Source organism: Panthera leo, chromosome A1, assembly GCF_018350215.1.
Source record: "Panthera leo isolate Ple1 chromosome A1, P.leo_Ple1_pat1.1, whole genome shotgun sequence".
Classification (NCBI taxonomy): Eukaryota; Metazoa; Chordata; class Mammalia; order Carnivora; family Felidae; genus Panthera; species Panthera leo.
In genome coordinates this window covers 81535103-81674455 of record NC_056679.1, presented here as the reverse complement: position 1 = coordinate 81674455, position 139353 = coordinate 81535103, and the positions used below count along the sequence as shown (strand labels likewise).

Sequence of the window (139353 nt, the reverse complement as noted above, 5' to 3'; positions counted from 1 at the left end):
TGGAAGGGTGGGGGTGGGGGGGCTTCAGGGAGTCGTTCCCTTTGGCTGGTAGCAGCCATCCAGGTGGGGAGAGAAACCCGCCAAAGGAAGATGAGCAGGTGCGCAAGGCGTGGGCCGGGGGAGACCCCATGTTGGTGTGAGGATAAGTCACCCCGTCTGCTGACTTGAATGTCACACAAGAAAGTACCCTTGTTGAGAGTGTCCCAAGGAGGTCAGAGCAGGGACCGGGGGGTGGGGGGGTGGGGGGGTGGCTTACAAAGGGCACTGCACTAAGCTGTGGCACCAGGACGCTGGCAGAACTGGCCTTTGCGGTTAGGTCCAGGGGACCCTAAATTACCTACAGCCCCCCAGGGTCCGCAGAAGCCTGATGATGGCTGGTGGCAGGAGGTCGGCGGGGGGGGCGGGGGGGGGTCCTGCCGGCTCCTCTGCAGGCTCTCTGCTTAGCCCTGGACGGATCGGCTCCGAGCCGTGTCGGCTGCCCGCAGGTCCAGTAAAGCTCGGGTAGACGTGTGGGGGGCGCAGCCACGTCTCTGCATGGCCCACAGGCACTTCTCACGAGAAAGTACACACATGCCCCAGAAAGGCATTTCCTCCAACAGGGCTGGTCACAGGTGGACTGGGCTCCGGGGCTCAGAGAAAGCGTCTTCCTGCTTGGGCTCATTGTTTCAAAAAGGACGCTTGGGGTGAGGAGGGCTGAGGCTACAAGTGCCTTAAATCCAAAATTCAAAGAACCTTAAATACCCACTTTCTCACATTTGTAAACCAAATTCACAACATAGTTCTGGCAAATTTTCTGTGGTCTCCCTGATTTGGCAAGGTTTTCACGCCCCAGTGTTGAAATCTCAGGAGAGTAATGGTGCTGGCTCCCAGGGGTGCCCCTGCAGGGCTCAGGGCGTCAGGGCCCCAGGACTGTTCAGGGCGTGCCTTGATGCCTTTAGTTTTGCTGGTGACTCCCCTCCCCCTCACCCTGAGGAACAAGATTGCAGACAGCACCTGGCCTTGACCCACACGCCCAAGATTCTGAACACGTTATTGGAGGGGTGGCTGAATAGGGAACCCCCTCACCGTTCTGCCTCCTGTGTGGGCGGCCCTGAGCTGTGAACCCCCAGTCACCCCAGATGACCATCCTGCAGGGTGGTGCACAGCCAGCCAGTTCCCGTGACCATGTGACCCCTGGCAGGGTGGGGGCTTTCCCAGGCAGTCAGGGCAGGACTGGAACCCGGGACCCCCTCCCCAGCCGGGGTTGGGGAGGCAGGAAGGAACAGGGCAGGTCCCCAGGTGGGTGCAGGGACTATAGGCTGTTCTCAGGTCTGAAGTGAAGACTGAAAAAAACAAGTGAAAAGTAAGACTTGCCCTTTTCCGGCACAAGGAAAATTAAAATAGGGCTCATAGGTCAGAGCTCTGACCTTCGGACCGGCCAGGCACTGAAGTTTGAAGGTATCTCAGGAGAACCTCAACTCTATCTCCCACCTTTGCTCAAAGCCCAGGAGGCCTGAACGGAGTGACCGGGAAATGCCGCCCACCCACCCAGCCAGCCTGGGGTGGGGGTGGGGTGGGGGGGCGGGGCGCACACCTTGCGCTCAGGACCGCCCCCCGTGGCCCCCTGATCCCGCCCCCAGCCTCCCATCCCGCACCCCTCCCTCCGGGCTTAACACCTCCCACGCTTCCAGCTCCAGCAGCGCCGGACACCGCCCTCAGCGGGGGCCGCGGGAGCAGGTGCAGCCCCGCCCCTCTCCCTCCCGCTGCTCATCCCTCGGGCCCCGCCCCCCGCCCCGCCTCCCGCGTCCGCGGCCCGGCGGAAGGACACGCGCTCCGGTCCAGGGAGGGGGACTCGTACCCCTCGGCGTGCACCCCGCGGTCCCCGCGCCCCCGGGCGCCCCCTCCCCGCCCTCCCAGCATGGAGCCTGCGGGGCGCCCCCGGGACCGGGTCCCCAGGTGGGCGCGTGGGGGCCAGGGCGCGCCTCGCCCAGCCTGGGGTGTGGAGTGCGGGATGGGGACCTGGGTTGTGGAGTGCGAGTGGGTGGGGAGCGGCGGGGAGGGCCGGGGCGCGCCCGCCACCCCCCGCGGGTCGGTCGCGGTTCCCGTCGCGTCGCCTCCCCCACGCGCGCACGCGGCCTCGTCCCCGCGGGGACCCAGTGCGCGCGCGAAACTTTATTTAGGGCTTACAGGTTCCTTTTCTTGTTGCAGGATCGATCCGTACGGGTTTGAAAGGCCCGAAGACTTTGATTATGCAGCTTATGAGGAGTTTTTTTCCGCCTACCTGGTGATACTCACTAGAAGAGCGATGAAATGGTCCAAACTTTTGAAGGGGGGCGGAGGTGTCCAGAAGAGCGGTACAGGTGGGTCGGAGGCCGCGGACCGGCCAGAGCTGGTTCTGAGGGGCGGGGTCTCCGTCCCTCCCCGCCCTGCCTCAGCGCGGAAGCCCCCTGCCCGGTGTCCTGCCCAGCCCAGCTCTCTCTGGGCCTGGCGCCTCCTCCAGGCCTGCCCTCCCTGGCGCTCTCCCTCCTGCGGGTCTGGGAGGGCAGGCTTCCACACCGCCACAGAAGCCGGCCCCTGCCCTGTCCCGCCTGTGTTGACCTCTGGCTGCTCGTCTGGTTTCTGGTGTGGTTTGCTTTCCTCTGGGAATCACATTCCCCTCCCTGCCCCAGCGTTGGCCTCACACTTGCTTCAACGTTTGTTGAATGAATGGAGTGTTTTCCCCAGGCCGCAGATAAGGAGACGGTGGGGACCTGCCGGAATGTGGTGAGGCCCTTGGGAGGTGTATGCTTCCGGGACTCAAGATAAGGCTAGGGCTTTCTGAGATAGGGCTTTGGTGACCAAGAACGGTGAGGGCGGAGGTCAGCGGCAGGGACAGAGCTGTGTGACCGGTAGCGGGGACGTAATGAGAGCGTTCTGGTCTTGGGCCCAGGGCTCCATCACATGACTGGGCAGAGAGAGGCCAGCTGTAAGAGTTTTTTGTTTTTTTTTTAAATTCACTTTTGAGAGAGAGAGAGAGACAGAGAGCTCGAGTTCAGGTGGGGTAAAGAGTCAGAAGAGAGAGAATCCCAAGCGTGCTGATGTGGGGCTGCATCCCACAATCCTGGGATGGTGACCTGAGCTGAAATTAAATGTTGGGTGGACGCTCGACTGACTGAGCCACCCAGGGGCTCCAGTAAAAGGTTTTTTTTTTTAATTTTTTTTTTCAATGTTTTTTATTTATTTTTGGGACAGAGAGAGACAGAGCATGAACGGGGGAGGGGCAGAGAGAGAGGGAAACACAGAATCGGAAACAGGCTCCAGGCTCCGAGCCATCAGCCCAGAGCCTGACGCGGGGCTCGAACTCACGGACCGCGAGATCGTGACCTGGCTGAAGTCGGACGCTTAACCGACTGCGCCACCCAGGCGCCCCTCCAGTAAAAGGGTTTTTAAGCAAGAGGGTGTGACAAGGTCAAGTTTTGCTTTTAAAGGGGTTGGTGAACTAAGGCCCAGAGCGGGCCCAGTACATAGTGCAGTTGCACAGGGTTGGTGGGGACAGGTTGATCTTGGGGGTGGGGCGCTCAGGGAGGTGGGAGAGAGGCTCTTTCTCAACTCTGGGCCCCACCACCCACCTGCCTCTCCCTTGACCAGGGGCCCTCCTCAGGGCTGTTACTGCTGGGGGAGTGTTCAGGAGCGACTCAGGTGAACTAGCAGTTCACACAGTCCGAAGGGCCGGGAGGGGCCTCAGGCTGGTCCCCTGTTGCCAGGCAGACCTTGGATGCCGCCAGCGCCCTGTGCGCTCCCTGCAGGGATCATCCCCCAGCGCCCATCCCTGCGTCGCCTCTGTTTCCATCGGCATGTCTGCCTTTATTCTCCTTTCTGTTTATTCTTAAGAGTTGACTGGTCTTTTGTTTTTAAAAAATACAAGTGTATAAAAGTAAAGCTAATTTGGATCCATGGTGAAAATCTGCATCACGTGAAGTACCAGGGGCTCTCCTCCTGGCCCAGCTGTTGGGTCAGGCAGAGGCCACTGCTGACAGCACCAGGCGTCTCCCACGCACGTGTGCAAATGTGGCGGCTGGCCCCGCAGGCCGGGAGTTGGCGGGAACGCGGGAGAAGCCTCCCGTGGCTGACCCTGGACCCGGAGGCTGGTAGCACGCAGTCACTGAGATGTGCGTGCGCCTCAGTGGCCCTGTCTGTGGTGTTACCATCTGGTTCTAGCCTTTTCCTGTCCTTCCCTTTGGAGGACCCTCAGCATCTCCGTCCTAAGCTGCACGTGGCGCCAAGTGTCTCTTTTCCGGCATCTGTTCTGTTCAGCGTGCAGAACCTTCCAGATGCTCGTCCTTCCTGTCTTTTCCAGTTGTATTCCCTGGTTCAAAGGTCTTATCTGGTTTCTGCTCCTACTTTCTTTGAGCACTGGTGTCTGTGAGCTCTAAGAATTTCAGTTTGGTTTACTGAAAGAATTCTCTTTTTGTTTTAACATTTCCTTGACTTACATAACAGACTGTGACTGCAGTAACGAGAGGGGCAAAACAGGTTTGGAAGCCAGAGTGTCAGCTTTTCGATGAGCCTCGGGCCTGGGGGAGGGCGGCCTGGTGTTCCCTCAGGAAACAGAGGCACAGGTCAGTCTGCAAGAGGTGTATGGTTCATAGGGTTCAGTGGCCCCGGGTGTCGTGGCTGGTGCTGGTGTGGTTTCGGGGCAGGACGGTCGAGGAGCCTGTCAGCACCTGTGCGGCTCTGTGGGAGTGGCTGTGTGGCACAGACAGGAGTGGACGAGTTATTCCAGAAATGAGAGTCCAGTTCTGCAGTCACACTCAGCTGACTGTCCTGCAGGGACCATGACATCCCAGGGGGGAAGGGCCTTGGTGGGCATCGTTCTGTGACCTCAGTGACGGGTCTTGTTGCTTCGTTGTCCTGTGTGGTTTTCTGTTTTGGGGGACTTTTTTCTGGACGCCTGCCTTCCTGTCACCAATAACACGGTCACCTCCTAATCTTGGCATCAGCACGTCTCCAGGTGGCCACCAGAACTCACTGGCCCGATTCTGCCACATGTGGACACAACCAGTGTTTCCTCTTTGTTTTCTTTTTTGTCCATAGCAAATACCCACCAGGAGCACGTGAGACAGGTCGATCCTTCTCCCGCAGCCTAGAAAAACGAATTCAGTCCTGCCCTGGCCCAGCCATTGCTCCAGCTCATGTCCCGTCTGAGGGCGGATGCTGAACTGCCTTCTGCAGGGTCTCAGCTCTTTCCTAGTAGCTGCAAATGTCAGCAGCATCTAAGTTAGAATTAAGTTGCAAACACATCTGTCCAAAGGCAAATACCAATAAATACAGGGATTTGCTTAACTTTGTTGGGACAGACAGTTGGAAGTGATTTGTCTGGGGTCCACCTTGTTTAAAGAGATGCCCCCCTCATCTTCCCAAGGTCAGGAATGCTGCCGGACAAGTCCTACCCTGAGGAAGGGGTCAGTGGCAACAGCCTTTGTCCCTGGAAGCTGTTGACACAGCTCAGCCTCCTCGGCCACCTGGATCTCAGGCCAGGGCCCCGTGCTTCACCCCTGTCTGACGAGGAAACTGAGGCCTCTGCCAGGCGGGGCCTGCGGGTCCCAGTAGAACCCAGTGTCCGACTCCAGTGAGGCGTTTAAGCATCTTACAGGTGCCTTTTTTTTCTATTTACAAATTTAATTTGTAGTGAAATACGCTCTTACTGGTTATACTTCTGTGAGTTCATGGGGAGGTTCGTGTCCCCTCAAGACTGAAACCAGCCCATGTCCTTAAACACTCGCTCCTGCTGCCCCTGTGGGCCCCGTGCGCTGCCTGGGCGCTGGGGCCTCTGAGAGTGTCCCGCCAGCGGGCCCCACGGCCCCAGGCCTGTGAGGCCGGCTCCCCCTGTGCCCTGATCTGGAGGATCCCGTCATTCTTCCCTCCTTGCTGAGGAACACCTCGCTCTCCGGGACCACGTTCGGCAGCTGCAGGACCTTTGAGCCGATGGTATAAACATCCGTGCAAACACCTGTGAGCACTGAGGCTTTCCTGAAGCAGGGTTGTGGGCTCGGAGCCGAGTGTGGGTCTCACCCCCCCACCCCCGTGGCCGAGCTCTGCCCGCGGTGACCCGGTTCCCTCGTGCCCTGCTGTGAGCCTTCCTCAGAAAGACTGTTCTGCCCCTTCTGCCCGCAAGACTTTCCTTTGCGATGCTGTTGAAACTCAGTCAGCTCTGCTCCTGTGGTTATTTCTGGAGTTTCCTTATGCTCCACTGCCTGCGAGTGGGGCCGGAGGTCGGAGGTGAGCCCCTGACTTGGCGGCTCCTCTGGTCCCCCTGGGGATTGTTGTGGTTCCAGGCGTCAGTTGTGCTGGAGGCAGCCTGGGGTCTGCGTGTCCCCCCTTTGCACGTCTTCAAGTTAGGCATCCCCGGCCGCGGACTGGCCCCTGGGGGTGGCCGCAGCATCTGCCTGGCTCCCTGCGGCCGGAGACCCCCGCCCGGCTCTGGCGGAAAGCGCGGCAGGCTGGAGGAAAGGCGGCCCCAGTGGCTAGTGTCCTTGGTTTGCGTGACCTCACCAGCGTGGGGACGCCCCAGAGGGTCTCTACTCCCTGTGGCTTACGCCCCGCATCCCGCACGCACCTGCTGGGCCTTTCCTGCCCTCATGCGCCCTCTGGAAGCTTCCGCTGAGGCCGCATCCGTGGTGGGTTAGCGCAGAGTGCGAGTTAGCGGAGCTTTATCGGTGCTTTCCGTGGCGACTCTTCCTGCCGCGGTTTTCTGTGATACGCAGCTGGCGCCACAGATGCTTTTCTCCTTGTAGCAGATCGTGGACTTTCTTTGATTGTATGGCCTTTTGTTTTTTCTTAAAATGCATTTTTTTAATGTTTGTTTATTTATTTTTTGAGACAGAGACAGAGCATGAGTAGAGGAGGGTAGAGAGAGAGAGGGAGGGAGACACAGAATCCAAAGTAGGCTCCAGGCTCTGAGCTGTCGGCACAGAGCCCGATGCGGGGCTCGAACTCACGAGCTGTGAGATCATGACCTGAGCTTAAGTCGGATGCTCAACCAACTGAGCCACCCAGGCACCCCTAATGCATTTCTTTTTTTAAAAATGGTATTGTGGGGCGCCTGGGGGGCTCTATTGGTTAAGCGTCCGACTTCAGCTCAGGTCGTGATCTCCCGGTTTGTGAGTTCAAGCCCTGCGTCGGGCTCTGTGCCGAGAGCTCGGAGCCTGGAGCCTGCTTTGGATTCTGTGTCTCCCTCTCTCTCTGCCCCTCCTCCACTCTTGCTCTGTCTCTGCCTCAAAAATAAAATAAACATTAAAAAAGAAAATAACAATGGTATTTGTAATGTAATATGGAAGTAAAATAATAAAGCTTTGAGTATTTCCTTCGATGAACGGTTTTGAGGGTTTAAACTGTTGCACCCCTGGCTTCCTGTAATTCACTTGAACATCATCTCACGAATCTTTGCTGTTTACCTGGGAAACGAGCGAGCAAGTTGTTACCTGAGGTACCTTGTGGTTCTTGGCTTCTTTTCCTACGTGTTTCTATGGTTGCTAGACAATCTATTTTCAGTAAAATATCCCTCCCAAAGGAAGTAGCTCTCCACTGACACAAGTCAAGTGCAGAACAGGACACAAACACCGGCCGCTGAGCCCCGCGCCAGGGGGTCACACAGGCTCCCAGACTGGGACCCTGCAGTCCCTTGTCACCTCCAGGGCTGGACCATGCACCAGCGCCTCTGTCCCTGCCCACAGCTCTCCCTCTGGCCCTCGCTTCTGCTTCCTGCCTCATGTCCCCTCACTTGGTGCAGCTTCTGTGCCTCTGGCCTTCTCCTGTGTGTGGAGCTTGTGGGGCCGCCCTGGGCTGCAGTGGCCCAGGGGCCCGGCCTGCTGCCTCCCACACGGTGTGCTGACGGTGAGGGAGGACGGGGGGCTGCCCCGTGCAGGAGAACGGTCTGCAAGGAGTGCACGCAGCCATCCGGGTGGGCATGTGTAAGGTTCTGCGTCTTCTCATGTTTGACATGGGAGAAGCCAGGCAAAAGCATTGAGGTCGCGCCCTTTGCTCTCGGGCTTTGCCAGGCTCTGACCCCAGGCCACACTGGTCTGTCCCTGACCGCAGCCCCTGCTTTCCGTTTCAGTGAAGCGCTATATCCGGAAAGGTGTCCCCCTGGAGCACCGGGCCCACGTCTGGATGGGGGTGAGCGGAGCCCAGGCCCGGATGGACCAGAACCCCGGCTATTACCACCGGCTACTGCAGGGAGAGTGCTGCGGCAGGCTGGAGGAGGCCATCCGGACAGGTGAGTCGCGGGTGGGCGCGGGGGCACGCAGCCCCCCAGGAGGGAACTTGCGCTGTTACAGATTGCCCACTGCTTTTAATTTGGAATTTTATTTTTCTTATGGGAAAATCAAACCTTGAGCATTCGTGAGGGGAGAGCAGTGTTTTTCACTGATTCGGCAAACACTAGACGCCAGCCAGCTGGGAAGGTCAGTATGGGCAGGGGCAAGGGCAGGGCCGGTTTCTGCAAGAAGACCTTGCTGCAGGCTCTGAGCCGGCAGTCGTGACCGGAGGGTAATCGCTGGGAGGGCTTTATGCTGATGGCAGCGCCCTGGGACTTAGGGACGCACGCGGGGATGTGTGGCTGGTGTTGAGCTCTGGGTGCCAACGGTGCCCCAGGAACTCTCAGTGACCACACAGGCTCACGAGCTCTTAGATGTTCCAAGTGCTCAAAACAAACGTTTAACCCTTATAAACTGAATAATTTAGATTCTTAGGAAGTGTGACTGATCGTCTGATTTTGCTTTTGAGACATACACCCTTAAATATAAAATAAGTTTTAAAGCCCAATTAACTGAGTGTGCTGAGAGGTGGGACTCCCTGGAGGCGGTGAGACTGGGGAGTGTCCCCAGCCTGGGGAGGGGGTCCCTTGCTGCGCAGAGGCCACACGTGTCAAGAAAAACAGAGTGTTGCTGTTGGTTTGAAAAATGAACTGAAAGGCTCTGTTTTAGTGCCGGTGTTTTTGGATAAAAATGTCTTATTGTGGTAAAACATGCATAATAGAATTTACTGTTCCACCTTCCCAAACCGAAACCCGTCCCCACGGAGTGTCAGCCTCTCCCCAGCCCCTGGCCCACCATCCTGTCGTGTCTGGCTCGCTTACCCTGGTAAGGGGCCCTGGAGGCACATCCACATGGCAACAGGCGTCAGAATGCTTCCTTTTCAGGGCCGGGTCCTGTTGGCTGTGCGGACAGACCCTGTTTTGTTGGTCTGTTCTGTTCTCCGCTGATGGGCGCTGGGGTCGCTGCCTCTGCTTTTGTGGGTTTGCTGTTACGAGCATGGCCACACGGAGATTTCTCTGAGTCCCTGCTTTCCAGTCTCTTGGCGTGTGCCCAGCAGTAGACCTGCTGGACCATCGTCGTTCTGTCTGTTTTCTTGAGGGGTCTGGAGAAATTGCTCTGCAGGGACAGCGCAGTGGAGCATTCATAGGGTGCGTGAGCAGACTGGACGTCCCTGTCCCACCCACCTCTGAGGTGGGAAGGAGGGGCTGTCCCAGGGAAAAATTTCAAAACATCTCCTAATCAAGGGTAAGAATAAGAATGGGCTTGGGACTGGTCACTCAGAGTCTCAATTAGTAAAAAAAAACAAACAAGAAAACCAAAACCAAAACACCACTAAACTCCTGGTGGATTCTAAGTTTTTGGGATATTTAGAATTCCAAGAAAAAAACGTTTTTGTAAACAAACACACAATGGCAAATAACGTCCTTTGAGGCACTAATACTTCCTGTTCTGCTTAGGTCAGTTCTTTTATAAGCAGAGGTGCGGCTCGGAGACCAGAGGGAGGCCCAGGAGCGCTGCCCGAAAGCCGTGTGGGGGCCGGGGGGCCTGCACACCGGGTCCGTTCCAGTCATCAGCCGTAGCCCAGCGGCAGACACACCACTAATCTAATCCAAGTGGGGTCACTAGGTCAGAAAAAAGAAGTACTTGTGTCATGCACCCACACCTCCCCCCTTCTGCCCGTGTGTGGGCTAGCTCACAGAGTCAGGGTCAGGTCCGCGGGAGGTTCCCACAGCGCCGGTGAGGAGGACGCAGGTTCTGATGAGCAGACAGTTTATTCACTTCTCAGTGTCTGGTTTTGCCGTTTGTCTCTGAGGGATTCTCAGGGTGTTCTGCCTTTCCACAACTGGAAAGATTTTCCAGTTTTGTGTTGCCTGTGGTCCTAGAGTTAACCTCCTGGCTGGGGGTGGGGGGTGTTGGGAGGGGGGTGCAGACAGGCTGCATGGCAGGGGCTGTGAGGAGAGGCGGGATACCCTCCTCTTCAGTCCTGACTCCCATCGCTGTGGCCTCAACCGTGGACGTGGCAGGGGCTTGTCCACAAAGGGCGACCAGGGTCGAAACTTTCGCTCACACCTGCCAGGTGGGGTTCGGGGCGCCCCCTGTGGTAGACATGAGGGTTACATCACAGGCTGGTCTTGGGTAATCCTGTGTTGTGAATTTCCCTGCAGATATGAACAGGACCTTCCCGGACAACGTGAAATTCCGGAAGAGCGCGGATCCCTGTTTACAAAAGACCCTGTACAACGTGCTGGTGGCCTATGGGCGCCACAACCAAGGTGTGGGGTACTGCCAGGTGAGCCCCCAAGGGAAGGTGACAGCGACCAGCAAGGATGCACTAACCCTGTTCACGGGCTCTCTAGTCATGGTGCCTGTGACTTTGACACATTCCCCAGGTAGAAAAGTGGTGAAACATATGCTTAATGACTTACTTTGATGTCAGAAAGGGGAGGCTGGGAAGGTAGGAGGTCACTTAAGTGACCCTAGGGCTGTAGGTACTGAATGAGTGACTAGCATCTGCTGGGCTCAGTGCAGGGCGTGTGTGGGGCGCTCCTCCCATGCTATTTCTGGGAGTCAGATCTTCCCCTGCGATTGAAGGGGACAGCCTGCGTCCTCACCTGCCAGTTCCTGTCACCTTGCGAGGACATGCACTGTCTGGGGTGTTGGGGAGGGAAAGACAAGGGCGTGTGGAGCCACAGAAGTGCCATTGGCGAGCCTGCAGGGGACGCGGGACGTCCCGCGTGGGCCTGAGGGGCTGGAGGCCTGCCAGCGTGCTGGCTGCTTGGGTGCCTGGAGTTCTGCTTCCCGCTTCGGTGCTCCTGCTTCTAGGGCTTCCCGAGGGTGCCGGGATCTGTGTGGGGACTTTGCAGCCCACCCTCTCAGGCGAGGCTCCAGGGGCTCGGCGGCTGGGCCGGGGGGCCGTGGCTGCAGCGACAAGAGGGGCAGAGCATCTTGCAAAGACAGCAGCAAAGTCGCAGGCCAGACAGGCTGTTTTCTCAGTGCCCTGGAGCCTGCCCGCGGTGCCAGGGGAGGAAGTCGGGATGGGTAACTGGCCGTCCTGGACGAGGACCGGCCTGTGGGAGCTGGGGAGGCTGGGCAGCCGAGAAACCGTCTTTATGTTATTCCACTCGCTGTTCTTGTAGGTTTTAAAAACAGCGTTAAAACAACCCTCACAACTTTAAGCGTGAGCGCGATGTGCAGCTCATAGTCCGTATCTGTGCACACGCGGCTGTGGGGACAAAGTCTGCAAGCTGAGTGTCAGGAATGGGGGTCTGTTCTCCGCGGTCGGAGGCGGGGTGTGGGCAGGCTGGCGCCCCCGCGGCTGAGGGGTGGTCTGTCCAGGCCCCGGCCGCTCGTGGTCTCTGGAGAGCCCTGGCGTGTGCCTGCCTCTTCACGTGGCCTCTCCCTGGGTGGCGTGTGTGACACTGGGTGACAGAGGCTGGATTTTCCCCGTTACTAGAGGAGGGCACATTTTAGAAAGCATCGGGAACAAGGAAGGAAGTGGAAGTTGTCTGGAGTGCAGTCACGCAGACACTGGCCCACTGTGAGTGAGCCCTGCGCCTGCAGCTCCCAGGTGCCTTGAGCCTCCCTGGCGGTCTCCCTCATAGAAACTGTCTGCAGCCCTGAGCGTCCCGCCACGCTCTCGCGGTTTTACAAAATACACTGTTGGCTTGGCGTCTGCTCCGATGCAGACTTGAGCACTCGTGTCTGTTGGAACACCTGCTTTAGAGGCTGGATGTAGGTGTCGTCTGGGCTGAAGGACGGTCTGAGTGGTGTGGTCTCGGGGATGGGGGTGGGGGGGAGGCCTGAGGGGGTCTGAGTGGTGTGGTTGGGGTGGGGTGGGCAAGGCCTGAGGGGGTTCTGAGTTGTGCGGTCGGGGGGTGGGGTTGTGAGGCCCGAGGGGGGGTCAGAGTGGTGTGGTCAGGGGGTTGGGGGGGATGAGGTCCAAGGGGGGTCCGAGTGGTGTGGTCGGGGGTGGGGGGGGGCTGAGGCCTGAGGGGGTCTGAGTGGTGTGGTTGGGCGGGGGTTGGGGTGGGCAAGGCCCGGGGGGGGGCGTCTGAGTCGTGTGGTTGGGCGGGGGTGGGTGCGAGGCCCGAGGGGGGTCCGAGTGGTGTGGTCGGGGGTGGGGGGGGCTGAGGCCTGAGGGGGGTCTGAGTGGTGTGGTAGGGGGGCCGAAGCCCCAGGAGGGTCTGAGTGTGGACTCCAGGGCCGTGACCCCGACAGCTTCTTCACATAGATTTGTGTTTCTGCTTTCTCGTGCTGTGTGTGTCACTTGGAAGGCAGATCTCGATCTTGCACCAGAAGGTCGTTCCGGAATTGCGTGGTTTTGGGGACAGCAAGGGACGAGCAGTGCGTCATAGCCACCGAAGGTGGCTTGAGGCGGCTCAGGACCCGTTTTCTTGTTTCAGGGAATGAACTTCATAGCAGGCTACCTGGTCCTCATAACCAAGAGCGAAGAGAAATCCTTTTGGCTGTTAGACGCACTCGTGGGAAGAATACTGCCTGGTGGGTTGAACACGCCTGTGACCGTTTGGGCCCTGGTTGCACTCTCTCTGCTCTGCAATTTAGCGTGAACTGTCTGTGTCGGGTGCTGGGCTTGGTCCCCAGGCTGCCCCATTGTGTGGAGGCTCGCAGGGCCCAGAATCAGTGAGAGGTCCACTCGGCTTCCTGTAGAGTTCAGAACAGTCCTAAGAGTGAGTCGTTATCAGCTGTAACTGTTATTGGGATGAGAATCATTCCTTCCAATTCATTGATTAATAAATAGCACCGGTTTTGGTAATGCAGTATGGACCCTGATCGCTTTGGGAAGAGAAGTGGCCAGAGCCGTCTTGGGTGGGAGAAGACCTGTGCCCTCCACAGCCGCGACGGTCGTGACCGGACCCAGCCTCGTGCTTGGCCTAAGGCGGGCATAGCTACACAGGGCATGTGCGGCCCGGGGAGTTCTCGTGACCACCGGACGGGTGAGCCCTGGTTCTCCCCTCCAGCATAAGTGCCCTCAAGTCGGGCTGGAACCGCCCTTACCACCCTGGAGAGCTGGCCCCAGCTCCGGGCACCCCGCAGTGACCACGGCAGGAGTCGGCTGTGATTTCTGCCTGGGAGCATACAGCATGTTTCCATGTCCCGAGTCTCGCCTCAGCACAGCAGTACCACACGGGCCCAACTACTGATCCATTTTACAGAATGGGGACTCCCACACTCCAGTGCCACTGTTCGCCATGGCACAGAGTGGACACGCCAGCAGCCCTCCTGGATAGGCCGCCTTCAAGGGACAGACCGTCCCCATGTGCGTGCCATCTCACCATCCCAGCTCTGCCTGGGGAGGCCTGAGCGGCAGGTGCAGGGAAATGGCGAGGAAGTGGCGGGGCGGGGGGTTGGTCAGGGGACCTTCTAGATGGAGCGATGGCTGAGCTGCGTCTGGAGACTGAATCATGATGTGTATTTGTACTGTGACCAAGTCACCTCCTTCCCACAAATACTCACTGAGACCTGTCACATCCCCGGGTTGCTCTGGGGCTTGGGAAGTTTCAGCGAATGAAGACACAGGCGGGAGGGGGCAGCAGCAGCCACGGCACAGCCTGAAACTGTCACAGAGGGGCTCTGGGCTGGCCCTGAAGGGCAGGTGACTGCACAGGCTTGTGTGTTAGCCCCTGAAATGTCCTTTCCCGTCCTCGTGACGTCCCGTCGGACGACATTGCAGTCAGGACTGAGGGGGCAGAGGCACTGCTGTGGGTCACTGGAAGCAAGCTGGCCCGGCACCAGCATCCTGCTCCCTAGTTTCTTTCCTCGTCACACAGAAGCAGGGGGTCCGGGAGGTGGCACACTAGTCACACACGCTGAGCCGTGCCGGCCTCCCCGCGGCACAGGCTTCCAGGACTGGTAAGTCGGAACAGAAGGAGTCAGAAAGACGAGCCGAGATGAAGGCTGGTTCTCTGGAAAAACTGACACAACAGACAGAGCCTGGCAGGACGGATACGTGGAAATGGAAAGGGTGCTGGAATTTGAAAATCTTTAGAGGTTTTTAAGAATCTCAAGAGAATACAAGTAAGACAAAGAGGCCAAGTGGAAAATTTTGAGAAAAATACTGCCTAACAAAGCTGATTTAGGAGAAAGTGGACCGTCTGAAATGGCAATACTGTCATCGAACCTTGAAGGTGTGGAGAATTTCTGCGCGCTTTACAAATCTTTCAGAAAACAGAAAAGGACACACTCATCCGCTCACGTTGTGGGGCTCGCGCCATGCGGCTGTCAGACAGATGTCATGGAAGCTCTCACATGCGCAGATCACACTTGCGGTGACATCAGCCGCTTGGACCTCGGTGGTTCTTTTATCTGAGGAGGGTTTATCTAGGGAACCAGGGAGGCCTGAAGGAATATTGGAGATTTAACGTCCTGTCCTGCCATTACAAGGAAACGGTATGGAGACCAGAGGTGAGAGTGCAGAAATCGATTGGTCTTCCGACCTATGAATCTGGGGGACTTGGGGCTTGAGGTATGTCGATCAGTAGGGAAAGATCGCCGTTTGCAACATCCTCTGTGACACCTGTGTACATGGAAAACCCTATTCCTACTCCAGGTGGATTCAAGACACGTGAAAAAGCGGAACTTTGACACTTAGAAAATGAGGTGAGAACAGCCTCGTGATTGCTGAGGAGGGGGGTAGGTCTTGAACAAAATTCAAAAAAATAGAAGAGACAAGATTGATAATTTTCGTTACGTTAAAATTAAAAACTGACTTTGAGATAAGGCCTTGCAAGGAAAGCAGAAAAGAGGTGGTGTCTGTGATCATGCAGCGCACGCGTGAAGGGTCCCTACCGCTCTGGGTAGGAGCGGCTCAGTAGGAAATAATAGGAGGCCTGTGTGGCTGAGAGTTGGGAAGACCGGCTGAGGTCTCCCACGAGCGAGAAGGTGCGGGGACACCTGTGACTAGGCCAGCAGAGTCTCCCCTGTTTCAGAACAGCTGACGTGGAAGGGAAGTCGTGTTCTGGAGCACCAGTACACGGTGTGTGCACGCCCTGAACTTGGCCTCCACATGCAGACCCCGCCTTTCCTCCACCCAGCCTGCCGGGCAGCCTCTCTCGGGTCAGGCCGCTGTCCTGAGCAGTCACCATTCGGACCAAGGCATCCAGGGAAAGGACGAGGGAACAGGCCTCCTGGGCCTGCGGAGACGCCGGTGAGGCCCCGGCGCCATCGGGCTTCAGGAACGGAGCGGGAGCGCCGTCTGGGATGTCGCATCGAGCAGAGCCCAGTGAATCAACACCCTGGCGTCCCGACAAGCTGGTGTGACCTGTTTCCCCTCCAAACACACCTCAAGACAGAAGGTGGTCCAAGGGAGGACCAAGGCACCTTCCGTGGGGGAGACTCAGGGGCCCTGGGAAGCAGAGCGAAGGTGTGAACACCGCTGGAGCTGCCGTGTGTCTCCCGTGTCCTCTTGACGACCTTGTCCCAGGGGGTCGCCCTACCTGTGGGCCGTATCTCACCGCCTGTGCCCTGTGCCTGTGGGGTGTGCTTTTGCCTTTGGGGGGCTGGGGAGCATCGGTTTTGGAATTAGATGGCACCCCCTTGGATCCCAGCTCTGGCAGCAGTAAGACGGGCTGGTTCTAAATCTGTGCCCCAGCCCGGCTCAGCCCTCCAATGTGCTGACGTGGCCAGGGCACTGTTTGCAGAAGGCTGCCGTCCCCGAGGCGAGGCCCCCGCCAGGCCTACTGAGGAGGCTCCTCGTCCTGTGCTTAGCCGAATGCTGGCCCGGAGGTGTGCTTCTGCTCAGACGGCCCAGAGGAGCGGGCCCCGGGCTCCGGGCTCCATCTGCCTTCGGCGTCAGGGCCGGATGTGGCCAGGAGGGTGAGGAGGTCAGGTCTCGGGGTTCCTGCCCTGGTGACCCCCAGGCCCTGGACAGTCAGGGTGTGAGCTGGTCGGGTCTATTTTTGGAAGGTGCTGTAAGCTGCTCTGGGGCCAGGAGTGAGGCCACCTTGCTGGGAGCTCAGCAAACCCTCTTACCGCCTGAAGGCTTAACCCCGGCTGCCCCAGGACGTCACTTGGAGAACTGGGTCGCTTGCAGGACACTCTGAACGGACTGCAGAGGCTCTTTGCTCCATCTCCTGGGGGGGCCAGGATGTTGCTCAATTTAAGAAGAGATGATAGATGCAAAATGAGGATATGAGCAGGAAAAACTTGTAAAATCCTTGGTGTTCTGTTTTTAAATTTTTTAATGTTTATTCATTTTTGAGAGACTACTTTAACAGCAAAAACTAAGCATTAAAGTCTATAATACGTGCCTTTAATGAGCAAAAAAGTTCTCTGGGAGGACACATGCGTTCGGAGAAGACACACTACGTCGTGCTGTCTGTCCGAGTGCGTGGTCCCAGCCAGTGGGGACCGCCAGCTGCCAGCCAGTGCCCAGGCCTGTGGGCGGGAGGAGCGGAGCGGCCGTGAAGTCACCTTGGTGGGCTGTGCTTTCTGTGCTCCTATGGTCTGGGGCCCCCAGGCCACGAACTCGGTTAAGGCATTTCTCCAACTTAAGCTATCAGGTCTCATTGTGATTTACAGGACGGCCCAGGCCTCTGGCTGCCTCTGTCCTCCTGCAGTCAGAGGGGTGGGGATGTCCAGCCCCTTCTAGAATGCCAGGAACTTGACCCTTCAGTGTGGAGAGAGGACGCGGACTGATTCCGAGAGCAAGGGCCCCGTCCTGTGCAGGTCACTGTCAGCACTGTCCCCGCACCTGTTCCTGTGTCCCGCGGCCCCTGCTTAGCCAGATGGCGTGTCCGTGCTGCCGGCCAGCCCTCAGCGAGGGCACCAGTGTGCTCACACTGACGAGCCCGTCCCCAGAGCTTTCTCATCTTCCCAGACCGAAGCTCCGCACCCCCAGCCCTGGGGCCCACGGTCCTACGTCCAGTCTGTGGGTGTGGTGGCTGCAGGGATCTCAGCCACACCGGTCCAGCGTCTGGCTTTGGTCCGCGCACCTCGTCCTGGGGGCTCACCCTTGCTTGTGGGGCTGAGGACAGTTCCACCCGCGTACACGGCACACTTTTGTCCCTTTGCCCGAGTGGACACTTGCTTGTGTCCCCCTCTCGGTGCCATGAGCGCAGCCGTGCAAACGCTTCCCGCCGGCGGATTCTCACCGGTGCACGGCGTGGCCTCGCTTTGGGAGCCGCCCTCTCCTCTGCTGGGAAGGGCGCTCAGCCACAGCCCTGCTCTCCTCGTGTGGCAGATTACTACAGCCCTGCCATGCTGGGCCTGAAGACAGACCAGGAGGTCCTGGGGGAGCTGGTGAGGACCAAGCTGCCAGCAGTGGCGGCCCTGATGGACAGGCACGGCGTCCTGTGGACCCTGGTCGTGTCGCGCTGGTTCATCTGCCTGTTCGTGGACGTCCTGCCCGTGGAGGTGAGCGTGGCATGTGCCTCGCGGGGACCAGGGCCGTGTGAGCCCCCAGCCGGTGACGCGCCATTTCTGTTTGTCCGCAGACGGTGCTCCGGATCTGGGACTGTCTGTTCAGCGAAGGCTCGAAGATTCTCTTTCGGGTGGCCCTGACCCTGATCAAGCACCACCAGGCCTTTATTTTGGAAGCCAGCAGTGTGGCGGACACCTGTGAGCGGTTCAAGGAGATCACCCGAGGCAGCTTTGTGACCGAGTGCCACACCTTCATGCAGGTGAGTGTCGGGGCTCTGCTCCCGGTGCAGCGGCCTGGCCAGGCGTGCTGGCGTCCCCAGCCTGCCTGTCCCCGTGTCCCCTCTGGGCCTCGCCCCCCCCCTGCTGGGACCCCCCCCTTGGGCCGGTCCAGGTTCACTGGGTCGGAATGCAGACCCATCTGACCCATTCCCCTGTAGCTAGCGTCTTTGGTCCCAGATGGCTCTCCGTGGCCCCAGTGGGGTCGCATGTGTCTGTTGTGTGTCCTGCCCCAAAGGGCAGCTCCCCGATGCCAGGGCCTCCGTGCTGGGTCCTGGACCTCGTGCAGGCTGTGTAGATGACTCTGGTGTGCTGAGCGAACAGAGCAGGAGCCGTACCGACAGGCCTTCTGCGGAGGCCGGGGGAGGCCGATTTCAGGTTCTGCTCGGCACCTGAACAGCCATCAGTGCAGGCAGGTGGCCCGGTTGTTCCCCCCGACCTCCCGGGAGGTAGCAAGCCCCCGGCTCTGCCATCAGGGGACAATCGGGTGATCTTCTGATGGCAGACTGCCCTGGAATCAGGACGCTGGCCAGAGTGCACCACTAAGGCTTTCTCCCACTGCGGGGACGTGGGAGCGCGGAGCGGGGTGGCTTTGGGAGCGGCCTGGGTGGAGGCGCGGAGAGGTCGGGGCCTCTGCCCTGGGGCATGGGGAATGAGGGGTCCTATTCCAGCCGGACTCCAGGCCACGGGATGACCAGTCGCCAGGGCCACACGCGCTCTCCGAGTGGCGGGCAGACGGGTGGACTGGCCATGCTCAGCAGCCTCAACAGAAGTGGTGACCGGCTGGGTACCGTCAGAAGCCTGCAGCTAACTCTTTGGAGCCCGTCCCACATGACACAACGCCTCGTCCAGAGAGGGCAGAGGGCAGGGTCGTGAGCCTGGGATTTGGACGAGGCCCCGCCTACCCCGTCTGGGCTGTGGCTGCTGGTGGCTCCTCCTGGGTGACACGGGGTTTTCTGTTCCCTGTTAGCGCATGGGCGGCGCGAGGTCTGGTGATGCGGCCGTCACCCCCGAGGGACCCAGTGCCTGCCCCTCTCCCACCCAGCAGCCACCGGTCTGCTTTCCGTCCGGGTTTGCCTTGTCTGCACGTGTCAGGTACACCAGTGAGTCCGCGTGTCGCTGTCTGGCTGCCTTCCCTCCGCGTGACGCTTTCAGCGCCGTCTGGTTCTGACTGGCATCGCGCACGCTGGTGGTCACACAGTAGGTGCTCAGTGCGAATGTTTCTAAAGCACCCCAGGAGGCCGAGTGGCTGCCGGTACCGCGAGCCACCGGAGGGAAGCACTGTGCGTCGTGGCCCTCTGACAGGAGCTGCTGGGGAGGCGGCCAGCGCGGGGACCTTCCCCAGCAATCTCTGCAAAGTTGAACACGTGTTTCTTCCCCGAGGCGCGGTACCTGCAGCCCATGCGCCCTCTAGAGAGAGTCCCGCACAAGAACATCTAGAATTTTCTGGAGAGTAAGCAGGGCTCACAGGACTTGACTGATTCCCCCTTCAGGACCGTAAACACTCTGCCCCGGCCTAGGTGCTGCATAACACGTACCTGTGGAAGAATTCCTCTAATTTCTTCAAAACAAAACAACACCTTTTTACTGCCAGCCTCACATCTGGCCTGGTTTGTAAATCGTGAATTTCTCAGCAGTAACTGTAGAAGTGATCGTTAAATTATTAGTATGCAGGAGAGATGTGATCGCATATACTCCCCCCCCCCCCCCCACCCCCAACCCCCGGGGGACGTCTTTCTCAGCGCGAAGCCCCTGTTCTCAGCAGACAACAGTCTGAGGCTCCACCGGCTTCCCACACTCCGGCCACTCACCGAGGGCCCTGACTGGCCTCGGAGCTGCCACAGGACCCCTCAGCTACAGCTCGGGGCCGCAGGAGAAGGGGCCGTGCAAGCCCTTCCCTTGGGGCAGCAGCGGGGGTATGGGGGGGACCATTGAGCTGAACACCTGTTGCTGGTTTTTTAAACAAATTCCCTTTGTGTTCCAGAAAATATTTTCAGAGCCTGGGAGCTTGTCCATGGCCACCATCACCAGGCTTCGCGAGAGCTGCAGGGCCAGGCTGCTGGTGCAGGGCTGACCAGGGCCCCTGTCTGCTGTCGCCCCCGAGGCTTCATTTCCAGAGCTGACGTTTCCTGCTGTTTGGTGCCGGAGTACTTGACGTCTGTACACTTCGTTGTGAATGTTTTTCAAGACCGATTTAAAATTACGTCCTCTGTAACTCAATTATGGGCTACGAAGTCATGGATTTCTAGAAATGTATTTTTACTTGAGATCTTAACCTATAAAATGTGAGATATGCATATTTAATAAAGCACGTGAACACCTCTGAGTTTGTGACCGTCAGCTCACCGGCTGATTGAAAATGAAGACCAAACCCGCAAACTGTCACTAGTGTTAACGCCAAATCCCTTTCTGTGCCACGGCATCTACGTGAGGTCTGTGCACACAGCATGTGATTTCTCTTTAGAAAGGTAATTTTTAAAAACTGATTTTTGAAATTATTGTATTACATAAAGCGGACAGAGGTGTGTAAGCTTTAGGGAATGGCAGAGTCTGACTTGGGCCCACGAGTGCTCACACAGCCACTGTCACCCTGGATCCCTGGAGGGAGAAGCCCCAGTGAGACCCCATCTTCCTAACCCTGACCCTGTCTCCCGGCCCTGACAGTGGGGCTGCTGCTGCCTGCTGAGAAATCCCACTGCCTGGGCAGGCTGAGCCCTGCATGGGGCAGGTGGGGGCCTAGAACAGTGTCACCTCTTGAACACCGTGGGCAGCGGCTGGTACCCCTCAAGGCGCCTGGGCAACTCCTTCTAGCCCAGCCGCGGAGGCGCCTCCCTTCCCCCATGGTCCCAGAGGGTGCTGGCCTGGGACCGAACTTCCCACACAGATGCTCTCATCAGGAGGAAGTGGTGGCATGGGCGGGTTGCCAGAGCTTGGGGAGTCCCCGAGCCTGCCCCCACAGGGCAGTCAAGTGCGGAGTCACTGGTGTGGGGGTGGCGGGTGCCCAGCGAGGCCGGACACACACCGGCCGTGGGGCCCCAAGCCGCGCTCCTTGGCCGGCAGCTCCAGGTGGGAGTGTCGGGGACACCCGGGCCCCAGGGCTCCCGGCAGGCAGGCTGGCTGGCTTCAACCTCACCAGCAAGGTGCACAGATCCCCGAAAGGCACAGGTCTTTGCTTAAAAAGCAAAGAGGACAATAAACCTGAGGCCCAGTTCGTGCTCTGAAAGCTCTGAGCGCCCTGCTGGCCGCCTGTGCTTTGCAGTGGGGCCACGAGGCTCCAGGTCAGTGCCCACAGGGGAGCCCCCACGGCCCTCCTCCCACTCGCGGGGGCTGTTTGGTCACCACTGAGGACCTACCTCCAGATACAACTCCTGTCAGTCCTCCAAGTTACCACCCAGACGACCTACCGCGACACCAGCTCTCTCAAACGCTGGGTGACAGACGCCTGCCGCCTACCGTGAGTACCACTGAGACCTCTGGCGGGAGCGGACAGAAGCACAGAGTCCAGACAGAGAAAGAAAGAGATGTTTTATTAGCATTTGTTACAGCAACGCGTGACGTGAAGGGTCGTCCGTGCACAGCCACCCGAGTGGCAAGCGGGTAGCGCAGAGCGTGACACCCAGTATTTACACGAGTGCAGAACAGGATCACCCCGAACCTCAAACAGAAGACTGAAAGTCACTTTACAAAAAGGTAAATAAAAATAACACCCATTTATCTATTTTAAAAAAGTGCCAGCTCTTGAGTGGCAGAGCGCGGAGAGGACAGAAGGGCCCGATGCCGCAGGGGCGCCGGTGCCCTAGTACCGAGCTGTGCGCCGCAGGGGCCGGGCCCGTCCTGGCTTCTAAAGCTTCATTTAAGCGTTCCAGATTTTCACCTTTTGGAGTACTTCTGTTTCTAGATCTTCTGAAGCACAAGCCTAACAAGTAGCCAGCCCTCCTCAGCCCTAAGACCAGGGAGCACCCCACCTTGGCGAGGCTTCAACCTCAGTCAGGAACGAAGAAGCCAACAGCAGAATCTTAAAGAGCCAAGTAATAGTGGAGCCAGTGCCCATGTAGGGAAGCACTCCTCCCTCCCACCTGAAAGTTCTACTTTGGTAAATATTAACGTTTTAACCATTAGCAAAATATTTAACCCAGTTAGCAAAATTAACACCGTCATTTCAATACTCTTGTGCATAGTAAATGTTGCAAGATGAACTTCACATCGGATAAAGCAGATTTGAAAATCAGTTTGCAAGAAAGCGTGCCGCCCTCCACGCCAACCTAAGCTCAGGGGACGAGCGGAGGCCCGGAGGTGGCGGCCGGCCCGAGCTGTCGCGGCCCTGCTAGATCGTCTGGTAGCCCGCGTGGCTCCTCTTCCTGCCGATGAGGTAGGCAATGAGGACGATGAGGACCAGCCCCGCCAGGGCGCCGCCCACGGCAATGGGGATCAGCATGCTGTTCTCATCCAGCTGGCACTCCTCCACTAGGAGACATGGGGCAGGGGGCCATGCTCGCGGCCACAGTCCCCACGAGACCTCACACGGGCTTTCCCCCCCTCCCCCCAGCCTGGCTCGGTTCTAATCAATTACTGCTTGGACACAGGACCTCCGGACACAACACCCCACCTCCTGCCTTCACGGCTCGGGAGGACAGGCGCCATCCCATGAAACGACTACCTTTGAGCAAATGGCGCCTTGGGTTTGCATCTGTGAGCTGCTGGGTCTTCCAAAGGCAAGGTGATGCGGGAAAGGGAGTTTGCTCTAAAAATCTCTGAGACTGGGAAAGGGGACCCCCACCCCCATTAACTGTCCTTGCAACCCAGAAATGATTAAATATCCAAATAGAACTGCAGTCTGCAGACCCCGTGCAGTCTCCCCCAATGCTACTCACCAGACCCAAACTTGTCACCTTGCACCTGGAAAGCCTGGACCCACACTTTGAATATATTGACAGAAAAGGCCTCCGTGACCTCCACGCGCTCCTCGGCGTTACACTTGTATGAATTCCCGATGGTGGCCTGCAGTGCCCTCAAAGAGCTGTTGTCCGCCTGGAAGGTGGGGTCTGCAAAGGCACATTGAGAGTGAGTGCTCTGGAACTCCTGCACGGGCAAGTGAGATGTGGGGGCCTTACCTCTGGCGTCAGGGACAGTCATATTCAACTGGATTCCTTGCAGGAAAAACTGGCTAGTATTTGGGTCCTTAAAGAGAAGAAAATAATTCTTAACCACTTGCCAAACTCACATGTTTACCATCAAACCTAAAGAATCATCTGGTAGTAAATCTGACTCCTGCAATTCTAGCTTCAGCAAGAGGCCATGGAACACGCAGTCTGTAATAGAAGGCATCGCATAAATCCCGAGAACACAGATGCTGACTTGTCCTCCTAGACCTTTTTACACAATCAGACACTGTTAAAATAGGGACTGAAGGAGCCATGTTCTAAAAAATCAAACTTTTTCCAAACGTTGGCACTTTAGGAACGTTAATGTAAATTTTATCAGGAGAAACCAGACTGTTAATCTGCAGCATCATAAACACTGGCAGAGGGCGTTTCTATGCTTCCCAGATGGGGACAAGAAGAGAGGACCCAGGACCCAGGATGTCGCCCCTGGAAGAAGGGCTGAGGGCAGTGCCCGAGGCGGAGGCTGGGCTGAGCACAGTGGGGCACAGACAGCGATGGTGGGCATGCCGCAGGTACCCCCTGACACCTGCTGCATAAAGGAAACCAACGGAGGTGTCCTTAACGAAAATGGGGGACTGAGGGTCCAAAGCACTGATGGAAGAGGCAGGTGGGGAAAACAGACTCCGTCGTCCTCACTGGGGCAAAGCCGTGGGTTCTGGCACCTTCACTGATTCTCCGTGGGGCTGGGGCATAGTGTGTGGGAGCCGATGGCAGGAAGCCATGGCCAGATGTGGGCTGTGGCGCGAGGTGGCGCGGGCACGAACCCTCACCATTCCAAACTGGAAGAGCAAGGAGTGGATGCGGCTGCTCCGGAGATCCAGGGTCACCAGCTGGGCGCCACAGCTCCCCGTGGCGCTTGTGTTGCTTGGGTCGATGCTGAACAGTCCGCTGACGGTCTGAGGAGGAAAAGCAGACATGTTACCTAAGTTCCTTTTCGCGCCCCATTTCGGGTCCTCCACGCTCTGGAAAAGCCAAAGTGACCTCAAAATGAGAACTTCAAGGCTTCTATCATTTTAACCAAAACCAGGAGGAGGAAAACACCCAAAGTGCAGACTTCCGGGTTCCAGAACCATCTTCCCTGCTCCTCCTGGTTGCTACTTTCACGAGGACATTACACTCCCACCACAAGCACCTTCCCTGTCACAGCCCACAGCCCCCATCACCAGCAGGGACAAAGGAAAAGCATAACAATGAACACAAAAATTGTGGTGGTAAAAGTTTAAGCAGAATTTAACAGTCTCTTAGGGGCCGATAAACTCGTCCAGTAGAGCAAGTCCCAATGACACGGGCCATACAGAAGACAGCAGCCTGGCTGTGTGCGCCAAGAAGCTGATTACAGGACAGGCCCCACAACCCGCTCTCTCAGATTTATGAGAGGTGTGCACATGCACCAGCGCCCTGACGCACTGAGATGGGTCCCCAGGGCCGAACCTACCGTGTTGTCCCTCTTGCTGTAGGTGACGTTCAGCTGTAGCCCCATGCTAGCCAGCAGGCAGGTCCCGTTGGCGCCGCTCACGTTGTACTTGTGCACGGAGGGGCTCTCTGGCGTGGGGGATGGTGAAGGGCGGGGAGGCGGTGGCGGTGCGGTTGTCGGGAAAGGCCCATCTTGCTCACAGCGCGTCTCTGGAGGGACAAGTGGGAAAGGAGGCAAAGTCCTAGTTCCTCAGGGCCACCCACCGGAAGCTTCGGCCACCCCAGCCAGGCTCACCGTGAACCCCAGCAGTCTCTCAGCTGGCCACACCCGCAGAACGGGATCTCTCGGCCTGTCCGAGGACAGTGCATGCCAGCCCCCCTCCGGAACTATGGGGCAACGGCCTGCTGTCCCACAGGGCCATCCCCACTCCTGCCACCATACTGCGACTCTGCCTGGAGTGTCCTCCAGCTCAGCCTCCGGGCAATGCTGCCTTCACAGAGCTGTCCCCTTCTGCAGGACAAACCTTTCTACTGAAGTAAACACAACCTGAACCCCATCACCTGCTGCTGGGACAGTCAGCTACACACCACTTCAAACGGCAACAATTCAAGACCCTCTGTGAGGCTGCACACTAGGCATGGTGCTGGAGGTCCCACAGATGCAGGCGAGACACACACACACACACACGCACGCACACACCAGGACAAAGCTAGTGCCATCAGCAAGGTGCTCGTGGGAGAGAAGCCCAGGAGGCCTTTACAGGGATGAGTGTCAGGGGGCAGTCCCTGCAGGACAAGACTGGAGCTGAGACCAGCCAGGTCCAGTGAGCCAGCTGCTCTGAGCTATTCAGAGCAAGGGGGTGGTACAGGCACCTGCACCCTCCTGGAGACAGAAGGCCCAGGAAGTGTGAGTGAAAATTCCTAAGAAAGGGATGACAATCTAGGAGTGAGGGAAGTTGGGGCAGGACAGGCCTTGGCAGGAGGACATAGTGGCGCGGGGGGGGGGGGGGGGGGGGAGGGCACATGGGGGGAGCACAGGGGAGTAGGGGGAGTGAAGGGGGGCACACGGGAGGGGGGAGGGGAGAGGGCACACAGTGCCCCCAGAGGACATGCCCAGGAGTTTAAGTGTCTCCGTCTCTCAGAACTTGACCTACTATGATTGCTTAGAACAAAAATTTACATTCAAAATCAAGGCAGACTGAACCAAGAGAGAGAAATGAACACTCCCTCAGATGCATACAGAACACACACCTGCCTCCCACGTAACATCCTAAAACACCCGGACCCACAGCACCTCCAGGAGACCATCATCCCCAAGTTAAGCCCTCTGTCTTACTGCCCTGTTCCTGTGGATGATCAGCATTCACACGATTTCTGTCCAACTCCCACCTCTCCCCACTTCAGCTAGCCTGGGCCGTGGGAGCTGGCCCACCATACCCAGTGCCATGGATGTGGAGCCCACGGGGAAGCTGCCGGAACTTGCTCCACTTTAAAAGGAAACTTTGCCACCATTTCCTCCTGGGGGGCGGGGGGGGGGCAGGGGAGAGATAGGAAAGGTCACCCTGCAGGGCTGTGACATGGAAGTGATGCCACACCTCTGGGAAGTTCACTCACCCAGTGTGCCTTCACACAGCGCAATCACACACAGTCAAATGCTTTTCTAGACAGAAGGTAAAAATGGAAAAAAGGCACGATAGTGTGGGTGTGCCTCTGGGCTCTTGGTGGAGGGACAGCTGCCTGAGAGGTCCCCACCCGGGGTGTGCTGGCCACACTACCCGCCTCCTCCCTGGGGCTGTAGGCTGACGCCATAGCCACACCTTTAAGAACAGCCTCACCACTGCTTTCCAAGCTGTTACAGAACAGGACCTCATTAAATGTGCAAAACCACATCAACACAAGGTGGCTTCCAAATCCCAGCCTAGATGGGCATGTGGCATGCATGGGGAGAGTGACGAGCACCTGCACACACGACCTGCTGTTCTCATAAGGCAGGCTGCGAAGTGTCCACCTGGGAGCACAAATGGTACAGTCAAGCGTAAGGACGAGTGCCCGCCCCCTTCCCTCCCTTCCCAAATGCAGACAGAGAGCCCCACCCTGTGCAACCTGTCCCCCAGGCAGACGCTGCAGCGAGGAAAGCACACGGAGGATGCACTCAAGTGTGCTCAGTGCGACCCGTGTGTAATCGGCCCTGGGAAGACCGGGGACCCCAGGAGAGCGCAGGCTGCGTGTCCCGCCAAGGCTCCCCTCCTCAGGATTTTCAGAAGCTTCTGGAGGCCCCCAAAGAATCTGCCAGCGACCAGCCTGAGGAGCCTGCGTGCTACAGTTACAAGGAGTCTCCAATGGAGTGCGAGGAGAGTGGCATTAGCACTCCTTTACTTTACTCCTTTCCTTTACTTGAAGCTACCCTGGCCGTTGTTCCTAAGGGAGAAATGTTGCCAAACTGGGTGGAAAGCAAGCTTGGGACCAGCCATACTAAAAAGTTCCTATTTTGAACTTCTAACCGTCACAGAGGCAGCCATAAGTGCCCACACATCAAATCTTGAAGGCACAAAGACGAATAAATACGAATCCTCTGCCAAGCCATCAAAGTCAGGTGTCTGCGTGGGCCTGGGGCTGGAAATCCAATTCCCAGGGACACAGCGTGGACATGCTCACCGGCTCCACCTCAGCCTCTGGGGATGGCTGTGCCCAGCCCGCTCCATGGAGATGACCACATGCCCCTCACAGACCTTGGGGAGAGGCTGTCCTCGGAACCTGCCTTCGTCAACCAAACGGGAAGCCAACTCCAGCAGCCTGGCCTTGTGCTTTCTCAGAAGCTCTGATGTGTCAGTACCTGGTGTTTCTCAGGGTAGTGCACGGGTAGGGGCACGGGGAACCAAGGCCCCACGACAGCACAGAAGAGCGAGGCCACAGAAGCCTGCGCCAACCCCCGCAGCTCATTCTGACTTTCCAGGGGCATTTGTGGCCAAAAATTTACCTATTTCTGAAAATGTGTTTAACAGTTCTTTATTGTCAATCCACGACTAGAACAGACTACAAGAATATAAAATATACTTAACGTATTTGACAGGGAACCTTTTCTCTGAAGCTTTCAATTTAAGTGACCCAGAAAAAAAAAAAAAGTACCTAAGAACCAGAGGAATGAAATTAGCACAAAAGGAGATAAAAAAAAACAAATGGCTCAATATTAACAGAAACCAAGAATTTTAAATGTGAATGATGCTGCCATGTAGCATGTGTGCCCAGTTACAACAAATCTCCTGCTTGGAGGGGGATACACGGGTCCCTCTGATTGCAAACCGTGTCAGAAACAGCACAACAGACAAAAGTGGACGTAGCAAGCCGCTGGCAGGCCGGGGGGCTCTCTACAGACCAGACCCCAAGATCACAGCTGGTTGAGTCAAAGTGCACAGCTGGGCTTCGAGCACAGCTCAGGTCACGTCAGCAACTCCAGCTGACCCTTCAACAACGCTGACCCCCATGGATGAAAATCCATGTTAACTTTGGACTCCCCAAAACCTTAATTATTAAAACTCCACTGCTGACCAGAAGCCTTAGCAGTAACACAGTCTATTAACACATATCATGTATTCTTACAGTGAAGGCAGAAAAAAACAATCACAAGAAGACATTTACAGTTTTGTACTGCGTTTACTGGAAACATCCATGTGTGAGTGGACCCACACAGCTCACACTGGTGCTGTTCAGGGTCTGCTGAAGTATTTCTGGGGACAGCTTGGCTCCTGCTCACAGAGCGAAAGCCCATTCTGGAGCCCCTCCCTGCCCACGTGGTTGCTCTGAGAACTCCCCCAATCACTGGGCCTGGACCTAGGCCACTGGAAGACCACATCCCACGAAATAAGAAGTCACAGGGGGTGGGGTGGGTGGTGTGTACACATTTGTGGCAGGGTAGAGGGAGTGGGGAACAGTCCCTGGAGCTTGGGGCATGGATTTGTTTTTTGCAGACTTCATTTCTTATCACTCCAAGTAAAGACTGATCAGAGGAATTACAGATGATGTTACCTGATAGTGACAGGATCCCAAAAGCCCTATGAGGACTCCTTCCTGTCCAGGGAACACTACGCAGACATGCCGTGACCTCACCACACCCTCCAGCCTGCCACAGGGATGTGCCAACTTGTACACGATATTCTGTGTAACTCCAGGACACCTCTTATCCCTCCTCTTCCCAGCAGATTTCCTGAGAGTGCCCTAGTGTCTTTAAAAAGCCGCAAGATTCCTTTCCAAAGCACAGACGTATCCGTAGAGGCAGATTTAACATAACATGAAAGCAAGCTTTGATGAGAGGGACAACCACGAACACAAGAGGAGGTGGGGACTAAGGGTGAGCTTAGTGACCAAGCTTCGGACCAACAACTCACAGGACACAACGGGTGACTGCCCATAGCAGGCTCAGAGTGACCCACCACCAGGGCAGAAGGCCAAGCCCCCAGGTGACTGTGTAGGGGCTGGGGCGGGAGCCTCTGAGGATGGGGGTCGGTGGCTGGGACTCAGGTGTAGGGACCACTTCACTGAATGCATCTTTCCCCCGTGGAGTCACACACAAACATTCCTCCACTAGGAAAGCAATGCGTGGGGAGCTAACAGTGAGGGGCTGTGTGCGCGTGGGGAGCTGACGGTGAGGGGCTGTGTGCGCGTGGGGATGGGGGTTGGGGAACTCCGTGAACCTAAACCTCTTCCAAAAGATAAACACTATTTTAAAAAAGTGATAAACCTTAAAAAAGATTAGCATTTCTGTACTGTCACAATCTGATCTTAGGCCAGAAGCTGGAGCCCTGTTCTGGGCACCACACCGCTCAGAGAGGTCAGACAGGACAGGCCCATCTCTGTGCTCAGAAGCTTTCCAAGCAGCAGAAAACAAGTCATGAAAGTGAAGAGCTATCCTCTACAGCCACCCTGAGGCCCAGATGGTAGTGAGGTCACTGCACTATCATTTCCCAATGCCTCTGACAGTTTTTGCTCTTCCCTTCTGCTCGAGGCCAGAGGGAGAAGACTGAGGTGTTCTGCTGGGGACGAAACCCAGCTGCTTGGAGACTCATACCTGTGAGTGTCAGCTGCTGAAGCACTTAGCGTGGCTGTAACTTCCCCACCCCCCGCAGTCCCTCCCCCACTCGGGGAGGTGGGTGCTAGCGTGCACACCTGGGCCTGTGCACGTGTGCGTGTGCACACACACACACAGCTCGCCACACAAGGGGGGTACTAGAGAGGGCTGGTCCCGCCGGTCTCCTCCAGAGCTGCTTCAGCTCACACATACCTGCCTTTGTGCCTTGTGTATTGCTGCTGGTTGTGTCTTCCCAGTTACAGACAGCAAACGTTCTAGACTTTGTGGCTGTCTGGTGTCTGTGCACACCCGGCTCTGCCAGTGTGAATGCAAAAGCAGCCATAGAAACAGGTATACGAATAAATGAGGCTATGTTCCAAGGAAACTTTAGTTATGGACACTGAAGCTTGACTTTCATGTAATTTTCATGTGTTGTGAAATGTTCGACTCCTTTTAACCTTAAACTGGTAAGCACGGAAAAACCACGTTTAGCTTCCTGGCTATACAGAAGCGGAGGTGGGCTGCACAGGGCCTTGCGGAGGGCACGAATGCCTCTCAGGAGGGCTGTACCCAACCGCACAGAGGCCCGGCCGGCCCACTGGGCCCACCAGCACCAGTAACTCAGAGCAAATCAGCCACGCAGCCAGCAGTCACCTGAGTGTTCCAGCCACACTGCTGGGGCCGCTGAAATTGAAGGCTCACAAAAGCACGGCTAAACACCGAAAAGGACAGGCAAGTTCTCTAAGACAACCAAGCCCCTCACCCTTCTAGAAAATAACAGTGATCTGTGAGCTGACTGGCAGGACTGGGGAAGAGAACTTTCTTCAGTCCTAATTGAACAATAACACTCCTCAGTATTTACTCTCAGCCAGGCACTGACATAAACACCACGTATAAATTTCCTTTTTAACTCTAAGATCCTCCTAAAACAGACTATTATTTTTACTCTACAAGGGGAGGAGACAAGAGACTGACTACCTTACCCAAGACCACAGAGCTAGGAGGGGTCTGGAGCCCTGTCTGTCGGACCCCAGAGCTCACCAGTGGAGCTGAGCTGGCAGGTGCCTCCCTGAGGAGTCATGACCGACCAACCCCCCCCCCCCCCCCAGCCAACCTGCCCAGAAAGGCATTCAGGTCCTTCTGCCATCCACCCCCGGGCCCGTCAAGCTGGACAGAGGTAAGCCTAGGTCTTGGTGAAAAGACAGCTGGCTTGAACTGGAAGATTCTGTGACCCTGACCTCATTAGCTTCCCAATAAAGGAAGACACAGAGAGTTTCAACTGCTTTTCCCTTTTAAAATCAGTGTTTGTCCTACCTCACCTAAAGAGATCACCTCCTCTCAAGAGAAAAACATGTTTGGTGGGCAGTTCAAAGGTGTGAGTTGCACCCAGTCCCCCACTGCACAAATGCTTACTCACACACATCTTCCTCAGGCACAGGCTCACAGCCACGCTTGCACGCACTGAGCTGGGCCTGGGCACCAGGGCCATAGGCAGTGTCCTACCTTCCTTGCTAAAGCTACTGCTGGCAAGGTACGCCTGGATGGTGGCATCATGGAGCGTGACAGTGACGTTGCGCATGTGGATCTGGTTGTTGCTCACACATCTGTATTTTTTATTTATGTCTGCCCTGATGTCAGTGGCAGACTCCACAGTCTTGATTTCTGTATTAAAAAAAAAAAAAAAAAAAAAAAAAATCAATTTTTAACTACGTGAAGTACTTAGTTAAAATTTTAGGCCCTCTCCAACCTGATTTTCTTAACTCTGTAACTGGTCGGTTTGGGTTCTTACCCTTGGAGCTTGCGTTGGGGAAAATCTGTGTGTCAGACAAGTTATAAGTAAAACCCATCAGCTGAACACTATAACGGGTTGCATTTCTTGTGAAATTGAGGGTCAGTCTATGTCCTCTTCCAAAAGCAATCACGAGACTGGGGGCAGACGCGTTCTCTTTACCACAGGAGCTGCTGCTGTTTAACACTGCTGCATCAGGTGGTAGGTCGAAGGTCACATTCTAGAACAAAGGACACACACCCAGTCAGAACGCAAGCCACTAAAGTGATTCAGATGCACCAAGGAAGACCTTCAGGAAGAGGGACATCAGCCCCCCACCTCAGAGGCTGCAGTGAGCACATTCACCTCTGACATCGATAAAAACATAGTAAAGTCAGGATTATGTGTCAGTACAGACTGAGAAATAATTCAAGTGTAAGACAAAGCGGACAATTAACATAATTTTAATTTGTAGCATTTTTAAACAAAAGTGATCTTGGTTAACTGAAATAATTCATATTGGCCTTCAAGTGAGCTATGTATTTATATTTGAGAAAACCATCACTACTCGTGTGCTATAAAAATGTTTAAAGAGTATGTCTCTTCATGGGACCCACGGGAGCTACATGTGTAGTCAGCATAAGGAACAAACTTGTCAAATCCTAAATTGCACACCTAAAGCTAATGTAACATCGGGTGTCGACTGCACTTAAAGTCTCTTTAAACAGAGAAAAAGATGTTTGCTGCAGAACTGTTTGAATTTACCATTACAGACAAAACTACAGAACCACCAGGTGACCCTGGAAACGAGCAGGACCGGCTAAGTGAGCCGCGGATAAGCTGCTCCTGAGACGACAGAACTCTGCGAGGCGACAGAGACCAATACGGTGGAGAAGAGTAAGGCACATAACAGCAGTGGGCAATCCCATCTGTGTAACATAATATATGTCCAAATGATATTTTAAAAATCCAAACACAAAACAAGTAATGTAGCAAGGACAACAAAAGTGTTTGGACAAGTCTCTGTAACTTGAGACACTCCTGCGGGACGGAGCCTGCCCGTTTCTCTCTGGTCTGGAATGTGACCATGTTTACGTGGAGGCCAGATGGGGCCTGAGCACCTGGCACAAAGTCCAGGGGCCCCACCACTGCCCTGTGAGGTGGTCAAGGAAAAATGGTGGTTTCAACAAAGAACTAAAAACAAAATTTGGTTTAGAGATACATACAGGAGTAAATGTGAAAAAGAAGCATGATGTCCACTAGTGGGTAACTGACAAAGAAATACAGATGCAGCTTACTTGTTAGGAATCTAATAAATTCAAAAAACCCTTTCATCCCGTAGAAGTGCAAGTTATTTTAAGAAAACAATGAGGGGCATTTTGGACGAGTACAGCCTGCAGCATTGCTCAGCTGTTTATATGCAATTCCTGGAGCCTAGTGGTTTATCCAAAGCAAATTCAACATATCAGGAAAAGTATATTCACACCGCTGTGCCCTGAGCACGAAAGTACATCAGAAAACAGAAAAGAGCAGAGGCTCCAACACAGGCTGATCAACATAAGAGAACACTGCACTGTGATCACAAAAAGTAATCGTGAGGAAAACGGGGATTACACGCACATAAAACCGTTTAAAGCAGGGGGCGCCTGGGTGGCTCAGTCCGTTGAGCGTCTGACTTCGGCTCAGGTCATGATCTCACAGTCTGTGGGTTCGAGCCCCGCATTGGGCTCTGTGCTGACAGCCTGGAGCCTGCTTCAGATCCTCTGTCCTGCTGTCTGTCTGCCCCTCCCCTGCTTGCATGCCCCCTCCCCTCTCTCTCCCCCAAATAAATAAACATTAAAAAAAATTCATAGAACAGCAAGAGCAGGGCATAAAATGGTTTACATATCTGACTGCACCTTCAGTATATACAGTAGCATAGGCTACTGATGAGCGGAGGAGGATACTACTATGGCACAGGGGAACTGTGCTACGGTGAGGTCATTTCTCAAACATTTATTTGAAATGATAATAACAAACATCTTCACACACACCACACCCTGCATGAAGGACCCTGGTGCTTCCTACCGTAGGACCGTTCCTGGTATCATAGCTGGTCACGAAGGCAGCAGAGAAGTTGGCCATGATGCAAGCCGTCCCATTGCCGTCTGTCACCACAAACGTGGCCGCCGTGCCATGTAGGAGGCCTGCTAACTCCAGGAAAGACAGAAATATCCAAACAAGGTTTTGAAAATACAACTGGGCGCTTCTGTGGTCTCTAGCTGTGGCAATAATGGACTTTATTAGGAAATACTACTGTGCTGCTTACAAGATCGAGATGTGGGTTACCGAGGCTGGGTTCAGCTGGGCTGTCTTTCCTGTCCCTCCTAGATAGGATCCTGGAAATGTTAACTCTAAACCCACTAGTTAGTCTGCCCACCTGACCAACAGCTCTTTAATGCCTGATGTCAGGGTACTGACAGGGAGGTCACATGTCAATTTCCGGGTCAACCTAGGCACATGCTGCTCTGCACTCAGTCCTCAGAGGGTCTCTGGAAGATGTACCAGGGTCCCGGAGGCACAACTCAACCTGAATACCGATCTTCCTCAGAAGCCCATGGGAGAACTGGGGAATCTTTTGCTGTGGTCCTAAACTATTTAAAGTTAGATCTCTTGTTACTTCTCATGGACTGGTGGTGTGGCAAGAAAAGCCACAGACTCACAGATCCGAGTCCTTCACCAAGTTTCAGAAACATCCTTAAAAACCAGTGATTCAACTGAACCTAGACTTGGCTGCACGTCAGGCCATCAGTCAACTCATCTAGGCAGGGCTGCCACATCCCCGAAGGAAGGGACAGAATGAAGCTCTCATGGGTCCCTCCAGCTCAACAGTGATGGTGGCTAGCGATTTCCTCTTCAAGTTCTCAGGGCCAGAGCCATCTCTGGCTTCTTGATGTCCTATAGCTCTGATGGGTTTAGCAGCGAATGTCATCCGAACACTGTGGTAGAGCAGTAGGTAATTTTCCCAAGCCACATGTTAGTACACTGTTCTTGCAACAAAAATGGGTGCTTTCACTAGTTCTGAAACCAAGAACTAGTCTGCCAGCACTGGGTGCCGTGGGGGTCAGAAGTGACATGCCCTCCCTCCAGTGACATGCCTGCCAGTCCCTGCACACCTTTTCCTGACACTCCAACCACTCCAGGCATACATGTGACACAGGAACATTTTGAAGACACTCAGTACACACTCGATTAACTTTTCATTCTAAAATCCCTGCCCCCAATAAATGACCCTAACAAACCCAGTTTATTACACTCTTGCGACTTTCACAAAATAAAATCTTTAAAGCCAACTACTATTCAAGCATAAAGCAAAAAGTAGCCAGAAACCCCACATACCTTCCCGTATTCTTCTGGTACGGGACACACCAAAATCTAGGTTCACAGAGAAGCTGCTGCAGGAAAAAGCAGCAACCTATGGCAAACAAGAAACCTGTGCAGTTTTTGTCTGTTTTGGAAATTCTTAACCTATGCCCCTGAAAACTCAGGTTACACTAAAGGCAACTCCGATAAATGAATTTCCATTGTAAAACCTAGAGAAAATTCCACAGCTTGTTTTTAACTCAGTAAAGGATTTTAAAAACAGAGAAATCATCCCCGTGCCTTTGGAGAGGGATGGGTTAAGGGCACCAGCGGTTCAGAGAGGCCAGCAAGGTGGAAGCAGGCTCGGTGGGCAGAAGCAAGTGTGTGAGGGACGCTGACCCAGACCACGAGCGCATGGCTGCCACCCGCCCCCACCCCCCCACCCTGCCGCCAGGGCTCTCTCAGGCCTGAGATGCCCTCACATGGCCGTGGTTCTGGCCTGGCTGCCGGAGTTACTGTGTGACCACGCATGCCACAGACAGGGCAGGTGGCTGCCTCTCACAGGAGCACACACACAGCAGTTCTAACCAAGCTGCCTTTCCAGAAGTTAGTTCCTTAAGTCATTAACACCCTTTTACTAACTCCAAGCACTTCATTGGGAACTATTTCACGTTAAATAACTTTTCAGTCACAGAACGTTTTCACTTAGTAAATATGCTGAGGGTATGAGCTTTCAAAGTAAAACAAGTATTACAAAAGCAAATTTAAAGTAAGTTTTACCAACACTAGATATCCACAATTATTCTGGAGGGGCCAGAAACTTTCAATTACTAAAACAAGAAACTTATCCCCAGAAGCCAAATTTTAGTCCAGAGAAAAACGTCTCTGGGAGCATCAGATCGCACACTTACAAGAGAAACTTATGCATGCTGTCAGAAGCTGTCTGTGGCCCTCTAACAAGCTTGCTCCCTGGCCTGTGGCGGTCCATCCAGCACACAGGTGCAGACTCCCACCATTTCTCCGGGGACCACATAAATGAGTAACTTCAGCCTATTCCTTCAAGGTACCCTCACCGGTAGGAATCCCCTTCTGACACAAGTACAGCTGTGGGAAGCGAGTCTGGTTCTGTTGCAGACTCCGCCACTCACTAGCTGTGTGACCTGGGGCCGGCAGCAGTTGCTGCCCTCGGTTTATGCGCCCACGGACCAGAACAAGCGTGCTGACCCCTCGGGGTCATGGGAGTATCAAAGGAGCCAGTGCACACGCAGCACACAGTACAGGGCAATAGCACTGGCTTTAATGCTCACTGACAGTATTTAAACAGAGCCATATAGACCTCACCCATCGAGTTCGTCACTAAACCCTCAGAACCTGACGGAAAATGTCAAATAAGTTATGCCACTTAAAAAGCACTTGTTATGCACGTGTTACGTGCCAGGACCTGCGCCAAGCACTTTGCAGCTAATTCAACTATGGTGGCAACCTTAACAGGAAAACGCTACTGCGATTCCCTTTCACAGCTGTGGAGACTAAGGGACAGGGACCTAACTTGCTTAAGGTCACACAGCTACGGAGTGCTGAGCAATCGGGAACTGAGTGCCAAAACTTGCTGAGTGAGTGGATACGTTTCAAATGACAAAATGCTCATTTTTGAAATAAAAGAAGCTGCCATCCAAAGGAACAAGTGAATACATTTCTTCGTTAAACTTTTTAGAAGAAATACTTCCTAGTTTGTCATTACTTGATTCTTTTAAATCCAGTATTTTTCTTTTTAATCAGTGACACATAACCACCTATGACTAAAGGAAGCACGTAAAGAAGACCAAGGTTCCTTCCCACACTCCGAATCACAGCCTGGAGGGGAAGGCCATGAGCACGGACACTTCTAAAGCACAGACATGGACGTGTGGTTAGGGACCAGTGCTACAGAACAGAGTCTAGGTAAGTGCCGAGCACTTACTACGTGTGAGGCCCAAGGTGGAAACATCATCACAGCACGACTGGAATGACGTTCCAGTGAAAGCTCACGCCACGCATGCGTGTAGTCACGTCCCGCAGATGCAGAGAGAAGGGAGAACGGACACTGCCTGGGACGTGTCTAACAAAAGAAGTTCAAAATCACAGGCCTCGAACATTTTGGTCTCAAACACCATTAAGAATTTGGTCACCAACCCGAGGAGCTAACAAACTTCCACAATCAACAGTCATGTTAACTTGAGTAAGGGGAAGGAAATCATCTAGTTGACACCAGTGGTTTAAAGAGTCCCATTACGCAATGACACTTCATCTCAAGTGTCAGACGGTTTCAGTTCACCCTGGTCTATGCTTTCTACCAAGTATTCAAACACAAAAGCAGCTTTAAGAAATGTCTAATTATTAATGAAGGAGGATTTAGTAATTTCGAAGTTTGAAATATGCTTTCAGAAAACATGCTTTTTGGTAAAATTATACATCAAAATAAACATCATTTTAAAAAGACCTAAATCCAAATTAATACGCCTTTCCTAAAAGTTGGATTTTAACTGAACATAAAACTTAGAAAGATAGAGTGGAATAGGGATTAGAAAGTTAACGACACGTACAATACGCCCAGCTACCGCCCCGCAGGGAACTAAAGAGGTTTCTCTTCCCTTTGAGGGCGAGCTCTTCTAATACTGAACACGCTGCCGGCCGACACCGCCAAACCTGTTCCACCAACTCCTCTTGTAGCTACACTGCCAGAGAGGGCAGCTTAGGGTGTACCGAGGGAATAAGGTCACGCCTGGTGGCTATTCATGCAGCTCAGAGAACTCACTTTACACAACAGGCAAACAGGTGACACCCAAATCCACCCATTCACAGGCGCACAATTTACAGTAGAAGAAGACCTATTTCCAGAACCCACGGGCAGGTGTGTACTGTAACGTGCATCCACATCGTGTGAGCTCGCGTGAGCTCCGGGAATTGTCTTCCGGATATTTCAAACTCTGCCTTTCGGATGATCTTCCCGTGTTAACTGGGAGCGGGGTGAAAGGGTGTGGCACCGCAGACAGGTTCACCAAGGGCATCTGCGCAGATTTAGGAGACGGCGCACATTCCTCTTTCTCATGAGACCAGAAAACGAGAACAAAACTCAGTCAATCGCACACCGAGCGCCCGCCGACCGCTCTGAGATCCGCACTGATGGGGTCCCGCGCTTTGACTCGGGAACGGAGGCAGCGCTCCTGACGACCGACCACTCGCTAGAAAACAATACTGCCATTGTGCGGCCGCGGCTTGGGGCCGCCGACCTCGCACTGTACCCGCTGCGGGCGCTCCCAAATGTCACCCGAACCTGAAGTTCACAGCAAAGCAGCGCAGGGGACAGCACTCGCAGCCGTCCCAGAAGGGCAAAGTTAAAGCACAAAAGACGTATTCTGAGCGTCCGGACCAACACGCCGCCCTCCTCCCTCCTCGGTAGGAGCCGTATCCCCCGGGGGGCGGGGGACAGAGGGACCACGCAGGTACCGCCGCCTCGGGCTGCACAGCTTCACTCGGTCTTCCGTGGCTAAACCACAGCCGTCCCGAAACCCACAAGCCACTTAGTTCCACCCTAACACCCGGAGAACGAGCTCGGTGGCCCTCAGCTGACATCTCGACCCAACTCCTCAGGCAGCGGCCAAAGGGCTCCAGGCCGGCCCCCAAGTGGCGACCTCCGCCGGGGCGGGGACGACTCGCGGGCCCGCTACCCCCCCACCCGGCTCCGCCCCGCATCGTCCGCGGCCGCCGGGTACCCCCGCCCCGCGTCCCCGGGGACCCCAACCCACGGCCCCCCTCCCTGCCCCGGCGTCCCTGGCCCCTCACCGAGCAGCAGCAGGAACAGAGGCCGCCGCCGGGCGCCGCCGAGGGCCGCCATGGGCGCGAGGGCTGCCGAGGCCGGAGCCGAGCGGGTCGAGGGCGGTTGGGCCGCGGGCGGGCCGGGGGCCGGCGTGAGGGCGGGGGAGGGTCCCGGGGTCCAGAGGCCCGGCCGCTGCGGCGCCCGCGGCAGGAAGGAGACCCTTCGGCCGGCGGCGCCCGTCACGTGAGGCTGCGCCGCGCCCGCACCGTCACGTGATCCCCGCGGATCTCGCGAGAGCGAGAGGGCACGGCGTCTTCCCCTGGGTTGGAACCGGCCTCGCACGTGACCTGTGGGCACGTGACCGTGGCGCCACGTGACGCGCACCCCGGCCTCTGGGCCACTTGAAGCCGAAAGTGCGCGCCGCGAGCGCGTGGGGAGGCAGCTACCCGCTTCCGCCGCCGGCGAGGCGTCCGCCGAGGGAGGCGACGACGGTCACCCCGGAGAAGGGCGGCTTTCTGCCGAGGCGCGCGACCCGAGACGCGGGGCCCCCGGGCCCCAGGGACGCAGGGAGGCCCGCGCTGGCTGCGGGTTTCCTCAAGGACCGCGATGCTAACGTGCTCCTCTCTCGTGGCGTGGGGCACTCTGGTCGCGGGGCTCCTCTGGTCGACTGACGCTTGAGGAGGCTGAAGTGGGGGGACAAGGGTGGGGAGGGGTGGAACACGTGTACCGAATGTCACAGCTCACGTTTGAAACAAACCAAAACCCGTTTTTGTAAACAACTCAGAGTGCGGAACTTAGGGCTAGACGAAATCTTGGAGGAATGGGGTTCAGAGGTTATACAGTGATTGCCAGCTGTGACGCCCTCCTGAAGGATGTGTCGGAACGGGGCGTGGAGGGGGGCACCATTTATCTAGAACGTTCGGAAACGCTGGTGTTGCTTATATCCCCGCGTGCCACAGCAAAGGAAATCCGAGTCTTTGTGCTTCTAGAACCTTCCGGAAATACCTTTCTGCCTTGCTCCTTATTGCCTGAGTGTAAAGGCACCTTTCCCTGGTTGCCTAAAGGCTCCCTGGGTCTTGTCTTTCACTGCCTTCTGGAGCTCTGGCACCCCTCCCTTTACCTCCCCCCACCTTGGCTGGTACAGTTACTCAGACACCCAGTTTCCCAGCTCCTTCCTTCCTCTCCGGTCCTGTGGCTTCACTGAGATCTCCCCAACTCACCACCTCTGGAATGTTCCTGGAGCCTCTTCAGTGCAGGTGTGTTGATTACTGCAGGTCACTCTTCCGAACAGTCCTTGATTCTGGTGGCTTTCCCGCCTTAGTTCTTAATGTTTGTTTGCTTTTCGTAAATTTTGTGTTCTTCCTTGTTGTCATTTCTGTCCAGCTTCCCTTCCTCTCAGTTTCTAACATATAATCAGACTTCCTGTTAGATCTGCACTTGAGGACAGTGGCTGGGCATGCGTGTTTCCCCCAGGCAGTCCCCTCCCGACCCGGCCTCCATTCTAAACAAGGTTTCCTTTTATTAATGTTTGCAGGGGTAGGAGTTAGCAGTTCTTAAAATACTCTGTTTTAAGGGTGTTAAACACATTAAGTAGATGCTTTGCAGGTTTTGCACTGTGGAAGAACTTACAAATAAGGGGAACGTGAGGATGAACCCAGTGAGGCTGGAGCTGCCATGTGTTGTAAGACACGAGGGGTGTCTGGGTGGCTCAGCTGGCTAAGTGTCTGCCTTCCGCTCAGGTCGTGATCTCACGGTCTGTGAGTTCAAGCCCCGCGTTGGGCTCTGTGCTGACAGCTTGAAGCCTGGAACCTGCTTCCGATTCTGTGTCTCCCTCTCTCCCTCTGCCTCTCCCCTGCTCACGCTGTCTCTGTCTCTCAAAAATAAATAAACATTAAAAAAAAAAAAAGACACATGAGATGGATAGTCACTGAAATAAACAGAACAAATTTACTAGGTAAAAAGCAATGGTGTGTAGTACATATTGGCAGTTTATACCCCGCCAGCGACCGTTAAAGGGCATAACATTTTCTATTGCCTGGTCACATCAGCTGGAGCATTTGCTTGTATTTCTGTTTCACCCAAGTTCTCCATCGTTTTTTCTTTGCCCACGAACTGGCTGGCAGTCACTTGCAGAATAGTAAGGTTTCCCAGCACTGGGCCTGCAAGGAGGAGGCGCTCTCTGCGGGGCCGCTCACAATGAGAGCTGGGTTGTGCCACCTCCTGTGCTTTACTACCTGGGGACAAGATTTTTCACTTCTCTTTCCCACTTCTCTTGCCCGTTTACAGCAAGAACTTTTACTTTTGGTTTATTAATTATACAAAAGCCAAGTAAATCGTGGTTGAAAAGTGTAAGACTGTAAGTTTACAGAATAAGTGAATGAATAACATGCCAGAAAAATAGAAAACCATAAGCTTTCAAGTGAAATGTGTGCTATTGCGTGGAGAAAGAATCGAGACCCCCTCTCACCCAGCACTTGTGAAAATCAGTCCTTTCCTTTAAGGCACTTAGACTGCCTTTACTTTCTTGGTGTTTAAAATAATGCCACGAGTAGTGCCTGGGTGGCTCAGTTGGCTGAGTGTCCAACTCTTGATTTCAGCTCAGGTCATGATCCCAGGGTGCTGAGATCAAGATTCTCGTCCTTTGCCCCTCTTCCCCGGTCGCACGTGTGCATGTGCTCTCTAAAATAAAATAAGTTATTTAGAAAAATAATGCCATTGAGGTGCATTAGATGGCTCAGTCAATTAAGTGTCTGACTCTTGATTTTGGCTCAGGTCATGATCTCACGGTTCATGAGTTCGAGCCCCGAATCGGGCTCCATGCTGACAGCACAGAGCCTGCTTGGGACTCTCTCTTTCCCTCTCTCTCTGCCCCTCCCCACCTGTTCATTTTCTCTCTCAAAATAAATCATGCCATTGAGAACATCTATACGTGTCTTGTGTACATCTCTGACAACTTCCTTTCCACAGATTCCTTGAAGTACTTAAACCAAGGCAGTCTTCCTTTTAGAGAGCTATGAAAAAGGAACTCTCATAAAAAAGAACCAAAACGTTTACTTCCTTGGAAAGCAGATTAACTCAAAACAGTTCCAAGTCATTTGGAGCAGGAGTAATTGTGAAAGTTCAGGTATGCTCATGTTCCCAGTGACATACTCACCTGTTGCTGTCTGGACGCTGGGGTCTGGGGTGGTGCTAACTAGGGCCTGTGCTAGTTTGAGAAATGAGATGTGGCTAACCAGAGCCTTTTACTAATGGTGGGAGACAGAACGGGAACTGAAAGCAACACAAAGATACTTCAACACATGTTACCCCATGACCTGCTCAGAGGGGATGGGGTGGATTCCACTGCACGACACCTGTTTACCCATTCACCTGCTGAAAGACAGTGTTGTTACGAATAAAGTGTGATGACTGTTCAAAACCGTGTCATTGGGCAGATGATACTTTCCTTTCTCCTGGGTAAATCCCTCAGAATGGAAAAGCTGGGTCATAAGGGAGTCTGTGTTTAAAAAGAAAAGGTTGAATACTTTTCCAAAGCAGTGGCACTATTCTATATTCACATCAACAGTAACATCCTTATCAACGCTTGATATTACCAGCCTTCCCAATTAAAAGCAATCAGGATAGCCGCATCATTGTCACTAATTGTGACTAGTTTGCATTTTCCTGGGGGCTATTGCCATGAAAGTTCCTTCCATGTGCCTCATAACCACTCACCCATCTTCTTTGGTTAGTGTCTGTTCAAACCTTGTCCTAATTTGTTAAAATGATTTATTGCTTTTGAGTTCTAAGTGTTTGTTTGTTTTTTAATATAGTCTGGATAGAAATACTTCGATGTGTTGTAAATATTTTCTCCCATTATGTGGCTTGCTATTATATTTCTTAATAGTATCTTTCAAAAAGTAAGCTTTAAATTTAATTAAAATCTAAATGGTCAGTATTTCCTTCAGTCTTCATGTTTTTTGTGTTCTAAGAAATCTCTGTATTTCCCAACATCTTAATGATTTTCTCCTGTGTTTTCTTCTAGATGTTTCATGGTTTTAACTTCTACAATTGGGCCTACGATCAAGGTGTGAGATAAAAATCAGTGTTCATTCCTCCCCCGCCCCCCCATATATGACAGCTATTTGATAAAAAGACTTTTCTGAGCCATTAAGTTACGTTGGCATCTTTGTTGAAAGTGACGTGGTTGCATACAGGTGGGCATGCCGTGGCATTTCCTGATGCGTTCGGTTCATCTGCACGGACGCCACGGTGCCTCCGTCTCTAGCTTCACAAAAGATCTGGCAGAGTTCGGGAGAGTAAGGTCTCCAGCTGTTCTTTTACAAGTTGCGTTGACTCTTTGAATTTCGTAGGCATTCTAAAAGGAGTTTGCCATTTTCTATAAAGGATTTTGGCGGGCATCGAGTGTACTTATCACCTTGGAGAAAGTGGACGCGTTAACAACCGGATGCGGCTCTTCATTTGTTTTACTCTCCTTTAAATTATTTTCATTTTCAGGGGACATGTCTTTGTGCATAATCTGTAATCTCTCTCTCTGTATCCCACACATTTCTGGGTGCTACTGTGAATGGGGCTGTACTTTTAAATTTCATTCTCTGGTTGTTGCTAGAATGTGGAAAGAAATACGGTTGACCTTTGTTTAGCGACCTCTTGTGACTTTGCTAAATTGGCTCATTAGCTCTGGTAGCAGTTTTGTAGATTTGATTCGTTCTACCCCCATGATCATGTCGTGTGAATAAAGACTACTAACTCCCTCCCATCTCTATGAGTTTTCTTTCTTTTTCCTGTCTTGGTGCAGTGGCTAAGACCTCCACCCCAGTCTCGTCCCAGCCTCCAGGCCAAAGCTTGCAGTCTGTTGCCATGTAACGTAATGTTAACTTAAATCTCTAGTAAATGTGAGGAAGTTCGTTTCTATTCCTGGTTTGCTAGGTGTTGTTTTTTAAATCAACAGTGTTAAACTTCATCAAATGCTTCTTCTATTGAGATGATTATATGTTTTTATTTCTTCTTAGATTTTCAAATGTTCAATCAACCTTCTACTTCTGAGGAAAATTACACTAGGTTTTGGTGTATTGATTTTATATATTGCTGGACTCAAATTGCTAATATTTGGTCTATAAGTTTCTTGTCTGGTTTTTGTATTGGGGTAATGCTGGACTCAAAAATAGGTGTGAGGTATTCTCTCCTGGTTTTTGAAAGGCTGTGTAAGATTGGTGTTACTTCTTCCTTGAAGGTTTAATAGAATTCACCAGTAGACTCTCTGTTCCTGGGGTTTTCTTTGTGGAAAGATTTTAAACTATAAATTCCATTATTCTGTTTCTTCCTGTGTCCACTTGGATAATTTGTGAATTTCATGGCATTTGGCTGTGCCGTCTAAGTTGTAGAATTCACTGGCATAAACCGACCTGAGACGTTCTCCCTAGGATCTGTCACCATGCCCCTTCATTGCTGGTGTTGATAATAACGTTTGTTAACCTCTGTCTTTAACTGGTCCAGCTAAAGGCTCTTCCATTCTGTTGGCCTTCTCAAATGAACAAACCGCTTTGGATTTTATTGATTCCTCTGTCCATTTTCCATTTCTTTGATGTCTACTTGTACTATTTCCTTCCATCTATTTACTTTGGTTTTAAGTTGCTCTTCTGTTTCTGGCTTTTGAAGGTAGATGCTTACATCACTGTATTTAAACCTCTCCTCTTTCTAATGGAAGCATTTGAAGCCGTCAATTTCCCCGTAGGCATCTCTTTAGCAGTATTTTGTACACTTTTATATGTTGTATTTTCCTATTCATTCAAAATATCTTCTAATTTTCCTTGTGGGTTTTGACTCATGGGTTATTTATTTAAAAGTGTATCATTTACTTACTTTATCTGTTTTAGAATTACTGGCGTATTTATTTAGAAGCCAGCTGGGGCTGGCTCAGTCGGAGGAATGTGTGACTCTTGATCTCAGTGTTGTAAGTTGTTTTGTTTTCCCCACAGGGTTGTTAAGTTTGGGCCCCATGTTAGGTCCAGAGATTACTTAATATCTTCAAAGAAAGAGTGTGTTGCTTAATTTCCAAGCATTTAGTTATTAACAGTGCTCTTCCTGTTAGATTTTGAATTTTTATTTAGTATTATTTCTTAAGATTTCTAATTTAATTCCATTGTGGTCAGAAGACATATTCTGTAGAATTTCAGGCCTTTTAAGCATGAGACTTGTTTGATGTCCCCCTGTATGCCTACCTTGACGCATGTCCCCAAGCACTGGAAAGAATGTGCTGCTGTCGGGTGTAGTATCGTGTAATTATCCATAAGGTGGGTCTGTGTTTTTCCTGTTCGTCAGGTACGAGAGAATTCTGAAGCCTCCGACTGAACTCACGGATTTGTCTGTGTCTCTGCTTGCTCTTTCCAGCTCCGTCAGGTTCTGCTCCATGCGTTCTGATGCCGTCACAAGAGCCCGGTACATTCAGGGTTAAATCTGATGAGTGCCTCCTTTCTCTATGAAACAGCCTCTTCCTCTCTGGGAATACTCCTTGTCCCAAGGTCTACTTGGTGTTCGTGTGAGCACTGAGAAGTGCTTTCCTGATTGGTTTTCATGTTTTTCTATTTAAAGTGTGTGTCTAGTGTATGATGTGGACCTTGGTCTTAATTCTCTATCTGGGGGTGTCTGTCTCGTCTTTCTTATTTCTGCTCTTTATTCCCTCCCCTTACTCTCCTGCCCTCCTGTGGGCAGATTTCAGATTTATGCTGGAGGTCTCTCCTAACCGAGAACTGCACTGCAAATCTGTGATGTGCACCGACGTGCCCTTTTGTGGGAGGGGTACAAGTTAGGAATATGTTTGTATGCTTCAACTCACAACAACCCCATGAGCTAATAATAAGCACCTTAACTCCTTATAAAATATAAGAAAACCAAGTTTAGAGAATTTAAGTAATTTTCGTAGGGGCACCCAGATCGTGACAGAGCCAGGCTTTAGCCCCTGGTGCATCTGACTTCAGAACTGCAGCCAGGGCACCTGGGTGGCTCAGTTGGTTACGTGTCTGACTTCAGCTCAGGTCATGATCTCACAGTTCGTGGGTTCGAACCCCGTGTCAGGCCCTGTGCTGACAGCTCAGAGTCTGGAGCCTGCTTCAGACTCTGTGTCTCCCTCTCTCTCTGCCCCTCCCCTGCTCACACTCTCTCTCTGTCTCTCAAAAATAAATGAATGTAAAAAAAAAAAATTAAAAAAACCCTGCAGCCTTTAACTATATCTCTCCATTGACTCTGGTGCCTTGAGAACATTCCATCACTGAGAAGCAGACCCAGCACACCACGTCCACTGTCAAATGCAACATCTCTGCTTTCTAAGGAACTGACCTTGATTCCTGCATCACTGGTAACAGAAACCCTTAAAAGTCTCCCCAGCTTTGCAGCCTGTTGCTTTGCCTTTATCCCCACCTGTACCTACTTTTACATTACGGCCTGTTCTAGCAAGAACACACCCATGCACACGCAAATACACATACATAAACACACGTGTGTATACACACAAACACACACGCAAATATACAAACACATACATATATACAAACGTGTGTACACACACAAACATGCACACATGCAAATACACATACACACACATGCATGTGCCCCTAGGCTTGACCCCTCTCTCCCCTCTTGAGCCCTTTCCTCTGCTCGTTTCCTCATCCAGATGAAACCTTGCCTCGCCCCTGCCTTGCCCCTGCCTTCATCCCCCCCCACTCCCCCTCCACCACCCCCCCGCCACCGCCCTGCACCACCTGCAATGGCCCCTGGTTACTAACACAAAGACTGGCCATTTCTTTCCTCAAACTTTCCTCCTTGGTTCCTTGGCACACTCGCTCCCCTGCACGCCCACTCGAGCTCCCACACACTTGTTCTCCTGTATACCCACTACCCTGCACACTCGCTTGAACTCACACTTGCTCCCCTGTACACTCACTCAAGCTCACACTTGCTCCCATGCACACCCGCTCCCCTGCGCACCTGCATGCCCGCGTGAGCTCATGCTTGCTCTCCCGCACACTCACTGGAGCTCACCCTCTTGCACACCCGCTTGAGTTCACACTTGCTCTCCCGCACACTCGCCTGAGTTCACGCTTGCTTCCCTGCAACTTGCTCAAGCTCACTCTCAACACACCCACTTGAGCTCACACTTGCTCTCCCACTCCTGCACACTCACTCCCCCTCATGCTGACCCACTCACACCCCCACTGACACACAAGCCACTTGGGAATTCTATCAAGGCCAATGCAGTGAGCAGCATAATCACCAGGCAGTGGACTCTGTTGGGTCGACAGTATAGGTGTCTCAAAGTCAGAAATGTGCTCGTAAGTTAGTTCGCTGCGACTGTCACCCCACATCATAACTGAGGCTCCGGGGCCACCTCCGGGACGCCTGGACCGCCCCCTTCTGCTCACCTCCCGGCAAGCCAAGCCCCCTGAACCCTAGCACCGGTCACTGCTCTTCCCGTCAGGCCTCTTGGTTCCTCCCCTCGCTCCTCTCCCCTGCAGGTGATGCTGGGAGGCACCTGGACTTGGCCTCCCTGTCCTGGAGGCTCTTCCCGCACCTCCACTGTCCTCAACGCTGCCCCAGGCCCTGCTTTCCTGCACCCCGCACCCGCTGGACGTCTTGTCACCTGGGTCACCTCACCATGGGCCCGCCTCCCACTCCCTGCCACCTGCAGGCCAGCTGCCCTGCTCCTTGCATCCCAGCTTCTCTGGAGCACACGCCAAGGGGGTGGACCTTCTCTCCAGGTCCCTGTCCTGGCTCTCCCATCTCCCTCTTTGCCTAGCCGCCTCCAGACACTCACACTTTTCACCCTTCTGGAGCCGACCCCAGGCTTGTGCCCTCTCCTGCCCACCCTGGGGGCACCCCCGCCTGGCTCAGGGGGCCGGCCTCCCCAGGATGATGCCCAGACACCTGCAAAGCTGCTGAACCGACTTTCTCAAAATGATCCCTCGGAGACCACCCTGCCTCCAGCTGTGGCTTTTCTCCTTTCTGGAAATGGCAGTGGGCATGTGCTGCCCACACACATCTCTGCTGCCACATCGCGGTGAAGCTCATCCAGAGCACGTCCACCCTCCCCCCACATAAACTCTTTCTCTCTCGAAAAGAAACACTAAAAAAAAATTAAAAAACCATTGTTTAATGTTTATTTATTTTGAGAGAGAGGCAGAGCAAGAGCTGGGGAGGGGCAGAGAGAGAGGGACACAGAGAATCCAAACAGGCTCCAGGCTCCGAGCTGTTAGCACAGAGCCCAACGCGGGCCTCGAACCCACAAACCATGAGATCATGACCCGAGCCGAAGTCCAACGCTTAACCCACTGAACCACCCAGATGCCCCTCAATTTTAGCTTTAGAATCACCCTGTTTGTGTTTTTTTTAATGTTTGTTTATTTCTGAGACAGAGACAGAGCATGAGTGGGGGAGGGGCAGAGAGAGACGGAGACACAGAATCAGAAGCAGGCTCCAGGCCCCGAACTGTCGGCACAGAGCCCAACGCAGGGCTCGAACTCACGGACTGCGAGATCATGACCCGAACCGAAGTCGGAGATGCTCAACCGACTGAGCCCCCCCAGGCGCCTGTTTGTGTTCTGAAGTAGGGGGGAGTGTGGCACGTTCAGATGCTGCACAGATAAATGTGAGAACAGCCACTCCTCTTCCTCACTCAGGTTTTCTCTGTGCTCCTCAGTTACGTGAAAATGCTTTTCATGTGGATATTCTGTTTGCTATGAGGCATGTTGTCACTTTTTGTTGTTGCTGAAAACGTGATCTTCTGTTATATCATGACTTTCCTGCTAATTTTGTGTTCTGTTAAAAGCTTTGTTCTTTTTGTGGTCACAGCTTTTTAGTTGTTTCTCTTAGATTTCCTGGGCACGCAATCATTTATCCATAAATCCTCTCACCTCCTTTCCCATTTCACGGCTTCTCTCTCGTCTAAGTGTCCTTCCCTGCCCTCGTCTCCCCTGTCCCATTTGCTCCGCCACGCTGGCCTCTCACTGCAACAACACAGATGCTACCTGATCTGTGAGAGCGTGATCTGCTCGGTCTGCTCGGCCTGCCGGCCCCACCGGGTGCAGTCTGTGGTGGAGAAGGGTGCGATGGCCCATCTCCCGGGAGATGACTGTGACCGTGCCTGGCCTGCTGCTGGGTTCCTCTGTTCGCTGTACTGGTCACAAAGTTTAAGTCGCTAAAGAGTTAGGAGGAATGTGTAGTTCACACAGCACGAGTTTTATTAATGTAATTTTAAGGCCAATTAAACTAATTTTATTCAGAGTAAGTCTACATTAAATTACAATATTAACAATCTCTAGAAATAATGAACATAAAATTTAAGAAGTAGAAATCTATTTGGTCTTTGTAGACCACAAATCATAGAACTCACAAATGAAAATTTACAAATATAGAAATAATGAGGATACTTGAAGGGCGAGATTTTCACATGGAAACCCATAAGATGTCATATTTTAAACACGCATGTTTCAAAAAGGGAGAAGTTTTTAATAATTTAGCACAAAATCAAATTATATAAACTTGGTATATCCCAGAAAATATTGCTTTAAACACTTATACCATGATCAAAATTCCTTTGGTAGCTTTTAATCAAAGTGAAACATGCTATTATGTAAAATATAAAGTACTCTGAAATGTTACCAGAAAAGGATCTTTGTTACAGTTCACGGTACTGACATCGTCGGCCCCCACACAACCTCACCTGTACACACACAACATGAAACCAGGTGCCAACAAAATCCTTTAATCTTTTGACAAAACCACCTTCCCAACATCAGGACTCGAGTGTCTCCCACCACACCTTACAGTGGTCACAGCGTGGACAACAAGCTTCCCTGCGTAAGGCTGTAAAGCAAACCAAACTCTGTTAGAGTGACTGTACGCCATCGTACAAATACTGCAGTCAGGAAACCAGACAGCGGTCACCTCGGTGCGAAGAGCAGGGGCTGCGAGACACAATCTTAGAAGAGTGGGTGCAATCACACTGCTCCCTGGACCCCTAAACAGAAAATTCACAAGCAACTCAGACGCTCGTGAGTTCACCGCAGTGAGCATGCCCCCAGTGCTGTCTCGGCAAGGAGGGGTCTCGCCGAGAAACCTCGCTCTGGGAAGTCTGTCATCAGAGTGTAAAAACATGGAAGATAAAGGAAACGGACAGATGTCGGTATCGACGTTGAATAACTGAGGAGTCAGTTCTTGACACTGTTTCTTCCTAATGCTCGCCAAAGAAGGGCTCTGGTTTCCAACCTACATGCCCATCCACCAGGAGCCCCTGCCTTCAGGAGCACACCAGCCCACTCTGCAGCCCACGGACACAGCACGGAGGGTCTAACTGTGCATCTGTGATCACACGCACACACACACCCCACACCAAGCTGTCAGCTTTCTGCTACAAAAGCAACACCTTACAAAGGAACCTCTTTTACCCAATATCTTCTCGTCCAATCTCAAAGTCATTCTGCCCGAGCAGCTGCGACAGTTTAAACACCGAAAAGAGTAAGAGGAAGAACTGGAGGAAAGACACACGTGCCGCTGGCAAACCCCTAAGCTCTGTGAAGGGTGATCTGAGAATCATCCTTTCCTTCTAATCCAAAAGTCTCCACGCTGGCTCAATCTCAGAAGTCCTGGGAACGGCACAGAAATGCTTCACCGCTCTGAAGATACATTCTAGGGTCTCGCTGAGAGAACACGGCTGGCCGACACATCAGGCCACGTAGTGGTACTGATTCGGATTGTCTTTGTCTCTCTCCATATAGTCTCTGTCTATAAGAGATTCAATTCTCTTTTTCAAATCTCCAGGCTAAAAAAGAGAAACGAAACCCCTCAATTATAGTGGCGGTAAATTTACAAACACGGGGAAACATATGCGCGAAGCAAGTAATTATAATTATATAAAATATACGTATCTACAGGTAAACTATTTATAATTATAACCAAATTATAAAACGAAGACAATCCAAGTCCTTCCTTCAGAGACAATGCTAACATGGCCTCTTGATTCAAGCACTCTCGTGTGAATTTACTGTCTGAGCAGGCTGAGAGGGAGGAGATGAAAACCCTTTTTTGCCAGCACGAACGAACGCATAAGCAGGGCACATCCTACTGGGTGGCACATTTTCATTGGTCTGAAAGGGGAATCTGGTAACGTCTCAGGGCAGCTTCATCCTTTGCAAGGACATCTGTCCCCAAGTCCTGTATTTCCTGCATGTGCTGCTGATGTGTAACCACAGGTCCACAGATGACTGACACCATAACAAGCGAGCCCCGCGAGGACGTCTCTGGCTCCGCCGTGGTAGAAAGCACACTTATGTTGACATTTATGAGCAAGCTTCTCCCTTCAAGGGCACATTCCATCAAAAGGCCTAACTTTCTATCGAGTGACGGATGGAGCATTCATGAGATGCAGTGAGAGCCACGCGAGGTCCTGACAGGGCAGAGCCGGCTGCTATAGCCACCGCATATGCCTCCCACTGGTCAGTGCTGTAACTGCTGGGCCTCTCGTCTGTAAGAGGGAAAGTGGGCGCTGGCTCTGGCCTGAGGGGGAAAGAAGGGTGTACACAGCAGGGCTGGGCGCCCACACCTGCGTGGCAGAGGACATGGCAGCCGCGTGCTCGCCCAGGGGAACACGGTGTCTGCTCACCCTGACACCCTCAGTGAGGATGGAGGGCCGGCTGCTCCTCTGCCCAACGGGACCCCGCAGAACCAGGGAGCTTCACCCCACAGGCTCAGTCTCTGTAGGGCCAGGCCTCACGAGTCCCATACTTCCCAGGTGGACGCGCCTGTTTTCAAGAGCTCTTCCTAACACTTCCCTACCTGGTCAGTGCTCCAAGTACAGCCAGGGCAGAAACCCTCCGGCCTAGAAACACGCAGGCACAGGCAGGATTCAGGGTTGACTTTCTCATGCACAGAAATGAGGAGGTATCACCAAAACAGAAAATGCTCTGGAGCTTGTCAGTGCTGAATAAATGAGCAGCTAGTAGGACTTCCCTGCAATCACAGGGCATGACCTGAATAGCCACCCCACTGAGAAACCCCGCCTGGAGCTACAGCACCTGCCCCGGCCCCCTCCCCCTCCTAACAAGGTGTCAACAACGTCTCTGCCGTGGCAGATTTGGGGCCTCTAGTTCCTGGGACGGTTACAAAGAGCATTTGGGATAAAAACCCTACTGTCCCCACTTGCCAGTTTTTTGACATTTGGTGTGCACACACAAGCAGATTTCTGTAGTAAATGATCACCTGTAATGCAGGACAAATGATTCTAATGTGTTAGGAACTGAACATGCTTTTTCAATGTTCGGCGCAATACTTTAAGTTTAATTAAGCTAATGTGCATTTACCTTTACTGGAAATTTCAGCTGATTATACAATTCAGAAACTAGAAGGTTATGACCAAGAGTCTTTCTCATCTTCATTATTCTGACGATAGCAGCGTCAATCTGATATTGTCTGTCCTGAAACACTCTCTCAGTGGTGCTGGCTTGTTCCTCAATCTGCACACAGACACACACACAAGTGAAGTGTAAAGATACAGTTGGGTGTTATTTCATATTGTTGAGTTTAATGGGAAACTTTTTTCTTATTTGAGAGAGAGACAGAGGGAGAGAGAGAGAACACTCGAGCACAGGCAGGGGAGGGAGAGAACCTGAAGCAGGTTCCACACTCAGCACGGAACCTGATGCAGGGCTTGATCTCAGGACTGACTGTGAGATCACGACCTGAGCCGAAATCAAGTTGGATGCTCAACCAACTGAGCCACCCAGGCACCCCTGATAAGAAAATTTGATGCAAAGAAAGGCCAAACATTGGGTAAATCCTATTCTGTTATGCATTTTTATTTGTTCTAGCAAAACCTAGCTTCCCAAGAATAGCCCAACTTCAGTACCAAAGCTTGAAAAAGAATGTAAAGTTACATTCCCCTCATAAAAAAGCTACAAAACACTATCAACTGTATATAATCCTGGATTAGATCCAGTAGCACAGAAGAGAAAGCAGAATAAAACACAATAGCTACCAGAGTTTATTCCAGAAATGCAAGCTTTGCTCAGCATCAGGAAACCTAGGAATGGAATGAATTTCATCACAGTTGTGTTGAGGTCACAGCAATTATGTGATCTCTTGACAGACACTGCAAAGGCACAAAAAAACTGAAAACCTATCCTTGATCTAAAACAAATTAACGTACAAATAGCAATGAAAAAAACCCCACCTGAACATGATAAAAAGCTGTTACCAAAAGCAAAGCACAGCTCCTGATAACAACTTCATGTTAGTTAACAGCAACCTACTGGAGGCCTGTTTGATCTACAGGAGACAGGTCTGTGCCTGCATGTAAGGTACGTGAGTTTCAGAAAAGGAGAAGCCACGCTTCCATCGCACTTCCAAAGGGATCCACCACCCCAAATAGGTTAATGTTCCAGGCACTTGAGATAAAAAAAATCAGGAAGTGAAGAAAAAGCCTGGTAGCACCATAATTTCATACAAATGTGATTTTCAAAGTTCTAGCTGCGCAGTAAGAGAACAAAAGAACTATAGCAAATTGGAGCAGACACGTGGTAATTATTTGTAGATAAGCTACGAATCCAAAAATCCGAGAAAATCAACTGAAAAACCATCAAAGCCAACGAGAATTTCGTGAAGTGGCTGGACACAGGAAGAGTACACAAGGGTAAATGGTGTTAATATATACATACTGGCAATAACTGGTTACACATGTAAACAGAAAAGATCCCCTTAATAGGTGCCAGCATTTTATTGGCCCTTCTTGCTTAAAACCTTCAGTGGCTTCCCCAAATTCTTCATAGCTCTGACCAGTCTGTATATAACCTGTCTGTGGCCTGCCTCCTCAGGCCTCACCTGGCTCAGCATGGCCTTCGGTGGGAAAGCCTTCCCTGACCCACGGTGTGGGACTGTGCTTTTGTCTCCTACCTCAAGTGTAGTAAGTTAAACAATGTGTAATCATCTGGTACCTGTCTGCTGAAAGTTCCTTGAAACCAAGATTTAGAAGAATAAGTTATTATTCACGGATGAATTCTCAGTGCTTCACAGAGGACCTACGCCTTAGTAGGTGCTTAATGAGTATTTGTTGAATCATCTAATAAGAAATATGCCAAGACTTCTAGTAGAAAACTCCCATGAAGAGAAGAGACTTATATTTATATATATACACAGATAAGAATCAGATTTAGTATAGCCAAAATAAAAACTGAAAACTGTGTAATGCACTTCGAATAAAAAATGTTAATGTTCTTATTTGGAGGGCAAAGACACAATAAAATTATTCTCAAACTTACTGGGAGAATAAATTTATAGGAATGGGTAAATTAACTAAAAGAATTTGGGTCCTGGATATGAAAGAAATCAATAGAATTTGTAGAAGAGAATTTAAAAACTGACTCGTAATATGTGAATTTAATATATAACAAAGGTGACAATTCAAATAAGTTGTCAGAGAACGGTATTTTCAATTCAGTTTTAGAACAGGAAGAGTAGTTAGATTGCTTTTTGATATTAATTTCTACGTTGCTCAAAGAAAAACTTACATGTAAAAACTAATAGAAAAGTACAAGTAATTTTAAAAAAAACATTGGGTTAGGGGCACCCGGGTGGCTCAGTCGGTTAAGCATCCGACTTCGGCTCAGCTCATGATCTTGGGTTCGTGAGTTCAAGCTCCGCGTCGGGCTCTGTGCTAACAGCTCGGAGCCTGGAGCCTGCTTCGGATTCTGTGTCTCCCTCTCTCTCTGCCCCTCCCCCACGCTCTCTCTCTCTCAAAAATAAATATTAAAAAACAAAACATGAAGAATTAAAGATCAGAAAGACATGATGTGCATAAGCTACTCAATGGCATAAAGATGCTCAAAGAAATTCAATCTAAAATGGCAATGAACTATCTGTGCCTGTAAGAACAGGGCGGGCAGAGGGAGGGCTGGCCCTCTTGTGAAACCGGACACTGAAATCTGGGAAGATCTGTCAGGCTTCCATTTGGAAAAGAGTGGCCAGACTAACAAAAGTCCACATTCTTTGACCCTGTAATCCCAGGGCAAAGATTTTATACTGAAGAAACAAGCTAATAGGTACACAGGATGTTTAATGTAACCTTATTTCCAGTAGAGATCGAAACCACCTGAATGCCTTTCCCCAAGGGTGCTGCCGAGCTCCTGAGGGACACAGGACCAACTACTCTGCACCCGTGAGAAACCAAGTCCTGACATGGAAGCAGACCCACAGTAACAAGACCAGACTGCATAACGGCACATATAAATGCCATCTGCAGAGTGATCCCGTTACAGAAAAAACAAGATTAGACATTTACACCACAGGAAAAACCTGCACTTCGAAGTGGCAGTAGAGGTCATCTCCAGGGGACAGAGGTGACAGTCCCACTTTGAAATAAGCACACCTGGGTGGCTCAGTCGGTTAAGTGCTGACTTCGGCTCAGGTCATGATCTCACAGTTCATGAGTTCGAGTCCCGTGTTGGGCTCCGTGCTGGACAGCTCAGAGCCTGCTTGGGATTTTGTCCCCCCTCTCTATCCCTCCCCTCCTCATTCTCTCTCAAAAATAACATGAAAAATAAAGTAAAAGCACAAAAAGAATGCCTGTTTTCCCATATACTTGCCGACTCTGGATATCATCAAACTTTTAAACGTTTCCCATGTTGACAGATGAAAAGTGGAGTATTATTTTATTAAAGTTTTTACTTATTTGAAAGACCGGGGGTGGCTGGGTGGCTCAGTCAGTTAAGCACTGACTTCGGCTCAGGTCATGATCTCGCGGTTTGTGGGTTCAAGCCCTGCTTTGGGCTCTGTGCTGACAGCTTGGAGCCTGGAGCTGCTTCGGATTCTGTGCCTCCCTCTCTCTCTGCCTCTGCTTATGCTCTCTCTCGCTCTCAAAAATAAACATAAAAATTAAAAAAAAAAAAAAAAAAAAAAGCGCACGCAAGTGGGTAAAGGGCAGAGAGAGTGAGAGAGAGGGAATCCCAAGGAGGCTCTGTGGGGCTTGGACCCATGAAATCACGAGTCTGCTGCTCGATGACAGAGCCCCCCAGGCAGCCCTGGGGTATTATTTTAACTTGAATTTAAAAAAATTACTGATGAGAATGAACATCTTTCATATACTTACTGATCTTTTGCATTTCTTTTCGTGTAATCTGAACTTCTTTTCCCACCGGGCTCCACCTGAACACTTCCAGGTAAGGGAGCGACCACGCTCGACTGCGGGGGGTGAAGAAGCTGTGACGCTGCCCTGGTCTTGTCTGAATGGGTTGGTGCCTTTAGGCCTCTCCTCATTTACATGCCAGGGCCCACTGCCTCCCCCCCCCCCCACCCCCCCGCGTGGCAGCACTTCAGGCTGCAAGGGCTCCCTTGTTCGGAAGGGCCTGAGGGCGGTGGTCCAGGACCTGCCCTGGACATGAGACACTTGAGAATGTCTTCGCTGCTACAAACACTCCAGTGGGCCTGTGACAGCCACCACCTCACCACCCCTCCCACGTTAAAGTGCTCTTACAAGACTTAGGAATTGACCGTACAAACGAATGAGTCCTTGGTAAGTACTCCGTGAGTAACACAAGAAAGCTTATACGTACGGTTTCCTTCATCTGGATCTGGTTGATCTTTATTCGAAACAGTTTGTGCTTGAACTCCCCGTTGAACATGAATGTGTCCCCGTCTTCCACCTCCTTCCCTTTGGGACTCTTAACCAGAACTCGTGCTTTGCCGCAGGCCAGGGACTGCAACGTTCTTCGCAGCTCACCATCCTCTGGGCGGGGAGAGAATCGGGCACAGACTAGCACCGAAATGAGGACACGTGACAATGGTGAAAGACACCCCACACTCACATGTGACGGGCAGAGACTGGGCTGATCTCTAACAACAAGGACACGCGGAGGCCACACAGTCATGGAGCGAGGACTCTTACCTATCCCTGTGGCCATTTTTATTTCTTCAAAGCTGAATCCGTCCCCTTCGTTGAACATGAGAAGCACCAGTGTCTGGAACAGGGACACCTGGAACTCCTTCTTCCCCTGAAAGAGCATGGGACGCACCCCGTGTAAACCTGTGAGCTCTGTGTGCAGGAAAGCGGCTAGGCTCTAGAGGGCTTCACCCCCAGGACCAGCCTCTCTGGGTGGAGGTGGGGAAGCATGGCTGCCCCACCCGGTCTGCAGAGGCAGGAGAGGATACATGCAATTTACATACGTAGTATCCATGCACATAGGATTTATAGGATACGGTGCCTAGTGCATGGTAATAGCTAGCAAAGTAGTCATTCTGTAAATTTTTTGCTTGGTATATACAACTGAATCTTATTTACAAAGCTGAAGTTAAACAGGAACATGAAGGCATTGTTTTGTGACCTGCTTCTTTCTGGTATCAAAACACCGTCTGCACTTTCCTCTTGTATAACGTCTCTTTTAGCAATAGCACCGCGACAAACGGGCTTATTCACTGCTCTGTGAAAACGTCTTACTATGATGAATTTCTGGAACTGGCACCACTGTAACAAAGCCTGTGACTTTGGAGGCGGGAGACGTGAGACCAAAGCATGCTCTGTATGGCGCTGTTCCTCGAGGTTTTAGCCTTGACCAATCAGTACTCGAAATGTGGCATTTCACTGGACTGTAATTTGCAAATGTTTGGCAGAAAAATAGAGCAGGTTTTCAATGAATTTGATTTCTTAGTCTTGCTTTTATGAGTTGCCTCTTCACATCCTTTGCTTTCTTCTTTTTTTAAACCTGGAAGCTTCACACATTCCGGGTCGCTGCGCTGATTTCTGTATCATTCCTATTCTAGCACATGTGCTGTTGAAGCGAGCACTCCTTTGCTCTTTTTTCAGCTAGGTAAATGCTTTCTATTTTTATTGACTTTATTGATTGGAATATTAATCCTTCAGCTGTTTATTATCGTTGACCAAGAAAAGGCAGTACGGAGTTATGCTGAATGACCTTTTCCTTTGTTTGTTACCAAAGATCAACCACAATTGAAAATATTCTATTAACATATTTATATGTTATTTGTCTATGAAACAGACAAAGAACTTACTTCTTTAAACTCTGCTTTTAAAACAGCATGGCCCAACGTGGTTTGCCACTGAAGTTTTCGACCACTGTGCTTTCCAAGATAGAATGTCTTAAATATTTCCTGAAGTTTAACCATCTGCCAAGCACAGGAAAACAATAAGTTTAATTATGCTAAACACCACACATCCAAAGAACCACATACTGCTTAATTTACAAAGCTTTCAAAATTTTTCACAGCTGAATGAAAAGATCAGTTCTGTATTTTGACAGTGTTTCTTTGGATTATTCTGTTACCTATGCAAATGTCTGCCACTCTGGCACACTGGGGTCTGCTTCCCACATGGGTGTTGCTTCAAGTGGTACTTAATGCACAGACAGGTTGTGTTCCTCAGTCTCCACAGCCCACGCTGTGCCTCCCCTGGCCAGTGGCACATGCAGTCAAGACCACAGAGACCGTCTGCAGGCCCAGCTGTGTCCTGCCAGGTTGTGGTGAGGCTGGGAGGGTGCTGGGAAGCAGGTTGTGGTGAGGCTGGGAGGGCACTGGAAAGCACCGGAGACAGTCTTGTCTAGGAGGCATGACGTGCCACTGTTTCCATCGTTACTTTCTGGGAGGATTTCTCCTACCTTCTAAACTTTCTTGTGGTTCTTCTTCTTTTTTTTTTTTTTTTTTTTAATTTTTTTTGATGTTTATTTATTTTAGAGACAGAAAGAGCACAAGTGGGGGGAGGGCAGAGAGAGGGAGACACAGAATCTGAAGCAGGCTCCAGGCTCCAAGCTGTCAGCACAGAGCCCAATGTGGGGCTCAAATCCATGAACCATGAGATCATGACCTGAGCTGAAGTCAGGTACCCAATCGACTGAACCACCCAGGCGCCCCTCGTGGTTCTTTTTTTTCAAGTTTATTTATTTTTGAGAGAGAGAAGAGAGAGAGTGCTCTAGCAAGCAGGGGAGGGGCAGAGAGAGAGCAAGAGAATCCCAAGCAGGCTCCGAGCTGTCAGCATAGAGCCCAACGTGGGGCTCGAACTCATGAACCCTGAGATGATGACCTGAGCCGAAGTCAAGAGTTGGACACTCAACTGACTGAGCCCCTCCCAGGCATCCCTCTCACAGTTCTTTACTGCTGTGGTCTCACTCCTTTGAAGCCCCTCCTCCTTCTCCCGGTGTCCAGCCCTCCCCACCCCTGGCCTCCTGCTTAGTTACAGACGGGTTCTGCTGTCTGACAGTGTTTCAGGGTGCATTTTCTGGTGTCCCGCACACTCCCTCTCACTTTCTTTGCTTGGTTCCCTCGACATTCTCACTGCTCTGCAGCCAGGATAGCCAATGGTCTGTGCTGCCAAATCCAATGGGTTCTTCTTATCAGGCTTCGATCAGAGAAATAGCTTTGTGAGAGGCGGCTTCCCTGCCCTCGGTGACTAATGGCTTAGACCCCCGTGTCTTTGTCTCATGTCCTTTCCTTCCAAGGTCTCCTTGGTGTGTCTACCTTCCACCCCGGACACATGGGCGCCCTCAGGGTCCTGTGTGCCAGATAGTCTGCACTCTGCTCACTGCCCTGTCAGCATCCTTGGCTGCTTCCAAGTTCTTAGGATAAAGAGTCAAACTCTTGGGGCGCCTGGGTGGCTCAATCGGTTAAGTGCCTGACTCCTGATTTTGGCTCAGGTCATGATCTCACGGTTTGTGAGTTCAAACCCACACGCTGATAGGGTAGAGCCCGCTTAGAATTCTCTCTCTCTCTCTCTCTCTCTCTTCCTCTGCCCCTTCTCTGCTTACGCTCAACCATGTGTGCATGCTCCCCCCGCCCTCAAAAATAAACTAAAAAAAAAAAAAAGATTCTGAGGCGCCTGGGTGACTCAGTTAAACGTCTGACTTTGGTTCAGGTCATGATCTCAGGGCTCATGAGTTTAAGTCCCACGTTGGCTCTCTGCTGTCAGCACTAAACCCACTTCAGATCTTCTGTCCCCCTCTCTCTCCACCTCCCCAGCTCACATGCTCTTTCTCTAAAGTGAACAAACATTAAAAAGAAATAAAAATAAAGAGTAAAACCCTTCCAAGGCTTGCCAAGGTCCTGTCCTCCAGAACCACTGATTGCACTGGCCTGTCCTGTGCTTCCCCCACTGGACGAGTACGCTGTGCTGTCTACCCTCAGGCTTCCGCCTAGGGACACCCCTCAGTAACCCCCTGGTCATCTTTAGAGCCCCTTCCTCACAGAGGCCTTCTCCAACTGCTCTTGGCTCTGAGGGCATTCATAGCAACTTGTGACTGTCCCCCTCTGGACAGAGAGCTCAGGGCATCCGCAGGTGCGAGGGAGCGAAGGCCCGCTCTCCCTGCCTGGGGCATCTGTCAGCTCCTCTGCGCTCTGTCCAAGCGGTGCCTTTGGTCAGGATGCCCGTCGGCCTTGCATCTGCCCAGCAACCCCATCCTCACACTTCAGAACTATCACCCACACCCACATTCAACCACATCAGATCCCAGGCACAATTATCATTTCGTTTCTAAGTATTGTAGTATATATCCAAAAGACAACGACTCTCTCAGAAAACATATCTAGAAGTGCCTGGGTGGCTCAGTGGGTTAAGCATCCAACTCTTGATCTCAGGGTCATGAGTTCAAGCCCCATGTTGGGCTCTGCACCGGGGGTGTGAAGTCAACTTAACAAATAATTTGCAAAAAAAGAAAACATACTTGGTGCCATATGACATTCAACCAATAAAAGCTAGCTAATATGGTGATGAACTTCCTAAAAACTTTTTCCTTGCGATTAACTCCTAGAAGTGGCCATAATCATCATGGTAAGAGGACAGCAGCTAACACTGGGTGCTTATTATGTGCCAATTACAATCCCAGGCTCAAAATGGAACAGAGACCCACCCACATGTAAGAGTATCGATAAAACTCTTAGCAGAAAACAGAGGTAAATTTTCAAGACCTTGGATGTGGCAACAGTTCTTAGCTATGACAACAAAAGTAACAACAGAAAACATACTGGACTTTACAAAAACTCTAAAATTTTATGCAAAGAACACTATCAAAAGAGTAAAAAGATATCTCACAGAATGGGAGAAGATATTTGCCAATCACACATCTGATAAGGATCTAGTGCCCAGAATATACACAGAACTCTTAAAATTTAGCAACAGATAACACAAGTAAAAAATGGGCAAAGGACTTGCATAGAAAGTTCTTCACAGAAGAGCTACGGTGGCCAATAGGCACACGAAAAGATGCTCGACAAAATCATCATTCATTGGGGAAAAGCAAATCTAACCAAAACGAGATACCAATTCATACCCACGAAGATGGCTCCGATCAAAAACCAGAATAACAAATACCGAGGAGGATATGGGGAAACTGGAAGCCGTGTTGCTGATGGAAATGTAACAGGCTGCAGCTGCAGTGGAAAACCAGCTTCTCACCCGCATCTCCACTCCTGGGTGTGTACCAGAGGCTCTGAAAACCGGGACACAGATTTCTGCACGCTTGTGCTCACGGCAGCGTTATTCACAGTGGCCGAAAGGTAAACGCACCTTTCAAGTGTCCGTGGCCAGCCAGCTGGCTGGAGGGACAGAACTTGGTCCACACACACAGTGGAACATCATTCAGCCTCATAAAGGAAGCACGATGTGGGCTACACGTCGTGGAACCCGCACGGTGAGTGGAAGAGGTCAGACACGGAAGGCCACCAAGTGTGACTGCAGTTATGTTAAAACCCAGAGTGGGCAAGTCCCTCGTTAGCGGGCCAGCAGGTGCCCAGGCTTGGACACTGGAGCAGGAGTGAACGCTCAACTCCACGGGGGCAGGGTTCTGTTTGCCACAATGACGAAGTTCTGCACTGGACGCAGGTGCTGCTCAGCTGTACAGCTTGAAATGGTGAGCTGCAGTCCGCTTCCCCCATGGCTTCCTCCCCTGTGTTTACACTGTGGGCGTATTTTTACAAAGGCCAGTACAGTAAGCCTTCAACATCTCTTGCTAGACAACAAAAAAGTACCAGGAAACCACGAGAGCCAGTACAAGGACAGAGGAGCTGACAGGGGCTCCAGCAGCTGGATGGCAGACAACAGGGGCATCGGAGCAAGCAACCAGGAGTCCACGAGTCTGTCCAGAGGAGGACAGAGACGGTCACTGTTGACCAAGGCGAAAGTGGATCTGAGCAGAGATCGCCCAGCAGGAGAATCTGGTGGGGGAGAGGAGGTCCACACCACGTCCACGTACCTTCCCACAGATTACTTCAAAAGTACAACAGGAGAAACACTAACCACACAGAGAAGCCAGCTAAAGCTTTAACCAACGACAACATGGGACACCAACAGACGGGGGCAAACAGACAGCAGGTACCTCCTGATGTGCTGTTGGCTGAGCAAATTGTGTGGGACCCTTGCTGGATGAGCCCAGTGGACATAATTCATGAAAACTGGTGTGCGGTTTTGGGATGTGTGAACGTTAAGAAAGAAGAGGCTGGTGTAGGTGATACGGGGAAGGGGAACAGGGTAACTGTGGTGTGGGGCCTGGATGGTGTCTGGACAAAAGCAGAGAGGGCTCCCTCCCCCTGGGATAAAACTGTTACGGCAGTAATTGACTCGAGAGCGTCTCTGGGAGGTACCCACTGAAGTACTAGGTGCAGGAGGTATGATGTAGCCTCTCAAGTGTCAGTGCTGAAAACACAGGCAACACGTTCTGGGAATGCTTTGAACTATTCTCGCAAAGTCTCTGTAAGTCTGAATCACCTCAAAATAAGAAGCAAACAAACTCAAAGTGCCACAAGAGACACACCCAGGATGGACCTGCCTGGCCCAGTGAGCGGGGTGAGGAGGCGACGGAGGGTTTTCTGGAGAAAGCGTCTGGGGAGGGAAGTCTTAACCAGCAGTCAAATGCTGAGGACGGATGGGGGTGGAGTGAGGTTTTCTGGAGGTGGCTCACTTTCTGGAGGTGGTTTTCTGGAGTGAGGTTTTCTGGAGGGGGGCACAGAAGCCCTGGAGAACGTGGGAACTGAGGGGCATAGAGCCCGCAGGCAGCTCAGGACACAGCTGTGGCACCTGCAGACAGCAGTTGCTTGGGGAGGGAGGAGGGGACCGCAGCAATCTGGGGCGTCTGAGCCTGGGGACGTTGGTGCATATGTGCTCAGGACCACGGACTCACAGGCTGGAGGCTGAGGGCCTGTGTGGGCTGAGAAGGGAGCTGACAGGCTCTGGGAACGTTAGCGTCTAGAGTAGAGGTGGAGGGCCCACAGGAGAAGACAAGTATCACGGTGCATCAACTGTACTTCAATAACCAGTTAAAACAAACACAAAAAGGAGACAACCACAAAGACCAACCAGCAGAGTCAGAAACAGAAGAAAACCCTGAAACAGAGAGTCTTGGAAACGGAACAAACAGCCTCACGACAGGCTGTCTCCAGCCTGGGCTCCCAGGTGCCTTTCTTGGTCCTTTCTAGAAGGCCCTTGTCCCTGCTGTTTTCTTCCCAGCTCCACCCCAAACCAGCCAGGGGACACAGGCCGTCATGGTGAAATGCTGTTTTCCAGAGGCTATGAGGACCCTGCAGTTTTACTTCTGTGATTTAAAAAAACCTCTCGTTAAATACTCCGTGACAGGTAGCATCTCTGTGCATGGTATATGTGTAAGAAGTCCACAGGGCAAGTGCCTGGGGGGCTCAGTCAGTTAAGCATCAACTTTGGCTCAGGTCATGATCTCGAGGTCTGAGTTCGAACCTCACACTGGGCTCTCTGCTGTCGGCGGGGAGCCCACTTTAGATCCTCTGTCCCCCTCTCTCTGCCCCTTACCCACTTACGCACACGCGCACACACACTCTCTCAAAAATAAATAAAACACTTAATGTATTTGGTTTCCATAACTATTCCCCAGACACTTTTATCTTTTTTATTTTTTTGATGTTTATTTTTGGGAGAGAGACATAGAGCATGAGTAGGGGAAGGACAGAGAAGACAGTGGGGGAGACACAGAATCTGAAACAGGCTCCAGGCTCTGAGCTGTCAGCACAGAGGCCATGAACCATGAGATCATGACCTGAGCTGAAAGTTGGACACTTAACTGACTGAGCCACCCATGTGCCCTTTCCCCAAATACTTTTTAAAATTTACTGCATGGTGACTGGGTGGCTCAGTTGGTTAAGCATCCACCTCTTGGCTTTGGCTCGGGTCATGATCTCACGGTTTGTGAGTTTGAGCCCTGTGCTGACAGCTCAGAGTCTGGAGCCTGCTTCAGATTCTGTGTCTTCCTTTCTCTCTGCCCCTCCCTTGCTTGCGCTCTCTCTCTCTCAAAAATAAACATTAAAAACAAAAAAACCCCAAAGCAGTCCACAGTACTTTGGCAACACTGATATATGAAAAATAAAAGGCAAACACTCTTTGAAACACTTACTTCTGGAGTCAAATGCACTTCCATAGGTGTGTATGTTGGCCAGTACCCCATCGTAAGTATGTTCACGGTTAGATCTATAGAACCTGGGTCACTCTGATTCTGCATATACTAAAGACAAAGAAAACCAAGAGGAAACAGTTACTGCAGAATGTCATCAAAAATAACTAGTTCGTAAAAGAGTAAACAGTGTAATTTTCAAACCACAGTTCAACATGTGTTTGCACCTAGTCCCAAGAACACATCCCACTGAAGCCATGCAACATGTTCCAAAGTCATTTGGGATATTTTTTCTTTCTTGGTTATGTTACCAATACAGGACACTAGCACACCTCTTTAAATCAAAAATTTTTAAACATTTTTAGGGATTACTTTTCTTTTTCATTTTGAATTTCAGTTATTTGGACATGTGGACATGTATGATTCTCAAGGCGGAGGGTTTTCCCTTGGCTGACACCCCCCCCAACACAACTTAAAGCGGGGTGGCTCCTGTTCGGCTGTCCCACGTGAAACAAACAGAGCTTGCCTGCTTGAACTGCACCATGATGTCCTTGGACAGCTCCATGTCCTTGAACATGCCTTCCAGCTTGCTGGTGAATGCTGCGCCGCACTCTGGGACACAAGCGGAGGCGTGAGCACCCCCAGGGACGAGGCCCAGCGCAGGGAAGGGTACACCCCGGGGCCCACACGCTTACCGTGCTTTAGTTTGGACAACATAGATTTTTCAGCATCTACTGAGGCGCTTTTTCCAACAAGGAGTCTTTTTGCCAAATCTTTTTTATAAAATGCTTCGAAGACATCTTTCCCTGTTTATAAGCAAATGAAAATGGCGTGAGACGCTGGACTATTAACGCGCACTTGCTCACTCCGGCTGAGACTCCAGTGGCGGCTGTGCCGCAGGGAGCTCGGCAGGGGCCTGTGCGGGATGCCCCCATAGGAGGACACCCGCGCTGCCATCGATGGGCGCCCACCCCTCCATTCCCCGTGCTAACACGGAAGCGGGAGTGTTTCTGTCTGTCTGTCTCAAGGAAAAGAGGGGGCCCATGTACAGACGTGTTGACCGTCTCGTCTCTCCCTGCTCAGTGTTAATAGGAACAGCGTAGAGTGTGTCTCACCGTGAATGAACCTGAATATTATCATGACCTTGTCGAGAATCCTCTCCAGCTCCTCGTCTGTTGCTTCTTTATTACCCGCTCTCAATTTTGAATCAACATGTTTTGCTGTGAGAGTAAAAGTTTACAGTATTTAAAAAACAAGTATTTCTTATATAATACATTTCCTAAATAGAAAAAAAGAGCATCTTTAATTTCTACAAGCAAAAAGTAGACAGCAACACTCTAGAACCTTTCCAAAAAGATATTATTTTATGACAAAAGGCAGATCACGTGAATTTTCTATGGCAAGTATATTCAAGTCATGGGAGATAAATAGTTATACCGCTGCTCCAGCAACGGGAGGGCCCCACCTTCCAGATGTAGCATCCCTGAACACAGGCCTCTCGTACCTGAGACCACAGATTGGCCATGCCTTCCAGAAGCCCACACTCCAGGAGTTCAATACCCACCTCTGGAGAAACCACAATCCAGAAAGTGGTATGAAGGCCAAGCTAAACTGCCTTGTGAATTTTTTGTTTGGTTGCTGACTTTTTCTTTTTTAAAGATTTAATTTTTTTTAAGTAATCTCTACACTAATGTGGGCCTTGAACCCACAACACCAAGATTAAGAGTCGCACGCTCCACTGGCTGAGCCAGCCAGGTGCCCCTTTCGTCGCTGCTTTTATTAGTTTTTTCCCTTCACAATTTTTTCATTATGAAATCCTCTGAACATACACAGAGGTAGAAACTGCACAATGAACCCCACGTCCCCATCACATACCCTCAACAGTAGGAAGTTCAACGCTGAATCACTGTACTTACTACATCTTTCTTTGCCCTTTGCCTAAAAACTTCCATTGACTAGTGAGAGTCTATGAATCCCGAAATATGCTTTGCTATTATCACGACATAATTGTATAAAGTGATAATTTAAAAACTGCTTCATCTTAAAACGTGATCTTTTAAGACCACATCCAATTTTACCCTATTTTAATGCTGGTGAGATAACGCGAAGACAGGGACACACGAACGTCTCCACGCTAATTGGTCACGTCACCCTCGTAACACCGAGGCACTCTTATATAGCAAACCCTCTTCTTCCGATCCCAGAGCGCAGATCAGCAGCCGTGCTCCAGACAGAACCAGAAGCACATCTGTACTCTCTCTTCCTTCTTCTGTGACATCAAGCTGCCACTTGACAAAATCACTGCTCCGTTCTCCCTTATAAGTGCCGTGTGTGCTTCTACACACACGATACGTATACACACAACCCTTCTCCACCCTCCCCAAGGGGAGCTTAAAGATTCCGGGGAAAGGTTTTGCTTAAGTTCTGCTTTCTTTTCCCATATTAAAACAACGTCTGGAAATACGTTTTCTACCTATCAGTTCTGCGGGCTTATTCGGCCTCTTATTGATAAACGTCTCAAAGGACTCCTTCATCAAGTTGATGAACTTCTCGTTCCTCTGGAAGCATGCTTCTATCACGTGGTCCACTCGGTCCTTAAAATCCAGCAGGTCCTGTACCATATCTTTGTCTTTCTCAGGATTGATGACAATTGTTGTCCCGAAAGTCTACAAGAACACACACACCACATCAGTGGCAGGTAACGGCACCATACATGTTCTCCTGAGACTTTAATAATCACCGTTGGTGTTAAATACTAAATCGTTTCAAAAGTTCCACAAATTCAGTGTACGTTCAAGAAGTTAAGTGAATATACAATTAACGCTTCAGTGTTTGAATTCTGCTTTTGAAAGAATTTGTGAATTAGTGGGAAAATGTCCACTGCTTAAAAACAAAAACAAAAATAAACTTTTACTGGGGCGCCTGGGTGGCTCAGTCGGTTGAGCATCCAACTCTTGATCTCAGCTCAGGTCATGATCTCACAGTTCGTGAGTTCAAGCCCCATATTGGGCTCCGTGGAGATTCTCTCTCTCCCTCTGCCCTCCCCAACCAACCCCCACCCCCTGCCCAAAATAAATTAACATTTAAAAAAAACCTGAAAACTTTCACTTACAAATTTCTCAGACGTTCCCATTAACCCAACACACCTACTTGGACTTCTTGACTAGAGTTTCCTTTTTCTCCCACTGCTAACCAAAGCCCAGTTTTAGGCTGCATTTTTAATTGAAAAATGCTATATTAAACATCACTAGAAGTCTATTATGTGACAATAATAGTTAGCTGTTTGATGATATAAACTTTGGTAGATACAATTATACTATTTGATGTGTTTAGAGAAGGGACAGAGACAGCAGGCCCCAAATGGAGTCACTGTGCTAAGCATCACGTCAGCAAACCAGGGCTTAACACCTGACCTAACTGAGGTTTTGGTCCCTCCGAGGAACAGAGTCTTCAAGCACTCAATCACTAGGCTTGTCAACACTAGTGACGTCATCTGCCAGACGGTTCCCTGTCATCCCCTCAGGAAGGTGACCTTGTCACAAGCAATCAGTCTTTGCCAGGATAACTTCCTGGTCCTGCCCCATCCTGTCTATAAAAGGCTTCCCTATCACACAGCTCCCCAAGGCTCCTTTCTATCGGCTGGATGGTACCAAATAAAGCCAGTAAGATCTTCAAAATTCCCTCAGTCCAATTTCGTCTTTTCAGATATGTACTTTGGGAAAACTGGTCTTAATAGCATACGTACACATACTTACGTATCCTATACATAAGTGAAGGCAGATTACTGGCGAAATGGTACAAATGAAACTGGCAGCGATCCCTTCTGGAGAGGGACACGGTATGCCCAGCCGGGGTGGAAGGGATTTTCCTCCGTACACTTTTGTACTGAGTGCATTTAAAAATAACACACACACGCTGCCAGGGATCAGCTTCACTGTGATAACGACACAGTGTCGAACATAATCTCCATTCCTGTCAGTGTGACTGCATGTCGCTGACAGACACTCAGGAACAGCGGTCACACCACTGATCTCTAAGACCTGGACTGCATGTGTACAGGGGAGCTCTTGCGTTCAGCACACGTTCCTGCTCCTAGGGCTACTCGTCAGCAAAGCCCTCGTTCTCCAATCTTTTTGGAACATACAGCTCTGTTGCTGGCGTGAGTTGGTAACCACGTCCAGCTCCATGTTGTTGTGTACAAAGTATCAGGGGGTTGTGCCTGCGGGCATGAGCTTCCCACGTGGAGGCAGATAAGCGATCTTAGGACTGATTATTCCATACAGCATGCGTGCAAGCTTTCCATCATCCTTTCTATATAACTGAACTTTCTGTGATCACTACAGATTCACGTGCAGCGGAAAGAACAGAGATCCCTCCTACACTTGGCTCAGCTCCCCGATGGCACTATCCAGCAAAGCTGCAGAATGGTATCACCACCAGGATCCTGGCACTGGCACACTGCATCCAGCTTCTCCAGGCTGCCCACCGCCCCGCCCCCGCCCCAGAGTATGCTGTTCCCCCGACTTGTCACCGGCACAGCCTTGTGTGCTCCCACCCCCTCCGTCAGCATGAGGGCCCTGCTGCTGCCTTCCCATGACCATATACAGACGCGTCACAGAAACATCACAGCACTGTGACAATAACGGATCTGGATGGTGGGAGACGTGGCAGCACACATGCCACCAAATGGATACACCAAAACGTGTAACCATTCTCACGGTCGATGAGCAAAGGCATGAGGTGTTTAAAAATCAGATGCACAGAAATGCGACTTTTTGAAAGTTGTGGCTGTACGTGGCACCGGAGCCCAGGCAGGTGACCGATGGCAGCCTTTAATGACGTCTGGCTGTGGGGTGCTCACGGGCGGGGCCATCTTTCAGAAAAGGTTTGCCTCATTGGGGAGGAAACGCGAGACTGCCGTCCACCCGAGCCCCCGCCTCGAGAAGAGCCCCTCCCCATGTGGGGAGCCACACGGCCGGGAGACAGGACGCTGCCATCCACAGGCGCGGTCACCGCGCATCACGACAGCCCCACGCACCTTGATGTACTCGCTCCAGTGCTGCAGCAGGACCTGCTGCCCACCCTTCACGCGGCTGAACAGCTGGTACATCTGGGTGAGGTCGGGCACTCGGTTCTCGTCCAGCAGCTGGTCGAGCCCTGCGACGGCACAGCGAGCGTTAGCGCGGCTCGGGGGTCCATGTGTGAACGGGCGCCTCACAAGTGTGGGGCCGACCCCTGTCCTCCGTGGGTGAGAAACAGTCCTACGCGGCCCCGTTGGCCAGGCCCCACCGCCAGAGGACGCTAGCGGCCGTGCTGCTCAATTCAGGTCGCCAGAGCCCCGGTCCCACTAACACAGCAGCCAGGGCAGCGCCCCTGGGCACCTCTCACTATCATCACTCAGAGAGCAGATCTGGGGGCCTGAGTCTAACCTGTCAGGTCATCCACTCTATCCACTTATGCGATAAGCCGTGGGAGAGAAGCGTCTGCTGTCTGTTGGGGATTCTGAAGTTATTTAACATAGCACTTTCAGGGGTTTTCCTGTTTTAGGTATTTAGATTTTTACGAAGCCTTTCTAAAACAGTATGGAAATCAGGAAGAGAAAACTGTCTAAGATGTCTGCTTTGTGACAGCCCTGCAGAGGCTGCGAGGCCAGGCGTGGGGAGGTGTGAGCCATGTGACTCAAGTCTCAGGTTCTTCTGTCACGTGGGCACAGTGTCCACACATCAAAGGAGGGAAACAGGTGCACACAGGTGCGTCCTGGGGCCAGAATCACACATCTTTAGCAAGGGCTCTGAATGTTTATTTCTCCGAATTACATTCTGACCTAGTGATGCAAATAATTTTTTTTGCAAATAATTTTTTATAATTTATCCTCCTGAAACCCTAAATGTCTTTCTTCAAGAACTCAAAAACTACAGCTTCTCAGTTTTCAAATGTCTCTTAATAAAATTTAGATTAAGTTGTACATAATTTGCCATGTTCTTGGAAGACTTTATGCAAATTTCTACTATTTACTTAAAGTCATTCATCCTAAGACTCCTTTCAGAAAATACCTAGTATGGGGTTTGAACACACTTGCTTTAGATGGACAGTAAATCCAGACCTCGTCCGTGTGAATGATTCCCAGTGCAGAAGGACAGAGATCCAGATCTGCACCTGGACCTTGGCTTAGGGGCTGTGCTTGGAGGCACCTGTGTCAGGCTGTTCGGAGCCGCTTTCCTTACTTGTATGATGGGGTCATGACCTCGCAGGGTGGGGGGGGCGGTTCCTGGGCCTAGAAGATACCGGCACTCAGTAATGCCAGCTCTCCCCTCCTGGCTTTGTTCTGGTTTCCGTGGAGACCCTATGCTCAGGTGTCTCATTACAGATAATACTACCACCTGGCAGAGTCCAAATCAGAATATATTTGGCTATTTATTTTTCTTATAATTTATAATTTACGTCCATAATTCTGGGCCTCCCCATAATTAAGCTTTAAGGTCTCCAACATCTTGAAATAAATCCTGTAGCTCCATCATGACTTTCAAATGGTAACATTACACACCTAATAGTTATACAAAGTACCGTGAAGGACTGAAGAGGGGGAGACCGTGCGCTCTGAACCCCAGAGAACTAAGCACACTGTGAAGGGCACAGACACAGAGGGCAGGCGGGACGCTCCTCCGGGACACACAGTAGCTGCTGGAACCATCCTTACCAGGGCCTGACGAGCAGCACCAGGGATGTGGCGCAAGAGGGCACGCTGCCCAGTCAGCAGTGCTGCGCCCTCCCTCTGCCAGCGGAGGGTTTGTCCGGCATAGTCGGGACTCTGGCCGAAGTCCCCAGCCACCTGGCAGTTCACGTGGCGTTCAGCCTCTTGGGGTGCGTGGGGAGGAAGCCCCACCACAGCCGCGCAGCCCGTGCGACCAGCCTGCACCCTTGGGAGCTCTGTGCCTGCCAGCGCCCGTAGGCACCGCACAAGGACCCAGCTGCAAGCTGTCTGTGGCCCAGGGGGTTTCTCAGCGGCTTCAGCTGAGAACAGCATGTCCTGTGATTTCTTGATTTCTACCAGACGCCTTTCCCGGTGTTTCCAGGGCTAACATGCTCGTTATTGCCAACGATTTTTAGTGACTGTCTCATCGTAATGGATGTCCTTAAGCTGGTATTTACGCCATTTCACTCACTTCCTTAAAATGTCAAGGGCGACCATGCAGGGTAACTTGACACAAAAGTTAGGAAAATCTACCTTTCTGCAGAATTGCTGTCAAATGTTCTCCTAACAGCTGTTTCTCCACACAAGCAATCAGTGGTTTCCTATTATGAGGCAAAAAGACAAGGTGTAAGCAATTGATGGAGAGACTTTGATCACCTGTAAAGATGGGGCATTTATTGTCTACACACCTGACACGGAGTTAATCAGAACAGCCATCTCCCTGCTGTCCATGAGGACTCTGAAATCTTTCTAAAGACAATCTTACTGGACAACAGAGACCAGGGGTCCAGGGAAAAGGAGACACCAGCAGACAGTCAAGTGCCCTGCACCCCAATGCCTGGCTGGCAATTGTCAAAACAAAGCTTTGCCTTTTGGATTCAAGGCACACTGGCCCCGTCCCCCACTCCGTGGCCGCCCCTGCTCCAGGCCCCACAACCTCTACGTGGACAGGCCTGCCCCCTCCCATCACCACTTATCAAGGAAGCTCCTCTGTGAGGCCCATACTACGGAAGTGTCACATCGAACAGAATATTTGAAACTCTGAAACATCGCCAAGTGTGACTGCCACAGTCACGGGGACATGCACAACTGTCCTTCCTGAGTACATATTCCATAGTTCATGTCGTTTTAGTTTTTCTTAATCAGACGTGCTTTAGTCCCAGGATTATTAATTTCGGGTATCTTCTCAAGTCTTTGCTTCATAAAGAACTTTACAATGGCCCACCTTAAACCTAACAGCGACCCCAGAGAAAGCACATACCCCCCCTTGCGAGAGAGCAGAGGTCAGGGACTGTGCCCACTGAGAGGTGAGGGTCTGCCTCCAGGAGGGGCAGCACGATGACGGGAGGTGGGGGCGGAGGTCAGAGGTCAGGGGCTGACAGCAGGGAGGGCCAGTAGTGCACCCGTCCAAACAGCTTCAGCGGCGGCACGTCACCAGGGGGCAGTGGGTGGTTTCTCCTTGTTGACTACTGAGTAACGCTGCCTGAATATTTGCAAGCAAGTCTTGCGGATGTTTTTACTTATCTATTTGGGAGTAGAACTGGTGTGTTGAAAAAACACCTAGCTCTACCACTCTGGGGAGCTGAGGAGCTAACGATCCATCTTCTGGGCAGCTGCCCATGTTCCTACTGACCATGCACGGCGGTTCTGACTTCTGCTGGTCCTCACCAGGGCTTCGTGCTGTGTGCCTTTTTTACTCAAAAGCCACGGTGGCAGGCGTGAGGTGGCACTGGTTTTGATGTGCAGTTTCCCGATGACTGGCTTCGAGCGACTTGTCCTGTGTTCACGGAACCACTGCCTCCAGGCGGCGTGCAATCTAGACTCCATCACCGTTTCCATTCCAACAGCCCATGCAGCACCCACATGAGCCCGGGTGCTGTGACAGGTCCCAGCAGAGCCCAGGGCAGAAACTGCAGGCCCCTCGAGCCCAGAGGTGCAGTCCTGGGGAACGCGCTGCCTCAGCACCCAGGTGCCCAAGAATCGACCTTATAATCTACAGTGACAAAGTGACAATCTACCGACTGTGCCAAGCAGCAGGAGAGCGGGTCCTTCCCACACTGAGGGATGAGAGTCCCTGGGGTAGGGCCTGCCGAGTGACCTGGCTGTGGTGTCCAGCATGAGGCGGGTCACAAGGTGCAGCTCAAAGCAGTGCCCCGCTGCCCTCAAGCATGCTCCACGTCCAGGATGCCGTCTACTGTGCTCTGAGGGCGTGGGGGCAGGAAGGGGCATGTGGAGCCCAGCGCGAAGGCAAGTGTGGCTTGCTCAGCCGTGGCTTCCCTTTTCTGTCCTTGACGGCAACTGTTTATTTTGTGACATCTGAATCACCCAGCGCGGCAGGAGCCGCCTCAGTCAGTGCACCCTCCATCCACCTGTGCTCGAGCCCAGAGGCGAACCACCTTTATCTGTTATTCCTTTGCTTAAATAACTTACATATACTTGTAAGCAATATACTTTTTAAAATTGGGGGGAGAAATTTCAAATCTAGCATATGCACAGGGGTGGATGAGCACGTGTGAAAAGGAAAAGGACTGCTGTGCCCAACGCCTACAGGTCATAAGGTAGAAGGCCCCAGTGGCCCCAGTGCCCCGCCCCCTCCATCCTGAACTGGGCGGGTGATTTGCTTGCTGTTCGCCAGGATTTACCATGTATCTCTCTCCCTAAAGTTCTTGAACTTCACAGTATATGGAAAACATCAACAGAAAAAAATGTAGCAGATACTTAGCGAAGACTCTTATCCAACCTTGATGTGACCTACTGGCACATCATTTTCCCTCATACTCCCTGTGCGTCCCTGCTGCCGACCTCCAGCCCCTGTGACTCCCTGGTCCCCAGGGGACCTGGAACACAGCTGTCCTGGCTTCAGCACAACCATCCTTCTATGTAGACCTGGGGCTCCCCATGGGCCCCTCAAATGTCTAAAGCAAGCTCACCTTTCCTCTCCTGACCCTCTGTTCTCTGTATTCTCAAGGTGCCACATCGGTGCCCCTCTCATCCTGCCTGCCCCACTGCACTTTCTACCCTTCAGTCTCTTCTATCTCTGGTTTCTCTTAACTCTCCTCACTTGAATAAATGTTACGTGCAGGGTGAGAAACAGACATCCACACAAGTTTTCTCTTTTACTTTTCCCTAGCTGCTTACCAACTTCAGGTTTAGAGAAAACAAAAATTAGATGAGAAGAAAAAATAATGTGACTTAATACCATAAATAAAAATTACAGCTACATTCCACATCTAACAAAAAGTTTACAACCCAAAGTGCCCGACACTCAATTATACTCCATCAACATAAATAGAATCCCTTGTTACTAAACCCCAAGATGCCAAGTTCCTCAGCCTCAAGTACTCCTTTCGGATGAGAACTCACTGAGAACTCACAACAGGGCACTTGTGACTCACAGGTGCTGGATAATCACAAATAACATAAGCAAAACGTGCTAACAACAAAGATACTCTGATAGTACTGGCTGAGTCCAAGAAGACAGCATTTATTTCAATAAACAGCCAGGAACAGGGCAGGCTACGGCCATGCCGTGAGAACTGAGTAAATGAATGGTACTCACTGTGTGCTGTGGTCTAGGTACGTGATTACTCGGTCTCCTTCCTCCTCTAAACGCTTACTTACGTGGTTAAGATATTCTGGAACCTTCCAAACACAACATTTAAACATGTCAGTAACAAAGATTTTATTTTTTTTTTAAGTAACAAAGATTCTTGATGTTACCCAAGAAGCTGAAACACTGTTGTCCACAGAAAAATTAAAAAAACAAAAAAAACCACCTTATATATTCAAGGCAAGTATCAGAACAGATGAGCGGGGGCGTGAAGGTGGGCAGGATACATAGCACAGAGTTTCCTGAAACTCAGTTCTGGAGAGTAAAAGTGACCTCTAGAGTGAGGACAGGGCAGCCCTTCTTTGCTGTGTCCCGCTCACTGTCAAGCTCCTGGGATGAGGCCCTGGGTCCCTGCCATCACTGAGGCCCTATGCGCAGGCGAGCAGCAGCACTCAGGTCAGAGGGTGCAGGCCTGATAGCATCCCCTGGCCCCAAACGAGTGGGGTCAGCAAAAGCTAATCGACAGACTGGGTGTTCACTTAGGGAGGCCAAACAGCACGGATGCAGAAGATCTCCAGAGGCAAAGGGCATTTCTCCTGTCACCTGACGGCCTAGGGGGCCCCCTAATACGGTCTCTAGCGCTCTGACCCAGTGGTGGCAGCAAGGCTGGGTACCGCACATAATGTGTCCTCTCCAAAACCGGGATGGAGAACCAACGGTCAGTCCATCCTGCGCGACAACGATCAACATTTGGGGGAGGGTCCCCAGGAGCTTCCTTCAGTCTCTGCTCTAACTGCTTGCCAAGATTTTGGGTTCATATGGCTACTGTTATATGTTTTTTCCTGTGGTCTTTTGGGTAATTTTTTCCAAAGCCTCATACAAATGGAAGATTTGGGGTGTGCTTGGGTCATTTTTACAGTTAAGATTTCCTTTTATCCTCTTGTTTTAACTTGTTACTTTACATGTAGAAGCTACCTTACTGGCTTTTTCACTTGGCAGGGGAAGGGCAATAAAAAAGCTTCTAAGTCAAGGGGCGCCTGGGCAGCTCAGTCGGTCGAGTGCCCAACTTTGGCTCAGGTCATGATCTCACAGTTCGGGAGTTCAAGCCCCGCGTCGGGCTTTGTGCTGATAGCCTGGAGCCCATTTTGGATCCTCTGTCCTCCTCTCTCTCTGCCCTTCCCCAACTCGTGCTTGCTCTTGAAAATAAACATTTAAAAAAACAGTTTCTAGTTTCTAAGTTATAAGAAATTAAGTCTTTACTGTAAGAACAATGAAGCCTGTTACTGAGAATTTCAGCTAGATCGTGGCTTTCAGAAGATTTCTTATAAAATGTTTGTGAATGTGGAAAGACAAACTTTTAAAAATTAACTTAAACGCACTTCTTTAAAAAGAAATAAGGTGACTCAGAAGTACCTCCTTGTCTTACCTCTCTTTCTTGCATTAATCTCTGGCCTTCTGCAGCATATAAACAATTAGTTTCTTCCAAAAATTTCACTTCAAATGAATCTTTATATACCTAAGAAAAGAGAAAAGTTACTGGCCAATTACAGAAAAGAAACCTACCTTTGGAAGTGCTGATAATCCAAGCTTTTGAGGGAGCATGGCTGCGGTGACTTGGCCCTAAGGAGTTGCCCGTGTGCCTCTCCTCCAGAGGCCTGGGCAGATCGGCCCAGCGCATGGGCTCCTTAAGGGCCTGGGCAGGAGGCACCGCCCTGGCCTTGGAGCACTGGGTCTGTGTCCTAAGGGCACTTTCCTCTGTGGTTCCTGATCTGGCATTAGCCTGACAGTCACTCCTCTTGCTCATTTTTAACAGCCACTTTTATTATTTTAGTTTTTTGCATTTAAATCTTTCATACACCAGTTTATTTTGGTATAAGTAGTACAGACTATCAGGAAGTATTGGGGCGTTTAGGACAGGGCAGATTACCCGAGGTCAGACAGCAAACTCAACAGATATAGACACAGACTAGTAGGAGTTATTGGTAAATGTTTAGGACAGGACAGATTACCTGAAGGTCAGAGAGCATACTCAGCAGACTTCTTAACAAACTCCGATCCACGGCTTCACCACTTCTTTCTCGTTCAATTAATAGCAGAATCCCGTCAATACTTTTACTCTGAACCATTTTATCACTAATGATATGGTTTCTAAAAAGCTCCAATCCCATATCCCTGTACAAACAGTAAAAACAAGACTAAATTTTAGTTTCATTTTAGAAGTTCCAGGTGAAGCTCCAAGCTATGCTGTGCCTGTTAGCCCAAACTGTTGATTTGCTAATTCTCTCAATCCACCTGTCAAGTACTCCTTTGTTGTGTTTTCATTTGTGGCCAGCCTACTGTGCCTTGTATTTGCTTTCTTATCAAGGCTGTGTCCTGGGGTGGGTCAGGCATCACTGAGAAGTACGTCAATCTGGGAACAGCTCACATCCTTCTTCCTGGGGCGGGATCACACACTCGCCACCCGGCTGGCCCTATCCTTCCCTTTTCCGTCTCTGGTCCCTCTCCAGAGCTTGCCATACACCTCTTCCTCTGACGGCACTCGATCCCCTCCGTTGGCGGCTGGAGTGTGAAACTGCACTGCGAAGAGGCCACCACACGCTCGGCTTGTTGCTGAGGAATTCAGGAGGAAACCAGCTCTCGGCGGTTGTGCAGACACCACGGGATAAAAGGTCTTGTGCTCTGTTCAGACACCTCCACAGGTCCCCCAGGAGCCAGATACCGAGCAGACAGACACAACTCAGTGCCTGGACCCAGCAGGGTCTTCTGAACGGGCAGTGGGGGGCGGTGAGCAGTAGACAGGTGAGTGTGGATTCTGGGGAGCCCCACCTGTGGTGAAGTCTTTCCTCCAGTGCACACCACAAAAGGCCTTTCTGGTTCCCTGCAGGAGGTGCAGGCCTGAGTCTCGTGTGCACTTGGAGGACACAGCAGTCAAGCACATCGGTCAGTCGTGGGGGCTCGAGCCGGCCGCCTGGGTTTGACTCCTGACCCCACCCCCTACTCATGGTGCCTCTGGGTCTCTGCCTGTCCTTCCCTAACCGCAAATGGCATCACACACACTGCTTTACGCCCGTAAACCCTTGCCACGCTGGGCGAGGCAAGTAGCAGGTGCGGTACGGAAGAAGTGTTCACTGTTGCTCCGCTTCTTCCTAAAATCTCAATCTCCGCTTCCGGCTTCAGCTGCTCCCCACAAGCCATTGAGCAGTCTTCTCGACCCACGTCTCCGCCTCCCCCACAACCTGTGCGTCCCGGGCGGCTCCTGTTTCCACACAGACCACACTTCAAACTTGCTGCCCCCTCCCCTCCACTACCACCTCTCCTACCTCAGCCCCTCACCAGTCTTGCTGGCTCTGCGAAGCTCAGGCCCAGACCAGGGCTCAGCCTCCTTCCGCATCCTGCCTGGGGCGTCTCATACTGCACTGTCCCGCTCAGGTTTTCTGTCTCTGACAGTGGCCCGAGGCTGCTATCGCTAGGCTGTAAGCAGGGCTTACAGTTTATACGACACGTTATGTTATAAACTATGTTCACAAATGAACAGTTCCGACCCGGCAGCCCCACAAGCTGGGAGCTCTCTGCCTCAGTTTCTCCGTCTGTAGAGTGGAGGCGATAATGGTCATCCCCTGCAGAGCTGTACCACAGACTAAAGGAGCAGGTGCCAAACCTCTTAGAACAGTGCTTTGTAGAGTAGCAACCACGTGACCTTCCGTTATCTTCAGTTACATGCTTGCTGTTTCTTTGAACAAAGGCTACCCTTTCTGCAGCCGCGTGCGGAAGCCTAGCACAGTGCAGGTGCAGATGCCAGTAAGAGAACGAGGGGCAAAGTGGTGCTGAGGATGGACAGACATCCAACCAGGAGTGTCCAAAGCTGCACAGATGGGCGGGAACATGAAATAAAGACAAAAAGTGTCCATGGGTCTGGTAAGCAGGGGTCACGGACACCTCAGGAAGGGCGGTGTCCGTGCCTCAGGTCAGAGGAAACAGACGCAGAGGAAACTGAAAAGAAAGCACCTTGTTAAAGAACTTGGGTTTAAAGGGAATGGGAGAATGGGCTTCTATGCCAACAGAGACCGGGAAGAAGCCGAGGGCGACATCAGGGACAAGTCTGATCAGGAGGCAGGAGCGGGAGCCTCAGGGGCATGTGGAGTGGCGAATGGCATCAGCAACAGGGTGTGGAAGTCAGTGACGAGCACCCAGAGTCACAGGGCGGGGAGTCCCTGAAAGATGCTGTGTGATTGACGAGCAGACTGAAACGAGGTCTCCGTATCTGTGGTTGGTCAGCCAGATGGGGAGCTGTGGGGGACTTCAGGGCCCCGGGCCATGACCTCACCAGCCTCGGTCTTCTCAGAGCAGGGCGCTGCTGGAGTCAGTGAGCGCCTGGGCCTCTCTGTCCCAGCCGAGGTGAACCGTGTGCCCTTGGTTCCAGATGGCCCTGGAGTGCAGCGCCCAGGGACAGAAATGTGGCTTCCCACAGTCCTGCTGTGTTTGCCTGCCACCTGTACTGTGACACTCACTGCAAGCTGGTCAGGGTGCCCCAAGGGGCTCCTCCTGGGCATGGCCGGCCCGGCTCGGCCCCCTCACTCCGGGGCTAAGGTACGCCTGGGCCTGGACAGGTGCGCTAGTGATTCTGGCTGACATGAAGGAGCACAGACACGGCCCTACTGACCAGGACACTCACCAGATAGAAGGAAGCATGGAATTCTGCAGTACGTAAGTGCGGTCCAAAAACAGGAAAATACTTCTGATCATGATCTGGCAATTAGAAAAGCATTTATTTATGTAACTTACTAACTAAATATCCAAGAGCAGACCTTCTGAACTATAACTGGTGGCTGTCTCAAATCTTGCAGTAATTGTTTCTTGAGGATTCTCCCCACCAAAACCTTCATGATTATTTCCCCAAATTTAATTGCTCCTTTGGTATTTGATTTTCATCTCTTTTGTCCAGAAAATCTGACTATAAGGGAAATCTGGTCACTTCTTGCCTGATGTGGTAAACCTCACAAACCTGAAGAGATGCTCTAAGCTTTTTAAATAATTAGTCCTTGTCACATCGGCATGAGGCTCTTGGCCACGTGTTTGACTCTCTTTTGCAAGCCGAGTGAAGACGACACAGGACCACCAGGAACCTTGTGATTCTCCTAACACAGCCTTCCTAACAGACGTTTATCTATTCTGACCATGTACCAGGTGCCTGGCCTGGAAAAGAGGTTCATTCATTGTCCCCTACTCACCTCCTTATTAGGAAAGGTACTACTACCATGTTTTCCCCCACAGCCAGGTCATGCTAAAAACTCACATGCATAAAAACAGATCAGAATCAATACATCTGCAAAGTCTAAGACTTTGGCTGTCCAGTTACAGTAAAAACCTGGAAGTCAGGCTTGATTATCAGGTATAAAGTGGGATTAAGAAAAACTTTAGAGACCCATTCAGGAATCAGCTCAGGTACCGTGGGCTGTCAGGTGGGTTTGAAGGTCAAATTAGCAGCTGGCCCCAATCCAGAAATGCAGCCATTCACACAGGCAGCTTTTCCCTGCCCTGTTGTCCTACTATGTTGAGCTGGATGGCAGCATCTGACCCAAAACAGAATCCCAAACAGCACTTCCCTATCTCGGCCGACAGTCTGGCCCACACTGTCCTCAGATGGGTGAGGGAAGATGGATGAGGCCATCTTTGGTTAGAAAGGGGGGGGGGGGGGGAAGACAGCTGGATTGAAAGGGGCACACCCTCCCAGCTACCCAATCCCCTTCCTGCTTAGCTACAGCAGAGGGTGAACAGGACCAAGAGGAAGTGCGTTGGTGAGACCAGACACTGGGCTCTACCGATGAAGATTATGGAGATTATGGGACAGCACACTGTCCCTAAAACCAGCGTTAACAGAAAAGTCAATACGCTTACCATTTGTCTGCAATGATCTTGCCAGCAGGTGTTAATCTTCTTTAAAAATAAAACACTATCTAGTGAGTCTGTGCAGACCTGCTAAGGAAAACTTTAGAAATGCTGGCCAATTATTACAGCTTTAACCCCATAACTGCAGCTCTTGACACAGAATCTACACATCATTTTGTTGTCAGAATACAGAAGGACCAGAGGCGTCTGTGTGACTTAGTTGGTTGAGTGTCCGACTCGACTTCGGCTCAGGTCATGATCTCATGGTTTGTAAGATCGAGCCCTGCATGGGGCTTTGTGCTGACTGTGCAGAGCCTGCTTGGGATTCTCTCTCTCCCTCTCCAAAAATAAACAAACTTAAAAAAAAAAAAAAAAAAGAATACTGAAGGACCAGAGGGACCACAGGTGCAGGTTTTCTGCATCGCTGAACTGTGTTCCCAATTTGTGATGAGCCTCCAGCCACAACCCCCCTAACTTTCCCGTTCCCCTCGTTGCTGTTATGGCCAGGTTCCTTGTAGAGCCCTGCTGGCTGAATTAACCACCAGGTCACAGGCTTCACGAATCTGGGTGGCTGGACCTAAGGGCCTATCCTGCAAAGGGTGGTGGGGACAGACCCCAACCTGCACTGTTCCAGTGGTGACAAAGCAGGTCGACTATTAATAGCACCAGAGAACAGGCAGTTGGAGGGAGGTGGCTGAGGTTTAACTTTAACCTATATTCTCAATGAGAACCGATATGAAGTCTCATTCATGCACCGCATGAGAACACTCTCACCTCGATAATTAGGATGTGTTTTTTAAGAAGGCTCAACATACTGCTTATAGAAAAAAGAGAACTCCAACACGGACTCCTAGAGCAAACTACAGCCAAATGCATCCAGCACGGCCTTCACAGGTTTGGGCAAAGTCATTGTCATAAACGTCTACACGCTGCCTGTGGCTTACAAAACTCCCCACGTTTGTGCACCTCCAGTTTCCCCAACCACACGATACACATGCTGCTCCCTCTGTACAGTCTCAGCTCCAGGACCCTGGGCCAGCGATGAACTTCCCTTGACCTCGGTTTCTTCAGAGCTGGTGTGAGGTTACATGTAAAATCCACAGCACATACAGAAGCAGCGCATGGGCCAGGGCGTGAGCTGTGAAATCAGACAGGTGTCAGAGTCTTCAGTCGGCAAGGCGGTCTGATGGAGCGAGGGGAGCCAGTGGAGGGGAGGACACAACCAGGACTTTGGAAAGAGGACAGAAGATCAGGAAGCTGTAAGGAACTGACGGGCACACGTGCATCCTTGTCATCCAAGTAAGGAGAGCTGACCTCAGCCACAGTGGTCCTGGCCACACATCCTATTTTCTCCTGGGGCTTTGCTAATAAATCACAAATAGTAAATCCTAGCAAAAACCTAGTCGTTCAATGGTTAACATGTTATTCCGGAAGAAATCTTTTATGACTGCTCAAATTTACAGTGGCCTACAATATGAGAACCTGACACAGACAGTCTAAAAAAATGAAGAGTAAGTCACAAGCACATGTAGCAGGGACCCAGCAGCTCTGGCACCCGGTGCTGGACACAAGCCAATTGCTGACACCCTGGCAGGTCTCCAGGGCAGTCTGCATCAGCTGGGGGGCCAGGCTCTGTCGGAAGGTGGGGCTGCCCGGGGTGAGACTCCCACTAGCCAGTCCCACACCGCCGGATGGTGCAGGCGCCAAAAGCGAGCAAGCAGCACTCGGCCCGGCACAGGGCTTCCTTGGGAGGGAGCGGCCCTGCGTGTAGGGCTTACTACACGAGATGCGTCTAGCCGGGTGAAGCCGTCACTTGCGGTTGTTTCCCATGGAAAACAGTACGAAACAGTAAGGCCGGCATGCACCGAGCTCCAGCCCTCTACATACCAAAGCCCAGAGCCTCACATGAGCACTCTCGGGGCGTTAAGACATACCGCCTGCCATCATAGGCTCCCAACACTGTCCCCTCCTGTCTGGAGAAGGGCCAGGCCTAGCTAAGGTTTTAAGCAGTGTACTGAGAGGAGTCGGTCAGGTGTCAAACAGCAAACACGGAATACCCTGTGGCAAAGTGCGAATACATGTGCCCGTGACTACAAGGATTCAACAAGAAGGAAGAAACCCAAAAGACAGCGCCCACGCCAAGTAGAAGAGTGACTGGTTCTCTTTTCGCCCACGCTGTCTAAGCCGGGTTACCCCACTCTCCTACCCCAGCAGAGTGTGCAGAAGGACAAGCCGCCCTCACCCCGGCCCACCACCTGACACCCCTCACCCCAATCAGGTCTGCCTGCTATGACCGCAGAGGACATTTTCTGCCACAACATTTGTCACAGTTCATGGTTTGGACGATTGAATTATTGCCTCCCTCATTAGCCTACAAAGTCCACAGAGGCAGGAAGCCTGTCATGTTCACCTCTGAGCCGCAGCACTAACCGAGGGCTGCGCCGTGTAGACACACAAACCCAGCCTGCTGCCGGCGCTCCACACGTGCACGCGGGCTACACGCTGCTCACGGAGGGTCTTCATAAAGAAGCCCAAAGCCTGCCGTCATCTACGGAGTAGGAAGACACAGGAAATCGTGAACATGCCGGTCACCTCTGTCCTTCTGCCGTGTAGACCACGCTGCTGCTATGTGGGACTCCACACGGACGCCGCAGGCTGGCAGGCTGGCCCTTCTGTGGTTCACCACAGTGACGATGCCCTAGAGCTGAGTTGGGGGTGGGAAGAGTGAGTTCTGTGCACAGGTGCTGGCCGGCTCGGATTCCACTGAGAGCCGGTTGCTGTCATAGAAGAGGAGCTTTTGAACCGAGCCTGGGTGCGTGGCGCAGCCTCCTTTCTGCACCGAGTGATGCCAGGTTTGGCATGCGCTGCTTTTGGTTGAGGCGTGCATGTGCAGGAAGCCGTGGTCGTGGGGAAAGGCCTATCACCAATAGCAGGAAACTTATTTCGAAAGGAGCAGGTAAGTGCAGAATGCAAACACATGAATGAAAGAACAGAGTCAGTACTGTAAGAAAATCACAGTAGCTGACTCAATTCCATAGGAGTCCTTTACCACCTGTCTACCAGGGGCTTCCTGGCCTCCCTGAGCACTCCTTCCGTTGTCCTCACCAGCAGCATGCGGCCAGTACAGCAGAGGGAGCAGTCCTTGGACCTTAGAAAACAGCCACATACAAACTACAGGAACATCCCAGAGACCAGAGACACCCCAGCATGCTCTCCCTGGAGTACTCCTGCAGGGCCTGGGCATCTGCAACAGCTCTGCTGCTCGGCCCCTTGAAGTCTGGCAAGGCTACCCACCCTTGGTAGCAAAATGAGCTCCGAGGGCAGGACTGTGTCCCCCATCAGCCACCCCTCCCCCTGCACACAGCCCCTCCTGGGGGCGGGTGCGCGCCTGACTGCCCTTTCCTTACACCCCAGGGGCTTATCTGAGCCTTTAAAAACTCCCACCACCCTGACCCATAAATGCCTACCTTTATGCCCTCGTCAGTCTCCCTGGGGTTTAAGCTCTAAAGGGCCAGAACCTACTTCACTCCTGTTTCCAGCCCCGCCCCGCCCCCTTCTCTGAAATAAGGAAGTGCTACCTCTGGCCCACCTCGTCACCAGTCTCATCCTGCCCGTATCACTGCCAAACATGATACAACTGCACTGGATTCTTGCTTCAAATACCTGCAGGGGCCCTCAGATGTGCACTTAAGTCCAGACCTTTCAGAGCGTACGCAAAGATTCAAACCCAAGCTGCAACTCAGAATTACGGCCTCAAATTCCACCAGTGTGCCCAGGTTCTGGCCTTGTCCCACAAGTGTCCCACAAGCGCCCCACAAGCGCCCCTCTCCGATGGCTCATTCCCTCTGGCTGGCCACACCCCACTGGTCCTCCATGATGGGACTCCAGTGTACCCTCCTCTGGAAAGCTCTGCCCCAGCTGCTTCCTGCACTGCAGTTCCTGTCCCTGATTCTAATAACTTAATATCTTGGAACTCAAGATGCCTCACACCAATGACAATTCATATGGCAGAGTATCTTTTCATCTTTTTTCTTTAATGAAATACATCATAGTTTCTAGAAACATGGTTTTGTCGCATCAAAGAAATGCAACGACCCTGCCCCCCCGCCTCTATCTCAGCACCAGGACTACTGGGAGGGCAGAAAGGAGGCGATGCCATCATTTCCTACTGTCGGATAGAGGTCTGGACAGGAAGGAAGTCCCTGCTGAATGACTGAATTAATGAACACATTCCTGTAACCCACAAGGTAGGATTAACTGGCAGGAGGATAGTTTGATCAGGTAATCATGAAGTAGTCTTGAGTAAGCTGGGACAGCTGGGTTAGGAACAATCACAGCAGTTCACCCTAACATGTGCCTGTCCCAGAGAGGACACCTGGGAATCTGCTGGTGACTTCTGGGAAGTTCAGCCTAACCTGCAGGTCTAGGAGAGGACACCTGGGAATCTGCTGACTTCCGGGAAGCCTGGGAGTCAGGCTCCTTTTCAGAAGTCAGCATCTCAGATGGGCTTCTGGATCCATCACCCAGCCTCTGAGAATCCTGTGCTGTGGCACTGAGGTAGGAGAGGAGCCTCTGTGTGTCCTCAGAGGATGCCTCAGAGACGTGGTGCATACTGGCCATCTTCCAAAGGTCCAATGGTATGGTCACCTTTGTCCTGAATGGACTCATGATTTCTGGTAGGAAAGAGCTCTGCCGGAAAATACTGCACAGGTGCAGTTACAGATGCCAATACAATAGAACCAGAATGGACTCTGCTCACCCATTTACGGGAAGACCCTCTTGCTCTAGGCCATGTGGGCTTCATTGCCATGGATAATCCAGAGCTTCGACAGCAGGTGACAGAGCTGTGGCAGCTGCCCTGAGAGATTTTAGCAAACTCTGAATGCTTTAGTTTCTCAAGGGAAGGGTGATGGGACAGAAAGGACTCCTTCAGCTAGAACAAGAGTTAGAAATGAGCAGGCTCCAACTACCTACTTTTGCGACCTGGAAAAGTGCAGTCATAAGCAGGTGTCTGTAATATTAAATCCACTTCCTAGTTCCTTCCCAACGAGACTAATAAAGGGGTGGGGGTGGGCTGGAGCACTGGGCCGAGGCCAGACTGTCGATAGGATGTAAGGAGCCCCGTCTCCCTGGCAGACACTGGTCCTGCGTGGTGTGCTGGCAAAACTCGAAGATGCCCGGCCACCTACTTGCCTAGACTGCCCTCCCTTGACTGGTGGGCGGGCTGGGAATATGGTGGGTTATATCTCAGAAGACTCTGTCTCAGCAGACCAGAGAGGGGCATTCTTCTGTTGGCTCAGAAGCAGCAACTAACCATGCTGTCAAAGAAGAGGCCTTGAAGCAAAAAACCAAGGGCAGCCTCCAGGGGCTGAGAGCGACATCAGTCCTGCAACAGAGGGACAGGAGTTCTGCCTGGAAGGCGGTCTGTGGGAAAACCTAGACCGGCCAGCCCGCGGTTTCAGCCAGTGACACCCTGAGCTGAGAACCCACTGAACCGAGCTGGGACTCCCTACCCACACAACCGTGAGCCTACAAACGCGTGCTTGTTTATGTCGCCAAGTCTGCGGGAAATTTGTTATGCATCAGAGATAACTAATATAGATGGTTTTTCACAAGAATGAAGGACAGCAGAATAGAATTAAGACATTTCTCAGAAGTCTTCCTAAACACTTCAACCATACCCAATAAATGGACACTCTTTTGCTTCAATCAGATAAATAATGTAAATAATAAAAATTCCACTTAAAAAAATCTGTTATATTAGGTCACGTGAAACAAACATTAGGTTTTGTTTTATAAATAAATGGGAATTTTGAAAGCTGTTGTTTTAATACTAACAACAGTCACTACTTCTTTATCCTATTAATGTTCAGCCTCAAGAGATTTAGGTAATGCATAGAAACTCATGAGCCAAAAAAAGGATATTCTCTAAACTGAAGGATCTGTGCTTGGACATGATCTTCACAGACCTGGCGCAGCTGTTTGTAGAGTGTTGGGGAGACTTTGTGAGAACAGAGATTTTCAACAGCCTAAAAACAAAAGGAACAAGTGAATTATTCACCATGAATAACAAAATCGTTCTTTAAAAAGACCTGTGTATGTAAATAAAATCACAATCATAACAGACAAGCACCCCCTTCATACTTATAAAAACTACAAAGAAACTGTTATGTTTAAGTTCAGGGTGATTATTGTCGGACTACTGGAATCCAGGAAGGGTCTGGTAAAAAAGGTAACAACAACTAATACCGAGCACAGATTGGACGGCACACCTATGTCAGCCCATGACACCTGGGACCCCGCGGCGTCCCTGCACACATCTGAGCATCTACAATGCCCTATTTTTTTTCTAGTGCAGCAGTCTCCAAACCTGGCCACTCACCACTCTTACCCGGGGACTTTAAAACAGATCTGGATGTTCCCATACATTCATCTGAGGTGGAAGACACTGGAAAGGTGGATGAGTTTACCTTGATGATTATAACATGCAACCAGGTCAGGAAATCACTGCTCCGGACCCTCAGTGACCACCTTCCACACAGGTGGGCGAGCATCAGGGCAGTTTCTGCCCGTAGCGCAGCGAGGACGCTCCTGAGTGCCCAGGCCACAACAGCTACACTGTACTTGTTTCCTACATATTTTTCTGCAGGCTGCATGTGTAATTTATTTAGGCTTGTCTTAAGTTAATGAAGAAACAAGTTTTTTAAGCAGAAACATTTTTCTTAAAATACCTTTATCCACATCAAAAAATAATGGTTGCATATTCTCACTGGTTCTAATAACATTTCTTTTCCAATTTCATGTACAAAACCAGCATCTCATTCAATCCAAGTGAGATACTAAAAACAGAAGTGTAGTTTTTTATACTGACTAGTTTTGAACCATCTAAAAAAATATGGGGGAAACACTTCAGAATCTGAATTTAAATCAAATACTATATTCCTGAGGAAATAGGTAACTTAAGTTTTTATAAAGCTATTTGTTGTAGCAAGACTTGTAAATATTAATAGTTCCCATGTTTAGGATTATAAGATTGCTACATATTAACATAAATTAAATAAATACAGTAATCACTATTGTATAAAACACATGCACATTCATAAAGGTCAAAAGGGAACACGGAATGAAGATATTAAAAATTATAACTTGTTTTTTAGCAAGTTTGTTATCAGTGCAATAGCACAATACGGCATTCCCCTACGTGCTGCCTTGCTCTACAAATAAGGGCTCATCTATACTGTTTAAAGCCCCGAATTTCTTTCTCAAACCCTGTAATTCCTTCCCTTTGTAGTCCTATCTTTATACTTCAAAGATCTATCCTTGTGTTTCTGAAAACCCAAAATAACCTGCTGACAAATGCTTTTGCTCCAGTAACTTAATTATTGGGAGATCCATAAGCATAATTATTATGAAACGATTTTGATGCAATACATGAAGAAAACGTATTTTCTTTGGTAAAAATCAAGATGAGCTTGGTAGTACGTGTCCCTCACGGAACATCTCACTCACGGAACCACTTTGCCTGCTCTCATTCCTGAAGGAGGAGTCAGTGTCCTCAAAACAATCTTACCCCAGTTGTGACATGCTGTCACTGTTGATTTTACAACACCTTTCTCATCTATGTCCTCTTTGGCACATATTTACTATTTACATGAAGCACACTTAAGATCTTTTCTTAAAACAGAACCTGGGGGCCTCTTACAAGCACCAGCCAAACCCTGGCGTACAGGTTTGCTGTGGGTGCTGTCCTTTCTCAGTGTCTTTTGCTGAGTCACTGCTGGTGTCTTCATGTTACAGGCACCCTCACTGGGAAGAGAGAGTGCGGCCCAGCAGGGCCCCTGGCTGACTCTTCTGTCAGTTACAGGAGCACCACAACATACAAGCCCCCTCCCCAAAAGAAGTGCTGGAGACAGAGTCCTGCTTTGGGGCGTAGAAGTGCCCGCTGTGGGGTGTGAATTGGGAGTCCAACGGTACGGTGTGTTTCACATTACCCCTCACATGTGTAAGAGGCACAGCAGACAGAAGGAATTCAGCTAATCCAAGGATGACAGGAGGGGGAGAAGCCCTGTGTTAGTGTCTTCCTCGCTTTCACTCAGTCATGGAGGAAGCCGCCTGTCCGAACTGCCCAGGCACAGCTCTGTAATCTAAGTCTGCCAGGCCTCCACACCCAAGCCCTCTCCAGGTTGTCATCTGTGTTGGGACAGACAAGTGCACTGAAGCCAGACAGATGGGCATACGGCAGATCAGACACCGGTCCCTGTGCAGGGTGGAGCCGCAGCCCCCAGCATACTTGGCCCTGAGTGTGGAATATCCAACAGGACATTAAAGAGAGCCGTGGGGTGGGGGGAACGCACGGGAGCAATGAAATGAGAGCACACGGTCCTGGAAGACGATCTGTTTCATGAAAGTCTCGAAGGCCAAAGCTGAGACCAGACAGAAAAAGGAGTGGAGGGTACCGTAGTGTGAGAAATCGTAAAAGAGAAAAGCAGGCAGATACTAGGAGCACATATTTATGTAGATGAAGGGAAAATGAGAGCCAGTCCCCAGCCCTGGGGAAAATCACACCCGGGCCAACCTTACAGAGAGAGGCGCACAGGCCGTGGCCACGCCAGAGCTCACACTTGACAGCCGGAGGCCGGCACAGTGCTCTCCTGGCACACATGCACAGTTCCGGGTGGGGGGCAGCTATGTCCCCTCTGTAAGTGATACTTGGTCTTGAAGGCGGACCCTACTCAATCGTGGGCCCACTGAAAGGTGATGAACTCCCCGCTCGGAAGAAAGCGCTAATGGGGTTCTTGCCTGTAGGAAACGAGTACAGAACGATGCAGAAATTAAATTACAGCTCAGATCTGAGTGAGAGAGTATGTTTGAGAGGGATCGGAAGTCACCTGGATGGGGGCTTTACGGCCAACATGGGCAGCGTGGGGGGCAGTACCGACCCTGACTCCCAGTTCCCAGATGTTCACAGTCAACTCCTGAACACAGACGACTAATCCCACTGAGTGCTCAGAACTGCTGATTTATGAAATTCTTTCTATTAAGCTGAATAGATTTGAGTTTGGATATTCACCTCTGTTTTTGAGCAACTTCTGTATGGAGCTCACTATTGATTAATTTGTTACTTTCTCAAATCGGTCCATCAAATAACATGTTTATATGTGTCTACTACTTTCCGGGCCTTTTCAATCAGTCTGATCAGTTTGAGCCATCTTATTAATACACTTAACACCTAACCCCACATTCCCCTTCACTAAATCATCACCAAGCAGGAAGACTTCGGAGACCTTAGTCCGTGACTCAGGACAGCATGGTTTTCCTCAGAACAGTAAGTCTCCCATGATGGCTTTGTTTCTGGGCATCAAAAGTGCCTGAAATCAGCACTTAGCCCTTTCCCTGAAACCCTTGTCGAAAATGCAGACTTCAGTTATCTGTTGTCCACTATGCTGGCAAACAGGACTAAAACGTATAGGCAGGAGACACACAAGATAAACTTTTTTCCACAGGTGTTAATTCCAGACCTAAACTCAGATCTTTAAAGACAGACTAAAAAGATCTGGGCATTGAAAGTCTCCTCGCCTTAGCTCTGTCGGAGGAAAGTGTGGACGGGGCATACGTTTGTGCAGACCCTCCTCTCACCACACTTTGAACCTCCCTCCTACAGAGAAACAACAGGTGGACTGTAGCAGACACACGGGAGCTAATTTCTCCTCCAGGGAGGCCTCCTAAAGTGTCCACGTGGTAAGGGATGCCTTGATGGGGGGAGAAGAGACCCCACTTTGGGAAGACTAATCAATATCAAAACGTAAAAGCTTCTCCCTCAAATCATCCTGAAAACTTCCTTAAAAAAACACACACACACAAAAACCTAAAAAAACTTTCATACTTTGGTGAGAACTGTCACTTTCACACAAAATTCTTCGCGAAGTATATACCACACCACCTCAGCAAAAACTTCAACTGTACTTTGAAACACCAGGTAAATGCACTGACTGCTTTATCACAAGATCAGGATAAGGCAAACATTCAATAACTACACAATGATGTCACTTACTATTTCTACCCCGTTTGCTTCCAAAAGATCTGAGCAGCTCATTCCCCAGAGAGGTACCTGAAATCAGGGTACCTCTCTGTGAGTGGCCAGGAGCCGGCCTGCGCCCCTGCCTCCCCGCTGCCCCTGCCTCCTGGGATGCCCCATGGAATGTGAGATTCCATTTTGGGGGTAAGCACCCCCAGCCCTCAGGGTGTCAAAACGCACACAGACACCCAGGGCACCTGGAACTAGTGTTTATAATAACACGTGCAGTGACTGTTATAAACTATACTGTTCATTCATGGTAACACATGCGGCGACTGTTATGAACTACACTGCTGGGTAAAAGGTATGGCAAAGTCATTCTATGAAAGATGACAGGCAATCGATCCCAGATGGTCAAATCTCCAGGAAGAGAAGAATAAAGAAACCTGGCTGCAAGATATAGCAGTTTATTAAACTAATAAACCTATGAGAGTTCAGACACCTGATGGGACTCCTGCTTCTGGCCAAGATGAAATAAGGGGACTAGACTAGCCTTTCTGCCTGAATTAACCAAATGTCACACAAAACGTGTGAAATAGCAGTCTGCGAAGCATCGCACATTGGGCTGTGAATGACAGCGACCTCTGGGAGGGAAACGAGCTCGGTTGCTCCCTTCCTATGTCCCTGTTTCCAGGCTGTGGAGAGGGGGCCGGGAGCTGAGGCTCGAGTCTCCGAGACAAAGGCCTACAGGGAAGACGTGTGGCCACAGAGGGCATGGACATGAGCAAGGAGAGGTCAAGGGTCCCCCTCAAGAACTCGCCACCTGTGTGTGAGCAAACTGCTAAGGACGGGGAAAGGGACAACAGGGTCTGGTGCCCACATGGGACCTGGAACAGCACCTTCCTACGAGCCAGACTGGAAAGTCGTTAAGACACTGGGCCCTGAATACTCAGTTGTGGAGCGATGAGCCCTGGACATAATACTGTTCTAGTCTTGCCTAACAAATCTTAAAAGTAGGACTCTAAAAGATCAAAAGGTTTTCAAATAATTTAATATGTCCAGAATGAAACTCAAGAATATTTATAGAAATACAAAAACATCTACCCACAAATCAAGATTCACAATGTCTGACAGTCAATCAAAGATTATCAGATGTGCGATGAAGTAGAAAAACACAACACCTAAAGGGGAGAAAAAGCGGTCGAATGCAGCCGGAAGCTGACAGTAAAGAACTGGAAGACAGACACACGGAAACAGCTATTATAACTGTATCCCCTCTGTCCAGAAGTTACGTAGTGACGGGAAAGATACTGAGAAGGTTCAAATTGAGCCCCTAGAGAGAAAAACAATGCATGGGATGAAACTTTCACCAGATGGCACTACGGGCAGATTAGATGCCACAGAAGATTAGCGGACTTGAAGACACGAATTACCCGAAGAGCTCCAAACCCACCAAAGAAGTCCGTGGTTTACGAATTCTCCACAAAGCCAAGGTGGTTTCACCGGGAACTCTCTCAAACATTTAAGGAAAAAATAATACCAAGTCCATACAAACTCTTCTAGAAAACGAAAAGGAGGGAACATTTGCAACTCACTTTATGAGGCCTTCATTTCTGAGACAAACTCAGACAAAGACAGTACGAGAAAACAACACACCAACATCCTCCATGACCACAGATGCAAAAACCAATGAAGTGACAGCAACCTGAATCCCACAGTACAAAAAAGGGTAACACACCACTGCCAACTCAGATCTGTCCTGCAGCTGCCAGATGGGCTTGCCACGTGAAGAGTCAATCCATGCGATAAACTAAGAAAACAAATGTCATATGACCACCCCAGCGGTTACAGAAGAATTCATCAAAGTCCAACATGCACTTCTGGGAATCTCTCAGCAAATTAGGAATGGAAAGGAGCTTCCTCAACCCGATGATGGGCACTTATGATAAGCCAGCATCACACTTGATGCTGAAAGCCTGAAGAAGGCTTTCCCCACTGAGATCAGGAACCAAACAAAAACTGTCTGCTTTTACCACTTCTACTCATCGTTATTCTGGTGTTCTGAACAGTGCACTGAGGTAAGAAAAGGAATTAAAAGGCATGCAGATTAGAAAGAAGTAAAACCATCTCTTATCTCTGTTCATAGGCGACATGATGGTCTATGTAGAAAACCTGATGGAATCCACAAAAAAGCCACTGGAGGACAGGTAAGAGAGCAGTATACCAAACCAATGTATAAAAATAATTTCTATTTCTATACACTAGCGAAAACCAGTAATTAAAACTATTATTTATAATACAATTAAAAATATGAAATGCTTGGGGTGCCTGGGTGGCTCAGTCAGTGAAGCGTCTGACCTCGTCTCAGGTCATGACCTCACAATTTGTGGGTTTGAGCCCCACATCGGACTCTGAGCTGCCCGCTTCAGATTCTGGGTCTCCCTCGCTCTCTGTCCCTCCCTGCTTGCACTCTGTCTCTCAAAAATAAATAAACCTTAAAAAAAATATGAAATGCTTAGGGCTAAACCTCATAGAAGCTGTATTAGACCTACACACTGGAACTAGAAGGCACTGCTGAGAGAAATGAAGGAAGACGAAGCAGAGAGCCATCCCTTGTGATCAATCAGTAGACACGATATCAGGATATCAATTTTCCCCACACTGATCTGGAATTCAACATGATCCTAATCAAAACACTAGTCGGCTTTTTTTGTAGAAATTGGCAAACATTCTAAAACTCATATGGAATTGCAAAAGACCGCTACACACGCACTCAAGTGGCTAAAATCAAAAAGACTGATAATAGCACATGTTAGCAAGACTGCAGAACACCTGGAGCTCCCCTACACCTGCTGGTACAGATACCAGAGCCTGAGGGCTCAGTCGGTTAAGTGGCCCACTCTTGATTTGGGTTCAGGTCACGATCTCACGGTTCCTGAGATCGAGCTCCACGTTGGGCTCCACACTTAGTGCAGAGCCTGCTTGGGATTCTCTCTCTCCCTCTCTCTGCCCCTCCCCTGCAAGCAAGCATGCATGCATGCTCTCTCAAAATAAATAAACTTAAAAAAAAAATTGTATAGCCACTCTGAAAACATGAAATGCCTTAAAAAGTTAGGACTTTGAGCCCCTACTTCTCAATATTCACCCAAGAGGAATGAAACATATGTCCACACAAATCATCTCTGTTAATGTTCATAGCAGCTTTATGCATAACAGCCCCAAACTGGAAACCCAAATACCTGTTAGCTGGTGAAATGGTGGTACCCACTACTCAGCAACCAAGAAACAAATTACTGTCACACAGTAGGCATGACGGTCCCAAGCACTATCCCAAGTGGAAGATGAAGGTTCCGCTTAAGGGAGATGCTAGACTGGTGGAATATAGCCACAGAAATCAGTGGTCTGCAAGGAGTGGATCAGGGGAGAGACGAACTTTTTCACGTAGAAACATTCTACATCTTGACTGTGGTGGTGGTGATTTACACGTCAGTATAAAATGTATTGAAGTACACATTATGTACAAATTATACCTTAATAAAGTTGATCTAAAAATAGAATAAACTTATGATGATTTAAAACAAAAAGGGATGTATGTGTATCAAACTGTCAACAGTAGTCTTCTTTGGATGATGGGAGTATATACAGTTTTAATTTTCTTCTTTGTACTTTTTTGTAATCCCCATTGTTTTTATGATGTAATCACTCATGCAAACAGAAGAAAAATTTTAATTCAAGTCCTTTAATAGAAATTGTGGTATCATATTGTTACCTAAAACGTAGATAACAGACTAGTTGATGAGTGCCATTCTTTACAAATGGAAGATCAGAGAAACCAGTCTGCTTATAAATGGAATACGCAAACAGTAACATGTACTTTTAACCATTTTTGTGTTAAAAATGGAACATCTTTACATGAAACGTAACAAAATCTGTCTGCATGTCTTAATAGCAACAATCACAAAATGAGAAAATCTATGAGCCAGAAGCACAGAGAGAGTGTCCTATGTAACCGTGAAGTTACAATAACAAATCACGTCTATTTAAAAAAGTATGACAGTCGTGTGGCTCTTAGAAACACATCTTTCTCCCGAAATGGCATAACTTTATCTTTCCAGGCAGCTTAAGCCTGAAAATAAAAATCCCACAACCACCAACCACCAATGAATCACGCAATGACCCGGGGGACACGACGCCCCAGGACTCTTACTGTTCTTGCGGAAGGCCGATGCTTGCGTTCCCGCTACTTCCCTCATTTCCGACTCTGAAACAACACTGAGGACCACCCAACCCGCGTCCGCACCACACTTCCTGGCCCTGGACCGGTGTGTTACCTACACAACCGTGACAGCACCCAAGCAAGCGAGGCGGGCCGGCAGCGCCGCCCGCCCCGGCGGGGCCTCACCTGATACAGCTCTTCCAGGTTGTACCTGATGGAGGTGCTGCTCTGCACGGCTCTCACCGCCTCGTGGAGCTTCTGCCAGGTGTCCTGCGTGTAGTTGTCCGGCAGTTTGGGTCTGTCTGTGGGTCCGGAGAGCCCGAGTGAGGCGGGCGCGCTTCACAGAACCATCCCCCGCCACCCCCCCGGGTCCGCCGGGCCGCCGCGCGAGCCCCGCTCCGCCTTCGCCGCCGCCGAGCCCCGAGCGGGAAGCGCACGCAGGTCCGCAGGCGCCGGCTGACCCGGGCACGCGACAGCAGGACGCTGCCGGGACGGCTGGCGGCGGAAGAAGTGCGCTGCCCGGGCGGCCCGGTTCCTCTGGCCGGTGCCGCGGGCGGGAGGAGCCGCGACCCCGGCCCCCCCCCCCCCCCCCCGCTCCTTCCCGGCCGGCCGCCCCGCACCCACCTCGGAAATTCTTGATGACTAGTTTCCTGGAGCCGCCGCCGCCCGCGGGCTTGGGCGACACGGCAGCCGCGGCCAGGGCCGCGGGCTTGGTGAGGCCGTTGGTGTGCCCGACGAGCGCCGACAGGGCACCCTTCCTGGGGGTCTCGTCGGCCATGGCTGCGGCCGGGAAGCAGCGGGCGCCCCGCCCCGTCCCGCCTCCCCGGCCGCGCGGGCGGGCGGGCCTGTCGTCAGCACCGCCCCGGGCCGCCCAACCGCCGCCCGGCCGGCCCGGCGCGACCGCGACCCCGACCCCGACCCCGGCCTGACCCCGACCCGGCGCCGGGCCGCGCCGCGTCCGCCGCGCTCCGTGCGGAACCTGCGACAGCCGAGGGGGCGGCGGGGCGCAGGCCCGGTCAGCTCCGGGGCAGGCCCGGGCACCTAGGGGCCGCGGACGAGGCGTCCTCGCCGAGGAGAGGCGGCGAATCGCAGAGAGGACCCCGGCCTTCCTCAGCCCGGACGTGCCGCCATGCCGGCCCGGGACGCGCTCCCGCGGATTCTGTCCCTCCGGAACCAGAGCGCGGGGAAGGCGGGGGCGGAGGGACGCTGGCCCGGACGGACCGCGGGCCGGAAGTGAAGTGGCCGTGGCCGGCCGCGCAGGCCGCGCCCACATCCGGTGGAGGGGAGCCGCCATGGCGCACATCACCATCAACCAGTACTTGCAGCAGGTAACGCGCTCCGTCCTAGGGGTCTGCAGCGGGAGCCCCGCGACGCTGGCGAGAACGCGTGGGCCGGGGCCAGTCGTCTCGCCCGGTCTCTCTGCCTGAGCTCTTAGCCCCCAGACGGGAAGCAAGGGCGACTGAACGGGCACACTGACGGTGTTTCCCGGGAGCCCAGGGGCGGACCGGTGAGCGTTGACCTCAATTTAGGGACGTGCGGCGTGGTCCTAGCCGACCCGGAGGGCCTGTTAGCCACGCTGAGCAGTGGGGCCTCAGCCGTGGAAGGCCTGGCCCAACGACAAGACCCCGGACAGATACTGGTGGGATGGGGTAGGCAGGTGGTCCGGCCACGAGCGCTAGTGGAGCAACCGTCCAGGACACGGTTAGCACCGGCGGACTTTGTATGGAAGTGCATCTCACGGGAGTTTCGTCCTCACAGCCTATTGACGGCAGAGCACACTGAAAGCATAAGTGTTTATGGATTCAAAACTTGCATTGTGTCCACTAAACTGTGCTCATTCCTAGAACTGGAACAGTGGTGATAAGGAAAAGAGGGAGCGGATTTTAAACATGTCTTTAGGAAACGTTCCGTTAACATTCTATGGCTGAGGGACTGGGAGAATAAGTGCCAAATTTCCAGCGTGGGCAACACATGAGCAGAACAGATTTGGAGGGAAAACTAAACTCGGTGTTGGACATGTTGAGTTGGGGGTGTCTGTTGACAACCAGATAAAGATATCTAGATGACAATTGAATACAGTCTGACATGATTGGGACCGTTCATTGCATAGATATTTGGTAATTTAGTTAAAACAGGAATCCTGAAAAAACAGATACATGCTTTTTAAAAAATTTAAAACATGCAAGTATGCATTCATTTGCCAATATTTTGATTGAGATCTAAGACCTTTCTTTTAAGAAGTCTACTGTGGCTGTATCTTTGCAGAGTTAAGGTTTTCTAGTACCAGCTTATTTAAAGCTGGAAGGAAAGACATTTGAGAACCAACTTGAGTAGAGACTCTCTAGAATTTCATGTTTTTCTGAATATTTTACAATTCTCTTGCTCACAGCTAAATCCTTTTTGGCATTTTGCGTGCCTTGAACATAGTCTGACCCACGTGGAGGCTCAATACAATTCGTTGACAGGATAAATGGGGGTAGATAGAAGGGAGTGAAGTGCAGTGATTTGCCAATGCTCAGACCTCCTCATTCTAGTGAGTACTGAAGTTAGAGTTGGTGCTGGCCCAAGTTTCATAGTCCTCTGTTTCACCAAAGTCTTCCTGGATCCTGTTCCTGTATTCCCAGGGGAATGTTACTTGATGAAGTAGTTGGGGTGATGGGAAGAATAACCACTAGTGCTTGTTGAACTCTTACTAAGAACCTACCACTGTTGTTTGTAGTAACTCATTACTGCTTTTTCTAGGAGGTGGGTCCATTGCAAGCTTCATTTTACAGAGGAAGTTAAATGGTTTTCCAGGGTCACGGGGCTACTATGTGGCCCATTCAGACTGGGAGTTCTGGCCTTAGAGTCCATACCCTTAACACAAAGTGCACTGCCTCTGTTAGCCTGAGTTTCAGCCAACGTTTCCTGTTTTAGTCAACCTACCTATTTCTCAGGCTCCAAAGTATGCTGTTTTTTGAATCTCAGTGACTGTCAGTTGGGTACAACTCCATTCCTTGTTTCGTACTTCACAGTAACTTCAGCCAGCAACTACCCGTGGACAAGTCATGTGTCTGTCATTTCCTGTGTTCTCTGTGATAACTTGATAATAGCACTTGGGTCTGGGGTTTGGTTTTACTCCTCGTAAGTTGATGAGTTCTCTTGTTAGTTTCTTGGATGCTCACAGAACACATGCGTTCCTGGGTCAGAGACCAAGGGTCTGTAACTCAGTGCGGTGGGCAGTGTGGGGTCAGCCTGTTGGTTCCCTTGGATTCAGTTCCCATTGGAGACTCAGTGGGCTTGGAAGGGTGCCTGCACCTGCATCCAAGAGAGAAACGCTGAATGTTGGGAATCCACCCATTTTGTAGAAAGCAGTGATTTAAGCCTGCGTTTTGTTTAGGGTTAGGGATGAGGGGAGACATTGCTTCATTTCTCAAGGTGACAGCCACATAAACAGCCCTGAGCAGTGGCCCAAGTGAAAGAGCTAGAGGTCAGGGCCTCATGGGGCTAGCACACCCAGCTCGAGAGCCCACAAAGGGCTGTCTTTGCCAGCAGTCAGTCATAGCTAAGATGTCCTCTTGTCTGTTGAGACCCTTTTTATTTAGTGCTCTTTGTTTCGACAGGCATATGGTTTCATTTCTGTTCCGAGAGGACAGGTTGAATTAATTTACTTTACATTTCCCCATATATGCTACTTCTAAGAATTGTTGTCGTACTTAGAAAAAGATCAGTTTGCACATACAGTTGATTCTCGAGCAATGTGGGAGTTAGGGGTGCTGACCCCGCACAGTTGAAAATCCACAGATAGCTGTACTTCCTCCCAAAGGCGGATCTCATCGTTATCTCTAACATCTCTTTGAGGGCTGGTGTTATTTTTTTGGTGTCCTTTACATCATTCTTTTGTCTGTTCTACAAACTCTTATTTCAAACTGCAAGTTACTTTTTTTTTTTAATGTTTATTTATTTATTTGGGGAGAGGGACAGAGAGAGAGAATCCCAAGCAGGCTCAGTGCAGTCCGCACAGAGCCCAAAGCGGGGCTTGAACTCACGAACCGTGAGATCGTGGCCGGAGCCAAAATCAAGAGTCAGGTGCTTCACTGACTGAGCCCCCCAGACGCCCCAGCAGGTTACTTTTTAAAAACTGTCTACATTTACAGTTTTTATTTTCCTTAGCTTTTTATTCTGCAAATTTTCAAAGCTACAGAAAAGTTGAAAGAAGTACAATGAAGACATGTCCACTCCTCACCTGGCCACCCTTTCGGCCTCCTCCTTCCCTCTGGGCCCCTGCACTTCTCTCTCCTGAACTACTTGAAGGAAGTCGCTGACTGTGGCCCTTCACTGAGGACCATTCTGCTGTCCCGATGCACAGCCTGTAGAGCACCCAAGACATTTTACATCAGTGTTTTCTAAAGCAGAATTCATGATTTACCCAGAGTGTTCTTTGGAACCTCTTCTTTAACTACAGGATCCAGTCAGATCACACTCTGCATTTGGTTGTTTTGCTCTTTGGTCTTTAATGTTTATTTATTTTTGACAGAGAGACAGAGCATGAGTGGGGGAGGAGCAGAGAGAGAGGGAGACACAGAATCTGAAACAGGCTCCAGGCTCCAAGCTGTCAGCACAGAGCCGGACGTGGGGCTTGAACTCATGGACAGCTAGATCATGACCTGAGCCAAAGTCAGATGCTCAACCAACTGAGCCACCCAGGCATATGGCTCTTTGGTCTTTAATCTAGAAGAGAACTCTTGCCTTTTTCTGGGAAGGGATTTATTTTACAACGATTAGCTTTTTAAAACATGTGCAGGGCAGTGGGATCCTAGATTTCTCACCATCGGCCTTTATTTGACTTTTAATGATTAAGGTTTGGGTTAACGTGGCTGGCGTGGGTTTTCTGTGGCCTCACCTGAGGAGGCTGCCTCAGGGGTCCTTGCTCATCACCTGCTGAAGGAGATGCCCATCAGGTTGCTCCAGGGTCAAGGTACTTTTCCCATTGTAATCGAGTCATAATCTGTGTGTGTTGGGGGGGGGGGTCCTGTGGGGGCCTGGGAGCACCTGCCCTATGCCCTTTCACAGAATGGTCTCCACTTTCATTTGTGGTCTTTTCCCAAGTGAGCTATTACGTTAATATTTACCAAGGGGTGATTCTCTCACTCTTTCTACATTTATTAGCTACTATTTCATCTGTTAAAAATGCTTTTCCCCATGCTCCTTTTTAAAGATGTATTATTATAGATCATTTTTAATGCCGAGTAATAATCCAGAACCAATAGTACGAATATCCTTATTTGCCTGGGTGGCTCAGTTAAGCATCTGACTCTTGATTTTAACTCAGGTCACAATCTCATGGTTGTGACAGTGAGCCCGCGTCAGGCTCTACGCTGATAGCACAGAGCCTTCTTGGGATTCTCTCTGTCCCCCTCCCCTGCTCATGTGCACACTCTCTCTCAAATAATAAACATTGAAAAGTTATAAAGAATATTCTTAATTCTTTTGAAGCTCTGCTTGTCCCAGATTTGGCCACTAAGAACTCCTTCAGACTGGTTTCTGGGGCTTTCTGGCCTGTGTTCATCCTTCCTTGAGCTCTGCTTTGCTTTCTAATACAATAACATCCACTCCAAACTCATGTAGTTCTGTCCCTGTCCCAGCACTGGACCAGTCCTTTTCCAGCGGCTCTGGTTCCTTTCAGTAGGTACTGGAGTTTAGAAAATCTGGGTGCTGGCTGTGCTCATTGCCACTGGGGGTGGGGGCATATCATTACCTCTAGGCCTTCCTTGTTAGCAGATGGAGTTAGTAAATGTATTTTTAAGAAATTATGAGTTCCAGGGGCACCTGGCTAGCCCTTGATCTTGGGGTCATAAGTTCAAGCCCCATATTGGGTATAGAGATTACTTAAAGAAATTACGAGTTCCAAGAGTAGATGACTCTTCCCCTGTCCCCCTCCAGCCTCCATGGACCAGCTTGGAGCCTGGAGGTCACCAGGTGACCAGCAGTAGCCAGGGAAGAGAACTTTCTCTGGGGAGTGCCCAGACGGGCCACCAGGGACACTGCAGGGCAAGTTGCTGAGCGGGCTGTCCTGGAGTCCAGCCTCAGGGTCTAATGGGGGCTGACTAAATCAAGACACCAGCAGTTCTGAGACATGACATGTCACGGTGGCTGACACAGGTGACTGCCTGGCTGTGGTCCTCATGTTCCCTGAATAGTGTGTTGGTTCTTTTAGGATTTGTCCGTGGTCTGTTGCTGTCCCTTTGCACCTTCACCCGTCCGGTGACAGGGACTTTGGCAGCCTTTATCAGCCTTCTTGAGGACCAGTATTTTGTGATTCCTTGTAATAATATTTGATGTAACCCTGCACAAATCTCTTGTTTCTTGCAAATCCCTAGAAGTGGAATTACTGGCTCCAAACCTAAGTGCTTGCATGGTTTCATTGGAGAGTCGATGGCAGATTCTTTAGTCCATATATTGTCTTAGGTGATGCCCTAAGTGGTGTAACAGACCAGGAGTTGGGTCCATTTCTTCTAGCTGAGATGCCAGGTGGGGGTTACTGGGTGGGGTGGGAGAGCAGGTGTGTGCCCTGCAGCAGGCGTTCCCAGCAGCTTCCCGCCAGCGGTGTGGGACAGCACCCTTCACTGTCTGTTGTTGGGAGTGGCTAGTCTGGCCGCCCTTCTCACGCTCACCTCTCCTGGTAGGTGCACGGAGGTGTCTTGCTGCCTCTCACTGCTGGGCAGCAATGCGAGCGCCTTCTTGTGGGTGTACCATTGAAGTCTGCTTTATGTCACGCCTGATCGCAGTCTTACATGGACATGAGGTTTACGTAACTGATCCCGCTGTAGATAAATCGTACCGTATATGCAGCTTTCTCTACCTGTACGGTTGAGATTTTTATGTTATCTTTTGGTAAACATAATTTTAAGACCTCGTTTGCTTTTCTAATTACAAATGTCTGCTGCAACCCAGGCCTCCAGTGTGGACAGACAGAAAAGTCTCCTGGGTCCTGCTGGCCAGGGGGTCAGCTGTATGGTGTGGGCTCTGTGTTTCTTCCTGTGCTTACATATGTAGGGGTTTTTTTGTTTTTGTTTTTTCCTCCCAGATTAAGGTAGGCATTTTTCCTGTGACTTTTTTTTTTTTTTTTTGCTTAACGGTAAACATACTATGGATGCTTTCCAGTGTCATCACTGATGGATCTATTTAGTTCTTGCTCACAGTGCCCAGGTCTCCCGTGGTATGGCTATGACATCATTTCTTTTAGGTGTTGCCATTCCCTTTTTGCTTTTATATGTAGGTTGAGTAAAAGCCTTTTTTTGGGTATATGTGATTCTTAAGCTTTTTTTTTTTCTCCCTATAAGCTTTGTAAGTTTTCAAGTGTCAGTATGACTGAGTAAAAGTAAAATAATTCACCTTCATTAATAACCACTGGCTTATGCTGCTTTCTCATTGTTTTTAACAGTAAGTCACCTGTTTATTTGCCTCTAAAAGATCTCATTTTGAAATGTGGTTATTGTTTGCTGGCTAAAGAGAGTACCGACTTGTTGCATTTCTATTACTGTGACTCCCTGATTCAGAGTAGGGAAAATGGATTTTAGTGGCATACAACCTGTTATTTAGGTTCTACGAGTATTTTATTTTCTACTTAGCTTTTCTCTGTTCAAATGTTTCAGGTCTATGAAGCAATCGACACCAGAGATGGGGCGTCCTGTGCAGAGCTCGTGTCTTTCAAGCACCCTCATGTTGCCAACCCACGGCTCCAGGTGGGCGCAAGGTTCCACGTATGCAGGTGTCTGAGAGGCCTCTAGGGTGTCCGGCTTCCTAAGGAAAGTGTAGAGTTTGAGTCAGAAGGAGACTAATACTGCCATTCTTTTGAAAAACTTAAAGCTTGTCTATGATGTATATAATTCCAGTTATTTATTGTACACTTTGTGTTAGATACCGTCCTGAGGTATGCGTCTCAGGTTCCTGTAGTTAATTCCCACATGACCCTCTGAGGTTCAGAGAAATAGAATGTATAGTAAGGTCATCCAAGGTCATCCAGCAGGCAGGTGGTGGGGCTTAGGCTGTGCCCTGGCCTGTCTGTCCCCAGAGCTCACAGATGTGTCTTGCTATGAGTAAAGCTTCATGGAGTATACCCGTCTGCTTGTTCATGTCCTGTCTGTGGCTGCTTTCCCGCCATAGCGGTGTAGCTCGGCAGGCCAACAGAGACCTACAGCCTGCAGAGCTAGCAATATTTACCATCTGGCATTTTATGGATAACATTTGCTAAATCCTACACTGAAATAGAAGTATCTTTGATTTATGGCACAAAAACAGACATTCAGGTCAATGGAACAGAAAAGAGAACCCAGAAATGGACCCACAAATGTATGACCAACTAATCTTTGACAAAGCAGGAAAGAATATCCAATGGAATAAAGACTGTCTCTTCAGCAAGTGGTGCTGGGAAGACTGGACAGCGACATGCAGAAGAATGAACCTGGACCACTTTCTTACACCAGACACAAAAATAAACTCAAAATGGATGAAAGGACTAAATGTAAGACAGGAAGCCATCAAAATCCTTGAGGAGAAAGCAGGCAAAACCTCTCTGATCTTGCCCGCAGCAACTTCTTACTCAACACGTCTCTGGAGGCAAGGGAAACAAAAGCAAAAATGAACTACTGGGACCTCATCAAAATAAAAAGCTTCTGCACAACGAAGGAAACAATCAGCAAAACTAAAAGGCAACTGATGGAATGGGAGAAGATATTTGCAAATGACATATCGGATAAAGGCTTAATATCCAAAATCTATAAAGAACTTATCAAACTCAACACCCAAAAAACAAATAATCCAGTGAAGAAATGGGCAAAAGACATGAATAGACACTTCTCCAAGGAAGACATCCAGGTGGCCAACCGACAATGAAAAAATGCTCAACATCATTCATCATCGGGGAAATACAAATCAAAACCACCATGAGATACCACCTCACACCTGTCAGAGTGGCTAACAACTCAGGCAACAACAGATGTTGGTGAGGATGCAGAGAAAGAGGATCTCTTTTGCATTGTTGGTGGGAATGCAAGCTGCTGCAGCCACTCTGGAAAACAGGATGGAGGTTCCTCGAAAAACTAAAAATAGAACTACCCTACGACCCAGCAATTGCACTACTAGGAATTTACCCAAGGGATACAGGAGTGCTGTTTCGAAGGGGCACATGCACCCCAATGTCTATAGCAGTGCTATTAACAAGAGAGTATGGAAAGAGCCCAAATGTCCATCGATGGATGAATGGATATAGGAGATGTGGTATATATATACAATAGAGTATTACTCAGCAATCAAAAAGAATGAAATGTTGCCATTTGCAACTATGTGGATAGAACTGGAGGATATTATGCTAAGTGAAATTAGAGAAAGAGATATCATAGGACTTCACTCATATGAGGACTATAAGATACAAAACAGATGAACATAAGGGAAGGGAAGCAAAAATAATATAACAGGGAGGGGGATAAAACATAAGAGACTCTTAAATATCGAGAACAAACAGAGTTGCTAGACGGGTTGTAGGAGGGGGGATGGGCTAAATGGGTAAGGGGCATTAGGGAATCTACTCCTGAAATCATTGTTGCACTACATGCTAACCGACTTGGATGTAAATTAAAAAATAAATTAAAAAAAAAAAAGTATCCTTGACTTAACAGATAAGTGATGCCCAAGCATTACCTTCTGTGGGGAATATTCTTGTCGTTTTATAAAGTCTTGTTTCCTCGTGATTCCCATTACGATATTCTAATGTGTTCCTGTTGGAAGCACAGGTTTTGTTTTGTAAGAAAAAGGAGCCCTGAGTATTGGAGATTATATTTGGTAGCGTACAGGCAGTACCTCAGACTAAGTGAACCAGTTTGTGGAGTAGAGGAGGCTCTTTGTAAGTTCCCTGGATGGTTCTCCTGGGCGACGGAGTTGAAAACCGTCGCTCTAAATGAAGTTAGTGCCAGAGGCTTGCCGGCCGGATGCGCCTCCGTGGGTGCCACACACCTGCCCTTCCTCCCTGCCCTACTCACTGTGCCAGTCCACACCCACGGGCTCCTTTAATTCTGTGTGCCGGATGACCCGTCGTGGCCCTCAAGTCATCTGAAATCTGGCCAAGAGGGAGAGGGAAGAAAATGTTAGAAATAAATGTCAGCTGGCCTAGCCAGGACACAGAGAGGGTGGCTCTGTCACCAGGAGGTGAGAAGAAATGATTTTTTTTTTTTAATTTTTTTTCAATGTTTGTTTATTTTTGAGAGATAGAGTGTGAGTAGGGAAGGGGCAGAGAGAGAGGGAGACACAGAATTCAAAGCAGGCTCCAGGCTCTGAGCTATCAGCACAGAGCCTGACGCAGGACTTGAACCCATGAACCGTGGGTTGATGTGGGCCAAAGTCAGACACCCAACTGACTAAGCCACCCAGGCGCCCCAAGGAGAAGTGATTCTTAATAGGGCATCGTCTCTGAGTCATGTGGCCTTATTTATTTTGCATTCTTTATTAAGCACTAGTAGCTGCTCAATAAATGTTTCTTGACTGACTGGCTGTTGTATTAAGATACGCACAGAAGCGTCCAGGGTTTTTCTTGGACTGTGGTAGATGAAACACATGTGTTTGTGTAGTCCCTGTCACAGACCCTGAGTGATAAATGTGTGTGGAAGTAACGACTCTTTAATTCAGAAGGGCTAGAGTGTCAAATGTTACTGTGAACTCTAAAGTGTAAATTCCTTTGAAACAGGTTTGTCTAAATCTCTTTCTACACATTGCATTCTTTTAATGCCTTTCAATTTAAATTTTATTTTTGTCATTTGTTTTTTTATCATTCAGTTGGCCTCCCCGGAAGAGAAATGTCAACAGGTTTTGGAACCTCCTTATGACGAAATGTTTGCTGCTCATTTAAGGTAATCTGTTGGTGAGGAGGAAAAATAAAACAAATCTGGGAATTGCTGAATCAACTAGGGATTTTATTTAACATCATCCAAAATTTGAAACAAAGAATAATTTGAAAAGAAAAGTTCATTTTTAATTTTACTTTGGTAAAAAAAAAAAATTTACTTTGGTAAAGTAAAAGTTTTACTTTGGTAAAGCCTATGAGAACTTTTGAAATTTATACCACTTTAAAATCTTAATAAACTTTTTTTCATTTGAAAGATCATGGATGCTTTTAAAAGTTGAAGCTATATTGTGGTCCTGCACATTCATTCATTCATTTATTGAGAGAGAGAGAGGGTACAAGTGAGTGAGGGGCAGAGAGAGAGAAGGGGGGCTCACCCAGTGTGGGGCTCGAACTCACGAACCGTGAGATCATGACCTGAGCCGAAGTCAGATGCTTTACCGACTGAGTCCACCTGGGCGCCCCACACATTCATGTGTTTAGAGTGTGGTGCTGGGAGTGTTGACTATTGTATCGGCTGCAGGGTGCTCTGTTGTTCAGGAGGGCATTCAGCTTGCAGTTGACTTGTGCTGCTGAGAATAGAGCTAATGCTGAGCAAAGCAAATGAAAGACTGCGAGCAGGGGAGGGACAGAGAGAGCGTGTGTGCGCCTGAGAATCCCAATCAGGCTCCACACTGTCAGCACAGAGCCTGACATGGGGCTTGAGCTCACCAACTGTGAGATCGTGACCCGAGCTGAAAGCAAGAGTTGCACACTTAACCAACTAAGCCCCCCCGGCACCCCAAAGACTGCTTTTTAGTTACATCTCATATCTGCTGTTTTCATCGTTTTTGCGTTGAGTGGGCAGAGCTTGATGTCCTAAAGCACTGGCGTTTGGTCGCCCTCCTGCCTGTGTGCCTCCGGTGTTTCCGAGCAGGCTGGGGTGCAGGAGGCAAGGTGGAGGAAGAGCCCGTGTGAGCCCTGGGAGGGGCCCTCTGGAAAGGTTGGGGGTGCCACTGGGTTCCTGGCAGTGTGAGGCACCCTGCTATTTCCTGGCTCTGTACAGTTCCGGATTTGGGGGTGAACTCACTGACGCCGACTGCCCAGTGAACACCCAGTGAGAACACCCCCCTGCCCCTGTACTCTCTCCCCCTCAGGTGCAGTGCAGGTGTCGTGCTCTGGTTTTACCAGCACCTGTCATTCTCACCTGCTGCAGCTCGGTCTCCTCCCGGGACCCGAGAGAGTAGTCTTAGGACTTTGTGTGGGTTTCATCTCACATCAGCCCGTTTTAGTTCAGAAGCCACCTGTGTGTCTCTTCTCCTCCTGGTTCCTGTAGCTCCAACTTCAGGATCAGCAGAGGACCGGGCATTTGTGACCGAAGTGAGGGGTGGGGTCTGTGGAGCTCCCTTCCAGGTTCTGCTCCTCTATCCTTAGTCCGCGATGTTTCCTTTGCAGGTGCACTTACGCCGTGGGGAACCACGACTTCATAGAGGCGTACAAATGCCAGACTGTCATCGTCCAATATCTTTGTCGTTGGTGTTACTGTTCAGTTATATTTGGGGTTTAAGATGATGAAACATCGGGCCAGTTTTATTCATACCTTTAATTAGAAAGGAATGAAAAAACCTTTCAGAAGAGAAACTGGTTTCGCCTTTTCACTCAGGTGCTTAAATTTAGCATGGACCTTGAGACTGTCATGTTACCTAGGTAGCGAGGAAGAATACAGGTTGTGATTAAGGTTCCTTAATTCTGTTGGAAGAATATCTCCTTTAAAACATTAAGTCTAATTACAGCAACTACTTAGTCCTTTTGGTAAAATACAAGAGCTCTGAAATCCAGGCATAGGTGGACAGGAGTGAACTCAATAAACATCATCATTTGACTGTGGTCACTAAAGAGCTTTATCAAGCTAGTTTCTGATTTAAGTCATTTAAGTGATATCTCCTAGCTAAGGCCTCAGTCAATGAATGTTCTGGTTTTTATATGTATCTCTAGATTTTTAGTTTGCTTCTTTTTTAACCTTGTTTAAATATACAAAGGAGAGTCGGTTACTAACTAGGGAAGTCTCCTTTGAATTTAAGAATTCTGTAATCAGGGAAATATATTTTACAGATTTATTATATATAACTCATCATCTGGCTTCAGAGAAACCAAATGTTTGAAGTTGCCAATGAAAAAAATCTCAGTCCCTTACTTTGGAGAAATATAATTACTATACTCATACCTAATGACTTTCAGATATTTGTAATCTGTATATTTTTCCTTTAAGAAGCTCTCTCTCTGATACGTGATCTTCTAAACTTAAAATTTAGAGTCCTTCATATTTCTTACCGTTTGTGGCATTACTTGGATTTTGTATGTTATTCCTTCCTTAACATAATACATCTTTCCTGCGGGCATTTCAGGCCCACAAAGAGGACAACTGGTGAGTATGGGCAGAAGCAGCCAGAAATTAGCAAAAGGCAATTTTTTTTTTTAGCAGAAGCTTTTTAAAACTTTATTCCAAATAAATGTGTTTTCTCTGTGGATATTAATATCCTGTGTTGACGCAGGATAATACCAGCGCAGATAACGGAGTTCTCATAGCATAAACATCATGTGGCAGAGTAGAGAGTTTGCTGTGTTCACATAAATATGAAGCCTTGTTTCTACTTCAGCCCTACCAGACCCAAAATATACATCAAATACTATCTTTCCCTTCAGTTGTCAGCTTTGAACTTTGGGCTTTAAGTTGGATAAAAAGGCAGGTCAAGTACAGTTATATCAGGTCAAGTTCCTTGACAGACTGATTCTTAATTTTATGATTTTTGATTTATTAACTGTAGGTAAATACTGAAGTGTGTTTATACTGCGCTAACTGAAGGCTTACAGGTATCTTTTACTGAAAAAACAAAAAACCTTTTTTAACTGAAGACTTGTCTTACACACAAAACCCATGCCGCCAGTTAAATTAAAAAACAAAAACAAAAACTTTTATGACATTTTGTCTGTTACGTCTCTTGGGTCGTGTTTGGTCTCACTGAACCACATCTTTTTTTAGTGGAGCCGTTTGGATAATGGTTGAGGGGAAGGCGGAGGTCCTAGAACGGTGTGAGGAGGTGCTGTCTTGGGCTGAGGACCTAGACGCACTGGGGTCCAGGCCTCAGAGAGGGTCCGGGCGGTGGGCGGGTGGCGCTTCAGTGCCCGGCGTCCGTGTCGATCAGGGAGCCCGGGGCTGAGCCTGCCCCGAAGGGAGGCGAGGGAGGCAGCGGTAACCGTCAGATCCCTGGAGGGAGGTCGCCGCTGTGTGAATGGTGGACCTGGGTGTCCGTGTCATTCCCAGCTATGGTAATGGAATCTGACCTCGTGGCCTCCTCAGACGTTCTTGCTTTTTTGCCCCGTAGGGCTCTGCCTGTCATGTATGCTGTAGCGCTTGACCTTCGAATATTTGCCAATAATGTAAGTTCAGTTTCTATCTCTATCGTTTTAAAACTCAAACTCCATTTCTACCTGTTGTTTAATTTCACATCATTCTTCCCAAAGTTTTGGGGAAGGAGTGGGTTAGGCAGGGGGTGTCTGGTGTAGAGAGCAACAGGACAGGGGTGGCTGGACCTCACTCTCGTCGCTGGGTTGATGTGAAGATTTAAACACGCGTTGGGTTTTCACACTGTGGACGTGGAGAGGCTTGTTCCTGAGTGTGGTTCGTTGGGTGTGGTGTGCGGCAGGTGTTCAGAGGGGCAGAGTGGGCCCAGGGAACGGTTCTGCACTGTCTTCTGTTAAGATGTGGCCGTGCTGTCTTGAAGGATTCCTCCTTGATGTGGATCCAGGAGGCAGCTGGGGGTCTCCGTGGTGCCAGGAGGCAAAGGCTGCGGGTGTGATGGGGCTGGTTTGCCCTTGGGGAGCCACACGCGGCAGTTTGGGATAGGAGCAGCAGTTGTGAACTTGGTCCCAACACGCCTTTCCGGGTTTAAAAATTATTGATAAAAATTACTGATACCTTCCGACTCTGAACAAGGTGGGGTAGCTGCAGCTTTCCTCTCTGTCCTGCCGGGAATGCTGAGGCCAGCACGGCCCCACAGGCAGACAGGAAACGCCAGGGACTTGCAGAGCAGTGAGCGGCGGGTTCCCCAATTTGGCCGGGGGCCCAGAGGAGCCTAAAACCCAGAAATGCCCATGGGCTGCGACGAAGAGGCCCTGAGGAGAGCAGGAGGGGGAGGGCAGCCCAGAAGCACGGACCTCCTCAGTAGTCCCTGCTGCACCCACCCGCCGCATGCGGGTCCCCAGCCCTGCAGGGGCCTGTGGGGAGCCGGACCCACCCAGCCCGGGACGGTTCCCCGCAGGCGGGGCATCCCCTGCTGGAACGAGGCACACAGTCTCTTAACCTCGTGCCCCGATTATCACTTCTCGGAGAGTCTCAGGAGGAGCTTTGTGAGGAGACCGTCCACAGACGCCAGATGTTGGAGTCCCTGACCAGATGGCAGCCCGGCCGTCATAAAGAAGCCTTGGGGCGCGGTCATGAACGCGCTTGAGCAGATGCAAGCATAAGGGTATCTCAGCAAAGAACTAGAAGATGTAATGAAGAGCTACATGGAAACTTCTAGAACCGAAAAATAGAACTTAAATGCAAGTTATCTGAGGCTCCAGAGAGCTTTTGGTTATATGTGTTCTACCTATTTGTATATTTATTGTATAAAAATTTTTTAACTGGGATTTAAACACATATTTATCTAAATAAGTCTTTTATGTGGTAATGTAACGTGTTTTATTTTTAATTTTTAAATTAAAAATATTTTTTTTTTTTTGAGAGAGAGAGAGAGAGAGAGACAGAGAGACAGAGTGTGAGCAGGGAAGGGACAGAGAGAGGGAGACCCAGAATCCGAAGCAGGCTCCAGGCTCTGAGTTGTCAGCACAGAGCCCAAGGCGGTGCTCAAACTCACGAACCATGAGATCATAACCTGAGCCGAAGTCGGAGGCTTAACTGACTGAGCCACCCAGGCGACTCACAATTGATGTTTTAAATAAAAAATGACTATATCTTCCAAATGAACAAAATGTACCTAGAAGAGTCACATTCTTTGACCTCTTAGTGTTGACAGAAGCGACTGGACCATGGTCTTCTGTGTGCACGATGCCACACTATGTTGCTTTGGTGGAATGTAGGAAGGCAGTCTGGACTCACACAGATGTAGACGGACAGGAGAGGAATATTTTAATAGTCTTTCAGATGATTGTAGGTGTTCTTTTGGGCCGCACCAGAGCTCCAGGAGGTAATTTGTAGAGGTTAGTTACAGCGTGGCTTCTGAAGCTTAGCAGCGAGCTTTTCTGCTGGTACATCAGAATCCACTGGGGTGTCCTGAACTCTGAATGGATCGTTCATTCCCATGTGATTTTGTAGGATCAAACGGTCATTTGGAAAATTTTGGTTCACTGAGTTAAGGAGATGTTCCAGATGTTGACGTATTTCATTATGTAAAAAACCCCAAACCAGAAAAATTGCATTTGTTAATGTCTCCAGTGACCTTATCAGAAGAGCTTTGAAGTAATGGAATGTTGCCAAGTTCATCATGGTTGATACAACTTTTACAAAATTTTGATTTTTTTTTTTTTTTTTTTTTGAAAGTACAGATGTCTTTGGCAACAAATACTGTCAGTGTTTTGTCTGGAATTGATGGCCATGTTTCATTCACCTTGGAGCACATTGGTCCTTCAGACCCTGCTGCCTGGACCACCATGCCCTTTGGTCAGTTGTTGGTTCCACGTGATAGCTGGCCACTCCCAATAGCTGCCCAAGTGCTTTTCCTTAAAAAACAAAAACTGTCATACCTCGGTGTGCAACAGATCAATGCTTTAGGCGTATTTTCCATTTCATCACAAAGAATATTGAAAATAAATGTATTCAAGGACCAAGATTTTAAAATTAACATTTACTGTGTCATCAAGGACATTTTAGAACTCTTTTTAAGTTTATGTATTTGAGAGAGAGCAAGAGGGGGAGGGGGCAGAGGGATAGAGGGAGAGAGAGAGTCCCAGCAGGCTCTGAGCTGTCAGCACAGAGTCCAATGCAGGGCTGGAACTCACAAAACAGATCATGACCTGACCTGAAACCAAGAGTTGGACGCTTAACTGACTGAGCCACAAGGCACCCCATCAAGGACATTTTGAAGTGACATCAGTGTTCCTGGTTGGTTGAAGGATTGCTGACTGCTGCTTTAGTTTGGTGTTGCTGGAAAGGCCCCAGCGGTTTGTCCTGCCATAGTTTTTGCACCATCGGTGTGAACATCAGTATAGCGGAAAGACAAGCGGTGGCTGTTGGTGTTGTCCTGAAAATAGTTTTGACCACAGGGATTACCTGCAAGTCTTCCAAAGGCCCCCAGGGGTCCATAGACCTTACGTGGAGAACCTGTGATAGGGGCGTGAGTGGGAGGAAACGGGTTCTCCTCTAACTAAGACTGGCTGGAAAACCAGGGGAGAGTCAAACCTGGGAATGACTTTGGTGTCTGTCAGAGGGTACATTTCAAGGGTTTTGACCGGCTGTATGTGGGGGGTGGAGCAGTCTGTGAGCACTCAAGGAAAGGCTCCGTTAGCAGCACGGGGCCACATGTGACAAAGGGTTAAAAAACAGATGACAGCCTCAGTCATTTCAGTTGGTTGAATAGAAATTTGATTTGTGGAAGAGTTGGAAGACGCTGTGGAACTTTCTCAGTTTTTAAAAGTAACATTAACTAAAAGATTTGCCCAGAACCTTCTGGGACTTTGACCCTGAGTTGCAGCCATCTTTGCTCCTAGCCGTGCCAGAAGTGCTAGAGGAAATGAGAGCATGACTGATGACTGTTTGTTGTCTGCCAGGCGGACCAGCAGCTGGTGAAGAAAGGGAGGAGCAAGGTTGGGGACATGCTGGAAAAGGCGGCTGAGTTGTTGATGAGCTGTTTCCGCGTCTGCGCCAGCGACACGTGAGTACACGCGCCCCCTCCCAGCAGCACGCGACGCCCCTTCCTGTCCTTGGTCAGCCGTCGACACTTGTCTTCTGGGTGTCTGTGGTCACCCCACAGCATTACCGTCTCTTGTTTTAGATGGTCACTGTTGTGTAAAGGAAATGAGGGAGGAGAAGAAAACAGCCTTTGACCTCTGCCATGTGCCGCGTTGCCAGAACCCTTTCCTCTGTCCCGGGGTCTGACTGCACCCGGCCCATTTCCTACACGAGGTCCCGCACCAGCACGTTGCTCCGAGTGCTGGTCTGCTGGCACCGAATTCTCTAAACTCTCATTTTTCTGCACTGTCTTCACCTTCCTTTCTGCTGGGTGGAGAATTCCGGATGGACCGTGTTTTCTGTTGGCGCGTTAGCACGTCCGTCCTCCCGTTTTCCTGTGTTCCTGGTTCGCAGCACACACCTCTGGCCTCTGGCAGCGTCGTCTCTCCACCGTGTCTCTTGCCACTAGACTCTGCTGCCCTGCATGTTGCCGTATTTCTCTTATTCGGGGTTCGTTGAGCTTCTCAGGTCTGGAAATGAATATGTTTTATTAGATTCTTAGAGCTGGGATTTTTCCTCTTTGTGTGTCTCCTCTGGGATGCCTGTGGGAGGCGTGTTCTGCCACGGGCACTGGTGCTGCTGGTTTTCCATCTTGTCCTCCCTCTCTGGCCTTCGGTGCAGGTGATTTGTATTGACCTCTTTCGAGTTGACTGATCTCGTCTGCCGTTATTTATTTTTTAATCCTAGGCTTTCTATCCGATTCTGCTTTAGAGTTTACATTTCCCTCCTGAAACCCCATCTCTTCCCCCATTATAAAATCGCTTGATTCTGTAAAAAAAAAAAAACTTGATTGGAAGTTGTAATGGAAAGGAAGATTGGAAATTGTAATGGAAAGGAAGAAGTTTTCCATACTTACGTAAACATACAAAACTATTGTTCACGGAAAGTGTCCCAGCTTCTCTTCTCTTACCCCTGTCCCCACCAGCCCCACCTGACAATGTTCCAGCCAGAGCTGGATGTCAGTGGCCACTCCGTGAGCCGGGGCCCTCCCCAAGGGGTCGCGGGTGCCCGCCTGTCCTCCCGCTCTGCTCTTCTGTCAGTGGTGGCCTCCGACATGGCCTCAGACAGGAGGCTCTGCTTCTGTGGCTTTCGCGACAGACCGCACTCTTGTCCTTGCATTCCCCATTGGTCCTTACATGGACGGGGACGCTTGTGGCCGAGGCTGAGGGAGTCCACTGCACTGCTGTCATGCCGTGGCCCCCGTGCCCAGGGAGTGTTCAGTCTGGGTTTGTTGTGGGATAAGTGGCTTTCCTGGTGTGTCACCCGAAACACGGTAACCTGAGGAAAAACAGAGAAACTGGACTTCATCAGAGTTAGAAACTTCTACGCTTCAAAGGATGCCATCAAAAAAGTGCACAACAACCGTAGAACACAAAAAACATATTTGCAAATGATGTGACTGACAGCGTGTGTCCAGGATGTGTGAAAACTGCACAGGTCGACAGGAAAGAGGTAAAAACCTGCCTTACTTGGGCGAAGGTCTGAATAGGTACTCTGCAAAGGAGGGAGCCAAACGGCCAGGAAACCCTCGCAAAGATGCTCAACATCTTCGGTCACCAAGGAGACGTGAATGAAAACCACTGCGGGCAAGGTGCGGGCACCGCTGCTTGAGAGAAACCCTGTGACCCCCCTTCCCCCCGGGCTGCTTTCCGCGTGTCTCTGGAAGAGGTCCTTGCCTTTAGTCCAGACGGGCCCAGGTGGGGTGCTGAGAAGAGTGCTCAGCCATGATGCCTAGCACCTGCTCCTCCTGCTCCTTCCAGAGCGGTGTTCACCTTGCGCTCCAAGGTGGCCGGGGCTGCATTGTCCCCACTTCACAGACGACGTGAAACCCACGGAGAGAGGGTTCTTTGTTCAGGTCCTGTCCCTGGCTGGTGACAGGAGTCATGGGGGAGACCCTGCACCTGGCTGGTGACAGTCATGAAGGAGCTGGCTGTTGTCACAAAACAGGACTTTGATACTTAAACACCGACCGTATTTTTACGTTGAGCATTCTGATATGGGCACGCCCTGGTCTTAGGGAGTGATTTCTATTTCTCTGGCTTGTGAACAGCCTGCCAGTCTCCATCTGAGTTTGCAGGCAGCTGGCCACTGGCACCATGGAGTGAGCGCACAGCTGCGCCTGGAAGAACCATTGCGACCTACGGACTCGTGGGAGACACAACTCTGGATTGTGTTCCAACCCTGTATCGTGAAATCGTGAGGCGTTTGGCCGTGTTGACGGAACTTTACAGTGAAAATACCTGTACACCCGCCACTTGCTCTGCAGATGGGTATCTACCCTTCTGTGCATCTAGCACTTTGCCTTTGTTTTTTGTTTCTGGTGCATTCCAAAGGTGGCCTGTCCCTCAGTGACTTGTTTAAATACTGCGGTTTCTCTTGTGCTTTGAGGTAAAATTTACCCACAGTGACTCCCACGGATCTTGACTGTATTTGGATAAGTCCTCACCCGTGTGTGACCCAAACCCCCTGGAGGTCCAGGACACTGTCGTCGCCCATCCCCTTCCCAGGCAGACCCTCCCCACGGTGCCTACACAGCATGTGCTGCGTCTTGCTCTGTTTGTGGTTTGTCCACGTCGTTGTGGATTTCTGTAGTTCACCGTGTTGTCAGGATAAGCAAGAACACGTCCCCTTGTCCACAGTGCGTTACCCAACACACGTGATGCGTACTCCGTAGCCTTTTAGGTCAGACTTCTGCTTTATGTTGTTTTATTTCATGGACGAGGCTGGAGCGGTGTTTTTATCTCAAAGTACTAATTTTGTTTAGGTAGATTGTCTTTGTGACTAATAAATAAAACCCTTGTTTTCCATGTAACTAAACAACAGTTGTCTTCCCACAGTCGGGCTGGCATCGAGGACTCTAAGAAGTGGGGGATGCTGTTCTTGGTGAACCAGCTATTCAAGATCTACTTTAAGGTGTGCTTCCCTGGGGGCGCTTGCTTTCTGCCCGTCTCCCTGGGCACCGGCGTCCCTGGGGTCGCTGGGGGATGACCCTCACGTAACTGGACTCACGGTCGAGTCCGTGGCGCACCTGCTGGGGGCGGGGACTGCAGCAAGTGTTTTGTGTGTGTCGTACCGTTTCAGCCTCTGCCTCATGAGGCGAGGGCTGCACCTCCAGGGAAAGCAGGGCGCCAATGCCCCAAGCGGTGTGCCTGGCGTGGGGGGACTGGGCTTGCACGGGAGGGGTTCACCCCAGCCTTCTCTGCTGCAGTAATTAGCTGCAGAGCAGGGGGTGCCTGGATGGGTAAAGAGGCCCTTCCTGCCGCGTGGGCTTGGCCAGTGACCCCTCTGCGGCCCCTCTGTGGCAGCCCTCCAGCCTGGGGTAATCTGCCACGCAGCTGGCATTTCAGTTCTTATTACTAAATAGGCATTTTTAACCATGTAGTTCCTGCTCCGAGGAGGTGTGTATGTGGTGGGGGGAAGCTGGTGTTGGTCCTGCCATGTCCTCAGTAACCCTGGGGCTGGCTGTAACCCTGAGGGCAAGACTGTAACCTCGGGGGCAGGGCCGTAACCCCAGGGGAGGGGCTGTAACTCCAGGGGTGGGGCTGTCGCAGATAAACAAGCTGCACTTGTGCAAGCCCCTCATCAGAGCCATCGACAGCTCCAACCTGAAGGACGACTACAGCACCGCCCAGAGGGTGACGTTCAGGTACTACGTCGGGCGCAAGGCCATGTTCGACAGTGACTTCAAGCAAGGTTTGTTCGTCTTCGTTTCCAGGGTTCTAAAGATGCGGGGCTCTGGGCGGCGGCAACAGTTGTGGCACCTTATTAGCATGTAAGGTGGAATCTGCTGTAAGCCTCATCCAGGCTGTGTGTGTGTGTGCGTGTGCATGCATGTGTGCACGTGTGCTTGCGTGTGTGTGTGTGTGTGCGCGCGCGTGCGCAGCTGTGGGCACCAAAGTTGTTACTGAAAGGAAAGCCTGTCCTGGTCTGTGGAGCCCCTGCCAGAGTCTCAGTCGCTGTGGGCGTCTCTCTTATGTGATGTCATTGAAACACCACAGTCCTTCCTGTTGGACGTGAGGGATTCCCCCCCCCCCCCCCCCACTTTGTTGTGCCCTTGTGGTGGCCGCGGAGGCCGGGAGTCAGCTGTGGAAACCCCAGGGGACGTGTCCACCCCCCCCCCCCCCCCCCCACCCTGTGTACTGTCGCCACTTCAGTGCTTGTCAGAGCCGAGCTTTCTCGAAACCATGTCACTGTTCGTTTCTCGTGAGTTTTCTCGACAACACGAAGCCAGGTTTTTCTCTTAAACTTTGTGATTAGCTGGCGTGTGGCGGCTCCCCGTGGTCTCCTGTGTTGTACCCAGACTAGACCTTTTAAACCCACGTCTTCAGCGGCTGTGTGCACATGGAGCGACGTGACTAAAAGTGCTTTCTCTCCGTGCGTTAGAGCTGTGTAGTCTGATAACAAAAGCAACTGTGCTGTCCTGGCGACTGCTCTGGTTTTGTTCCGTAGGCTCATGCAGACCAGCTGTCCAGGGCTTTGGAACGTGGCCCTCCTGGGTTGTTCCCCTACCTCGTGTTAGTCCCTTAAAATGCGGAGCATAAGAATAGAAGCTTTTACGTCGTATTCTTTTGAGGGTTCTTAAGGTACCACTCTAGTTTTCCCCCGAATTTGAGTACCAAGCACAGCAAACAGCCTTCACTGTCAGCCGTAGGTGCTTCCAGTTGCTGAGACTGTGGTTCTATCGGGGCTGGGGGGGTGGGGTGGGGTTCCGACCTCTCCCACGTTGTCGGTGTCCCTGCAGCCGAGGAGTACCTGTCCTTTGCCTTCGAGCACTGCCACCGCTCGAGTCAGAAGAACAAACGGATGATTCTCATCTATTTACTCCCAGTGAAAATGCTGCTGGTAAGTGATGCCACTCAGCTCTTGTAGACCCTGTTTCTCGGAACTTGCCTGCAGGTGGCGCGTAGGTACTACCGTCTGAGCCCCATGTGAGTGCACCCCGGAATAGGGGACAATAAGCTTTGTGTGTGGCCTGAACCATTTATCTCCACAGCTGACACTGTAGATCCTTCTAAAAAGGTTTTGTGCTTCCTTCCTCTTAAAAGTATCTAACTTAAAAGTTGAACATCTGTAAGACACAGTAAATGCGTGTTTATCTGTTTCCCCTAAAAATCTAAATTAATAGAAGCGGATTAAGAAAGAAAAACGTCATTCCAGCCTGTCTGTAGGTATCTCATTTGGTCACCCAAAGTTAATTAGAGACTTGAAAAGAAGCAGCAAGTAACCGGCAAGTTTAATTGACTAAAACTTTCTCAAAGTGATAGAGCTTCCTTTCCTCCCGTTTAAAAATTTTAAAAAGCGATCAAAGCAGTACCCACGTGGTTAAAATGTAAATAGAGCAGGGTAGCTGATGGCCGAAAAGTGCCGTGTCCTACGTGCCCTGCCTGCTTCTGACCCTGCTTCCCAGAAGCCTGCAGTTGTAAATGGTTCAGCTGCCTCTCCTGGAAGACGTTTCTGAGTTCCCGGCTCTTAGTGTTTTCTTCAGCCGCTGCTTCCCCTCTAAGTTGTAACCAGTGAGGGCATGAGAACGTCAAGGTCAGGTGCCAACTGAGAGGCAAGACTGCACTACTGCTCCCAGGGGCTCTGATGGCCAGACCCTTGTTAGCTCATCTGCCATCATGTTTATAGGCCTTGTTCCAGTACTTCAGAAGAAACTGTAAGAGGGGCGCCTGGATGGCTCAGTTGGTTAAAGGTCCGACTGGCTCAGGTCATGATCTCGCAGCTTGTGGGTTCAAGCCCTGTGTTGGGCTCTGCTGACAGCCTGGAGCCTGGAGCCTGCCCCCAGTTCTGTGTCTGCCTCTCTCTCTGCCCCTCCCCCTCCCCCGCTTGTGCTCTGTCTCTCTCTCTCTCTCTCTCTCAAGATAAATAAACATCATAATAAAAAGAAACTCAGAAACACAGGTTGCAAGTTTTCAAAAGGTGGTGATTCCTTCATATGAATTTTGTCAAAGATCAACTCTGTTGAGAACGAAACGGTGTTATTCTGGACAACTGGTGCTTTGTCTTAGGGTCATATGCCGACCATCGAGCTGTTGAGAAAGTATCACCTCATGCAGTTTGCCGAAGTGACCAAAGCTGTCAGGTATCTAACCTTTTCCACTTGGGCCCTTTTAAAATATGACATCAGCTAAAAATCTGTCACGTGGCCTGTGAGAGCTCATTGCTCCTTGACGCGCTCTCGTCCTTGGCTCCGGTTTTTGTGACCACGTTTGCGCATTTGTCCCTCACACGCAGCGAAGGCAATCTTCTGCTGTTGAACGAGGCTCTGACGAAGCACGAGACCTTCTTTATCCGCTGTGGCATTTTCCTTATCCTTGAGAAGCTGAAGATCATCACCTACAGGAATCTCTTCAAGAAAGTGTAAGCTAAGTATTTTCTTTTTAACAAGTTTAGGTTTTAGTGTGACTCCCGCCTGGCTGGGCTGTGGAGGTTTCTGACCGCCTGTGTGGACGAGGCCCCAGCCCTGCCCTGTGCTCTTGTGGAATGAGAGCAGACTTCTGCGGCCACTCAGAGAGCACGGCCACCTGCGGGCATGGGTACCAGTGCTCAGGGTCGAGGGCCCCACATTTTGTCACATGACCAGCTGACCCAAACCCTGCCCCGCTCCCATTTGTCAGGTAGTTGAATTCTGTATCTGTTTCCGCTCACAGCTGTGGGGGCCACCTGTCCTCGACTGCGGAGGACACTGTTCACTGTCAGGGGTGCCCTGGTTTCAGAGACCGCCTCCATTCAGTGAGATGTCCCATACATGTGAGAAGTGATTCTCGCGTGTCTCCCAGGTGGTTTTTCAGGAGACATTTGCCCTCCCGACTCGGAGCGTCAGCTGCCACCAGTGCCCCAGCCATTGGTAACCCGCGTGGACCCCCACCTCCCTCCCCCAGGTACCTGCTGCTCAGAACACACCAGTTGTCTCTGGACGCTTTCCTGGTTGCCTTGAAGTTCATGCGAGTGGAGGACGTGGACATCGATGAGGTCCAGTGCATCCTGGCCAACCTGATCTACATGGTGAGTGAGCCGCGTCCCAGTGGGCTGGGCCTCGAACTTGGTGTTCGGGTGGAGCTGCGGGAAAGCCACTTAGTTTGTGAAGGCATTTTCTGACAGAACTGATTCCATCCTAGGGAATAACTGTGGTATTCAGAGGGGACGCGGGTGGGCGGACACAGTCTGGATTTCTCTGTTGTCCATACCATGTGTGTTTATTTGTTGCGCGCCCCGGGGGATCCAGCGGCTGCGATTGGAGTCGGCCGCTTATGCGCGGGGCTGAGTGGTGAATGCACCCACTCCTTGGCCCAGAACCACGAGCCAGCCCTCTCTCCCCTGCAGGGCCACATTAAAGGCTACATATCACATCAGCATCAGAAGCTGGTTGTTAGCAAGCAGAACCCGTTCCCCCCGCTGTCGACAGTGTGTTGAGTGCGTGCACGGTCCCGAGGACGGGAGGACGGCATGTTCCTTCAGTCACCGTTTGCGCAGATGAAATCCATCCTGTGCCAGGACCTCTGCCGCCGGGATCTCTGGGCTCGTTTCTCTGGGCTCACAACTGAGGTCCACCATGCGGAGAGCGGGAGTTCCTTCAGAAAATGTGGACGGGCGAAGGGGCTCTGTGCCCCGCACAGCTCTGTTACCTCAGAGGTGCTGTTCCTAAAGGCACCTTTGTAAATTTTTACATAACCCTTCCTCTGAAACAGCATCCTGAGTTTATACGAATGGCGTGTCCTTTATTCTGTCTTCTGGGGGCACGTCTATTTTTATATGTTAAATTTGAACTTTGTATCTGATCAAAGTGTTTGGTTAATTTAAGGCTTCTTTATACAAAATGAATTTACTTTTTCCACATTTTACAGCCTGCCATGTTTTCAGAGTGTGCACATTTCCTCTGTTCGTGCAAAATTTACTAAAGAAAATGCCCTAAGTGCTTTCAGCTTGTCTTTGCGGTGTTACTGAGGGTAGAAGCTTAGAAGCTGCTTCAGAGAACGTGGTTCCCCTTATGGCACAGGCCACAGCTCAAGACTGACGGATTGGTCCTGCATCAGTCTCCCGCCTGGCGGGCCCTCTGGGCTCGGTGGGAGGTGTGCGCCTGCTCCCTGTGGCGCCAGCTGGCCCCATGGAGGTGGGTGACCACTTGGGTGTGCTTTGGCTCTGGGCTCTGGCTCCCAGTTCAAGTCCACATGGGCCTCACCGGTGGCTGCTCCAGCCTCCCGAGTCACATAGTGTCACCTGTGCCCTAGGCACATCCGGATCCCAGCTGAGGGACCCACGTGCCCTGGATGGTGTCTGCGGGTTGGAGCGTGTGCCGTGGATTTATGGCCAGCAGGTTCTTGACCTCCAGGCTGCCCTTTCCCCAGCCAGTCCCCTGAGCAGGAAAGTGTGGTCACTGGCAGGCCCATAATCCTCTTGCACTGGGGACGCGCTGTCCCTTTCTCTCACGGCAGTGCGTGAGGAACAGCCACCTTCCGCTGCTCTGTGGGGCCACCCTGCAGCCGGGTGTAGAGCCGTGTGCTCACGGCCTGGATCTCACTCTGGGCTTTGTCAGCACCATGAGGCTCTCCCTCCAGCAGTGGACAGCGACCAGCAGAAATCCGGGATCAGCTGTTACTGGTAGCATGTGGTCGGTCCTGCTTGGCCACGGAGGAGACACACCTTGGGTGTCAGTGGCCTTCTCTTTGGACTTGGCTTGTGTGCATAGTGGGGCACTTCAGGGTTGTGGACACAGAGATCTTGTCCCTGCGGCTGGTCTGCATTGTGTCAGAGGAACAGACCTCACTTCTGCCCAAGTGGGGATGGGTCCCCTAATCCAAGTCCCTGCTTCTTGACTTGTGCTCGAGTGGCCTCTAGAACACTTTTTTTCATAATGTTTTTATTTATTTATGGGGTGCCTGGGTGGCTCAGTCGGTTAAGCATCTGACTTCGGCTCAGGTCATGATTTCACGATTCCTGGGTTCAAGCCCCGTGTTGGGCTCTATGCTGACAGCTCGGAGCCTGGAGCCTGCTTCGGATTCTGTGTCTCCCTCTCTCTGACCCTCTCCCTCTTGTGCTCTGTCTCTCTGTGTCTCTCTCTCTCTCCAAAAAAAAAACCATTATAAATAAATAAATAAAAATAAATAAATAAATAAAAGTTTTTATTTAATCTCCACCCCCAACGTGGGGCTTGAACTCACAAGCCTGAGATCAAGAGCTCCACTGACTGAGCCAGCTGGGTGCCTCTAGAGCCCTTTCACTGAGCTGTGTGGGGGAAGGGCAGTCCTTTCCGTTTTCTGGCCCCCTGGTGTCTCCGCTGCAGGTCTACCAGCAGCGTCCTCTCTGACGAGCCCTGTTGTCACCCGGACGCTGTCGTGAGCGTTCACCCTGCTGATGCTGTGTTGGTGATAATTTCCAGGTAAGGTTTCCACTTAGCAGATCCAGGCATTTACATCTGTAGCCTCCTGACCTTACGGGGTTTGCAGATGACACAGGCCCTCAGCCAAGACTAAGGTTCACTCCTGCCCTGGTTCCCTGCTCCGGTCAGCGTGTGCTGCTACGGCACCTTTAGTTTTGCCAGGGCCCTTCCTGGGCGAGATTGGCCCCCAGGACGTCTACTCTTGGGGTTGAGGTATAATGTCAGGAGTGAAGATACACTCGATGTGTTTGAGAATCCTAACGCTGAAAAGTCTGAACTAGGTTTCAACTCCTGGTATTTCACTCAAAAGTATTTGAATCAACTTAACATTTCTAATCCCTTTAAAAAGCGCTCTCTCTGGCGGACCACGTCCACCCTTGCGGTGGTGCCTGGGCGGTTAGAGCCGCGGCCACTGCGGCCACTGGACCTGGGGCGGTTGGCCTGCGGCGGCTTCCAGCTCCCCCGGGGAGACCGGAGACAGGCCGGTTGCGCAGCTGAGGGGTTGTGTGGCTTCCGCGCGGGAGGGTGAAGAGATCAGCCTGTGGAAGGACATCGTGTCCGCCCCTTCGAGCTCCCTGGGGCCTGTGCTGTGCGCGCCATGGGGAAGACCAGTTTGGGGCCTCTGCTCGTGTGAGCTGCGTCTTCAGGAAGGCGGTGGTCCAATGGCCGCTGGGAGTCCGCCCTCCAGCCTTATCTCGGCCCTGCTTGGGGGGGCGCCGCTGTTACTCCACTCAGGATGGAGGCACCAGGGTGGCGACTGACCACTGAGGGGCAGAGCGGAGAGCGCGGCCTGAACCAGCGGCTCCTGGAACCGTCTGGGGCCCGCCCTGGGCGCAGCCTTGCCGAGGCCCGTGTCTGTCTCCTTCCTGCCGGTGCTCCTGAATTTTTCTCTGAGTGCCTCTGGACGGTGTTCCCCTTGGGTTCAGTGGCCTGTGGGGCCCCCACTCAACATGCCCTGGGTGACCATAGCATGGCCACGGGGGACTGGGAGAAGCAGCCCCCCTGAGCAGGGGCTTCCCAGCTGTCCTTGCCAGTGCGAATAAGCATGGGTTTGGTCTGCCCCCGAGCCGTTGGGGGAAGTGGCGAGTTTGGCTCCAATCTCGGGCTCGTGGGAAGGACTGGGGAGGCGGGATGGGACAGGGAGCTAGAAAGGTCAACTCAGCCCACCCAGCACGTACTTGCTAAGCACTTCCACATGCCGGGGTCTGGCCGGGTGCTGGGAGCTGAGCAAGAAACCAGACAGGTCCTGGCCGCGGCTGGTGGTGCGGGGCCGGGACCTGCCGAGCCATCCCTCACAACGAACCAGGCAGAGCGAGGGGGCCGCAGAGACACCATGTCAGACACCCGGGGGGGCCCAATGCCACGGCTGCAGGGCCAGCGAGAGTGTCCCCCTGAAGTGGCTCTCCCTCCGAGGTGCGAAGGGTGGGTAGGAGTCCTCTCAGGAGCTAGAGGCGTGGGAAGTGGGGGCATTTCAGACACAGGCAAAGGATGGCAGGGAGCAGCCTCGGGGTTCTTAGATCTGCCCTGGAGGGACGACAGTGGTGAAACAAGGCTCCAGGACGAGAGCCCCCGACCTGTAGCTGGGCTGCTGGTGTCAAGCGTGGCCGTGTGGCTACGTGTTGGCCATCAGGATGCAGACAGAATGGCCAGGCCGCAGCTCCCGGGAAACTTCTTGAAAGACAACTGGTGTGGCTGTTTCTTTGTCCCTTCCTCCATCCTTCTGCTGGGGATACAGGTGTGATGGCTGGAGCTCTGAGTGCCATTCTGGGACATGAGGTTGCATGTCACTTGAGGGTGAGTGGTCACGGCTGGGGTATGCTCACCTTTCTTTCGTTTTCTTCCTTCGCACCTCTTGATTTCTTGCCATTGTGCCGGCACCGTGACGCATTTACTAAAAGGGACATACAGTGTCCATTTTCGGCTTTTATTAGAGGGTTTTCTGGCCACTCCTCTTATCCACAGCCCTTCCAGAATGAAATTCCACAAATCCCCTTTTGTTGCAGGTCCTGTGATAGTTTCGGGTTGTGTAAGATCGGACGCGGTGCCACAAACTGCCTGAGGTCCTGCATAGGTCTCTCTTACAGACAACATGCTGATCAGCCCAACACGTGGGGGTGTGTGCTCCAAAGGTTCTGACCAGAGGTGGGGTGGGCCGTCGGGACCGTCGGAAGCCCCAGTGGTCAGAACAGTGTCCCGGCAGCACAATTAAAACATCAGAAGAGAGACCTTAAAATAATTTTAATGATACACATACCCAACCCAATAGATCCAAAATAATATGGTTTCAATGTGCCATCTTCATTTAAAAGTTACAAAGTTGGGTTTATGTCATTACTCCTGTGTGTGCACAGGGTGGGGGTGCTGAGGGAGAGCAGGGCAGCGAGGGGCTGGTGCGTGGGGCTGGTGGGGTGGCGGCGACTGTGGGGCAGGCTGTGGCTCCAGGAGGGCCCGGAGGGACACCACCACTTCCCACGTGTGTCACCAGTGAGAGAAGCAGGAGGGCTCATCACGCCTAGCCCCGCCTGGCCTCTGGGCCTCTGGGGAAGGGCCGAGCCGGGTGGAGCAGAGGCCTGAGCACCACGCGGCCTGCCAGCCCACGGCCACCAGGGACAGGTCTGCAGACACGGGCCTGAGGACACGGGGCTGCTGAGAACGCCCCCAGCCTACAACACACACCACCTCACCGCATACAGTCAGTGTCAGTGTCTCCGCGCTGCTTCTCTTCCGTGTCCAAGGCACAGGGGGCTGAGGTGAGGTGTCGAGGACCCTGGAGCTGGGCGGGCCTCCCAGGAGTGAGGTCAGCAGGTCCCGTCCCAGGAAATGGGGACAGCTGGCATCCCGCAGGCGGCCGTGAGTAACAAGGCTCAGGGGCTCCCACATGGGCAGCTCTGGGCAGGGGACAGTCACCTGGAGCTCACCTTTCAGGTCCCTTGCACGGGGGGCACACAGGAGGGCAGGGGGCTGGTCAAGAGTCACAGCCTGGAGGAGAGCACATAAGGGGGTGTGTGATGGGGAGAGAAACCTGAGCCCAGTAAGCAGCCTTCGGGGGCTTGGAGTGACCCCAGGGCCACGGGCTGCCTGGGGCCCAGCACGGAGGCCAGTGTGGCAGGACGGGTCCCCGAGGCAGCGTGGCAAGCGTTTCTGTAAAGGCACAGAGTGGACCACAGCCTGGGGCTTCGAGCCAGGCAACCAGCGGACCCCGGGGGCGTTCTGTAAGAACCGAATGTGTCCTCAAACCCGAGACGCACTCAGCACCACGTGATGGGGGAAGTAGCAAGTTTGGTTTCAATCTCAGGCGCACGGGAAGGACTGGGGACACATGGTGCACTGTCAGCATCCTGGCTTCGGGGGCCTCACAGCCCATGCCACGCGGGCTCCCCATTACTGGCTCCTCTCATGTACTGACTCCTGTGGACGGTGTTGCTGGGGGAAGCCACCTGTCCTGTCTGTGATGAAACAGTCATTTCTCTGCAAAGTTGAGACTCCAGGAGACTCCAGGGTTTGGTGTCCTCGGTGACCTGCTTCAATCAGGGATTCCTGCAGTGGAATTGCCCCTAAACGGAAACCCGGGCTCACCTGCCCTCTGATCTGGTAGTTCCGTCGGCCTCCCTTGAACAGGCCTGGCCCTGGCCTTGGCCACGCCCACCCTCCAGCGAGCCCCCCCCCCCCCCCCACCTAACTCAGGCTGGGCCTGTGGAAGCCACTCGGTGTTTGGGGGCGACAGTGACCCTTCAAGGAACAGGTGGGGGTACGGAGCAGATGGGGTTCATGGCATTTGTCCTGAGACCTCTGCCCTCTCCCTTGGGAACAAGAACCACATCCGCCTTGTCCCTTGCGGCTCCTGGGCCTTGTGCCCGCTGTCCACAGGGCCTGGGCCCCACCCCAGCCACCCTGCCGTGACCCCGTGTCCCTGAGGGGCACTCGATGCTCGGTCACAGCCGACCAGCCTGGTGAGAGGGACATGTGCGCCAGGTAGCTCCTTTAGCTCCGTCCCTAGGCAGATAGCATCATGGAGGGAGGTGATGGCGGCGGGGCACAGGGGACAGCAGGTGCCCCGTCATGAGTCCCAGCCCTCACCGCCCTCCCCACAGCGTCCCGTCGTCTCCTCCAGGGCCTCACTGAACGGATTCTCCTTCTGGAAGAGAGGAGGAGCCGCCAGAGGGAGGCAGCGGGGGCACACCCTTCTCTCTGGTGTGCCTCAGTCTCCCCCTCTGATGCGCATGTGAGCCCCATCGCCGCCCCGGGCCACCAGTGAGAGATGGGGGCGGCCGCAATCCTGTCTGGGCCCCAGACCACCTTTGACCTCAGAACCCATCCAGGGCTCGGGGCGCACAGAGCGCTCAGGTGCGTGGCAAACCCGCAAGAGGACAGCCTCCCTGCCACGCGGCCTTGGGCCTTCTCTGTGCACCTCTGACGGCCTCTGGGAAACCATGTGTCCGCTCACATCGATTTCCCTAACCTCGCGTTGCCTGCTGTTGACAAAGCACGCTGCCAGCCTGTGACATTTGGGGCATCTCGGTACTGGCACTTTGAAACTTTGCTCATCGCAGTTACGCAAAATGCAAACTGGGGGGGGCGTTTGGAAAAGGGTTTTCTAAAGCACTTTGCTCCTCATGACCGCAGGCTGGGGACCCTGGCGGGAAGGGCTGGCCGTGCAGAGCAGACGGGCCCCTCCCCCAGACCCCACAGCACACAGGGCGCTCGGGGCTGCTGAGGAGTCGCGTCCACACAGACTGGTTTAATCTGGGGGCCTGGGACCGTTGCCCCTGGGAGCACACGAGCCACTTGCGGGACAGCGGATGGCCCCCCGGGCGCGTCCAGCGCAGGACCAGCGGGAGGAGGAGCCACTCAGTCCACGCAGAAGCATTGGGGCCAGTGAGAGGCTCTCAGAAAGCCTTCCTGGGACCCCCGCCCCGCCCCTGCTCCCAGAGCCCCCGCCACTGCCTCCCCAGTGTCCTGACCACAACCGGAAGAGCCTGCTGTCAATGGGGGGGGGGCTGTCCTGGGGTGTCTGGACTCCTGTCCCACCGTCTAGCATCTCTTGACGGCACTTCCCAACTTGGAGAGGGAAAGGCTGGCTCTGGTGCCCAGAGGAACGTGTCTTCCACGGAGCGAGGAAAACACCAGGGTAAGGAATCCACACAGGTGGCGCCACCGCAGACAGGAGACCTGGTCCGGGCGCTGCCGCTGAGACCGGCCTGTGCAAACACAAACGAGACACCAGCAGCTGGCATGACTTTAATGGGGGTGGGGCGCAGGGCCCCCCGCTCGGCCTTGGGCCGCACAAACGAGACACCAGCAGCTGGGGGTGGGGCGCAAGGCCGCCCCGCTCAGCCTTGGGCCCCGGCTCTGGCCCTCATGGACTTGTCAATCCACTTGAGGAAGTTGGTGACCTTGGTGTAGATGCCGTACTTCCCTTTCCGCGCGCATCCTTCTCCCCAGCTGACGATGCCAGTGACGAAGTAGGTGTCCTTGAACCGGGTGACGTGGGGGCCCCCGCTGTCCCCCTGACAGGCATCCTCGGGGTTCGTGTCATAGCCGGCGCAGAACATGTTCTGGGTGATGGTGAAGCTGCTGGACAGCTTGCACGTGTTCCTGTCCACGTAGGGCACCTCCAGCATCTTGAGGATGGCGGATGGCCGGCCCTTCTCGTGAGTCTTCCCGAACCCGCTCACGATGCCCGTCTTCTGCGCCATGAGTGTGGACTCGGCCCAGTCCTTCTGGGGCAGACAGGCGGGGGCCACATTCCTGCGGAAGGTGATGGGCGTCCTCAGCCTGATGACAGCGATGTCGAAGTCATAGGTCTCCCGGACAAACTTGTTGTGCTTGATGATCACGTCCACCTCGTGCGCCACCTCGTTGCCCTCCTCGATGCCCGTGTCCCGTTCACCTGGGAGATGGTGAGGACATAGTGGCGTTCAGCTCGGGGTGGGCCGTGCACTTATACGTGCACGGTGCTTTTGAGAGTAGCGGTTATTTTTTTTTTTTTATTAAAAAATGGAACATGGTCACTAGAGACTCTGAAAGATAAAATCGTAACGAGGCAAATAAAGATGACTTTCAGTTTCACTCCCCAGGGGCGACCGCCAGCCGCACTTTTAAAAGTGTGGCCAGTACTTCGGGTGGATACTTTCTGAGCCTGTGCCGCGCGGCAGGGGCACCTGGGGGCGGAAGGCTCTGTGCCTGACCGGCTGGCCACGCTGTCCAGACGGCTGCCTGGCACCGGGACGGTGTCCGGTCGGAACTGGGACGTGCTGAGTGTCAGCATCAGATTTGTCATGAGAACACAGACTCAGAATATCTCGTTCTAGTTCAGAACTGATTACGCGTTGAAACGATAATATTTTGGATATACTGGACTAAGACATATTGCTAAAATTAATTTCATCTATAAACTTTGAAGCTGCCTAATAGGAAATGGAACTAGAAAATTAAAAAGCACATGGATGGCCTGCATGTGTGGCTTGCGGTGGATCTTTGCTGAACTGGTCTAGAGTCTGGAGGAGAAGGACGGACGTCACAAAACAGCCCCGCATACGCAAACACGAGCAGCAGATGCTCTGTGCTCGGAGGGCTCCGGAAACCTTCCCAGAGGAAGGGGCCCTGAGGGGAGGCTCGCTGCGCTGGGCCTGGACACAGACGGCAAGGGGGAGGACCGGCCCTACCCCTGCCCCCCGCTTTCCCCTTCTCCGCCCTCCCTCGCCTGTGACCCCCCCCACCCGCACCCCCACGGGGTTCGGCGTGTTAACTAGTGTCTCCGAGTGTGGCGCACTTACCTACCCTCACCTTGAATCTCTTGGCCTGGTGCAGACAGTGCGCTGCAGTGAGGATGTGGTACTCGCTCAGGATGGTGCCGCCGCAAAACCCCTCATTCTCTTCGTTGATGAGCAGGGCCTGTGGGGAGCACGCAGGAGTCCCCCCCCGAGGTTGGGACTGACCTCTGGGCTCCCCTCCCCATCGGGAACGCAAGGCCCAGGGCAGCGCCGGCCTGGCCTGCACACCTGCCTGCAGCGCGACCCCTCCTTTTCTTATGTGTCCCGTGGGGCGTGGTGCCAGCGTGCTCTCGGAGACCTCACCGTGGGGCTCACGGCCGGGCCGCAGCCCCTCCCCAGGTCCTCCCCCCGCTGCTCTGCGGAAACCGCAGCTTTGGGTGGCTCCTTCCCACAGAGCAGCCAAATGGTCCACCCAACAGACGTCTGCAGGGACGCCGCTAGTGCCTGGCGCCTGAGGGGCTTCTGGCTCGCTTCAACTTTCTGCTCCTGGACCCCAGACTCCTTCTTCAGGGAGCCGTCCTGTCCCTTCCAGAGCTGTCACAGCACTCTACAGTGTCACCCGTAGAAAAACGATCGTCGTTGTTGATAACCTTTGCCAGCTACATGGCTACGGATTAGCGCACAGACCAGGCGGGCGCCAGTGTTTGGGGAGAAGCTTCTGGTATCTGGGACGGCCCTCCCCCGATGGCCCACAGATGCCACCACTCAAGGGCAAATCCCTTGGAATCCACGGGGCTCCCCCTGTGGGCAGCTTTCTCCCCGACAGGATTTGAGAGTGAGGGCATCGCCCCAGGGAGTGAGCGCTGGCAGGCCCAGGCGGCCCTGCAGCCCTCGTGTCCCTTCTTCCCCAGAGAACCGGGCTGCAAATCTGGAAATGGCGCACTTTTTCCTTTTTATCTAGAGAGTTCCAGCACGTGGCTGGCTCATGCCGGTTGGGGAACAACAAGGTTCCAAGTCTGAAAGCGTTCCTGAAGACCTTGGTGACCGGCACAAAGTAGCAGGGCCAAGGGGCGTCAGTCTTCCCCAGACCTGGACCCTGACTCCTCTCCTACACATGATGGCGAGGCCGCTGGACTGGGAGAGCAGGGCTCTTGCGTCCCCTGGAGAGGATCCCACCGCCCAGGTCCCCGCCGCACCCCCCCCCCATCCTGTCTGTCTGTGGGGGGCCTTCCAAAGCCCCCCGAGCTCCACGCAGGCCCGGGGCCACTGAGCTCCCGCCAGAGCCACATCGGTGGTGCTCGCTCAGCACACACCAACCCCGTGGTGACCACACGAGCGCATGCTCCCCTCTGGGCCCCTGATAACGTAGGGCTGGGAGGTGGGGCAGGTGAAGAAATGCGTAAAGGGTGGTGGTGGCTCTGGAGGGTCTGTTGTTGGCTTTGGGTACTAAGCATTTCACGCCCAGATTCGCCAGAGACAGCAGGCGCCACCCAGTCAAGCCGAATCAGATAAGCATCCAATGGCTTCTAGCACCAACCCCTGTTGTCTTTGGGACACATTACAGTAAAAGTTGTTCATTGTTTGTCTGAAACTCAACTCCAAGCATGAGACCTGTGTTACTTGTTCATCTGGAAACCTCCGTCCAAACCAACGACCAGAGAGCGTGGATTGCAAACAGGTGGATGTACTTCTCCCCAGATTGCTACCCGCCTCGTTAGCACTGACCAAATCAGAGATGAGACCGAGGGACAGAGTGTCAGCCTGCCGGTCGGAGGGGCAAACAGAGGGCTGGCCCCCATCAGGCAGCCACTCCGCCCGCTGGCCTGAGCCTGCAGCCCGCGCTGGGTTCCGGGGCTCCTCTCCTTTCTGTCTGTCCTTCATGGACACACACATGGGATTGGACGTTGGGTGGGGAGGGACAGGGCCCACTTCTCACCTCAGGCACGCTCTGCCCCAGAGCCAGCAGGGAGTCCCCACCGCCCACCGGCACCGCCAGGCCCGCTCCGCAGTCACCTGCCAGGGACACTCGCCATCTGGGCAGTTCTGCCCACCCACGATCCGGATCAGGTTGCTTGAGTCCTCCACGGGGCTGGCCTCCGTCTTGTTGAAGGGCTGCAGGTACAGAGGGCTGTCGGTGGGAGGCAGGTCTTCAGGGTGCTGGTCCTGCACGTCTGCTTCAGAGGCTTCAGAGGGACCCTCACCGCCATGGGCGGTCTCGGCTGACCTCCTCCTGCGTGTCGGAGTGTGTTTCCCACAGGGGAAAGGCCCTGAAAGAACACGGGCCGGCCTCAGTGAGCAGGACCCCCTCCCCCCGCCCTTCACCCCCCCAATGGAACTGTCCGCCCGGCCCACAGGAGGAGGGAATAGGGAGGAACGTGCTGGTAACAGAGGTCCCGCCCCAGGTGATGCCACAGCTGTTGGTTGGGCGGGGGCCGGCTTTGAGGAGCGCTTGGGGCCACCGTGAGAAGCAGAGGAAGCTAAGAGAGAGAGCACAGTGGCCTCTCAGTGCTCCAGCCCAGGCAGGCCCTTCCGCAGAGAAGAGTGGTTGGACCGGAGCAGCGAGGACCCCGTCCCCTTGCTGGGCCCTGCCCTCTGTGAACCTCTAGGCCAGACTCAGGGCCCGGCTTTTGTCACAGAACATCACGGAACATCACGGAAAAGGAAGCCTGAGGGCTGTCACTTGGGGCCCGTGTGGTCTAATTGTTCTCAGGGTCCTCGGCTCCCCCTTTGGCTCCTGCACCCTCCCCCCCCCCCCCCCAAGTCCACGGCCCAGACACAGTCAGGCCTCGCTGCCCCGGACATGCTCCAACTCCCGGGGCAACAGGACGTGCCGTGATCACGACCATTTCGTGGCTCCTCAGGGTCTGCCACGAGCCCGGCGCTGGGCAGAGCGCCCCCCACCCCCAAGTCCCTCGACGTCTTCACCTCCCCCGGGGAGTCAGGCAGCGTCACTGGCCCGTTTCTCAGGCGGCTCACAGGGCCTGCGGTCCCGCTCCGGCCCACGCGCCTCCTACCGGTGGAGACGCAGGATTTGCCGTCATCCGCGAGGACGTAGCCGCTGGCGCAGGCGCACACCACGGAGCCCTGCTCCTCACTGCAGAACTGGTCACAGTCACCGTTGTCCAGGCTGCAGGCTTTCCGCATGGCTGCGGGGACACGTGTAGGCCCTCAGGACTGGCCGGGGACACCGAGGCCGCAGGCAGCCGGGAGGTGGGACAGCAGCACCAGGGCAGATCCACCCACTGTCAGCCTGCCCCCCTTCCCCGCTGCAGCAGAGGGGTGGCCACTGCACGGAACCGCGCGAGTGGGACGGGCCCCTGGAGCAGGCTGGGGGCCAGGGGCTCTGTGTGCAGGCTTGTCCCTGCCCTGTGGCTCCCTCACCACATGGGGCCAGTGTGCTGTCTGCCGGGCCCTGGGCGCCCAGACCCGCTCCCCCCCGCCACGGGACCCGTGTTCAGCCCTAAGAGGGGCACGCGCCTCCCCCCACAGCCCCACGACCAGTGTGTGCCGGCTGGCACGAGGAAGGGCTCTGGGGCCACGGGCCAGGCGGAGCACAGCAGCGTGGCCACGGGCTGGTCCACTGAGGCTGGAGGGTTGCCTTCGGAATAAAGGGTCTGGAACTGGTCTGGAACTGGTCTGGGAGACTGGGGTCCGGGCCCCGGCGAGGCAGCAGCAGAGACGGGCCGAGTGCTTTCTGTCACCAGCCGTGTGATTTGGGCAAGTGCTTTAAACCCTATGGGCCTCTGTTTCCTCACTTGTAAAGTGGTGGAGGCCACACCGCCTCCCAGGTCATGTGCAGCTCCTGACACAGTGAGACCGTGGCTGGTTTCCTGGGCCTTCCAGGCCAGGTTGAGCACATCCCCCATGGCTCAGGGGCTCCGATTCTGCCAGAATTGCCCACTGTCGCCAGCACACGCTCAACATGTGACCGCACACTGACAGCAGCGGCATCACCAAGACAATTTACGTACATTCTGCCCCTGGGGTTCTGATGAATAAATAATTACAGTGAGAGGATCACCGTTAGTGAAACTTTAGAAAACGCCCAACGGCTCTGGTTCAGCCAGATGGGGAGCAGGAGAGGATGCTCTGGGCTGCGGGAGGGATGACGCGGGACCGAGATCCCCGTCGGGGACGGTCCCACAGTGATCCCAGCTCTGAGCACTTCCTAAAGGTTACGAATTAAGTAATCTGAAAGAAATGTGTATCTTTCTTCTTAATGAAAACTGGCCTAATCTGAATCTAATTTTTATTTTAAAAAATTAATGGCCATACTCACCATGTTAGGAAAACTCTTAGTGACTTTTCCCTGTAGAATTCACTAAATGTATCAGATTTGTATAATTGGACAATTGCGGACATTCGGAATTGACATCTGCACTGACAAACCCAAGTGGCCGATTCAGAGCCGCTGCCGGGGCCACAAGGAATTTAAGAAGATGGGTAGCACCACCCCAGGTCTCCGTGTTCCTGGCCACACGCTCTGTGGCTGCAGCCCCCTCAGAGGAACACAGAAGGCTGTGTGTCTCTCATTGTATCTAAAACCCAGTGGATTGTAGGACACACTTTCACTTTGTTTTTGCTGTTCCTACAATGGCACAGCACAAGGGAACACAGACTCTACCTCGGAAGGAACCCGAGATGTTTTCCTTAGGGGTTTCAGCTTCTTCCCTCGTTCCTGACCCTTCAGGCGACCCTGACCCGAAGGTACACCAAGAAAAGGAACTCACACAATTCACAGTTTTTGCCTTCGTATCCTTCCAAGCAGGTGCACGTGTATCCCCCGAGGCTGTCCATGCATTTGCCCTGGTTCTGGCAAGGGTTGCTTTCACACTGGTCTCCATCTGCAAAGACAGGGTTTGGGGACCTGAAGCTTGCAGGCAGCTGCCGTCATCAAGGAAATGGCTTTGCTATGTTGATCTTGGCACACATAGTTCAGGTCGCTTGAACAAGCTTGAGGCTCTTCCTGTCTCCCTGTAAACATTTCTCCCGGCTGGACTTCATTTTACCCCCAGCCTTTGCGCTCTGTGTACGTGATGCTCTTATCTAACTGGGTTATTGATAAGCTTTTCTCTTTCTGCTAAAATGTTTGACTGCCTGTTTTCAACAGTGAGGAGCTCTGGGCTGGTGGCCAGGTGGGACCAGCTGGAAGAAGGGAGGATGGGCGGCCGCCCGGCACCTGTTTCTAGGCTGGACAGCGACAAGACAGGTGTCCGGGCGCCTCTTCCCAAATGGTCTGGAGGTAGAGCAGGAGTGTGGAGGCTGCTGGCCAGCACTGACAGGGGCCTCACACTCCTCGGTGCGTTTGGACAATCTGATCTAGAGGCAGGCCCAACTGCCATTTGGGGAAATTTAAAGAATGTTAGCAGAATGAAACACGAGTCATGATTGATACCATTTCACAAGCTGTGGACGTTCCGTCTTATTAGAAGACCTGATCTTTGTTTCTACCTAATACCTTGGATTTAAAAAATGATGAGACAGGTTGATGCTCCAGTAAGGCGAGCTGATGAAATCCACGTTCAAGTAACAAAACCGGAACCATGACATTTACCCCCCAAATAATCCCACAGTAACTACTGGGGAAACACACGGAGAGGGAGAGTCTTAGGTGAGGAAGCTATAAGCAGGAGCAGAAGGGAAATTCAGGAAGAATTGTCAAAATTGAAATGCCTTCTCCCCCATTTCAGTGTCCGAATGAGCCCCAGTCAGTATTAAAATAGAAACCATCTCACCTTTGTATTTATTCCAGAATTCAGTCTAAAAGGGAAAAAAGATTTTAGAATACATTAGGGAAAACACAGACATTTCACACTGAGGACAACCATAACCTCGTCACTCAACCTCAGTAGATGCTGTCCCAAACGGGGCCTTTCCTGGTCCGAATTGCTCTAACACTATGGAGTCTGACAGGGAAATGTTCAGATCTGCGTCTGTACAGATGCGGCTTCGATTGTCTCAGATGCACCATCTCTGTTGAATATCGAGCATTTATTTTTAATCTAACCACCGAGAAATGGATTGTACCAAGAATGGTCTGCTCTCTTTGCTACCCCCAAGCTGACCAATGAATGGTTTTAAGTTAAATACCAAAGATTCAATAAGGGATCAGATGCTTGGTGGTTAACCATGTTAAACTGAAAAAATGGTTAATTGGTAATTAGTTAAAATAGGACACCAAGACCCTATATTACACTAGAAAATGTTCAGTCTTAGAACTTGTTTGCTGTGTTCAGTAGTTTGAACAGGGTACCCCCTGCCCCCCGCCCCCACTGCCAATTCAGGTGCAACCTCAGAACGTGGCTTTAACTGGAAATAGGGTCTTTGCAGATGTAACCAAGGTATGCATCACGAAGAGACCACACGGGCTTAGGGTGGACCTGGAACCAGTGGCAGTGCCATCAGGAGAGACGGAAAGTGCTCAAGAGCCACGCGTGGAAGCAGAGCAGAGACCTGAGTGATGGGCCTGCAAGGCTGGCAATGCCCAGAAGCCGGGAGAGGGCACGGAGCACATCCCCCTGAGACCACTGATAAAGGAAGCTTTCCACTTTCGTGTCGGCGGGCGTGCTTCCGGGTGCCCAGGGAAGCTGCACTGTACCGTGTTCCAAGGTCAGCATGACTGGGCAGAACCTCTGAGCAGGGGCTGTGTTTCCACCCCCAGCACACACTGTACATCCCTTTATTAGCAACTAACCTACATTTCAGACTAGAGAGTAAAAATCTCCCTACTGCCACCTGGCACATACTGAAAGCGTAAGACAAGGTTTGGAATTTTCTGGAATGCTCTTCATCATGATGGCTTGTACTTCTTGATGTAGCAAGAAACACGTATGACCCTGTTTCCTGCTCCTTCCCTGGAGCTCTCTGCTTCCGGAAGACCATGCATCCCAGCAGCGGCCCTCTCCTGGGCTCTGTATTCTAGAAGTTTTGTACATCTGTGTTGACACCTTCTTTGACTGGGACTTGCGGCTGCCAGGACTGTGGGAGAGTGAGTCCCGTTGTTGCCAGGCCCCCAGCTTGTGCTTAGTTACAGAAGCCCCAGGACATGGATATGCTGTCTCTTTACAGTTCGCTGAAGACATGATCACACAGCAAAACTACTTCGGTGTGCAGTTCTGTGAAATCCGACACACAGATTTGGATACGCACCTCCACTGCCCCCTACATTCACAGCCCCCGATGGCTGCACCCCTGGCGCCACCACAGCCGTGACCTCCGAGAGGGTCATACAGATGCACCGACGCCCTCGTGAGACTAGCTTCATCCAGATGATGCCTCTGACCCTCGTTGAAGTCACCATGTGCATCAGTCGTTTGTTTATGTTGTGGAGTAGAATTCCACCATGCCGTGGCTTGTGGGTCCCTGCACCAAGCGGGGACAAGGGCGAGAGTTTGGGGCAATCCAGGTTTTCGTGTGAAAGGAGTGGTAATTTCTCCAGGGTAAGCACTCAGGGGTGGGGCCCAGGCTACCCGCACCTGCACCACGCTGGTCGTGTCCCTGGTTCCAGTTCTGCACGTATACAGTGGTGTCTCCTCATGGCTGGAGTCTGCACTTCTGTGCCAGCTGAGGATGTCGGGTGGCTCCTGTGCACATTTGCACTTCACGTGCTCTCGGGAAGGTCTGTTCTCGCTTCCGCCCATTATAGTTATCACTTATTTATTTTCTTTTTTTTTTTTTTTAATTTTTTTTTTAACGTTTATTTATTTTTGAGACAGAGAGAGACAGAGCATGAACGGGGGAGGGGCAGAGAGAGAGGGAGACACAGAATCGGAAGCAGGCTCCAGGCTCTGAGCCATCAGCCCAGAGCCCGACGCGGGGCTCGAACTCACGGACCGTGAGATCGTGACCTGAGCTGAAGTCGGACGCTTAACCGACTGAGCCACCCAGGCGCCCCTATTTTCTTCTACTGAGTTGTGAGAGTTCTTTACACATCTGAGTACAGGCCCTTTGTCAGATGTGTGATTTGTAAATATTTTTTTAGTTAATAGCTTGTATTTTTAGTCTTCCGTGTCTTTCACAGAGCAAGTTTTCAATTTGGAATAGGTCCAATCTTTTTAAGTTTGTGTATTTATTTTGAGGTACAGAGAACATGAGCAGGGGAGGGAGGGGGAGAGAGAGAGAGAGAGAGAGAGAGAGAGAGAGAGAATCCTAAGCAGGCTCCACACCGCCAACACAGAGTTCAACATTGTGCTCGAACCTGAGCTGAAACCAAGAGTCAGACACTTAACCAGCTGAGCCCCCCAGGCGTCCCTGGAATAAGTCCAATTTACTCACTTTCTCCTTCATGGGTTATGGTTTCAATGTTGTGTCTAAGAATTTTTGCCCAACTTCATGACATGACAATTCTCTCCTTAAAGTTCTATGTTTTACCTTTAGATCCTCGATCCATTTTGAGTTGACTTTTGTACAGTTGTGAGACTGAGGTCAAAGCGGACCTTGTGTGTGTGGAGATGTGCCGATGTCCCCAAACCATTAGTGGAAAAAGACACTTCTTCCTTCGCTGACTCACTTATGAACCTTTGTTTGTATCAATTGGCCATATTTCTGTGGGCCTGTTTATGGACCTTCTGGTGTGTCCCGTGGATCTAAGCACCTGTCCCCTTACCAGCAGCACACGCGAATGCCCCTGTGGTTAGTGAAGCTTTGCAGTGAGTCCTTGAATTGGGCGGCATGATTCCTCTTTCTCGAAATGGTTCCAGCTACTCTCATTTCTTTGCTTTTCCATATTTCCAGTTGTGGAGTTGGCTCATGGGATGTTGCTGGCGACGCACCAACTCCGGGTGTAGCTCTTGGGTGCCCGATGTCAAGTACAGCAGTGGCCGTGGATTTGGGTGAAGACTGTGTGGGCTCCGTGTCCCCGTGTGCCGCCCAGCCCGGGGAGGTGCAGTGAGGTCGTGAATAATTTTTAAAGTGAACACCATATGTTTTAGAGTTGATTTAATAAAGCCTCTGGAAGTTCTCATGACACTCCTAATGGACTGGGCCCCGCCCCACCCTCAGTCTCCCCACCAGAAGTATTCCCTGTCTCAGCCCCGCACACCCGGGGTACCCAGGTATGCCCTGGGCTCCCGGCAGGGGCGAGGTCAGCCTCCACCGAGGGGTGCACCCATCACAGGGCGCCTGTGCGCCAGCCCTTACCGTCTTGGTGGTGTCCTCGAAGACCTCGCGGGCCTCCTCAAACGAGCACGTCTCCTCCATACACTCTCTCTCCAGGTTCCCTTTCTTCATCTCTTCCCAAAACGAGTTGGCCCTGCGGACCCTCCCCAGGACGCTGCTGGCATGCTCCGGGGGAAGGAACACTAGCAGACAGGCAGGGACACCAAGCGGAGAGGGCCTCAGCTGCCTGCCTGCCCTTCCCCATCCTGCGGCGTCCGCTCACCCCCGCGCTGCAAAAGGCCCCTTGCTCGCGCCCCGAGCCAGCCCAGGACGGGACCCTGCCTGTTCCAGGCCCCGGGCTTCCCTCCGTGTGCAAGTCCGCTTGCTCCTTCCCCTTGCCGCCTCCCGGGGCCTCACTGGCAGCTCCGCGCTGGCCCCCCAAGCCCTCCCTGGACTCTCGCTTCCCAGAGGTCCTGGGGCCACCCTCCTGTGCCCTGCCCGGCCCCCACCCTTCCCGCTCTCAGCTCTCCGAAAGGGTGAGCTGTGGCGCTGTTATGATCACGCTCTACGACCAAAATAGGCTTTTCATCAAGGCCCAGGACCACACACGAAAACATGGCTTTGAAGAAACAGTTCTTATTACAAAGTTTTGTACTTGATTTCTGTTCTGCTTCACTTAAGAATCCCCCTGAATTGATTTGCGGCTCTCAGATGAATCCCCACCCGCCCGCTGAATGGTCTTGGATCCGAGCATCTCGGAACCCCTCCTCTGGCTGCGCCCGCCCTGCCCTCTCTCCACCGTGCACCGGGACCCCCAGACCCTCCTCCACCTGCGCCCACGTCTCCAGCTGCGCTCTCGGTGTCTCACCACCTTCTCTCTCTCCACCGTGGACCAGGACCCCCGACTCCTCCTCAGCCCCACACCCGCTCTCTGCCTTCCTTCTTGCCTCGCCCTCCAAGTTGCTCTTCCTGGTTGCGACCTGCATTCTGAGCTCCGCCCCCACCCTTGATGGTTAGCCCTCAGCTCCCCACGTGCAGGACTCGACTTGGAACCCGGGAGCCAGGCGGTCTCGATTCAGATACAGTTCACTTGCCCACTATCGGCAGGTGAGGATTACGACGTGTGTGTCTCAATGTTCAGGTTGGTACACACTAGGTGTTGCTATACACTAGGTTTCTCTCTTCTCACAGCCTCCCCGTCCCCCACACACCAGGTGCCCTCTGCCTGCCCCACGGGCCCTGTCCACCCCCCTCCATCCAGGACGCAAACAGCTGCCGGGCCCCTGCCCACCCCCAGGCCCTGCTCCTCTGGCCTCCTCTGGCCTTTCTGGAAGTTGCAGAAGCCCCCCTCTGTCCAGCCTTCAATCAGGCAGTCCCTTCCCCTGGCCAAGCTGGCCTAAGGGTGGAGGCACCGGCTTGAACCTCATTCTCTTTCGGCCCTGGAAGCTCCTCCCTGCCTGTGACCGCCCCCCCCCCCCGCCCCCACCACTGGGCTCGCTCTGGCCGTGGAGGGGCACTTCTCTCCATCTCTCTTGGTCTCTCCCTCTTTCCCTGTTCACGGCTTCTGTGTGTGACCCGGCCTGCCATCTGGCTCCCCACCCACAGGGAAGGAGGCCACCAGGCCCAGCCATATCACGCCAGGAGATGGGCACCCACTCTCCACCCTGTGGAGGTGTGAGGGCAGCACCCTGGTTCCCACTGTCCCCCCTCTTCCCTGGGGGTCACCTCTGTAGTCTGTAGGGCGAGGGCACTTACCACTGTCCCCCAGGAGCAGGAGGCAGGTCAGCGAGGCGCTGAGCAGGACAAGGCACCGTGGGCCCGCCATGGTGTGGCCAAGAACGGCGTGTCTGTCCCTCCGTGACAGGCCTCCAGGGCAAGGTTCACGCACCCTGGCCCCGGGCGGCTGGTCGACCTTCTTTTATCACCGCCTCCTGATTGGAGCCTGGGCCGCTGAGGGGCCGGGGGCCAGTGACCTCGCGGGGGCAGGGCCACCCTGCAGATGCAGCCCCGGGGCGGCTGGGGTGGCCCTGGCATCATTGGGCACTCGGTCTGAGGGGCCAGCCATGGGCACAGGGAGTTCTTAGGAGAACAAAG

The 139353-nt window shown here is 51.8% G+C and overlaps 5 protein-coding genes and 1 long non-coding RNA gene across 14 annotated transcripts; 3 read left to right on the top strand and 3 right to left on the bottom strand.

Moving 5' to 3' along the window:
* The first annotated feature begins 1787 nt into the window (after positions 1-1787).
* Positions 1788-21120, top strand: GRTP1 (growth hormone regulated TBC protein 1). 2 transcript variants are annotated; one of them, XM_042930647.1, is made up of 8 exons: positions 1788-1935; positions 2188-2339; positions 8075-8233; positions 10439-10563; positions 12677-12773; positions 17473-17645; positions 17726-17911; positions 19912-21120. In XM_042930647.1, the coding sequence occupies exons 1-8, from the start codon at positions 1898-1900 to the stop codon at positions 19999-20001; spliced, it is 1020 nt and encodes a 339-aa protein (XP_042786581.1). In that variant the 5' UTR covers positions 1788-1897; the 3' UTR covers positions 20002-21120. The 2 variants fall into 2 exon arrangements, with proteins under 2 accessions (XP_042786581.1, XP_042786575.1); XM_042930641.1 differs by lacking the exon at positions 19912-21120 and adding an exon at positions 18898-19621.
* Positions 21121-21435: 315 nt separating this feature from the next.
* Positions 21436-38682, bottom strand: LAMP1 (lysosomal associated membrane protein 1). Of its 2 annotated transcripts, none has more exons than XM_042930632.1 (9): positions 38497-38682; positions 33400-33521; positions 31354-31573; positions 31068-31226; positions 24525-24712; positions 23860-23985; positions 23039-23105; positions 22799-22969; positions 21436-22391 (listed from the first exon to the last, which is right to left on the bottom strand). In XM_042930632.1, the coding sequence occupies exons 1-9, from the start codon at positions 38546-38548 to the stop codon at positions 22252-22254; spliced, it is 1245 nt and encodes a 414-aa protein (XP_042786566.1). In that variant the 5' UTR covers positions 38549-38682; the 3' UTR covers positions 21436-22251. The 2 variants fall into 2 exon arrangements, with proteins under 2 accessions (XP_042786566.1, XP_042786558.1); XM_042930624.1 differs by lacking the exon at positions 38497-38682 and adding an exon at positions 37559-37741.
* Positions 37731-42663, top strand: LOC122215407. The gene is made up of 3 exons (XR_006200359.1): positions 37731-38109; positions 41438-41594; positions 42495-42663. It is a non-coding gene; the product is annotated as an uncharacterized LOC122215407 (long non-coding RNA).
* A 6547-nt stretch (positions 42664-49210) lies between these two features.
* Positions 49211-95076, bottom strand: CUL4A (cullin 4A). The gene is made up of 20 exons (XM_042930613.1): positions 94841-95076; positions 94403-94518; positions 85911-86014; positions 79995-80064; positions 78772-78845; positions 76109-76271; positions 75526-75615; positions 74109-74191; positions 71084-71151; positions 68897-69015; positions 66332-66524; positions 64974-65078; positions 64554-64664; positions 64385-64470; positions 63862-63969; positions 57515-57628; positions 56394-56499; positions 56062-56234; positions 51820-51972; positions 49211-50282 (listed from the first exon to the last, which is right to left on the bottom strand). Exons 1-20 carry the CDS (start codon positions 94992-94994, stop codon positions 50187-50189), a joined length of 2286 nt encoding a protein of 761 aa, XP_042786547.1. The 5' UTR covers positions 94995-95076; the 3' UTR covers positions 49211-50186.
* Positions 95077-95283: 207 nt separating this feature from the next.
* PCID2 (PCI domain containing 2) lies at positions 95284-119989 on the top strand. 7 transcript variants are annotated; one of them, XM_042930550.1, is made up of 14 exons: positions 95284-95544; positions 101851-101940; positions 105023-105096; positions 106524-106589; positions 107452-107493; positions 108452-108506; positions 111894-111997; positions 114912-114987; positions 115650-115767; positions 116816-116916; positions 118083-118156; positions 118309-118434; positions 118956-119079; positions 119398-119989. In XM_042930550.1, exons 1-14 carry the CDS (start codon positions 95509-95511, stop codon positions 119485-119487), a joined length of 1176 nt encoding a protein of 391 aa, XP_042786484.1. In that variant the 5' UTR covers positions 95284-95508; the 3' UTR covers positions 119488-119989. The 7 variants fall into 7 exon arrangements, with proteins under 7 accessions (XP_042786484.1, XP_042786481.1, XP_042786495.1 ...); XM_042930547.1 differs by having other exon boundaries at positions 115626-115767; XM_042930561.1 differs by lacking the exons at positions 106524-106589; positions 107452-107493 and having other exon boundaries at positions 115626-115767.
* Positions 119990-126669: 6680 nt separating this feature from the next.
* On the bottom strand, positions 126670-139097 carry LOC122199638 (coagulation factor X-like). Its single transcript, XM_042904871.1, has 8 exons — positions 139015-139097; positions 137302-137462; positions 133899-133923; positions 132894-133007; positions 131178-131309; positions 130177-130430; positions 128227-128344; positions 126670-127340 (listed from the first exon to the last, which is right to left on the bottom strand). The coding sequence occupies exons 1-8, from the start codon at positions 139082-139084 to the stop codon at positions 126781-126783; spliced, it is 1434 nt and encodes a 477-aa protein (XP_042760805.1). The 5' UTR covers positions 139085-139097; the 3' UTR covers positions 126670-126780.
* Between the last annotated feature and the right edge of the window lie 256 nt (positions 139098-139353).

Excerpts from the sequence above, each read along its gene's own strand:
- PCID2 (XM_042930547.1), top strand. The coding sequence starts at position 95,509 with ATGGCGCACATCACCATCAACCAGTACTTGCAGCAG. Across the intron at positions 108,507-111,893 it reads TTCGAATATTTGCCAATAAT|GCGGACCAGCAGCTGGTGAA; the intron begins GTAAGTTCAGTT and ends GTTGTCTGCCAG. Across the intron at positions 119,080-119,397 it reads TGGCCAACCTGATCTACATG|GGCCACATTAAAGGCTACAT; the intron begins GTGAGTGAGCCG and ends TCTCCCCTGCAG.
- LOC122199638 (XM_042904871.1), bottom strand. The coding sequence starts at position 139,084 with ATGGCGGGCCCACGGTGCCTTGTCCTGCTCAGCGCCTCGCTGACCTGC. Across the intron at positions 133,924-137,301 it reads TCGAGGACACCACCAAGACG|ACTGAATTCTGGAATAAATA; the intron begins GTAAGGGCTGGC and ends TTTCCCTTTTAG. Across the intron at positions 127,341-128,226 it reads GAGATTCAAGGTGAGGGTAG|GTGAACGGGACACGGGCATC; the intron begins GTAAGTGCGCCA and ends ACCATCTCCCAG.
- CUL4A (XM_042930613.1), bottom strand. The coding sequence starts at position 94,994 with ATGGCCGACGAGACCCCCAGGAAGGGTGCCCTGTCGGCGCTCGTCGGG. Across the intron at positions 76,272-78,771 it reads TCCATGCTTCCTTCTATCTG|GGATATGGGATTGGAGCTTT; the intron begins GTGAGTGTCCTG and ends CTGTTTGTACAG. Across the intron at positions 51,973-56,061 it reads AGATCCAGATGAAGGAAACC|ATTGAGGAACAAGCCAGCAC; the intron begins GTACGTATAAGC and ends GTCTGTGTGCAG.
- GRTP1 (XM_042930641.1), top strand. The coding sequence starts at position 1,898 with ATGGAGCCTGCGGGGCGCCCCCGGGACCGGGTCCCCAG. Across the intron at positions 1,936-2,187 it reads CCCCGGGACCGGGTCCCCAG|GATCGATCCGTACGGGTTTG; the intron begins GTGGGCGCGTGG and ends TTCTTGTTGCAG. Across the intron at positions 17,646-17,725 it reads TGGACGTCCTGCCCGTGGAG|ACGGTGCTCCGGATCTGGGA; the intron begins GTGAGCGTGGCA and ends GTTTGTCCGCAG.
- LAMP1 (XM_042930624.1), bottom strand. The coding sequence starts at position 37,721 with ATGCCCTTGGTGAACCTGTCTGCGGTGCCACACCCTTTCACCCCGCTC. Across the intron at positions 33,522-37,558 it reads GTTACAGTACACACCTGCCC|CAGGCCTCCTACATGGCACG; the intron begins GTGGGTTCTGGA and ends TCCTGGAGTTAG. Across the intron at positions 24,713-31,067 it reads CAGTAGCTTTAGCAAGGAAG|AGACGCGCTGTGAGCAAGAT; the intron begins GTAGGACACTGC and ends TTGTCCCTCCAG.